The sequence below is a fragment of the Cygnus olor genome, chromosome Z (assembly GCF_009769625.2).
Source record: "Cygnus olor isolate bCygOlo1 chromosome Z, bCygOlo1.pri.v2, whole genome shotgun sequence".
Lineage (NCBI taxonomy): Eukaryota > Metazoa > Chordata > Aves > Anseriformes > Anatidae > Cygnus > Cygnus olor.
The window spans coordinates 62,045,556-62,189,734 of record NC_049198.1 but is presented as its reverse complement, the minus strand read 5'-3'; the positions used below and the strand labels follow the sequence as shown (position 1 = coordinate 62,189,734).

General features: G+C 38.8%; 2 protein-coding genes and 1 long non-coding RNA gene across 5 annotated transcripts; all 3 read left to right on the top strand.

Moving 5' to 3' along the window:
• Positions 1–2,231: 2,231 nt before the first annotated feature.
• On the top strand, positions 2,232–36,540 carry SNX2 (sorting nexin 2). Of its 2 annotated transcripts, XM_040541235.1 has the most exons (16): positions 2,232–2,392; positions 10,303–10,420; positions 20,757–20,920; positions 22,055–22,121; positions 22,333–22,376; positions 22,473–22,614; positions 24,388–24,466; positions 27,604–27,679; positions 28,976–29,089; positions 29,317–29,410; positions 31,161–31,366; positions 32,182–32,325; positions 32,810–32,821; positions 35,006–35,086; positions 35,184–35,255; positions 36,051–36,540. In XM_040541235.1, exons 1-16 carry the CDS (start codon positions 2,285–2,287, stop codon positions 36,099–36,101), a joined length of 1,572 nt encoding a protein of 523 aa, XP_040397169.1. In that variant the 5' UTR covers positions 2,232–2,284; the 3' UTR covers positions 36,102–36,540. The 2 variants fall into 2 exon arrangements, with proteins under 2 accessions (XP_040397169.1, XP_040397170.1); XM_040541236.1 differs by lacking the exon at positions 32,810–32,821.
• A 7,199-nt stretch (positions 36,541–43,739) lies between these two features.
• SNX24 (sorting nexin 24) lies at positions 43,740–137,227 on the top strand. Of its 2 annotated transcripts, none has more exons than XM_040541307.1 (7): positions 43,740–43,896; positions 92,301–92,384; positions 97,721–97,825; positions 128,702–128,796; positions 130,594–130,626; positions 131,520–131,584; positions 136,669–137,227. In XM_040541307.1, the coding sequence occupies exons 1-7, from the start codon at positions 43,837–43,839 to the stop codon at positions 136,728–136,730; spliced, it is 504 nt and encodes a 167-aa protein (XP_040397241.1). In that variant the 5' UTR covers positions 43,740–43,836; the 3' UTR covers positions 136,731–137,227. The 2 variants fall into 2 exon arrangements, with proteins under 2 accessions (XP_040397241.1, XP_040397240.1); XM_040541306.1 differs by having other exon boundaries at positions 136,230–137,227.
• LOC121061881 lies at positions 66,564–75,545 on the top strand. The gene is made up of 3 exons (XR_005815313.1): positions 66,564–66,772; positions 71,245–71,342; positions 72,955–75,545. It is a non-coding gene; the product is annotated as an uncharacterized LOC121061881 (long non-coding RNA).
• Positions 137,228–144,179: the final 6,952 nt, after the last annotated feature.

Here is a 144,179-nt window from a genome sequence, read left to right as displayed (position 1 = left end):
TCAAGAAGAAAAACAACGTCAGTAGCTGTGCAGTCAATGGTCCCTGGGAAGAAGGCTCCTACGGAAATGTTTGCTTGTAGCCATGCAATTAAAGTGGTCACAGTGCAACCACGTAAAGGGCTAAATCAAGTTCCACAGGTAAACTTTGTCTCATCATTTCCACTGATGAGTTTCTTGACTTCACTACCTTAACACCCGTCTCAGGTAGTGGTGTAGGGATGGATTTACTGTCTGCAAAGGAATGAGTGACTGCAGCTCCCCTTAGCATACATGGGTAGCTTCCTCTCCTCTCCTTTGGATTCTGACTTTGCAGCATGCGGTAGAGTTGAGCTATTAATGGTACACGTATGAGCACCTGTGTTGATGGGGATGAGGCTTGCCTTTAAATTTAGCTTTTCTTTGCAGTGGCAGATTGCTATTTCATATAAGACTGGCTTTTTGAAATCATCATGAGTTTTCTCAAAGCATTAGAGGTTTCCCATTTTATTTCCTCAGGTGTTTTTCTCTGTTTTGGATTATTTTTTCACCCAGACTTACTAATCCGCAGTTTTCCAAACTGAAATTTCAGTTACTTTAAAATCCAGTAACCTTTGTATGACTCCTTTGTATTACAGTACCTTTATATTACTCCTTTGGTCCTTCTCTCATAAAAACATCCGTAATGGATTTCTGTGCTCTCAAATCTCAGAAGCACTGGAAGAGTAAGTAAACAATAAAAGATAATGTTACTTTGAAACGAGAGAATTTAAACTCCTCACATACCAGCATGTTAATGAGTGAAAAATAACACCAAAACTGACATCTTGTCTGCTCTTTATTTTATTCTGTTTCTGTAGCATACTCAATTGGTATGATAGGTGGCTACTTCAAGGTATTTAGGAGAGCTGATTTATAGTCTAGCCACATGAGCATTAAAGGCATGAGTGTGAATCTTGATGAAGTCAGAAAACTAGTCAGTCTGTTGGAAAACCATTAAACACCTAAGCACAACGCTAGATTAGTATATTTGCCAGAAATTTAAAAAACATAGTACATATTATATGATCTTTCAAATCACTGAAAACAAAATTACGGTGAGAAATCTTAATGGTATAATGTCAGAGGTATGGAATTACTAGTGAGGTGACTGAATCACAACTTCTCCTTAAAACATGTGTGTGACAGTTATTTGAGAATTTTCCAGAAAGAGAATAGCAGAACAGGAATACCACAAGACATTGGAAAGGCAGTGAGGCTGTGCTATCCAACGATGGTGCCACTCACAAAAAAAATGTAGATGCCAAAGAGCTAGATTTCTGGACAGAAAATACTTGCACACTTTGAATAGGTTTTCCAGTTTTTCTCTTTGAATTTTTAGGTCTTAAAAAGATGTCTGAATGTTATTTAGATACAGTGAAGAGCAATGGGCTGTTTTGTGCCCAAGAAGGACATCGAGGCCCTGGAGCGTGTCCAGAGAAGGGCTACGAAGCTGGTGAAGGGCCTGGGACACAAGTCCTGTGAGGAGTGGCTGAGGGAACTGGGATTGTTTAGTCTGGGGAAGAGAAGGCTCAGGGGAGACTTTATTGCTCTCTGCAACTACCTGAAAGGAAGTTGTGGGGAGCTGGGGGTCGGCCTCTTCTCACAGTTAACTCCTGATAGGACTAGAGGGAATGGCCTCATGTTGTGCCAGGGTAGGTTTAGGTTGGAAATGAGGAGACATTTCTTCTCAGAAAGAGCACTCAGGCATTGGGATGGGTTGCCCAGGGAGGTGGTGGAGTCACTGTCCCCTGGGGTGTTCAAGGAGAGGTTGGACGTGGTGCTTAGGGACATGGTTTAGTGGGTGCCATTGGTGGTGGGGGGATGGTTGGACCTGATGAACTTGGAAGTCTTTTCCAACCTTAACGATTCTGTGATTCTATGAATTTAGGAACACAGTAAAAGTGTGCACAGAGTGTGTTTAGTCTCGTATTTGCTTTGAAGAACTGAAGTGTTACTACGGTTCTTGGTTTGTGGAGAAAAGGGAAACGTGGATACACTGAAAAACACCCCATTCCTGTGAAACCTAAAAATGCTATCACATCTGGTAAACGACGAGCAAGCTCCTACATCTCCTAGCAGCCACCGCAGCTACTCAGGCCCGCAGGCACGACGCGAGCACCACGCTGCCTGCGACGCACCTCCCGACCCCGCGCTGCGCGTGCCCGCTGCGCGGCGGCAGCCGGCGGAGGGCTGTCTCGCTGCGCGCTCCCGCCTCGCGGTCACGTGCCCCCGGGCCGGGGCGGTGCGGGGCGGTGCGGGGCGTAAGATGGCGGCGGAGCGGGAGCCCCCGCCGCTGGGGGAGGCGCGTCACGCCGAGCTGGAGGAGCTGGAGGACGGCGAGGAGCTCTTCGCCAGCACCGTGTCCACCATGGAGGTGAGAGAACGGCGCCCGCGGGACGCGAGGCCTGCCCGGGCCGCGGTGAGGCGAATATTGGGCCGGGAGACGCGGCCCTGCAGCGGCGGGGGGCGGGGGGCTCAGCCGCCGCCGCCTCCAGGCCTCCCTCATGTCACCCCCACCCGGCCCACCCCCTCCAAAATACCACAAAAACACCAGAAAAGCGACGGGCCGCGGTCCCGCAGCTGGCGGTGTGAGCGCTTCCTTCCCCGCGGTGGAAAACGCCTCATCGGAGCGGGGGCTTCGCCTGCCAAGCCCCGGTCGTGCTCCTCCTGCCTGTTCTGCTGATATCTTCTGGAGGGACTTGGCTCTTCCTGTGCGCAGTTATCCATTTAAAGAGAAAATTGTTCCTGTTCCTCTTTTCCTGAAGTTTCCTGCCCCTGACCTTTGCAGTAATAGGATCATTCCTTTTTTCTTTGTGTTCTGGCTGTCGCCTGTCCCTAGCGAAAAAGGACAGCACACAAAGAGGCTCTTAAATGTATTTAAAAAACCGCTTGTCTTCTCTCTCAAGTCACTTACCTCTTTTTCTTTTTGTAGATGCGTAATCTGTGCAATGGTAGGAAAAAAAAGATCCGTGAAAGCATGCTGTGAAGGATAGCAAATGGTGTGAACCTGCAGTTGACAAGAATCATATTGGTAGACTTCTGTACATCTGTGTATTGTTGGGGTCTTGATCTGTACACCAAGACTGCAGTAAAACACAAATACCGTCTTTTATCTCCTGTGGCTTGAATTCTAGACCATGATAGAATTAATGCCTAAATCCCAGTTAAAAGTCCTCTTAATGATTAAACATAGTTACTGAAAACTCCTCTAACTTGAAAAGCTGGCAGAGAAACACACTTTGCATTGAGTGGCTTGGTTGACAGTTCCGTTGTGCCGCTTCATTTTTCTATGCAGTTTATTTGGAAGAAAGTAGCTAAGTGGAAAGGGGAAGCCTCTTTGCTTAAAGAGAAGCTTTGAAAAGCTTTGTCAGTAAAGCTTTTTTTGTCATCTAATCAGCTACAGCATTTAGGGAAGAGCCTCGCTTTTGTGACTTTCTAGCAAATTTGAAAGGAAAATAGGAATCACGAAAACTGAGTTTGAACTGCTCAGTGCCATGAAGCTAGATCATATAATTTCAGTGTATAGGGCACCTTTGTCCAAAGAAGGGCAGTTATCCCAGGTGTGGGCTTAATTAACCTTCTGTCTTGAGAGTTGTTTTAATCCTATAAATATTCATGTTTCTAAATGGCTGTGGAAGTTCTTTAAAGTAACAACAGCTCTTTGCAGTTGATTGCATACTGGCTTGTGGATTACCTGAGGGGAAAGTGAAGCAGGGGATGGTGAGGTCCAAAGCTGGTGTAAATGAAGGGGATGGTATTTTGAAAGGGTTCCTAGCTGGTTTGTCTTGGAGCTCTGCATATGATTTTTGTATGACTAATTCCTGTTCTTAGCCATCCTGAGCATTTTTTTCTAGCTTTCATTCTCTTTGCAGCTCACAAAAAGCATCTTGTTTCTTTCTTACCTGTGATTTGGATATGCAGTGGAAAAGCTGTAATAAGTCTTCCAAATAGCTTCAGTGTTAAAATCTTTTATTAGAAGACACGCTTATTCATTAAAGTTTGTTCTGACAAGATACAAATTTCACGTGTATTATGAAGAGTATATATGAAATATTTAAATGCAGTTTATAAGGAAGGCTTACTTGTATAATTAAATGGAGACTTGTTTATTTCAAGTTCGTTTCTCTGGATGTGAAGAGAAAGGAGCTGGAGCTTTAACTTTCCAAGTGCACATACTGAAAGTTAGTGTTTTGCATTGAACCCTCTTAATTCTACAATGAAAAACATTAAAATGTCACACTCTGAGCTGTAACATCTGGAATTTCTGGGGCATAGCAAGCAGGTGTTCTAGGACTTGAAAAGTTGCTGTGTTGGAGTTAAATGAGGGCACTTCCCTTTTTGTGAAAATAGAGCTTGAAAACTCTGGACAGCTGTCTGAGCAGCAGCTTGTCTGAGCTGTTAGGGAGCTTGTTTCCTTGTCAGATATCTGCAGCGCCTTTGAGTAGTAGAATGATTCTTGGGTTTTTATTGTGCCAACTGTATTGTAATGTCTCATGGACTACCTCCCATTGAATTCGTGATCACAGAGTGGTCTCCCGTTAGCTGCCACAGTTGCTTTCATCAGTGGAAACAGCCAGACTGAATCAGACAAATGGTCTGTCTAAGCCAAGACTGTATTTCTAACAGTAGTCAGTGGTAGATGCTGTGCAAAGACTATTGCTGACAATTATGTGTATGTGCTGGCACTCACCTGCAGTGCTCTCCCAGCTACTAGGTTTTTGTTCAAGGGCTTCGTGAGCCCTGTGTAGCTTTATAATATTAACAGTCTTCATGGGCTTATCTAGTTGCTAAATTTTTGGATGTTTGGTTTGTTTTTAAAAAAAGGTATCTATGATATGTGTAAGAAGTCCTGGAAGTTAACTCTGCGTTACGAGAAAAATCACCTCCTGTTACAAGTTTTTATAAACAAATTGCTAACTTGCTGACTGTGTCCTCTGCTGCTATTAGGGGAGACAGCAAATGACCATGTGAAAGTCACCTTTGGCAACATACGTGAAAAAGCATACCTTAGATTTTCTGAAAAATAGTACATTCAGTGTTTTTTCATCATTACCTTGTCCTTCTTCTCCTCCTTGCCCCGGTCTGTTCTGTTCCACTACTGCTTGAAAATTTTCTTTGCCATCTACTTCCTTGTTTCTGTTGCCACTGTTGTGCCACTTCTAACTCCATTTTCTCCTAAACACTTCTCACTCATTTCTGTATCACCCATCTCCATCTTCTGTAAAGCAGGTGTTGTGTGAACATACAGCTAAGCTGCTAACTACTCATTACAACTGGTATTAATATTCCTGTTTTTTTTTTTTTGTAATGGAAGAACACATGGAGGCACTTGAAAACAATGAGTAAGCAGATGTTGTAATCTATCAAAGACTCTTATTTAGGGTAGGGTGTGTATGCAATCTCATTGCCAGTTTAACAGTTTATGTCAAAGACCTGCAATATATGCTTGGCTTTCTGTACAGAAGGCAAAATATTAAGTAGACACAGGAATCCAGATGTCTTTCTAGATCTATATTGAATTTAACACTGGCAATTGCAGTGGAAGCAGTAATGATCTCAGTAGAATATCTGAGAATAAAATATGAAGTCCTTGAACACTATACTATAACTTTACAGAAGATTAAGTCTGTACTCAAAATTAATTGGTGTAATTCTACTGGAAATACATGTCTTGTTCCTTGGTGTTAAATCCAGGCTGTAATGGAAGCACGCAGTAGTTGGTTGTAGGGTAATTGTGTGCTCTAATTTTAGGGCATTATGCTCGTACTTGAGTCTTTATTTTCTCTGCCCATGCAGCACTTTGTGAGCTTCTGTAACAGTTTCAGTGAAAACCAGCCAGGTGGCCTGCAGCAATTGGAGTAGTATGGTGGTCTGACTGTGTCAGCCTACTGAGATCCCATCAAAGGAGGCTTGGCAGGGCTCAGACAGGTAGCTGAACAGGTTTGGGGGAGACCCTGTTGTTAAGGGATGATGCCCAAATATCTAGGGCTGTAACATCAGCCAACAGAAAACGTGAGAACTTGTTTTTGTGCCTTCGTAAGTCAAGGCTATAAAAATACTCATTTATTGCTATCGTAATATAATGCACAATTGAAGGGAAGAAAATTGAGATTGTGGTTGCCAGTTTAGGTTGGAATGGGCCCACAGTCCTCTCATCAGAATTTTGTTTCTAGACAACAAGTAGAGGAGGATCCTGAATGTCCTGGCCATTGGGCATCTTGGTTGTTGGGTGCTTCCCTTGAGTTTCGGCGCAGAAGCTTTATAGGCATGTATGTTTCAGAAAATGAACAGGTTTGTGAATCACTGGCATCAAGAAAGTGCAACATTTCTAAACAGCTATGCTGTCTGTATGTGTTGTCTGGGCAATGAGTTTGTGCTAGTCTCCATCTTCTGTTTCTTTTCTGATACTCAGATTTTCTCTGTGTTATGTATTTAATAGCTTTTCTGACTGCCATTTTTATATACGTTTCAGCTGTACTTCATAGGCGTAAAAGAACAAAATTGGGGCTTTTAGCTTGCACCTGTAGGAGAGTGTAACTAGAATAGCTTCATATTACTAATACTTGTGTGGGTGCATGGGTACATTTTTTATTTTTTTGAGAGGTTGAATAGCATTCTCTTACCCATTTATTGTGCAAAATAATCAGATGATTAGGAATTATTGACTGTAATTTCTGACACACTCAGGGCAGTGGCTTTCTGTGCCTTCATAAAGTTCACTGAGAACAGCTGTCTGTTTTGAAGACGACTTCTGAAGACAGCAAACTAAACTGTTATGAAACTCTTAAAAACAGGTTGGTGCTGTGTCCGGAACTACTGTAACTACTGTAGCTGTTCAGACCCTTAATCATCTTTAAGATGCTTGTGTGTGTGTGTGTGTGTGTGTGTGTATATATATATATATATATATATATATACACACACAGTGTGATTTAAGCTCTTTTCATTTTTAGTTTTTGTCTTCATATAAAGATAGTCCCAAATGTTTGTCAAGATATTTAACTCTATCCTTAACTTATCTCATCTGAGAGTGACAGCTGTTTAAAAATTCCAGAGAGCCATTTAAAGATTTATAGGTTGGGAAATTCCGTATTCAGCGAAAGGCTATTTTAAATGAAAGAAATTTTCCTTTTAAAATAAGTCATCCACAAAGCTAAACGTTAATACTTTTTATTCTTAAAAAGCAGGACTTGAAGTACACAACAAATAGGAATTTTATTTCATATTTATATAACAAATAATGCATAGGAAGAACCTGTGTTTCACTGGAAATCTTCCTGTGACAGCTGCTTCTAGACCTCATGCCTTTTTTACAATTTATAACAGCTGCATGAATAAGCTTTGTTTCCTGCACTTTCTGAGGTGCCTCTGCAGTTTGTTCAAGGCCTCTCCTTTTGCGAGTATTCTCCACTTGTGCTTCACGGAAATGGGGTAACTAAAATACGGAGGAAGCATGCTGTAATTGATACGTGAACTATGCCTGTGAAGCCTAGTACGTAGTGCATCTCTCTTGAATAGTGCCACGGACAGCATCTTTCCCAGCTCAGTAATGAAAACAGATCCATAATCCTACCAGGGCTCGGTGGCATCTTTCCACGTGTTTATGTCTACTCCTACAAAGACTCTTTCCTGTTTTCAAGGTGGGAATGGTTTGCTATTGGCTTAGGTTAAGTCCTCTGGTGAAATTGTTGATTTAGGCATGTAAGTATGTTCTTTTTCATATTATGCAGTGTGTGAATCAGGTTTGAGAGTTCAAGGTGATTTTTCTGCCTGATAGGGTTTTTTTTTTGTAATTAGAAGCCAGGTGTAGTCAAAAGTAATCAGTGAGCAAAACAGCTGCTTCAGATAAAACTGAGGAGATAGGCTGGGAGAATATCTTGAAGATGTGAGTGTTTTTCATGTTTTTTCACCATTCATTAATCAAGTGCACAATTAAGGGATAAAGCTGGAAGCCATCTGTTGCATACAGCAAGTGTCAGGAAGGCTTTTATTCCCTGTGCTTGGCCATGTTACAGCTGTTTCTCCTGGAGGTGAACTGACAAGCATGAACTACATGTCATTCTGCATCCCTATTAGTGTGGGGTACCCACTACGTGCTAAACCATAAATATATGAGTGGGGTTTTACTCAGAGTTGAGCAGTGGAGAAACTTACTTGGAATGAGTAATCTGTGATGTTTCTGTGCAGAATCACTTACGCTGATAAAACTATAAATTGCTGGAGCCTCACAGGGAAATAAAGCTTTTGTTGTTCTAACTGAGGTACACAACCTTGAACTTGCAGCTCTGTGCAGCCCTACACAGAGAGAGAGGCTGTTTCTTCTGGAATGTGCTACTTGCAAGTTCTCAATTCGCTTAAGTGTTGACCTTTCCATGTGATGCATGCTATCTGTGCTGTCGTTTGTAGAATAATGAAGCATGTCAGTGGTGATTTTTCTTAAACTTGCTAGTTCATTTCCTCTAAATTAGTTACATGTCCTGTGATACAACTTAGGATCATTCCTCAGAGAATAAACAAATACAACTTTGTTACCTCACAGCACTGTGTTTGTTGTCGGATCATTTGGGCAGTGGTGTAGTCTGAGATGAGAAGTGTACGTGTGGCTAGTGGGCCATTTGCTTCTAAGCTTATAAACTCTACTGCCTTCATATAGTTCCCCAGCATTTCTGCTTTGACTTTCTTTGTAAGCTCTAGGGTAAAGCACAGCAAGCAGTTTGAGAGGCTCATGACTTTTGTTGCTCATAACTTTCATTTTTTTATTGTTTTCCCAACACTATATGTGGGATTCCCAGAGAGAGGCAGCTGGTGGGAGAGGGAAGGGAATATAATCTTTCTGTCATTTGAATGGAACATAGGGTTTATGTTTAAAGGAACACAGACTTTCTGGCATCCTTGTATTTTCTTTCACCTTGCATCTTGAGAAGAAAAAAATCTTGAGGTCGAGAGAGTCTTGATTTGGTCTGTCCTGTAAAAACCATTTATGTACTGTCTCTGAATTTGTCAGGCAGGATACTGCTCCTTGCTTACTTCCTCTGACCAGAATTTCAGGTGACTGTGATTTGGGTTGATGTGGGGGCCAGGATGTTGCTCTGTGCTGCTTGGAGTAAAGCTGCAGTTGTGTATGTATGTTGTATTGGAACATACACTGTTCTGTGAGAGCCGGTGGTCAGGAAGGCCTCTCCCTGAGGACCAATGCCTGTGCTACGCTTATGAATGTGCAGTATATAATCTGGACAGATTACTTTCATGGTTTTTCGGTATTTTTCAGGCTTTTTTTAGTGTTTTGTAGCCCATGATGTTTGTTGAAGTGTAGCCTGAAACATTTCATATCTGTTCTGAATTTTGGTTCTGAACCTAAATTATGACAACTCCCAGCAAAAATTAGGAAACACATAATGACGTAATTTACAGATGCCCTTGAAAAGGGCATGCATTCATGAATAGATATGCTGTTGTTGAAAAGCCCTTAGCTAGCTATCTTGGATGAAACTGTGGGAAGTGACTCTTGCAAATTTTCTAGTATTATTGCAATAACCCTGGTTGATGCATACTCAACAGGATTTGATAACTGAAGCACTGGTCTTCAGTTACATGTGTATTTGTTTTCTGAGTAAGCCGTATACTTAGAACCTCAACTTCAATATTGATTCATCTATTTTCCTGAGTGTCTTCCAAGTATTTCTCTTTTCACAGGGCAAATTCTAGTCTTCAGTGAATTAAAAAAACTGCATCAGTGGCAAGCCTAGCTTCCATGTCAGTATAGTGCGACCCTACGTAGGAATAATCCCTGAATTCGAACTGTTGAAAAGATATCAAAACTACTTCTGGCTGCAAGCAGAGCTGAGTTGTTTTAGTGGCATTAATCTACTCTTTAATCTCTGAAAAAATGGGATAGAGAACTTGAAGATTTGTTTATTTTTTTCTATGTACCAATCCAAATCTAAATATAAGCCTTTTGAAAAGGAGCTTAATCAAATTACATTCAGCAATACTAATAAAGTGATTTGAGATACTTCTGTAGCAGCTTTTGTTACACACTAATTAAACTTGAGGAAATGAGTAACTTTTCTTTTCTCCAACAAAGAAATGAAGAGAGTTGTTGACTAGCTCATATCCTTTGTTCATTGTTATCACACTAGAGAGTAGGAAATGGAAATAGCTGACAGGGTTTCCTTTCTGTACATCTTTCCCTGGTTCTTTGCAATGAAAGAATGCTTGTTGCAATAATTCTTATGCTGACACGTGGCAACTGGCTCTGTGCTAATTAGTTCTTTTTTTTAACAGTCAAGTCCTTCATCTCCAGAACCAGCAAGTCTTCCTGCAGAAGATCTCAGCACAAACTCCAATGGTCCAAAGCCGACAGAAATCATGCTAGATGATGACAGAGAAGACCTCTTTGCTGGTAATTACTTGTTTCTTCTGGTGTGTCTGTATAAACTTGTTTGCTCTTGGACTTAAAGGAGTATGCTTTTCTGGGGAGGAGGTTTAAAACCTCTGCGTGCTGTAGAAGGTCATTTTCTTGGCTTGGCTGTAAGGAAATGTGAAGCAGTACCATTGCAATGGAAAGTTAAATTTTAATTTTATGCAATTGAGCATTGTAGCCAGTCTTAACTGTTTCTTAGTCTGTTGAAGGTACACTTCCTGGAAATTTCCATTAAGTCATAAATTAATGCATTTAGGTATTAGAAGTGTCCCTTGCTGCCTTCAACGTTCTTTGCTAGGTTCAACAATCATGTATTTATTTAAGGTCCTATGGTCTTCTGAAATATACTGTTCAATTTCTGAACTTGAAAATTAGCAGGAGAAATAATATGCTAAAAAGGAAAAACAGATGAGATTCGTCTTTGCCCAAAGTTGTTCTGTGATTGTTAATACGTCTTGCTACTGATTGTATATTGTTGTAAAACTGGTTTGGAGTGTAGCCTTTCATTTTGAACTCAAAGTAGAAGATTTTATCTTTCTTATTAGTAAAAACCAAGTGATATATGACTTCAGGTTAGATAAGCTTTGATTAATTGGGATTTTTTTCAACTAAACTTGCATGTGTTGTCTCAGGAGTAAACACTTCTGTTACACTCTTGACAATATATATTTTTGTAAGGTAAATTAAGAATTACTTTCACATACTGAATTAGCGGCACCTTGAGAAACTTATTAATAATAGAAAAATTTAGCGTATTTTCTTAATTTGACAATGATATACAGGTTTTTTCTTGTGCAACTCTATAGCATTGGTTAAGTCTGTGTAAGTACCAGTTTCTCAGTGGTGTGTACCCTGGCCGCGTAGTGTGGCAGGGTTAGCTGGTTAGTAACATGTTCTGGTGATAGCAGTAAAGTAGTATTATGTAATTAACAAAAACAAAAGAAAAAAACACCACAATTTAAGTTACATCTTTGTTTTCTGCTTCATACCTATACATAAGGTATTCATGTCATTTTCCAGTTATGAAGAAAGGTAATTCAGATAGTATTACAAGCCAGAGGGTATTTCCTTTTTCACAAGACTCTTTTTATTATAATGAAAAGGTAATAAACCAGTGTACAGGAAAAGTCCTATCCATTCACTAGCATTTGATTCATGACAGTACTGCATGTTTGAAGAAAGATATATGAAAGTTTTGATAAGTAACCAGACAGTAGTCAATACTTGCAATCCCTTATTAATCAGTCACTACTTTAATGCTGGTTGTCTACTATCTTAACATTGGATATGGTTTCTGTCACAAGTACAGGTGTATATACTGTTCAGGAAAGGAGGTATAATAGGTTTATGTACATCAAGACATGGTTTCAAATGTTTCTTCTCAATAGCAACAATGTTCCTACAACTACTTCTTGAGTAAGTCTGTTGGCTCTCTGCTTTGAATGCAATCCTAAATTCATCTTCATTGATTCCCTGATCTAGTCATTCAAAAATAGAATCATCTAGGTTGGAAAAGACTTCTAAGATCCAGTCCAACCATTAACGTAGCACTGCCAAGTCTACCACTACACCATGTCCCTCAGCACCACATCTATGTGTCTTTTGAATACCTGCAGGGATGGTGACTCAACCAGTTCCCTGGGCAACCTGTTTCAATGCCTGGTCACTCTTTTTGAGAAGAAATGTCTCTTCATTCCCAACCTGAACCTCCCCTGGCACAACTTGAGGCCATTCCCTCTAGTCCTATCACTAGTTCCCTGTAAGAAGAGGCCGACCCCCAGCTCCCCACAACTTCCTTTCAGGTAGCTGTAGAGTGCAATAAGGTCTCCCCTGAGCTTCCTCTTCTCCAGACTAAACAACCCCAGTTCCCTCAGCCACTCCTCACAGGACTTGTGTCCCAGGCCCTTCACCAGCTTCGTAGCCCTTCTCTGGACTCGCTTGAACACCTCTATGTCCTTCTTGTACTGAGGAGCCCAAAGGTGAACACAGTACTCAAGGTGTGGCCTCACCAGAGCAGAGTACAGGGGGACAATCACCTCCCTTGTCCTGCTAGCCAAGCTATTTCTGGGTTTTAGTTTCTAAATTAACTAATTAAGTATTTCTAAATTAACTCTATAGCATTTAGTTCTGGGCTATTTTTTTATAGATAGATTTATATTCGTGTCTATTATGTTTGTTCTGAACTTACCAAACTTATATTTGCATATATTTGAATTTACATTTGCGTATGACACCGTCAGAATATATTAACTAGTTTATTAACTCTCTGAAACTGTTTTAAGAGAAATAGTAAAAATGAGAGGCGTTTTCCTATTTCTTTTGTGTTTATATTACCTCATTTTATGACTTAGAAAGACTGGCAGTGCTTTAAAAATGAAGCTTTCTAGTACTAGTAATATATACAGTATTTAAAGTCAGCTTTTTGTAACCATAGAGCAGTCTGGAATGGATATTTTAGGAAAGCCAAATTCTCTTCTGGCTGGATAATGTAGAGGAAGAAGGTGGCTGGAGTAAATATTGATGGGAACCAAACAGAAGGAACAAATGTTAGCAGCCAGATTGTTTCAACTGAAGTGAATTCTGTGAGAAAACAAACGGAACTGATTTAATGAGTTTGAGTTTGCTGTGGGAGGCATTCTTTGAAATGCATATGGCATTGAACTGAAAGCATCTAACATACTGCATGTCTAACACAACAAAAAGTGGTCTGTAAAAGGTCAGTTAATATACAGACTGAGGCTAGGATGGACTTGTAAGCAGGAAAAACAGCAATTTGTGGAGATTAAGATTGAATATGACATCTTTCACAGTAAAGATTGTTCTAAGCAGGAAGTTTGCATGATACATTTGTATCCTAGCGAATAACTTCTCTCTTTTTGGTTCTGGTGCTATGCATTCACAAGTGTAACTGTATTTTTCTTTCTTAGGACTGTTTTGCTAGACAGTGATGTTAATCCAGTCCTTGAATAGAAACAATGCCATGGATAGAAGCAGTGTGTGAAGGCTATGTGAGAGATCTACTTTTTGGCCTTCAGCTTGATTGCATAAGCCTTACTTTCTATGAAAGTAAGACCTAGTTAAAATATGAGTGAGATTGAATTTTTTTTCTTCGACATGTTGAAATTGCAGAGAAACCTATCTTTAGCTGGCCCGTAGGGACAAGAATGGAGTTCTACAGCTTCCTATCACTATTAGATGCTATAAAATCCAGGTGAAGGAAATCTATGGGTGGCTCATGGAAGGAGGGATTCTGACTCTTTGTAGGTATAAACAACTATCGTTTTGCAGTCATACTGGTAAAAATGTGGTGATATTCCTCTCTAGCTCCTGTAGGCTTGAAATTTATTTCATTATCTATCTAATAATGCAACCTTAAAAAAAGGTGAGGGAGAAACTCAATGATTTCCTGAATTGTGTTAACGCAGTTCATAATCTGTTGGGTTTTTTTAGGCTTTTTTGACTGTACTTAAAGCCTCTTTGCTACTGTGTTTCTGGGACAGCCATTAGAAAGTACCTGAAATAAAGTGTTTTAGATATTCCTTATTGCTGCTGACATTTAAGTGCTTTGACAGAACTGTTAAAAGTGGCCTGTAAAGGTGGAAGAAACTGAGGCTTCTGTCTGCTGCTGGAGATGAGAAGGCTTTGTTAGTATTGTGGTTCTTGATTCTGTAAACAAACAGTCCTACTAAACACATTTAAGCACTTTTACTGTTAGAATGAAAGTCATTGTGGTGATTATTTGGCCAAAAATGAATTACTTTATCTTAGCCCGTAGTGTTCTTATATAGGGGGACCATAATGATCAGTGCTTCAAATCATTCAGTGTCAGGAGTATCTCGAAGGTCTTTGAGTTGTGTCTTTAAAAGCTGGCCATCCACGAAGTTCTACAAATAACGAATACGATAAGAGTAGTGAATTAATCTTAAACATTTTGGAAAAACAATTCGCCTTCAGTTCCATATCCAACTGCAGAAACATGTCATGGACTGCCTTTGCAGGGCATAGTTGTGTATGCTTTCTTACTTTGGTGTTCACAGATGACGAGCAAGGCTGTTAAGTTGTACCCTTGCTCTGTCACCGTTTTCAGAAAAATGAAAAGTAATGTTTTTTTCCACTCTGATTGTTAATGTTAGCTTTTTTCAGTTCCAAAAGGTGTTTGGGAGTGTATCCTCTTGTACAAGTAGCTAACTATTTCCTCATGGAAATTTGATGCATTTTGGTGGGAAATTTTTTTGTTGTGTTTTGGAGGGGGTGTTGTTTTCCTTCAGGCTGTTACAGATTTGTCTTAGCTGCCTTTGTTTTTTTTCTCCTGGAAGTTTGTACAGAAAAGAACATGCCAGTTCCGTGGACCAGACAGCATAATACTTGAAGCTCAGCCGAACAGCAAGTTTTAAGCTAGTGTGTCTGTCAGGCCATTGTCATGTGATAGTCTGAGCAGAGCAGATATGTGCAGATGCCTGGCTGCCTTTTAGAAACTGGTTATTGAGCTCTACATCTTTTCTGTGAGAACCAAACACAAAAGCACTTGAGCCTACTGGTTGTTGTTTTGCTAGTAGTTTCTGTTCTCATTAAGATTATTTTTAGTCCTCTTCTTGTAACAGTAAGAGTCATGGGCTATGACTTAAACATAGCAGAACAGTCAGTTGTGTTAGGATATCCATCTACAATTTGTGTTAAACCCTGGTGAAGCTTTTTTCTTGTAATAAAAGTAATTCTCTGTTCTGGACAACAGTTTCTACTTCAGTTTACTTCCAAATCTATGTGATCATCTGAATACATTTTCAAAGATAATAAGCTAATTTGAGCACTCACGCGATGTCGGAATGTTAGAGATCTATGATGTTTAGAAGTGTGATCAGTAAAAATAACTTACTCAGCTGAAGTGAGCTGCTTGTGAAGAATTGCAAGCTTGTGCTTTCTCAGATGATGCTTGACAAATACTGGTCGTGAAAGGTAAAGAAACAGGAGCTGTATAATGCTGAGATCGAGCTCCCTGCTGAAGTGCTGATAGAAACTTGGTGTAGTTGCCTGTAGAATGTTAAATGTAAGTAGTTGTCTTTTGTGGCAGGCAGGTATATTTTCATGTTCTTTTGTAGCTAAGCATCTTGACAGTGATCTTCTGTCAGAGACCATTGATAGGTTATAAAGCAGGTATTCATGTATATAAGTCTTACAGGAATAGATTGGTTGCAGTGCTTAATGTGTGCTGATAACTGCCATGGCTGATATGAAATATGTTGGATCTCAGTGTTTCTTCCTTGAAGTGGGGTAGAGCAGTTGCCTCTATTCAAGAAGAGTTTATGCTTTTGAGAAGTATACAGTAAAGCAAGACATCCAAATTTCATTTTGCATGCAAATATTAAGACAGAGCTTAACAAACAAAACAAAAAAACCACGCAACCAAAGACCACATCATCTGATTTCTCAAATTGAAAGAATGTATGTAAGAAGCATAAATGCCAGAGGTCATCTGAACAAATCTGTTTCTTGGGAAATAATCCTTTAGCAGATACACTAGTCAAAGACTGCTTTTCTGAGGGGAAAGAATAGCTAGGAAGTGTAATAGCCTGTTATTCTTACTATAGAGCTAATGCTTCTTTTCCCCTTCAGAATCTGTCTTGAATGACAATAACCTACTTCTGAAACTAGCTTCCAATACTTTGCTTCTGAACAAGAAGTATGACGTCCTTGTCTGCTCCTGCTCTCTCCACTCACCCCCTTCCACTGCCTTTTCCATTTCGCTCTTCTGGATTTATGTAATATGCTGGATGCATGCAGTCTTGGGGGTGAGAGGCAGGAAAGAGGGTAGTATAAACTCTTCTTCCTAAAATAACTGACTTGCTGCTATCAGATGGACATACTTTTTTTTCCTGTCCATATTTTCTTACAGGAAAATAGGAAAGGAGGGCTCATAGGCTACACTTTGTAAAATCTGTTAATTCTCAACCAACCTGGAGTCACACAGATCCAGAAATGCAGGTGTGAACAAAGTCTCCTGTTATGCCAGTTCTAACCCTGCAGTTGCAGGTTGGTGGTCTTGCTGATAGGAAAGCTTGCATTTCCAGCTGTTTGTTCCTGATGCTTCCTCTTACAGAAATAATCCAGCAGAGTAGCTTCAGATGTCATCTGAACAGTGGTAGGGGGCTGATCCTGGCTGGATTTCATGTGGTAATCAACTCAACCTGGATCAGTTCATGATACTAAGGGACGTGTGGATACAGGTCTGAGAAAGAGGAGCGGTGGGGAAGGAGTGTGCCACTGTTTTTATCTGACAGCAGTGCTGGTTTGCCATCTTTAATTCACACTGCCTTTGTGAAGTCACATTTTCACAGAAATGTTTTCTCAACTGATGATTGTGAGAGATTGGTGTGGTGTGATTTCCTTCATTACTTACGTTATAATCCTGTCTAAAATGTGAAGGTACAGCAGGGTGCTTACTGGTGGTTAGTGGTTCAATTACCAGACAGTTGTGCTGGAATACAGCTGGTGGTAGAAAAAGTGAATTAAAGCAGAATGGCCCTATGTATTTGTGTGTGCATGTGTACATACATACTTTGGTGAAATAGTTATATAAATTCTTACGTATGTTGTATGCTGCTAGCTGACAAATAAGAGAACTATCTCTTTTCAGTATATAAATGTGGTTCTTCCACCATCTCAGTCTAAAAGATTCTTTTTTCCAACTGTGTCAGCATGACTTCCTACCTCATCTGAGGTTTTGAACTAAACTTCTTTATTGTATTAATGGTATATCCTTTCTGTGGCATTTGAGGGTAGGAAGGAATAGCAGGATTCTTCAAAAAAGAATTAGGAATAAGAATAAAAAAGTGGAAGGAAAATGAGCTTTTCAAAAAAAAAATTAAATAATCTTTGCTCATATTAAAATGGATAATTTAAAAAGTGCTTGTGTTTAGTTTGAAAATACTATGTAAATCTGTAACCTGAAAATCAGCAAGAATGTTGCCAGCCAAGAGAGAGAGCAGGTCAAGAGAGGTGCTCCTTCCCCTCTGCTCAGAGTCCTCACCCAGAGTGCTGAGCACACCTCTGAGCTCCCCAGAGCTACTGGGAAGAGTCCAGGGGAGGGCCACTAACATGATAAAGGGCATGGAGTGGTTGGCACAGGAGCAGAGCATGAGAGAGCTGGGACTGTAGCTTGGAGAAGAGAATCACAGAATCATTTAGGTTGGTAAAGACCCTTAGGATGGTCCAGTCCAACCATCCACCTGACACTGCTGACACACCACTAAACCACATCCCTAAGCACCATGTCCATACGTCTCTTAAATACCTCCAGGATGGTGACTCCACCACTTCCCTGCGCAGCCTGTTCCAAAGCCTAACGACTCTTTCTGTGAAGAAATTCTTTATGATATTCGTCCTAAACCTCTCATGGTGCATCCTGAGGTCATTTCCTTGCATCCTGTCACTTCTTATCTGAGAAAAGAGACCAACACTGTCCTGACTGCAACTTCCTTTCAGGTAGTTGTAGGGAGTGATGAGGTCTCCCCTCAATGTCCTCTGCTGCACATTATATAACCCCAGTCCCTCAGCCACTCTTTTTACGTTCCATTTTCTAGTCCCTTCACCAGCTTTGTTGCTATTTTCTGTACATGCTCTAGCAACTCCTTAACCTTTTTGTAGTGAAAGGTCCCAAACTGCCCACAGTATTTGAGATGTGGTCTCACCAGTGCTGTGCACAAGGGGTCAGTCATTTCCCTGGTCCTGCTGACCGCGCTATTTGTGATGCAGGCCAGGATGCCCTTGGCCTTCTTGGCTACCTGGGCTCACTGCTGGCTCATGTTCAGCTCACTGTCATCAACCAGCACCCCCAGGTCCTTTTCTGCTGGGCAGCTTTCCAGCCACTCTTTCCCAAGCCTTTACTGCCGCATGGGGTTGTTATGATCCAAGTGCAGGATCCAGTGCTTAGCTTTGTTGCATGCCATCTGATTGGGCTCAGCCTATCAATCCAGCCTGTCCAGATCCCTTTGCAGAGCCTTCCTGCCCCAAGTGATCGACACTCCTGCCCAGGTTGGTGTCATCTGCAAACTTACTGAGGGTGCAATAGATCCCCTCATCAAAATCACTGATAAAAATGTGGTGGTGTCTGTCCCCCTCCTATCACCCCATCCACCACCCTCTTCTGACTCCTCCCCCTGAGCAGTGCAGGGGAACGGGGCATGGGGGCTGTGATCAGTCTACAGCACTTCGTCTCTGCCGCTCGTTAACAGTCACTCTGCTCCACGTGGGGTCCCTCCCACGGGATGCCGTCCTTCCCAAACTGAGCCTGTGGGGGCTGCCCACAGGCAGCAGCTCTTCAAGAACTGCTCCCACACGGCTCCGTACCGCGGGGTCCATCCATCCCCCAGGAGCAAACTGCTCCGGCTCGGGTCCCCCCCAGCTGGGCGGCAGCTCCCCCCAGACACCCAGCTCCTGCGTGGGCTCCTCTCCATGGGCTGCAGCTCTGGCCCGGGGCCTGCTCCTGTGGGGGTCCTCCACAGGCCACAGCCTCCTCCAGGCCACATCCGCCTGCTCCACCGGGGGCTCCTCCACGGGCTGCAGCGTGGAGATCTGCTCCATGTGGGACCCATGGGCTGCAGGGGGACAGCCTGCTCCACCAGGGGCCTCTCCACAGGCCACAGGGGAACTGCTGCTGCGTGCCTGGAGCACCTCCTGCCCTCCTGCTGCACTGACCTTGGGAGCTGCAGGGCTGACTCTCACCCCTCTCTCCCAGCTGCTGTAGCCCAGCATTTCTTTCCCTTCCTCAACCCAGCTCTCTCAGAGGCCCACCCAGCGTCGCTCACTGGCTCAGCTCTGGCCAGCAGCAGGTCCCTTTTGGAGCAGGTGGAGCTGGCTCTGCTCTGACATGGGGCAGCTGCTGGGCTCTGCTCACAGAGGGCCATCCCTGCAGCCATCTGCTACCAAAACCTTGCCATGCAAACCCAGTACAAAATATTAAACAAAATTAGCCTCAATACTGACCTCTGGGGAACATCACTTGTGACTGGCCACCAACTGGATTTAACTCCATTTAACCCTTTGGGCCCATCATCCAGGTATTTTTTTGTCTAGCAAGTAGTAGTACATCCATCCAAGCCATTAGCAGCCAGTTAGCATACAAAATGAGACTTTTTCACACATGGTGTAACAATTTCAAAAATTTTAAGGTAGATCAGATCTTTAAAACTGCTTTTTCCTTAACCCTTACATAAGGACTTGTAATACTAATAATACTTTTAGAGCACCAGGCTTTAACAAGGTTGCAAGGAAGGTAGCTTATTTTCTCTTGACAATTGAGCTGTTACGTATACAGAAACTGCAAGAACAGCTCTCTTCAAATTTGTATAGTAAACCTTTTTGGTAACTGCACAACCTGGAGTGGATCTGCTTTAGTGCCCGAAGCTACGCTTGGTCAAGTGGTTGGAACTTCCTGCAGGGAAGTTTGTAAATGCATCTTGAGATAAGTTGTGGAGTCAATTTCCATATCAAGTGATGGTTCTGTGGTCATTATTATCCTTTAGGGATCTAAACTTCTTTAAAATGCACATTTACAAGAACCACAGTATTAGTTAAGTAAACCAGAACGGGAACTTCTCTACCCCCAAGAAGTGTATAGTTTGCCCACAGTCAAAACCAGTTAATCAAGGAACACATGCAGGATTTGTAGAGCAGAAATTTAGATCCTCTTTAAATACAGATGAACTGTATACAGTCTTAAAGAAGTATTGTTTCTAATGAACTGTTGTAGGCCCTAAAGAGGTGGTAGAAAATGAAATTAGTTTTGCTAGTCAGAATGCCTCATCTACTGAAAATATTTGTATTTTATAAGTTATGGTCTTGGGGAGGGGGTGCACTGTGGTTCTATTTTAAACTTCATTTAAAACATACTGCTTTGCTTGGTGTGTTTGATTATCAGCCTGTATGAGTAAATAAGCTGTTGTTCAGGGTGCAAAGCCTGAAACTGGCTTAGGTGCTGAAACAGAGCAGTCTGTAGGGTAGAAAAAAGTTCATTAGTTTTCACAAAATGTCTTACAGAAATGAATGACTTCCACGACTGCTTTAAAAGACTGTTTACCTGACAGCATATGAAAAAAGAATTGTGATATTAATCTTACTTTAACCCATTATACGTGAGAAACTCAAATATCACATCTCGTTTTAGCTATGTATTTAAGGAAATTATCTAGCACAAATGGATGCTATTTACAGGTGATCTTACTAAACTTATATATTGTAATTTTTTAGTTTGTTATTTTTGTGATGGACAATTGTATCAACTACACAAAAACTTATTTGCTAACTCAAAATCTTTATCCAGAAGCCACAGAAGAAGTTTCGTTGGACAGTCCAGAGAGGGACCCAATACTTTCACCAGAACCTACTCCTGCAATCACTCCTGTGACACCTACTACATTAGTAGCTCCCAGAATGGAATCGAAAAGTGTAACATCCCCTGCCATTTTCGATAGATCCAGAGAAGAGGTATCCAGTAAATTGTAAATTATGGAAATGTCTTATTTGGTTTTTGAAGGTTATCTTTTGTTACTGTTGGGTTTTGGTTTTATTTTTTAAATGGTAATTCCTAAATTTCAACTCACAGGACCATCCATTGGTAAGGGGAAGTATTAAAAATAAAAAATCTATTTTTTGGCATTTAAAGTTTGATAGGCATTTGGATCTTTAAAATACGAGGAGAATTCCTTAGCCGGGTAATTGTACTGGAGATCAATAGAAATGTTACTGATAATTCTTACTATCGTGTTACGGTTTTTAACTTGGATTTCTGAAGTAGTTGTTGATGGAGAAATGGAGAGAGCAGTTTTCAGCATTATCCTGCATACAGCTGAGGCTGATTGTGGTTTTAAGATGGCAGTTCACATTTGCCGTTGCATTTGAAGTCAGGGCATTGGCAAATGCCATTCATTCTAGAGTACATCCTCTTACTGAACAATACCAGGGGCAAACGAGTTTGCAAACAAGACTTGCCTGTGACTTGAAGATACCTGCTTTCCCAAAGATGAATTCCAAGATGGCATTTTATTCTTATTTTCCTCAGCTTCAGCCATGTCATACTGTCCTTTCTGCCATGGTGTTCCCTTAGATCTCTGTTCTACCAAACTTAGAAATATTGCGTGAAAAGGTCAGGAAATTTTGCCAGATTACAAGCAAGTATCTGAAATTCTTTAGCTATCACTTCTCCCCTCCCAAGGTCTTCTGTTTCTGATACCATTAATAACTAGGAATATCTGTCCTTTGATTAAATGTTTACAAAAACATTGGGAATGAGAAAGTATGGTTCAAAAAAAAAAACGATCTGCTGACACTGGAGGAGATAAAAAATAATAATAATATACCCTCAAGTTAAACATATGCTAAAAGTTGAGGCTAACATGGCCTGAGAAGGGACTGCCATACTAAAGGCTTTTGCAGGAAGGCTTAAAATTAAAACCAGTATTAGAAGTTATATTCACTTAATGTTGGATGGTGGGTCTGAAACAGATTTTAATTATACAAATATACTTTATCTTCCTTCTACTTCTCCTATACCCTTATCCTTGTACCTGTACATAATATGAACATGTTATCTTGCTAAATATGGCATATCCTTCTTCGTAGATTGAAGAGGAAGCAAATGGAGATATGTTTGATATAGAAATCAATGTATCAGATCCGGAGAAAGTTGGTAAGTTCCTTCAACCTAGTAAATCAGATGGGGTAGACTGTCACACTTCTTGAAGACTGTTGTGAGATTTTAGTATGATTTCTTATTCAGTTACCTTTTGGCAACTCTTAATATCTAAATGGAAAGCTATGTAATGTATAGTTTGGAACAAAAAGTACATGGAAGGATTAAAGTAACTTGCTGTAGGCTAAGTATTTTAATTTTCTTACAGGGGATGGCATGAACGCTTACATGGCATACAGAGTAACTACAAAGGTAACTAGCGCAAGAAATACTTGCAGATAACTTTGTATCATAGCTGAGTAGATGCATCAGAAAATTGTAACTAAAACTATTGTTATTTTTTTTAAGACATCCCTTTCTATGTTTCACAAAAATGAATTCTCTGTTAAAAGAAGATTCAGTGATTTTCTTGGCTTGCACAGCAAATTAGCAACAAAGTACATGCATATTGGTTACATTGTGCCTCCAGCTCCAGAAAAAAGTATTGTAGGTAAGTCTAGTCTAATCTGTAAGGTTGTGTGTATGCATGTCATTTAAGTACTGTAATACAAATGAAATATTTAAGTACCTGTTGTGCTTTTGAAATTCTAATCTGTGCAGTCATACTCACGTGCAAGACAAAGCTAGGTCTGAATTCAAGGTTCCCCTAGAACAAAAAACAGCATAAATACTGGTACACCTGGAAGTCAGCAAAATGGTGGGACTTACTGCCAGTGCTTGCTTGCACTACAGTGACCTCAAATTCTTGCACAGAAATTTTCTTGAGGTGTAGGTAAGTTAGGAAAACTCACAGACTCTATAGGATGTTTTCAGAAGAACATGGAAGTCAAGCTTTAAACTTGAGCTGACTCCCCTCCAGTGCATGAGTGGTATTTAGTTATGTCCTAAAATATATAGTCCACAGTCTTCTAATTCTGAAGGGATTCTCATTTAAAACGAGGTATCTTAAAGCAGAGAGCTATTAAAACAGCTGAAAGTAAACAAATCTTTCACATCACACACATTTATTTTTAAAGTCTTAATATGAAACATTCTATATCCAGTTTTATGTCATGTGTGTTCTACAAAAGACCTTCATCTGTACATTCTATTACACTGGATAATGCCTGAAATTCCAAGCTCAAAAAATGTGTTGTTTTTTTTTGTGAGGGGCGGGAATGGCCTGCATTTGAGGCCTTATTCACAAATTCAAGTGGTGAATTACTGAATATTCTGTGGAACAACAAGGTAAAACCGAGTCGGTGGTGAGCTGGAGTTTGGCATTCATCTAAACCACCTCGCTACTTTCATATCTATTTTGGAAAATCATGATTTCTTATTACTATTTTTAAGAAAACAAGCTGGCAGAGAAATAACTTTGGAAACTGCTCATGTGACTGATCACAGAGTACCTATTCAAATTTTCAGTGTTTTCTGCACAGAACTTATAGCTTGAAAAGCACAGAACTGATAGAGCAGAAATACACAAGAAGTAGAAATTAGTTGTTTGCCCTAAATCATAGCATACCTTTCCTATGTCTTAGAAGATAAGAATAATTTTGAATGTTCAGTGCTTCGTGGTGTTTTTGGTAGGACTCTGGTTCCTGAACCATCTGAGTTTGGGTCTTTAGCATGAAAGATGCTGTTCGTATTCTCACAGTTTTAGAGTTCTTCCGTTTATAAGGTTGAATATATTTCCCATACCACAAGACATCAAGAACTCCAGTCATGGTTCTTTGACCACTGTTGACTTCATCAGAGGAAGTGATGTAAAGCCATGTACATTTTATTCTCTATTCAGTGTGTAGTTGTTTGTATGCTTCAGAATTTTCAGAGCAGACTAGTTAGTTAATTGAAAACCTCTTAGTTTTAGAACGTAGACTACAATAGAATGAAAATATTGGTAATGAACATACCAGTTAATTGGATTGTAAATTAAATTTATTTTCTTATTCTGCTTTATTAGTGTTTTCTTCTTTTGAACATGAGTGACCAGTAAGACTCTGATCTTCATTTAGATTGTCTTAATAAATACAAATTCAAAAGATTTTTATAACTTTTAACCACAATATTATGTTACAAGAAATTGCATATTTCACAGAACTGTTTCTAGAAGACCATGTAGCATGCAATGTTTACATTCTGTCTGTTCCAGAGTAGTATTCTCATTTTAATTTGACTTAAATACCTAAACCTAGGTGAGCTTTATCTTCTAATTGTATCAGTTATGTTAATGATTTTTGAATAATAAAGTAAAATCAATATGATGACATTTTCTTCAAAGGCATGACCAAGGTTAAAGTAGGCAAGGAAGATTCTTCATCTACAGAATTTGTAGAAAAAAGAAGAGCAGCTCTAGAAAGGTAATATATGTATCTAAAACCTGTTTAGCCTCAAGATGACTTGTAATATACCATATGGACTCTGTAACTGGGATCTGGGCCATCTGTACCTAGGTGGATTCTGGAGGCTGTATGCAGCTCCTAAATCTTTGTGTAGAAATTTGTGTAATTCCTATTAATAACTGGAAATGTAGATGTATTCATATAGGGGATTATAGCTACCTCTTCTCAAACTGGTAAGTGCTTAGAATTGAGATTGCAGGAATCAGAACTTTCTTCATCATTCATTCTGTTCCTCAGGAATTAAGTCATTTCAGAAATGTCTGTTTCATAGAAAGTCAGCTGCTGGGAAGGGGGAAAGGGTGAAAGAGACCCTCAGTCACTGGAAACTAAAGTGGTGCTCTGACTTGCAATGTGTAGTTGTGACTAGCTGAATTTTGGTGTAAAAAAAAAAAAAGTCACCCAGCACTGGTATCCAGCTAATATCGTTAAAGCATCTCTGCCCCATAAGGGTACTTCTGTAGATACACTGCATCATCCCTTCTTGTTGGCATGGATAAATAAAGATGTTAGAAAGCAACTAGAAAAACTTGTGCAGATATACAAACTTCATTTTAGTATGATTTTATTTTATGCCGTTGTTTTGATCGCATCATTTGAGAACAATATTCTATATAACAACAGTTATAGTTAAATGGGAAAATTAGCAAAAGTGGAAGGGTTTAGTTTGCCTACAGGGCTCCAAAAGCTCAAGAACTTCATACATCATCTGTTTGATGCGTCTTTTGACATACAATGTTAATCAAAATATATCTCTTCAGAATCATGTTACTAATATCTTTCTATTTGCTAAATAATAGAACATCGGAACTGATACTGAACCTCAAAAAACTCAAAATACTGATAGGATGTCCCATCTTACAGTTATTTCTCACTGAAAAACTGGTATATGACAAGATTTGCTTCTTAAAATTGCACACACAAGTTACTGAAGTAATTCTGGCACTTGGGGTAGAACTGCAAAACATGTCATTCATCCTTAAATAAGTCTGTTCCTAAATGAATGGTGCTGTGAGACGAAGACAGAGTAACAGCTGGGATTGGAGTAGATAACTGAGCAGATGCTTCCACACAGCTTTGTCAATGATAGAGATGACTAGTTTCCCCCTGGGTTGCTCATTTGAACGACTTGGACAAGTTTAATTCACTAACTTGTGTGCATGCTTTAAATGCTCATTTTTCACTTATTTGTTAAAGGAATTCTACTGGTATACGGGTTATAATGGATGTTAAGTGTGCCTCCTAAACTGGGGAATGAACTTGTCAGGATTTTTGACCTTGTTAGGAAGGCTTCACACTTATATTTTTTTTTTCCCCTCAGAAAGACTATGAAAATCTTATCTGGCAAGGAGCAACTTTTTCATCATGCCAATTTTAACTGGCTTTTTCTTTCAGAATGAAAGTTACCTACCTACCATGGTGCTCAAATGCTATTCAAAAGCAGAGGTTTTGTTGCTTGTTCCTAAACCTAAGCAGAATGTTAATGTGCACCAGAAAGTCAAACAGAAGACATCTGCTTCAATTTGCTTCAATGAGCTCAGAGCTGTGGGGAAAGTGGGCAGTAATGCAATGTGCCTTTTTGAGTTCACTAGAATTTATGCCCTAGAATATTGAACTTACATACTGCAAGTCTGCCAGATACCCTCAAGCAACACTGCCATTTGTGTCCAATGGAAATACTTGTAACCTCCCTTGGACTAAGGATTCTATAGGAGCAGATTTCTAAAGAAAAATCTCTTTGGCTGCCTGCCATGTCAACTTTAATGTTTTTGAGTATTTGGAAGAGCAAGGAAAAGTTGAGCAATCTAATGAATGAAATAACTTTTTTTTTCTTCCTAAAGAAGCTAAGGGTAGTGAAAGTATCTGGTTACCATATCTAATAGCAGATGGAGAAAATACATTGTTTTGTTGTCAGCATACTCATGCTTTCAGTTGAGTCCCTTTCCATGTTTATTTCTAGGGTCACTTTTTAAGCAATTTGTGAAGGTAATGGGTTGGGTCTGGTAATTCACTGTGGAGGCTTAGGAAAAAATAAGCTTTGCAAAAAGTACAAAGTGCTGTTGATAGTGTTCTGTCAGAACATTTTAATTGGCAATATTATGTACTTACGCTCCCATGACATTTTGAAGTACATTTCTCTAAAGCACTAAATGTGACACTTTATGCATAATACTAAAGTCAGTTATGACAAACTTGCAGCAGTTTTTAGTGTAAGAATACTGGTGAAATTTCACTCTTCAACCCATACTTGTTCAGTAGTTTTTAGATAAACTGGAAATGCAAAAAGTTGCAAACGGAAGGAGCTGCATTAATTTCACTTTTGGGTGGATGAGCCCTGTAGAACTACTAGGGGTTGAAGGTCTAGTCTAGCCAGCAAATAAAGAGCTCTTAGCTAGAATATAATCAGCTCATTTTTTCAAGACTTCATTTTATTCTAAAACAAGTGAGGCAAAACTAGCTGTAACAAAAAACCTGTCTACTGCACTGTGCAAGAATTTTTAAACAAGCTCATCTTTTTTTTGTTGTAGTTCTTTTTTCTGGCCTAAAGTAACTATTATTAGAGCAGGAGGATTTAATTTAACTGTCAAAAATACAAAGTAGTATATTTTAACACTGCATAACGTGCAGGTATAGCAGATCACACCTTAAGGAGTTTCTGGTTTAAACAAAGTAGTTTAGAAACCATCAACTTTGTGTTGTGCAGTGCATGGGGCTGGATCATTTTTAGTCAGAAGTTTCAGGTTTTGTGGCAGCCTTGCTGGACTGAGACTTCATTGAATGTTTAAACTGCTTAGTGGTGCTAGCCTGCAACTCTTTGTAGCCCATAGCCTAAGTATATGTTGGAGAAAGGTGTCAGAATGCAGAAATACGACTTGAACACTCAGCAGAGAGGCAAAAGACTGAAGGGGCATGGAGACTGAACTGTCCTCTGAGCGTTTAGAGGTGACTTTACAGGAGTGTTCAAGCCCCGTTAGGTAATAAGGGAGATTGTGTGCTGCCTGCATTGTACCAGTTCTTTAGATGAAGGACACTTTCCAATGCTGTCAGTCACATTAAATTTGTTCTGTTATCTAATATTTTAATTTTTAAAATCATAGGTATCTACAACGAACAGTAAAACACCCAACCTTGTTACAAGATCCAGATTTAAGGCAGTTCTTGGAAAGTTCTGAGGTATTTAAGTTCTTTCAAGTTCTCCTATTTATTTCTAGATATGGTAATATTCAATATAATATAATATATTCTCTTTGTGTTGAGACCTGATCTCCCAAATTCATAAGAAGTAAAATTAGATTGTACCCTTCATGGGACAGAATTGCAGAAGGCGACTTAGGTAATGATGTGCCTGTGCCTCTGATAAAACATAGTCTGATAGTGACCAAAAGCTGTCTGCTTCACAGTAACTTCTCAAATGAGTCAGTCTGTCCAATTTTGAGTGAAGCTTGTCATGCATACAGTGACTATCTGTTATTGATGTTACTGATAGGTAAGTAAGATCAGTAATTAAGCTGACTTGGAGATGGGTTTCTTGCCTCTACGAATCCAACCTGATGTTTGTTGGGGGGATAATATGAACACGCTTGCAGTGCTGCTGGCCAGGCTAGGTGTTTTGTGAACAGAGGACTTCAGTCAATCGTGCAGTGAAAGTCTGGCACCTCTCACAAAACTAAATGTATTGTTAAAGATATTATATATCTCTATACATGTGCATAGTGGATTTGCTGTAACATTGTTGTTTGGCCAGTGTTAATGTCTTAGCTATTCTAATAAGTTTGAAGCCTCACTACTAACAAAAGCATCACTGATAGATAACTGAAAGTGGTTTTGTCAACGCTGCTGACAGGCAAAATATTATACATGAAAGGTAAATGATCTGACATGGGAGCCCACCTTGTACAGTGTAGTTAGACTAAATTGAATAATAAAGACTAAATTAAACAATAATATTAAATTATTATTATATTACTCTCTGAGGATTTCTGAATACCTAAACAATATACAGCTCTCTCAACGCTTATGACGTAGGTTTTGAAATCTGTCTTCTATTGAAAAGCAAAAATACATCAGCGTTTTATGATCAGTATACAATGCAAATCTTGCATTATAATGAATTACTTCACAGAATTTTTCTTCCAATTTATTGTAAATCTAAGCTTCACTGCCCCTGTGGTGGTAGATTGTTCTCTGTAGCATATAGGTGGCTAGTTAGGACCTTCGGCTAGTTCATAATAACTTTGGACAAGTAGGTTGTTTGTTCCATTTAAATGTAAAGATATAGAAGTAAATAGTCTATATTTTTAAGTTTTCCTCTGAGAATGTAAAAGTGGTAAATCTGAGAAATTAGATTCTACTATATTGAAACACATAGGACTAAAGAAAACACTATATCCTTTTCTTTCCCCCTTGTGCCCAGTTAAACCTCCATCCTTTTAACCAGTCTGTTTGCCCTTATTTGTCATTCAATTCCAGCTGCCGAGAGCGGTTAACACCCAGGCTCTGAGTGGAGCAGGAATATTGAGGATGGTGAACAAGGCTGCCGACGCTGTCAACAAAATGACAATCAAGATGAATGAATCGGATGCAGTAAGAGCTGATTTTTCGACTTGAATAATGAGATGAATTAATGAGGCTCAACAATTGCATTTTAAAGCTGTAGAAGGAGAAAATGGGTTATTAATTTGCTTATTGGCTTGGATTCTTAACTGTGTCAGTTGACCACCCTGGCAGTACATGGGTAATTTGCTTCTTTAAGACAAGAAATGTTGCTGGTAATCTAATTTGTAACGCTTGACTCTTTCATCTTTTGTCAGTGGTTTGAAGAAAAACAGCAGCAATTTGAGAATCTGGATCAGCAACTTAAGAAACTTCATGCCAGTGTTGAAGCATTGGTCTGCCACAGAAAAGGTAATTTTGCTTTTATGTGGCTTCATGAACTTACGTGCTTAAAACTGTAGGAAATAGTGATGGTCTTAACTACTAAGTAGAGTTACACAGTAAATTTTAATGAAAAAATCTTATTACACCTGTTATTGTAAACTGCTCTAGCACTTTTGGTATACTATTTTAATCTTTATTGAGAATATCTGTTATCCCTTCTGTTGGACATGAAAGTTACTATATTTATTTAGTTCTTTTTGTCTTGCAGAGATCTAATACCATACCTAGCAAGGGATTCTACTACAGTAGACATCCATAAACATATCTCTAGATCTCATGGCAAGAGTAATTTCCTTCCAAACAAAAAGTTGTATAAATCCATTTAAACATCTCATGGTTCAAAATTGCTCTGAGTTTAAATTCTTAAACAGGAATTTGCTTTGTTTTGTCCACATAATGATATGTCATTAAGCTACTGTTAAGGTAAACTTTTTCTGGAAGGATAACTAATCCTAGAACATCAGCTTTGGGCTTACTTGTGTTACAGAGAAGCAATGCCTGCACGTTTGTTTTAATATGTTTTAACCACCTGTGCAGCTGTTTTGTTAAAAATAGATATTAGATAATTAAAAAAAATAAATAAATCTCTGATTTGTAGTGCAAGGAAGACCATAAATGTGCCTTTTTACCTTACTGCATTAAGACAAAAGTTTGGGTAGATTTACAATGCTGTGCTTTAAAAAGTACATGAAGTTGCTTTTTCACAATCCTCCCAGGAATTATTCTCCGTAGCAAAATAAATATTTGTTCAGATGTCCTCAGTATTAAAGAGTATTTTAAGAGTTAATGAAAATGGAAAATAGATACATTTGATTGCTGTTGATTTGGCAGCTGCTTGGAGATTTGAGGAAGCAAAGATTTTTTTTAGAGATGTATTTAAATTGTAAGTTTTAAATATCTGAAGACATTTGTTTGTTTTTGTTGGTTTTTTTTTTTTTTCCTCCAAACATTTCTGGTGTTCTGGTGATTCTGCAAAAACAACGGAGTTAAAAACAAGCCTGCATTTTCAGTTCTTAAGTAATTGGATTAAAATACGTGTTCAAAGGTCCTTCGTAGGAGATAACTTTGTACAGGAAGGCTTACATGGGATTTGATGAGACAATTGCCTTAGTTAATGGATAAGCTCAAATCTTCAGCTTCACAGATGCCAGCCATGCTGGTACGTGTTGTTTTGGTTTTGTTTTTTTACCTAAGGTTTGTCAAAACATGGCAATATATTACATTTGGCATGATTAGAGGTACTTCAGTCAACAGGACAGTCCAAAAGAAATATCCAGGAAAAAAAAAAAACACTTGTGGTGGTGGTAAAATATGTAGGTTTTTTCCCACTGTCAGCTTCATGAAACAACTGTGTTGCAGACCAGTTCAGGTTGGTTTGAAATTGCTCGGTAGGTTTCTTGTTTTTTGTTTTATGGGCTTGGATTTTACCTGAACTAGGCCTTTTGGATAATAGTCTCTTGACTTAGTAAATGTGACATTAACAGGCTCAGGAAAACATTTATGGGTGGAGAGTTTTTTGTATACTATTTTCTCCTAAACGTAGTTTCAATGTGATCTCCTTGCGTATTTTATCATGACCTTTAGGAAATACAGCTTGCATTTTTCAGTTGGTGAAATTAGGGTTGCAGTAGGGCAGAGATCTCTGCTCTGTTTATTTATACTGTAGAGTAACATAAGAAATTAGCTACTCGTACTGAGTGTTACTTCTGTATTTCAGAACTTTCAGCCAACACAGCTGCCTTTGCTAAAAGTGCTGCCATGTTAGGTAACTCTGAGGACCACACTGCTCTGTCTAGAGCTTTGTCTCAGCTTGCTGAAGTTGAGGAGAAGATAGATCAGTTACATCAAGAACAAGCTTTTGCTGATTTTTATGTATTCTCAGAACTGCTTGGTGATTACATTCGTCTCATTGCTGCAGTAAAAGTGAGTACTGCAAAGAAAAATACTGGTTTTAGTGTTTAAAGTCCCACTACGAAACTTTTAGGTACAAGGTAAATGAATGTTTGTATTTGCACATTTGATACACAGTTGAGACTAAGTTTTTGTGTTAAGTTCCATCCAAATAAAATGAATGCATCTGTGATCAGTTATTCCAATGATAAAAATGATTGTTATAAGTGAGAATGGATTTTAATTCTGGATTAATAGGATCCAGAAAAAATGTAAATGGTGAATATCTACTTTAAGCGGTACTAATTGTGTACGGTATTTGGGCACACTATATGCTATTATGTCTAAGCAAGAACATAATTTGGCCATATTTGTTGGATAGCCAAAAGCTTCTGTAAATATGAAACAAGTATAATTTGTGGATCTACAGTTCATTAAAGAAAATATTGGACTGTATAGTATAATTAGGTTTTGACGTGGGAAGGGGAGTGTAAGAATTTTGAACTTGCTAAATTGTTGTATCTTTTCCTTTGTCTCTTCCCCCTTTCCCGTTCTCTGTTGCCTGTCTCTGCCATCGTTGTTTGCTTTGGTAGTGTTTTGGTGGAATGAGGAACAAAAAATAGTTTGGGGCATGGAGGTGTTTGTTCTGAAGAGGCTTGAATGTCCGCTGTACATGGTGTTTAGCTGTGCAAGCGTGCTGTCCAATGAAGTACGAGAAGATGTAGTGGACACAGTGAGGTTTCTTTGAGTATAGTTGTTCCAGTTTTATACAAAAATACCTTCTCATACTGTAAATTTAGATAGCTCTAACAATTCCAGTTGTTTAATAAATTAATTCATCATTACAGGGTGTGTTTGATCACCGAATGAAATGCTGGCAAAAGTGGCAAGATGCTCAGGTCACTTTACAAAAAAAACGTGAAGCTGAAGCAAAGCTCCAGCTTGCCAACAAACCTGATAAGTTGCAGCAGGCTAAAGATGAGATAAAAGAGGTAATGTTATCAAACATTATTTTGAAGGTCAGACTCTCTGCATTGACTCATTCATTTTGCATTAATGCACTACTTTATACCATTTTTATTTAAGAACCACTTACTCATTTGCTGTTTTCCATATTTATTGAAGTTGTTGAAACTAATTTATCTTAAAACTATGCACAATTGTTACTGATTGTAAGATCTGTAAGGCGGTTGAATACTGTCTCTACAGAGTCTGGGAAACGGGAGGAGGGGAACATGGACGAGTTAAATTGCTTCTAATTGTTAACAGATGACTTGGGTAGGCAGTGGAGTGTCTTCTGGCTTTTAAAGCTAAAATCTCACAAAAACTAATGGAGAACTGTTCCCATGTTTTGCTTTATTATGCAGCATATCTAGCCATATATATGTATGTATATATGGTGTGATTTCAGTAAAAATAAACCTTATGTATTGAAGTGTCATAATCTATACACTTTTTCTGTCATGCTTCACTAAGGAAATTGAAGAGGTAGGACAACTTAATTATTTAACATTAATGCATTCTGATTATGCACCAGTATTCTCTCATTAAATAATGGGAGAACATCATTTTAGATTTCCAACTCTATTATGCAGTTATTTTGTTTGGCTTCCTCATTGGTCACTAACCACAAGTTGCTTTGTTCTTTCTGCACTTCAGTATATTTTGCATATGGTATTGAAGTTTCTCATTAACTTGGCTGTCTTATTCTTAAAAAAAAAAAAAAAAAAGCCATTGTTTACTAGCAAAATTTACTGTCAATCTTATGTGACCACATTCTTGTTGGTTGGTACTCTTGATGTGACTCATCCATCCACAGTGCTACAAGTGAGCTGACTCCTCAGCCAAAATACTTCCTGAGTGTTGGGAGTAGTAGGAAATAGTGATCCTTTCTCAATTCCAATGTGAAAAGAATTAATGATGTTGTTCCTAAGAATTTTTTCTTCTTTACTGGATGAGTAGAGAAGGTTGTTAGTAAGCCCTCAACTTGAATATGCTGGTGGAAAGATTGCTTCCATTTAAATAAATTCAGAGTTGCCAGATTCAGTGGTAGTAGCCCTTCTGGCAGAGAAATTGCAGCTTGAATGTCATCTGTGACTGAGTTACTTTTTGCAGGAAAAAAAGATATCCTAGAAATATTGTATTGAAAAGTGAAAATTCCTACTTGTCAGGAATTATAGGATAGCAGACCATCATCCACTGATAATTTATACTAAACCTGGCATTTGGAGGTGATGAAACATGGATGGGGTCCCCTATGCCTATAGAGTCTTGCACCGAAGTCTCAGGCACCACTAGTTGCAGTGGTAGAATGGTACAGTCTTAACCTACCCTTTCCTTGTCTGAGTTTTGTATTGTTTCAGTTATTAGATAACTGTTCAGGCTGTGTTTCCCTGAAGCACATCCTGTTACGACGTATTATATGGCTTCATAAACGTGTATCTGAAAATAAGGGGGTTCTGGATAAATGTAAACTAAATATATAAATATCTAGATATTTATTGGAATAGGTAGATTGTGTTCGTCTCATAAGACAACAGTAAATTGATGCTGCAACACAAAATGCCTTTATGAATAGACAGTACCACTGGATTGCTGACAGGAACATGTTATATTAGAGTATGTTGCTTCCTGGCAGCCTTTTTCTGAGGAAGGTGACTGTTACTGGGTCACTTAGCTCCCATGATTCAGTTAGTATGTTGAGATGAACAGATACAGTTGCATTTTTGAAATGTTAGCCTAAATCTGTATGTGGTGTCAGGTAATAGTTTTTTCATAGCTACCTACACAAAAGGTTTGAATTTAACAATATTAATAGGTATGTAAAACCAGAGGCAAAAGAAAGCCTACTAGTTACAAGGGAACATATATGGTAATGATCTCTTACTGTGTAGCTGGATGTCTTTTCCCATAAACTAAGGACAAATATAAACTAGTGTCATGTAGTATTTTTACATGAATACCACACTCCCAATATGGCAAAACCTCCAGGCAACATCACTTTATCTGAATTTTCCTTTTACGATCTTGCCTGCAATAGCTTTTCTATTCCTCTTGTATCTTCAGTCACCACTAAAAAAGAGTGTGTGTGCTTTGATTTTAACTGGAAAACAAAACAAAACAAAAGGCATTGTGAGCTTATCTGTAGTAGAACTATGAGAAAGATAAGCATATATATGACTGCAGGCAGAGATGGTGGTTGGACCTGATGGTCTTTTCCAACCGAAGTGATTCTGTGAAGAAATTAGGAAAGTACAGGGAACTGACTTCTGAGACTCTCTTACATTTGATTGGACAGGCAGTCACAGGAAGCTTAGTGGTTTAGATTCTTGTTAGAGCAGTGTTTGTGAAGGGAATGACCAATAAAGCTTTAGAGATCCTTTTTCTTTGCTAAACAATCTCTTAAAGATTTTAAGTATTCCTGAGTAACAACACTGAAATATTTTTGTCATCTACAGATGTCATCGTGATAGAGATACCATCATTTAATGCAATGTCCTATTCTAAAAATATTTTGGAATTGTTATTGTTAGACTTTCCCTTAAGTATGGAAAAGGACAAAGAGGTCCTTTTCAGCTCCTGAATGACTATCATTAATATACTAAATCGTTGAAATATTGATAAACTGAATGGAGAACACAGTTTCATTTCTGCATGTCTTTCCTTTGCCAGTGGGAGACAAAAGTTCAGCAAGGGGAAAAAGATTTTGAGCAGATCTCCAAAACCATTCGCAAGGAAGTGGGAAGATTTGAGGCACGTATAATTTTGTCCAAGTATATGGCATTTTTACTTTTGATAATATTGACATTCCATGTAAAATTGGTTAATGCCATCATTTATTTCTTAACAGAAGGAACGAGTGAAGGACTTTAAAACTGTTATTATCAAGTACTTAGAATCATTAGTGCAAACACAGCAGCAGGTAAGATAAATTTTAAGTTTTGTACAAATTAATATTTAATGTTACATATTAGGTTAGTTAAAAAAAGACAGGCTGTAAGTGTAGCAGTTCCTAAAACAAAAATAACTACTTGTAGTCTATACGGTACTGGAGAACACAGATTGCAGTTTCCTAGCTATTACTATACTCCTTTGCATAGCTCTAATTCAGGCAAGCAAGGGAGAAGCTCCTTTAGGGGAATGGGGAATGGAGCTTCTTGTCTGTTCTCCTTCTAAAACTGAAGTAATACTTGAACTTTTAGACTGGAATAAATTGTAATAAGTATGTACTTCGAATTATTGAAGAGGCTTGAGTACTTAGATGCTTATTGCTCTTTTTAAAAGTTTAAGATGCTTTGAATATTTTAAAGCTGTAAAAACAGTTTTCAGTGACTCAGAAATAGGCCTTGTTCACAAAATAGTATTTGGAGTATTTACTTTTTTCACTCCATTATAACTCTTAAGCTTTGTTTAGTTTAAAAAAAAAAAAGTGACATTAGAGGTAAGAATAGCAAATTAACCTGGCAAACAAATTCTTTGTAGCTGTATTCTGTAGTATCTTGCTCAATGTGTAATAATAACTGTTGCTTGAGCAAAGTTGTATATTTACTACTTGTATTTTTTCTTGCTTCATGTAATAATGCGAATGGATAATATGAAGCATCTGTGTTCTTATTGCATCCAGTGGAGACAAGTTTGCCACAAGAGGAGGAAGGTATATGTTTTCTTTTCCAACAGTTAGTACTTAATAGTGATTTTTTTCCCCATTTTCTTCAAGCTAATAAAATACTGGGAGGCATTCCTACCTGAAGCCAAAGCCATCGCCTAAAAGAAGAATATTCTAAATGACAAGACACTCTGGATATGTTTGTCCTGGATAAACCTAAATTCCACAGTGAAATCACTTTAAATCATCCAAATAAACCACTGTATCTTTTATGAATTAACATGTGGCTTTTTTATATACTACAGCATTTTATTAACAAGCTGCATGTCCTGACCCTCATTGAAGTGGACTGTGGCATGATGTTCTGCAATACACTGCTGAATTGAACACTATTTTGTCTTAATACTTGCACTAAAATGTGCACTGCAAGGCCAGAAAGCTGATATTTTTGTTCTTTACAATACAATGTTCTGTAGTTCGTTTATCTGATCTTTATGAAACAAACATAATTGCATCGATTAATGTTCACTCAAACATTCCTGTACAAAATCATGTTTTTGTGATTACAATAATAAAGGGATGTACCTTGTGAAACATTAAACACTGCCTTTGTGTCTGTAGATATTTATTGGTGTTTTCGGAAGTAGTGTTCATAACAATTTTGGATTGTATCAAAGGCTGAAACAACATTTAGTAAAGAATGCTGAAGATGGTATTAAAGAGGCACAGGCAAGTATTTGTGGTAAACTCTTTTGTAATTCTGATTCTCTTTGTTACAGGTATTCTTCTCACCTGAAGTTATCAGTACCCTGGTAAAATATAATGCATGAATACTCAGAGTCAAAAGACATACATAAAATGAAGTCTCATACAAAGTTTCTGAAAGATTGAGATCACCTGCATGGTCAAATGCTGATGTCCCACTCAACTGATAAATTACATCTTTCTTAACCTTGTTATTCATGGTCTCAGGATTAAAATAATAATAATAATAAAATCTTGCAAAAATTGTGGTAATCAGAGGAGGAAGAAAAATCAGTCCTTCAGCTGAGAGTGTAAGGTAGTTGTAAGGGCTACTATTCTACTTGTCTGGGTTTTCCTGAGTAGAAAATATATTTGCAGAGACAGGTAAGATCTTCTGTAAGATATTAGAACAGTTAAACATTTTTCTGAAATATAAAAGATTAACATTGGAGATGCTACTTTGTCCATTGTCATTTTAATGACATACTGAATTCATCAATGGCATCTATCAACAATATTAACAATATTAACTAATATTATCTGTTACTCATGTAGTGAGAGAGGCTGTTGCTTTCAGCTAATCATAAGAGGATAAGCACATGAATGTGTATTGCTAATGGTCAAACATAAAGAACCAACCAATACTATTTCTGAACAGGTGGGAACTTAACATCTTAACATCTGCTGTAAGATCATATAGTCTGACATATGCAACAAAATTAGTGAGAACTTTTCAAGAATATCATCTTCCATTTTGTCTGTACAGAATTCTGATGACTATTTCTGGGAATTTTCAAGGAAGGTTGCACAGAAACAGTTTGAAAAAATATTTGTCAAGCTTTTAACAAGCGTCAAGTATATAGTGAAGAAACTAATCCAGGCATAACTCTTCTAAGTGTTATGATATAAGTTAGCTTGCAGGGTGCTAATGAAAATTGACAAGCAGCTTGAAATTTGTTCCAAGGTGAACACTTCTAGAATTACTCAACTACACTCAGATTGGATATGCAAGTCTCAAAATGGGTAAACTTACACATTCTGGATATTTTCTCTTGAAGTGTTTTCTCCAGCTTTCTTAGTGCTGAGTCTTCCCTCACTTCCCACGGTATCAGAATTAGAATTCAGTTGATTTCAGGATCCAATTTCTTTTCTCTCAGATGAGAGAAGGAATAGTTTTCACGTTAGTCTTCTAGCAGGGAATAGTGTGACATTTTATCCACACTAGACAGCTGAAAACAAGAAAGTTGTGTAGGCTTTTTTTCTTAAAACCAAAACCAGAAGCCTGTGGGAGAGCAAAAGTATAACAGCATTTCTGGACTTCAGTGTCACAGAGGGTTACTAATATAAAAAACGTGTAGTCTTTTTTGCATCACAATACACTAGTGAAATCTCATGTGGCTTGCATAAAACTCTTGTGTTTCAAGACTTTGATCATTTACTTTGTTTATATTCCCCCCCTCTAGTCCACTTATGAGACCCCACTTACAGTACTGTATCTAGCACTGGTGCTCCCAGCATGAGAGAGTCATGGACCTGTTGGAGCGGGTCCAGAGAATACCCAAAAAGATGATCAGAGAGGTCTGGAGTACCTCTCCTGTGAAGAAAGGCTGAGAGAGCTAGGGATATTCTGCCTGGAGAAGAGAAGGCTCTGAGAAGGCCTCATTGCAGTCTTCCAGTACCTAAAGGGAGCATGCTGGAAAGCTGGGGAGGGACACTTTGTCAAGGGGTGTGGTGATAGGACAAGGAGTAATGGTTTTAAACTGAAAGAGGGTAGATTTAGATTAGGTATAAGGAAGAAATTATGTACTGTGAGGGTGGTGTGAGGCACTGGACCAAGTTGCCCAGAGAAGCTGTGGATGCCCCATCCCTGGAGGTGTTCAAGGCCAGACTGGATGGGGCTTTGGGCAACCTGGTCTGGTGGGAGGTGTCCTTGCTCATGGCAGGGGGTTGGAACTGGATGGTCTTGAAGGTCTTTTCCAACCCAAACCATTCTGTGATTCTATGATTATGAAGATTAAAGACATCTTTCCAAGTATGATTAACGTCTTTATTAGCAGTTGTTATTCAAACCAAGAGAATGGAGATATTGCGAAAATATTTTCCGTGAGGAGTTCACCATACTGTATTGTACACGTTGTAAGCATTATTTTCCTGAATCTCCAAACCCAGGTACCACCATCATTAGTATGAACACAACGAATGTTTGCAAAATACTTAATTACTGCTGTAGAAGTAACTAACATTTGGAATGTTGAATAAAAGACAAAGTACTACTTTGTCAAATTTAATTTTTTGGTCTAATTTAGTTTTTTAGGTTACAGCACAAATTTTAAATCATGCCCGTTCTCGTCTGTTGCTTTTTGAATTAAAAATATATGGCTACTGAATGATGATGTGATGTAGGTTAAATTCAAGACATTGTTACCTTTCTTATACTTATGTTCAGTCTACAGTAAGTCTCTGATTTAGTCACTGTCTATTTTAAAATTGAATAATCTGCTTTTTTTTAACAGTCTTCTACCTCTCCTGTATTACTGTTCTCTAAAGGCTGCATAAGGGATTTTGTGTTCTGTCATCTCTTAGGTTTGTGCCCTAGATACGTCAGTTTCTTTCAAATTCTGGTGGAGATGAACTGCTGGCTAGTATATTCTGTGCATTTAACTGAACAACCAGCATCCACTAAAATTATGTCTACAGTGAAAGGTTTCTCTTTAAATATATTTGTTATATGGTATTTCATTTGTAGGCTAGAACAGACTGTAATAATTCAAATCTTTGGCAAAATACGAGTTTATTGTAACTGTACAAGGAAACGATGTTCAATACTGAAACATGAGGAACTGAGGTTTCAGGCTTATTCAAAATGATATGCTATAGTACTAAGGCAATTCTTTGGTTTGTTTTTGTTTTTTGTCTTTAATCTTCTGCCTTCCATAGTTGAATGGGAAGTGAAGTTGCTAATAAGCAAAGTAACTTTTGACAAAGTAACTTCTGACTGTACTACTAAAATAGCTTTTTGTGTTGTTTTTTTTTTTTTTTTTTCTCAAAATCAACAAGGAAATCACTAATGTAGGGAAGGCAGGAAAAAAAAAATCAAGATCTGTCTACTGTCATTAAGAAAATTGGGAAAAAGTGTCTCAGAAGAGTATGGGAGGCAGCTTGGGCAAAAGGATATTTGTATGAAAACTAGGGTAAAAGAAATATGCAATGAGAATGGGAAGGGGAGAGAAGGCTTGAGGTAAACCACATATCTGTGGTTTAGAGATATTAAGATAGGAAGAGCACAAGGAAGGAAGATGGCACAAATCACAAGAAAGGAAATGCTTTTGTCTTAACTTTCACATCCGATGTGGTACTCCAGGGGAAGTCTCAGCAGGTTAGAGGAGCACTGCACCATATGAAAGTCTGTTGTTACCTTATAGCAACTCAATTCCCCCCTGCCCCACCACCCTTCTCACACGTGCGCTTATGCTGTTCAGAAAATTACTTACTTGTTGGCTCCAAACATTGTGGCCATTTACGAGGAAGAGCAAGTTTCTTGTTTGGTGCAATGAGTTTGTGCGGAAAACTGACTGACAGCTTTCCAGATTTAGCCTTTTCTGCATCTTCTTTCCAGTGTGGTCTTTGCACTCACTGGTTGCTGAAAGTCCTTTGCAACTCTTCAGAAACAAATACACTGCCACCACAGTAAAGCTAGATCTTTTGAGAAGTGAGGAGGGTGTGAACTCCTTAATAAGCAAATTTTGCTGTTCTACCCAAAGTTTTATGAAGTATGTTGAAATTTGCTACTATTTATGCAGGAGACCAGTATCTGTAGAACTACGCTGAGGTGCGGGCTTACTTAGAAACAATCTTTGTGGTAGCAACTGAAAAATCAGTAAACTGATGTTCTGATCATATTAAGGATTATCTTTTTAATCTGGTCTTTTGATCTGACTTGTACTTATCATTTTGATTAAAATTCATACATACCTATTTCTAATCAGGAAACTAGTTGTTCAGAAAGTCTCTAAAAGGAGAGCATTACTTAGTGGAAACAGATCTTTGAGAGGTGTCTCTGTCCGTCCGTCTCTCTCCCCAATCTCCCTCATGGATTTATTCCAGAGTAAGGAACATGGAATTGTCTCCATAGGAGGAATTACACAGAAACTATTTTGGAGGAGGAAAAAAAAAAAAAAAAAGTAGCCAACAAGTCTTTTTCTTTTTTTTTTTTTTTTTTAATTCAAAAATGTTTAATTTTTACGTACTGTGAAAAGATGATTGTGAAAATGCCACATTTGCATTCATTTACCTACTGAAAGTGTGGCGTGCTTCATGGATTGGACATGCTAAATGATGATTCATAGTCTCTGTGATCATGGAAAAGTCTAGTGACAGGTAACGGTTGAAACAGCAGTGTATTTATCCATTTATTTTACATTCTGGGTCAAGTTAGCTTAAGAATATAACCCAAGGTTGCAGCATGACCTGCAATAAAATGCAGTGTTAGTAATTCTGGGAATATCAAAAGCTACAGTGTCTAGAGGACCTCCTAGGGCCTGCTCAACAGTGGAATTTGAAGGCTGCCTACATAATTGTTACCAGTAGAGCTCAACCATTTTTACTGTTTTCCTTTTAAGGTTACTGATGTGGTTTTAATAGAAGTTACCCCAGTTCAAATCATGTTACATTTAGAATACATTCTCCTTTTGTGTGTGTGTGTGGGAGGGAAGAGGGGGATAATCACCATATATTGTTTGTGCAATTAACTTTCAAAAGCAAGAATTCTGGGTGGTTTTCAATATGTTGATAGCATTTTATGAATTAATGTTTCTTAAATTTTTATTCCTCAATGTGTGAGACAAAGACGGTCCTTGGTCTGTCAGCCATGCGGAGAAATCCTATTTTTCCCTCGGCAGTAACTTTAGAGATTAACAAACTAATGGTGATATATTGTGCAAATTAAGTATTTAACATTCCAAAACATATTGATGTATTTGAATTCAGCTCACCATGTAATCTTCCTTGTTCCTCTTGGCTGATGCACAGTCAAAAGTTCCATTAAGTACTATTGAATTTGAACCCAGATTAATGTCTCAAACTTTTCTTTGTTAATAAGTTACATGGTATTAGGGCAAAAAGTAGCTTTTTGAAGTTATTGGTTATTAGATGGCAAACAACCACAAATATTCCCCCTGTGAAATTCTTCTACTAGCTTCTCATCAGTATCAATGCATTACAGCATTCAAATGGTTCATCCATTTTGTACTTGGAGAACAGAAACTAAGATTAAAAGATTGGAGTTTTAACCAGAAATACCAAGTATGATAGAGTTATACTCTAGCATGCCCATGTTTATTGGACTAATTAGACTATTAATATGTAACATATCTTCCCTTGGGATGATTGTAATAATGTATTCACCAGAGTTCGTTTTGGGGAAAAGTCAGATGCCTTATTCAATGTCTTTAGTCTCCATTGTGTTCCAAGAATTTGACGCCTACAACACAGGCAATGTCAAATGGCGTACTGGGACTGGGAATGAAATCTGTTTGCTTGTGTCACCGCTACCACAGAGCATCACTAGGACTTTCTGCTGGTCATCAGCAGCTGAGGTCACCAGCACAAGGAGCAGCATTATGCAGAAATAAATGTCCGAGGACTAGCTAGCTTTGATTTCAGGCCATTTTTTATTATGTATGGCTCTTACTTTGCTTTAGCTGTGTTCCCCCCCCCCCCCCCCCCCCCCCCCCCCCCCACTTGTTTTTAGTCAAAGCATTCTATTTTGTATTGAATTCTTCAGGTCATAGGTCTTTGCTTAGAGCAAAATACAATTAAATTTAGCTGGCAGTAAAACAAAGAGAAATGGAGGGAAAAGAGCTTGTAACTTTTTTTTTTCTCCTTAATGTTTCTTGTCTAGAATGAAGCCAATTAGTTTTCAGAAGATGCTTCTGAAAGCTGGTCCTAGAAACACTGAGCTAGTGTAGCCATATGCCAGACAACAGCAATCATTTATCATTTGTGTCCACTTTTAAGGTAGGTTTTTGATTCTGTTTATGCAAAATCAACCCCTGCGCATGCAAGAATTTATAATGGTAGCTACTTCTTAAAGAGTGAGAGATGGTGAAGTTTCCCATCTGACTGTGTAGCCACTGGGGCTCTCCAGCATTCATAAAGGCGTACAGAGTGAGGCGCAGTTTGTGGCCACCTCACAGAGCTTCTGCATACTACCTGAAAGGAAGGTGTGGGGAGCTGGGGGTCGGCCTCTTCTCACAGGTAACTCCTGATAGGACTAGAGGGAATGGCCTTAAGCTGCGCCAGGGTAGGTTTAGGTTGGAAATGAGGAGACATTTCTTCTCAGAAAGAGCACTCAGGCATTGGAATGGGTTGTCCAGGGAGGTGGTGGAGTCACCGTCCCTGGGGGTGTTCAAGGAGAGGTTGGACGTGGTGCTTAGGGACATGGTTTAGTGGTTGACATTGGTGGTAGGGGGATGGTTGGACCAGATGATCTTGGAGGTCTTTTCCAACCTTAATGATTCTGTGATTCTATGGTTTGAGGTGCCAAGTTAGCAGTTGTGAGGTGAGAATGCTACGCAGCCTGCTGGGCAGGTCTCGTATCCCTCTGCACCCATTTCTTCCTGCATCCATTGCTTTTTGTCATCAGTACGGCTGCAGTAGGAGACCTTAGTTGACTTCCCCAGTAGATAAAAATCACCCACACTTATCTGCAATGGTTCAGAGTGCTCTGGTAAGTAAATAATTAAGAGTTCAGGCAACTTTCCTCAGTGCGGATCTCTTTTTATTTGTTTAACTTCCCCTATCCATCCGGAGCGGGCATTGTCACAGACAGGTACTCGCACCGCTGTCGGGAGCCTGTTGGCCGAGGAAGGGCAGTGAGGGCTTTGCGCTGTGTGGATTTAGGTCTGTACGAATACACCGTTAGATCTGTACGAGTCTCCCCCAGGCCCTGTGCGGTGCCGCAGCCCCGATCTCTGCCTGTACGAGGCCGCCCCTCAGCGCCTCCATCGGCCGCTCAACGGCCGCGTCCCAACGGCCGCCCAGCCCCGCGTCACGTGCGCGGCGTCACGTGCGGCGGGGCGATGGCGGCGGCGGCGCCGTTCAACGGCCGGCGGCGCCGGTGAGGGGTGGCAGCGGCGGCGGCGGGGACGGGGCCATGGAGGTGTACATCCCCTCCTTCCGCCACGAGGAGAGCGAGCTGGAGCGGGGGTACACGGTGAGGGAGCCGGGGGAGCTCAGCGGGGCCCCGTCCCCGCAGCCCCCGGTTTGGTTTTTAAATCTTGCCGAGCCGTTAGGGGTAACGGCGGCGGGGCGCGGGGGCTGCGGGGAGGGCGAGCGGCGGTGGCCTTCCTCGCCGGGCTGCTGCTCGCGGAGGGTGCTGCGGGAGCGGTGTGGGGCCTGCAGCCGCGAGGGAAGGTGGGTTGGGCACGAGTGGGGAACGACAGCCCAGCGAGCTGCCCCGGCCCGGCTCAGCCGTGTGGGATGCTTTGGGAGCATGGTTGTGAGAGCGTAACTGCCTTTCTGGCTTGGGTCAAGGTGCGTGAGCATCATCCAAATCTGAAATGAAACTGTATTTCTAGAAATCACACGAATAGTCTTGAAAGTGGAAATGGTCTGGTTGTTACAGCAGTGTTCCGCTCTGGTCACTGGTGATGAGTGGCGCGCATCCATCTGAAGCCTGCTGTAGCGCAATAGAAACTTAATAATTTTTCATGTAATTACTTTGCCTCTTCAGTCAGGGGTGTGAATTTCTGTACTGCATCCCATTCAAAAACGTGATTCTTTAAGCTGTCTGATGCATCAGTTCTAGGGTTTCCCTGACCGTGAGTGAAGCTGTACTAGAAGTCATAGCTAAAGTTTCTCTGGGCCAGGCACACTTGTGGGAGAGGATGTAGACGTCTGTTCTGATAACAGCACAGTGGTTTTCCTTTATGCCTTAAAGAGCTTGTTGACTATACATGAGCAAGACTTACTCTCATGTAATTGTAAATTTGCTACTCTGCTACGTAGTTTGCATAAGTGTTGTATCAAGGACTGAAAATCACAGCCAGTGCATGTGAGCCTACTGTAAGCCCTCCCTCCAGCAAAACTGAGGTTGGTGAGAGCTTACTGTTGCTCTGTGCTGGGTAGAAAGGTACTGTGCAGGAAGAGAGATTTACCTAAAAGGAAACAATAACAGCAATCATTTCGCATTGAAAAAAAAGGTGACTTCACTTGGAGACTTGGAGCATGGAAATGTGTCAGTGTCCAGACCACATCAGCTCTCATTTTTTGGGGGGCCCAATGCAGGATTCATAGTCAGAGGCTGTGGTTTTAGTAGATACTGCCCTAAAATATGGAGGTTGCAGGGTATTGAAGACTTCTTGTGATTAAGTAGATGTTTCGCCAGTTCTGGGCTACCTGAGTCTGATGAATTAGAAAAGATAGGTAAGAGGTGAAAGTGGCGCTGTGACATACTGACTGTCTTTGAAACGCAGCCTTTCAGATTAAAGGGAATGGGTGCCATGCTGGAGTACCATAAAGTATATGAACAGAGTATGTTTTTTCTATGAAATGAAATCATATAATATCCCGAGTTGGAAGGGACCCACAAGGATCATCGAGTCCAACTCCTGGCACCACACAGGTCTACCCAAAAATTCAGACCATATGACGAAGTGCACAGTCCAAACGCTTCTTAAACTCCAGCAGGTTTGGTGCCATGACTGTGTCCCTAGGGAGCCTGTTCCAGTGTGCGACAACCTTCTCAGTGAAGAACCTATTCCTGACATCCAGCCTGAACCTCCCGTGTCACAGGTGGACACCATTCCCTCAGGTCCTATCAATGGTCACTAAAGAGAATAGATCAGTGCCTGCCGTCCACTCCCTCTCATGAAGAAGCTGTAGACCATGATGAGGTCTCCCCTCAGCCTCCTCTTCTCCAGGCTGAACAGGCTGAACAGGCCAAGTGACCTCAGCCGCTCCTCATACATCTTCCCCTTAAGGGTATGGGTAATTCAATTGGTTATCTTACATCATCAGGCTTATGTATAGTATTAACCTCCAAAACAGTATGATGATGATCCTAGAAGTACTGCTCAACCCAGCTGATCTTCTACCACTCTCTTTCCTACAAGTGCTAGCTTGCTCAGAATGACAGTGCTTTCAAACATGGCTGAAACAAAGGGATACCAGAGATGATGTGATTAATGATGTAGAGGAGGATGCAGCTTGGTGTGCGTTGGTTTCCTACCAGGCTGGTAATGAATGTGCCAGGAGGTCTCAGAGTGTGACTTCTGTGCTGTAGTTGTCAGAGGCCATGACAGAGAAATGGGTCTGAAAAAGTGTTTTTTGAGAAGACTATTGATGGTTGTCCTCATTTCTTTGCTACAAGTGGTGATGGTGGTAACCTCCTGCGTGAAATGGCAGACTGTAAGGGACCCCCTTCTCTCTGCAGAGTCTCTGCATGTAGCAAGATATGCTTTCTTGACATCTCTGGGCTTCTGGTTCCTTCTTTGTCAGAACAGGATACACTCATCCTGCCACCATCTCACTGCCTGGAAAGGAGAGATGGAAAGAGTGTTTGCCCTTTTCTGTAAGGAAGGTTGTTACCAACTGGCTGGTTTACTTTCAGCTTGCTTTCCTGAAACCTGGTGGTTTTCTTTCTCTGCTTGGTACCACTGGGCAGCACTGGGAAGACAGCATGGGGAGAGACCTGTCAGGCATCAGCTGCAGAAGCAGAGTGGAGTTCTGGAGAGGGTGAAGATTACAGAAACTGGAAACTGCTTCCCGTCTTCAAAGGGAAAACCAGGGAGAAATCAAGAAGTAGAAGGGGTGGGGTCTTGGCCAATGAAAAGGTCAGCTCAGAAGAGAAAAGATTAGAAAGAAAAATGAGGCAAAAATCTGTAGTGCCACACTTCAGATAGTGCTCAGTCAACAAAGTAAATGGGGAGCTCTCTCCCTTCTGTCTTTGTTTCAGGAGCTCAGCTTTACTAAAGCACTCTTCTCAGATATAAAAGCCTAAAACCTTCCACCCTCAACCCCCCCCCCCAAAAAAAAAAAAAAAAATCTTGAGTAAACTTGCACTTGTTCCAGTTTTATTTGGGGCATATGTAAAACAGTGAAATACAGAATAAGGAAAATGTCTGTTTTCCTTGTGGACAACTAGATTTCATTGTCAGTTTAAATTGATGACACTACCTTCCAAACTATTGAGCCTGTGCTAATAAATGCAACAGTTGTTCATAATTTGGCAGTGAATGACCTTTAAATGTAGACGCTTACTAAGGATATCTCTAGGGAACAATTTAACTTCAAAATGACACCCATGTGTTCTTGTTATCATTTAAATATGCTCCCTTTGTCAATAACAGAATAATAAATACTAGTTAGATTTCTAATGTTGATTCTGATGCTAGGGAACTTGCTGAATAAATTAGTGTATGTTTGATTTATATTGACCAAAAATTTTTTACAGTGGTATATTGCAGGTCAAGGTGACATACATTTAAATGTGTTATAGAGCAGAGGGCATACTTGACTGACACATGTGCTTACTACGTTTTTAATTAACACTTCAATACTACTCCCAAAATTGCTCTTGGAGTTGCAAATGTTGTGGAAGCAAGATATGACCTGTAAGACAGTGAGTGCCATAGATTTTTTTGAAAGTATGTAGACTTTATCTTCACAGAAGCAGCAGTTTAATTACTAGGCTATACTCTTGCTTATGAAGTATAAAATTGCACAGGCTTGAAGTTTGGTATAGATTATGTACTTCAGCATTCTTTGTTCTTAATGTGGGTATGCACAGAGTCAAAAAGCGAATCTGTTAGGTGTTCTTCTGTAGGTAGCCCAAGACTAGGCCACTGTAGCGAGTGATAAAGGGGGAATATTTGTAAGTATTGTTGTTGTAAAGCGTGGAGTAATTATGTGAATGCGTTTACTTTAGAAACTTCAAGCATTACTGTTCCAAGTCTTTCTCTGAGCCTCTGGACCATGTGAATTTGGTAGTTTAAAAAATCTGAACTGAGTCTGCATGCCTTGAGGACGATACTGGTGAGGATGAAGACTTTGTTCTCACCAGTCTGCCTTGTGCAAGCTCACCAAGTGTTACTTTGAATCACAAGTCCTTCTGAAAAGCAGTAACTCCAACCAAGTTCAGGGGAGATAAGTAGAAATGTTGGGTCTGTTGTAGCAAGTTAGATATTCTTTTTGTCACAATATCTAAACAGAGAGCTTTTAAATGTTGTGGTGTATGTACAAGGGAGTCATGGCAGGTGTGTACACATATTCTCTCTCCTACATCAGAAGAAGAAGAGAATAAAGTTGATTTGAGAGATACCAATGATTCTGTAATGTCAGAAAAATGAGGTGGGAGACCATTGCTTTCTTCAGTTCCAGTGGAGGAGAATGAATTAGCAGATGATATAGAACCGATAATTTAGGACAAAGATCAAAATTTCTTTTTTGGTTAACTTGTGCATTTGGCAGATCTGGTGATTAATTTTCTTTCCTCCAGTCAGTTTTCCTGTTGACAGACTTTGAATCAGTGATATGAAACTGACCGCTTTGTATGCAGTGGGAACTTCAAGGGTATAAAGCAAGTCAAAAGATAATTGTGCAGTGCACTTGAAGGCAGCTAAGGCAGAAACTGGAAAAAAAGTAAAACCAAAGTGAAAAAACAGACTGATCGTGTACATAACGATCAGTTAAAACTGTTTCTGGTTTTGTGTTTAATCAGTTTGGGGATGTAGGCAGATTTGACAGAGACATATAGTTCCGGTGATCTCTCTAATTGTTGTGCAGTTGTTCAAAACCACTGATTCACAGTCACGAAAAGCGCCATGTCAGTGGAAAGGGCCATGTAACATTTCTTAGAGCAAGAAATCACTCTCAATGTGCTCTTTAGGGAGTTCAGCAGTAAAATAGAGAAGTAGCAGAATGATGACCTGTATCAATTTACTATCTGAAAGACCAAGAGTTGACACCTTCTGACAGTAAACCATAACTGCTGAGCGTCCATTCCGCAGTTCTCTCACAAGATTACTGATTTGTGGTTTTGATGAGGAAGTTACATTTTCAGAAAGATAGGAGATAGCTGAGCCTTCAAACATGCATCACAGTAAAGATGTATTTGAATTTCATTGAATCTTTGAGAGGTAGTAGTGGTAAAACTTTGTTAATAATACAATGCTACCAGTGGAATTATTTCATCAGAGGGATTCATGCTTAACTGCTTGTGCTGGTGTTTTCTGTCTATATAACATCAAGTTATGCTACTTAAAAAATCTTGTCAACAAAGATAGCATTAATACATTCTTCACTTCCCTAGAAGAGTGAAAACATACCAGGCTTAGAAATCCAACATGAGGGAAGATGTAATTGATCACTCTATTTTTTATTATGGTAATGCACATTTTAATTGGTCTTTGAACTTTTTAATGTCCAATGCAATTCATTTCAGGTTTAACTGTTCATTAGTTATCATTGTAATGTCATTTATTATCTTGGAATTTCAGTTTGTAATTATACCATTTTTGGTAGGTGGCTGCTGAGTCCTTAAAAAGTTGAAGATGTGTTTTTCATCTACAGCAGTGACTAGGCTATCATATTAAATTCATGTTGAAGGAACAGTTTTAGAAAACTGTCTTTTTAATAATAGATATTTATTTTTAGGATAACAGGAAATCTTACACGTCTACTCTTCAGACCATTACAATTCATAAAACTATCAGCTGGAAAACACTAACAGATATCCACCCATTCTAATTCTAATTTTTGCAGACTTTATGAGAATTTGCTAATAATTTGCATGAATGCTTCATTCTCAACCTTAGCTATCTCGCTTTTTAAGTCCATTTTTGAAAGTTTAATATGGAGGAATTTAAAGGGTAGCTTATGTGGAGGCTGAATATACATTCAAATCTTAGTGGGTCTTGAATAATGGTCTTTAAGTCTTGGTAGTTCTTGGAATACAGAAAAAAATAGGAAAGAAATCGATGGAACTTTGTACTACAGCTTGGTGACCTGGTTGTGTTTCTTACTCAATAGGCAGTTGAGGACAAAGTTTAGCCAGCCTGGACCCAGCTTTGCTGAGGCGTGGAGAGGCGTGCGTTCCCTGACGTGCTGGGAATGAGGAGACCCCAGCACAGGCGGCTGGCCTGGCAGGGCGCTAGGCGGTGGGACCACAGTGCTGCCCCTGAGCCTGCTGGAAGTGCTCCTGTTGTTCCGTGTCCCTGGGCAGGCTGCTAAGCAGTTAGTGCATTTTGATCATTATTACTGTCAGCAACCATCATTTTGCATTATGTTTTTACAAGAATTGTGGGAAGACATGTATCAACTTTTCATTTTCACTTTTTGGTAAGCCTTAGATTTCTGCGGCTTGGGGAAGGCTAAAATAGCGTTTTGTTAGGGTCCTCTGACAGAGGATTTTGATGGCAAAGCAGAAGTGTTGTCATTTACTTTGAAAGTGTCATTGCGTCCTTTATAGGAAATAAAAGGACTTCCTGATGACGAATACCTTGTAGCTAAAACATGGATACTCTCTTCTCTGGAATGGCCTTTATTATTATTATTATTATTATTATTATTATTATTATTATTGTTGTTGTTGTTGTTGTTGTTGTTATTATTATTATTCTTATTACTATTGTTACTTCTACCTAAGTACAATGCAACAAGCATTTCACATTTTGTAAACCAATAAACATTGTATGTTATGTTTTAAATGAAGTTATCTGGTGCACTACAGCAGTGCTTGGGTACCTCTGGGTGTTGGAATAAGATGGGAAGGAAAGAGCATACGAGAAAGGGGCACCATCTGCGTTCCAGGTGCTCATCGAAACACCACTTTTCCTCCCCTTCCTCCACTGCCGGTGCGGTGAGAGCTCCCCCTCCTGTTCGTAACAACCTTCAGCTCTAGAAATGTGTGTGTAGGAAATCTGTGAAGATGCTGTTGAGTCCCAAGCTGCCACCAGTGCAGGTAGGGTTGGTAGTGTATCACGAATGACCCTCAAGCCTCCACAGCATCTTCCATTTAGTAGATTATTTATTTGTGAATCACAGTGTTTGTGGTTCACAGTTAAGACCAGGGCCTCTAGGCAACAGTTGTTAAACTGCCTGCGTGGTACAGAGAGTTTCAAAACTCACTCTTGCTTACGCTGGTAATAGCTGTTTCCCGATGAGATGCTGTGATAAGTAACGTCTGTCCTTACCCTGCATCGTTACTGCAATGTTATAGCATCATTATTGCAAGACTACTTAATGCTTTAGTATAGTGAAAATGGTATGGGACTTCCATGGTAGTCTTTTTTCCCACTAGTGTACCTTGAGAATTGTGAGAAAGGAATTACTGATCTCCATTATTTTATTTTATGTATTCCTTGTCTCATCCTGCAATTGATTCACTTTTTAGAAATGGATTCTGTTTTTGTACTGGAGCAGAAGGTATTCATGTGTTGCAGTATTTCCAAATTGGAAAATAATGAAATCTAAAGCTTTCCTACCATCTCTTCCATAAGGACAAACAAAGTCTTGATTGTGCGGTGAAACAATCAATTGTTTAGCAGCAAGTTTGTATTGATTACAGTGAACTGCTTTTATGAAAAGTGACCATACTACGTACCTCAGTGAACTGCCTTTACCTGTGGCCTCACATAGGTCTCAGTTTCTTTGCATTTAGATTCCTTTCTTGTTACTTAGTGATCAAGCTCTGTCCAGGAAGAGAACTACCTGGTCATGTGTCTGCCTTGCAGTCAAGCTGTGATGGTAATTACACTCTAACTTTCATGTACTCTTGAGATATGAAAATATAAGGAACATGTCTTCATTTTAATCATAAATTAAAGAACTAATAGATTTACAGGAATGTCAAAGAATGTTATAACAACATTTACTTTGCTTGAAACCTGTGAAGAAAAAACAAAACGTATTTGGAGTTGAATGCTATGTAACTGTAAAACAGATTTGGAGTTCAGTCCAATGCCATTATAGGATCAGAAAATGTATTAGCCTGTTGCTTTTCTGAGTTTTGCCAAATTTTAAGAAAAAATATGTTCTGCAGTGACATAAGCTACATGAAATTCCAAACCATTCCATTTTTAAAAGTATGTTAGAGAACATTTAAAAGCTATATTTTAATAAAAGATCCATTCTACCTCTAGAATACAAAGACCTAGCTTCTGTTTTTAAATCATAATGAGAGAGCATAAAAGGGCAGTAAAAAAAAAAAAGCATCCACTTTTGGTATTGAATATAAAATATCAGAGGCCTTCCATTTTGCTGAGCGCTTAAAATGTGGATGCGTGACTGGTAGCAATTCATTCTTTTCACCATTGAGTGAGTGTTTTAAAAAATCTGTTTTGACACAGATTACAAAGCTCAAGTAGATTCTGAAGTGTGGCTGAGTATGCTGTATTTTTCCTGCTGTATTTTTCCTATACATCACAATCTGGTTCTTTGGTTTTTTCAATTTTGCCTTCCCTTGGCAGAAATATGATGTCAGACTTCTAGGCTTTGTCATAAATTCTTCATACGAGTTAGGAAAATGGAACAAATATTCTTCCCTTTTAAAACAGAACTTCGTAAGAACTTATCAGGAGTTCTAGAAAGGATAGTAATTGTCTTCTCTCAGATAAGACAATCTTTGTGTTGGCCTGAATTAGAGATGAAGTAGGATAATATATTTTAAGTTCATTGTTTTCAGTTAAGAAATCTTTTAACACTTTCTCTTTACCTTCTGGTGCATAATTTCTACTATATATCTATCCAAAAAGTAAGTGTAAAGGGAGTACGCTAATAGCAATCAGGAATGGTTTTAAGAATCATTTTATTCCTACATGCATTTAGTATTCATGTTTGAGTTTTTCCTTTGCTACTAGATGGTTTGTGGCTAATTGCAGCTTTGGAAAATCTCTAAACCTAGTTCTAAGACTGAAAAGTAGGAGTAGCATCTGGTTTGTAGCACAGAACCCTAAATTATAAACCTGATTTTTACCTAGTCCATGGGAGAAGGAAGACATTTTTTTCTGAAAGTTGAATGTTCTGTGAACTAGGAAAAGGTGACTAGAATTTAGTTGCCTAAGCCATGAATGCCACTGCTTCTTCTTTTGATCCTCCTTTTTTTTTTTTTTTTTTTTTTGTGAATGCTATGAATGTCATTATTGTTCTTAAATTCAGTGGCCAAGACAATACTAGTAAAGCAAAACTTTCAATCTGCTTGGGTGTTTGAATAGTACATTTTGTGAGCTAACACAGGAAAATGCAGTTAACTTTAGTTTAGAAATGCATTTGGTGTCTAGGTAAGAAGTGGCAATGTAGTGTACATTTAAAACTATTTTTTGCTACTCACCAACTAAATTGTCAAAAATTGCTGATTTGAAAGGGGGTAAAAACCTGCTTAAAGTAATCACAGATATAACCGTTATCTGTTAAGGGCTAAGAACTTAATGCCCCATTTCTCAAATGAGTTTTTGCAATAACGAGATAGCTGTATCACACTCCTAAGTGAAAAGCTCATGAACCTGCCTACATGGTTATTTCCAACCTCTACTGTGCTAACAAGCTCCCAAAGTTGTTGTTGCTTATAAAAGTGGAAAATGGACCTGATAAAAATGTTTAGTCTGCAGGGCTGCATTTTATTTATCATATCACGAAAGAACAATGTTTTGTTGCATCATGGTCAAAATAGAAGCGACCTTGCTTGTTCATGAGTGCTCGAAGCTTACTGATAAGAGGCAAAATAATAGAGTATAATAGAAAGAGTGTAGTGTAATTATTTGTGGCTTGTCAAGTGAAGCCCTCTCAGGCCCCAAGTGATTCAAATCTGGGAACTCTGCACAATTCTGTACACTAACCATAGCCAGCATCAGAGAAATCTCAGCCAGCTTCTCCGACAGTACTGAAATTGCATCAGTTTGTCATGCACTGAGCATGCCAGCTTCACACAATATCATTTGCTTGCAAATCCGCCTGGCCTCAACGCCCTAAGACACATTCTTTGGTATCTGACTCTTGGCCTGTGATTTGTCATGTCTCTAGTGCTATCGGCGTAAAGTAATTTTAATAGATTCTGATGGTTTGCCTGTGGAAGGTAAAGAATGCACAACAGATTGTGTCAGGTAGCTTTCTATGGCATGTAATGTGGAAGAGGCCCTCATGATGGTGATAGCCAAACAAAGAGTATGGAGAAATGAGAACCCTATTTTGAGTGGTATTTAATGCCCCCCTTCTCAACACCCTGCTGTGGACATCTTTGCTAACTCAGCAGATACAAGAATTTGCAGCTTAACAATGCGACATTGTTTGTGCTTAAGTGTTGTTTATGGATGGAACATGCCGACAAAATTCAGTGGCTTTGTTTCTCCCTTTTGGGGAAAAAAGTGCTTCAGATGTAAAAATGTTAAGTGATTTCCGCGGACTAAACTGAATATATATGATTATTATTTTCTTGGTGTTTAACTCTGTTATTTGGAGCTTTAGTACTCTCTAAATAAAATCACTGCATTTTTTTAGCAAGTATGTTCTTCAGTAGTATTTTTTAAAAAAGAGAGAAAAGCTTGTACAATTTCTGCCTAAATGTATCTTACGTTGAATTACATAAATATGCCCTATAATACAGATTTCTGAGGAATTTATTCATAGATTTTAATTAGTTATCTGTGTATTGTTGTTTAATTAGATCTTTGTTTACAGTAGTTTTCTTTCATTATGAAATAAGTGTATGACATTTTTTTTACTCTTCCTTTGACACCACTGAGATGAGATTATTTCACCATTGACAACTCTGATCTTTGCATCATTTTTTTTCAGCTGACTTCCTTAATTGATTACTACTTTGGTGTTGGAGTCTGCAGCATAGCTCTCCAGAATTCTGCTGACACCAATCGATTAATGTGAAGGTGTTAATGTTAGTGATTTCATCTAAGAAACATTCAAAACCATGTCAGTAATCTGTTCTTAAAAACTGCCAGATCATTGTATCTTGTTATTTTGAACATGTTAGTTTGGGTTAACAAGAATTTCTCTGAAGTGCGGAAAAATATGTATTAGTTAGTCCTGTGGGAAGAGCAAATTTTTATTCAATTGTTGTACATCTCTATGGCATACATGCACATACTTTAATATTTAACAGACTGTTTTAAAAAATGTTCTTATTAATATTCATGGTATCTCTCAGGAATTTATAAAAATGCCTGAGCACAATGCATTTCTTTTTAATTTTACCTAGGGAATTTCTGACAGCAATGTAACTCTGAGCACCCCGCTAGCAAGTCTGTGCAAGTCTGCCACTTTCCTTTCCTCTTCAGCTTCCACATTTGCTTAGCAGTTTTGTTTAGCTAAGCTAAATGCTCAAATGAGCCTGCATTTTTTCGCTCTCTGTTCTAAATATTTTCAGAAAAATACTATTGCATTATACAGTTCCTCAGAGAAACTCTGGGTTAGGGTCAGAACCCACTGTTGTATTATTGTGCATGAAAAGAAAGAAGGAAAATTTCTTTTCAAGCTTGAGGTAGACCAACTTTTGAAAATGTTTTGCTTTTATTCCTGGGTGGAGTTTTTTGTAGTACAATTTCTTTGAAACTTACTGTACATTTTTGCAGGGTGCTTAGCATGTGTTATACATGCATCACTAAAAGAGCTCTGCCATATTTTCTAGTTAAAAAATGCTGTGAGTTGTGGAAAGTACAAGTTAGTTGAATCCAGTGCAGATGCTCTTAACATTTGAGTTTTATTTGTACTGTTGCAAGCTACATCAGTTGTTGCTAAGCAAAGACCAAAGCCAAACTCATTATATTTGCACAGGGGCAGAAGGTGGGCATGCATGCACACACACATGTTGCACATATGTGGCTACAGGTATTCAGAAGCACATGCATATGCCAACACTGGAAGGATTTATTGAGTGGTATTGCAGAGAGCTGTTTGTGGTCCGGTACGAGCTGATGTTTTAATGACCTGGATGATGGGATAGTGTCCTTATTTGAACTTGCCATCAACAGCAAGGTAGAAGTAACAGTGAACATTCTGGAGAACAAGAGTAGAATCAAAAATAAATTTGAATTGGAAATATTATTCAGGAAAGGAAAATAGGGTGATAATTCAATAGGAACTGATGCCAAGTGCTGATTTTAACAAAAAATAATCAGTAACACAGCATAGGATCCAATAGATTAGGTAACATGTCTCCTGAACAGACGTGGGGCTTTTACATCACAAGGTGGCCATGATGCTAATGTTAGCTGTACCTGCCGGGGTTTTGGAAGACAAATATGAGAAGGAGTAGTCCTTACCAATGATGAGTGGAGTGTATACTAAGCTGGACACCAGTGTAAGTACTGCACTCTAAGAAGCGTGGGAACTTGTGGGGAAGAGTGTCCTTAAGAGAAAGCAATGTAGAAGGGCATATGACTATTACACTACTTTCTGGACTGATGATTGTTGTGAAGAATGAAATGCACCTTTTTTTTTTTTTTTTTTTTTTTTTTTTTTTTTTTTTTTTTTACTGTGAAAAGAGAGAGCATTGGGCAGGAACTTTTTAGCAATTCTCAGTAACGTAAAGGCTGTAGGAAAGAGAAAGGAGGCAAATCAGCCTGCAGATTGGAGATGCTGTAATCCTCTTCTGGGCAGTTTCTTGTCCTCTCCACTAGAAGTGAGAAAGATTTATTATGAAATGGTGTTGAATAATGAAGATACTGCAGCATGAGAGTAACTTTCAGCAGTAGAGTATGGAATCTCTGTCTGCATGAGGTTTAAATGTTTCTGCCAAGACTAAGAAGTATAGTTGGTCCTGCTTTGAGACAGCAGCGTGAGCTAGGTAACTCACAGAGATACAGGACTAGAATAGATCTGCCTGAGGTCTCTCAGTATTGTAAGCCTCTAGCAAAAACTCAGTAATCATTCTTTGCATTATTTCAACAATTTAACCTCTATCCAGTTCCTAGCCTCTTATCACTTACAAATTCTGTGGCTTTCTACAGTTCCTGAGAGTTCACCTGGAGTAGCTGTGTTCTCTTCCCCTTGGAAATATTAGAGGTTCTCATAGTGGAATGGTCACGGAAACAATCATGAGCTGCTACCTCTCCAGGTAGAGAAGAAACATCTTTTCTTTTCTTAGCCTTTTGCAAGGTCTTCCTGGAGGTAGTTCTTTCCTGTTCCCAAGTAGCATTAAATTTTGAGGCGAGTGCAGTGATTGGGGCAGGCTTGTCGCATTAGATTATTTTTTTTTGTGCCTTGTTTAAACACTGCTAATACTATTTAGTAAAGCAAGTAAAGCTTTCAGTAAAGTTCAGTGTTTACACTGACCCTGGTGCTTATTTGTTTAGTACTTCAGACTTACAAACAGTAACAGTGCAGAACTGGACCAAGTGTATCTGTTTCTATAACTGTACATGTACATAGCAATGAAGGGAGGTGCAGACCCGGGGTGGGGGGAAACATCTGACTCTATAAGCTAGTAAAGAAATGAAAAATATTTGTTTTGACTCTTACCTCAGTGCACCTCTTCCTGTATACAGTTTCTGCCATAAAATGTAAGCTCTTCAAATGTTTAAATTGCTAGATGGCTGGATTATGAAGAGATGCCTAGACTGGTGTTTTACCTGTGAAGCAGAAAGCACCACAGGGACAGGAATGGCAGTAGGGCTGATCAGAGCTCTGGTTGTCCATCCCTTTGTTCCTGTCCATGGCAGAGGGGTTGGAATTAGACGATCTTTAAAGTCCCTTCCAATCCAAACCATTCTATGATTCTCACCTGTCTGGTAGAAAAAAAAAAAAAAAAAAAAAAAAAAGGATACAGGTAGGTTGTTATAAGAGGGGAAGGCCCTGCAGGAGCCTTTCCCAGAGTTACCAGCTGAAAGCACAGATGTGTTCTACCTCAATCCTGTCTGATCTGAAGAGACTTGAAGGCAGCTTATACAAGTTTGGAAAGTTAGAAGAGTCTTCACATTTCCTGATGACAGAAATCAAAGAACAAAAACCAAGCAATTTGTACCAGTTACCATCAAGAGTTTTCAGGTGCTGATCAGAGATCTCTGTTTTAAAGAGTAACAGAGTATTCCAGGGGGATTTGTATAGTGGCTGTTGTTGCTGCACTGACTACCTGCAGAGCTTACTGAAGATAACAGCTAATCTTGAATTTAGTTAATGCATTAAGTACCTGTTTTTAACTTCATGGGTATGCTCTTCCTTGCCAATGTGGACTTTGGTGCTTAAAGATTAGTGCTATCGTCTTTGCCTGACATTTCTTGCATGTTCCCTGTTAGTGCTGACCTTGCCCCTGGCCTAATGAAGGAGCTGCTACCACTATGTAATGGATTTTCGGAAAGTTCTTGTGTGCTTGGTCCTATGTGTGTTCTGTTGAGCTCTAACACGCTCTGTTGCATCTCAGACCATATGTTTTGCCAGAAGTCACAGTAGAGCAAGGCAATAAAGCAGTGTTATGCCACCTGCCATTCTGGTTCCCTTTTGCTGCTCTTAGACACATCCACAGGTTGCTTAGTTTCATTTTATTCTCAATGTCTGTAATTAATTTATTGTTTATATTTAGATATAGCTTTTTGCCTTTAACACCAAGGAAACAACCAAAAATCTTCAGCAGTTCCTGCAAGACTAATACTTTAAAAAAGAAGGCTTGGTGCAGAACATTGGGTGTGCAGCAGTGTGGCAATGTGCTTCTGGCCTGACCACTAACCTTGTATTTCTGTACTGACCCTTGTATTTCACTGCTGTCCTTGGCATAGCAGCTGTTTGGTGCTGACTGAATTAGAAATCCTTAGTACGCAAGGATCACAGTTATTAACAAAGAAGGTGACTAAGATGAAAGATCTTTATTCCTTGTAGGACATTGCTTTGCAGGCAATTTCTGTATTTCTTAAGGAAACAGGGTGAGATTATGGGGGGCGGTGTGATAAGTAGGCAATAAGAGTCAACATTTACTCAGGCTGAGGTTGCAAATGACGGAAGCCCCTTTCTGCCTCCTGCATTATAACAGTTCTTAATTCTTATTTTGTAGACAGTGAAACATGATTCCATTTACAAATCATCAGCAGATTTGCAGAGGAGTGTTGGGGACTGATTGATCGATTTATCAGGGGAGGCAAGTGAGTAGCCAGGCAATTTGTGTAGTGGCTGACAGCCTTTTTGACTGGAGGCCTAAATGCTGGATCATCGAGGCACTTAACTAGAAGAACAAAATATTATTATATTTTTTTTTCTTAAGAACAGTTTCAGCACTAGCTTGTTTGGAGAGATCTAACACAAGACAGAAGATTTGATTTTGATTACTGGTTAATGTCCAGGCCTCCATGAGTGGTTTTTTCCCCAAGAGCTCAGTGCATGCACAGACTGCCCACGCGTTGCTGGAGAGGTCCTTTGGACACTCAAATCTGCAGGAGAGACAAGGTACCATGAGAGCACGCTCTGAAAAGGAGTTTGTGGAAATTCCCAAACCAGCCAAATATGCTCTTACATCCCTGCAGTCACTGCATGGCTTTGCACTGCTGAACAGAGATCAGGTCTTGGAACCTGGTACAGGTAAAAAGCTGTGGTTTGATCAGAGCAGACTACTGATGCAGTTACATGTCTGGTACTGGAGCCGGCTTGGCAACAGCTTTGGCATTACATTACTTTTTACTACCATAAAAAGGGAGTAATGGTTTTTAATAGGGTTATGCCCCTTCTGTTAGTGCAAACAGCTTGGAAACAGTCACATTTTTGATGTAATACAAAGCTACAGACTCCGTGTTTCACCAAGCAGACTACAGGGGACAAAGGTTTTGAAAATTTAAGTTCTTCAACTTTTTGACAGGTTGTGGGAAGGACCAGGCTCACCTCAGGCTACACTTCTAACAGTGCTTGGCCCTCTTGAGATCTGTCTCTTAGGTTTGTCTCAAAGCTGTGCACATGATTTTCCCTTGCCCTGGCAACTCCTCTGATGACTTTTGACACTCTCTCTGAAGACACCTGGATGGCAGCGGATTCTTAGTTGAACTGCACAGGTTTGGTAAATCATTTCCTAGAGAAGCTTTCTGCCAGATTTACTCCTTGGTATCGCAAATTGGATGTCTGGAATTAGCAAATGTTTCTAAAGTTTTTTGAATTAAGTGTTTCAGTGTGTTATGTCCACATTCACACAAGATGACAGTAGTATTACTTGTATTTGATTTTTGTGAAGAGCTGGCATAGTCCAGTAAGGATACAGCAGAAAAAAGGGTGATAAGGAAGTTGGTAATGCTTGGTTCAGTTCACGTTTAACGTGGCACTTGCCAGGCCTGTGATCAAATATGATGAGCAAGGCAGACCACGACAAAATTGGAGCACTTGCTCACTGAAAGGCACCAAGATCATGAGAAGTAAGTTTTTAATTATCTCTGAGGCATTAAGCACTAAGGGATTGATTAAATTATATGTTATTTCTTGATGTTCGTGTCTTTGGAATGCATGACTTTTAACCTCAATGTTATTTCGTTTTTGTTTTTTTCAACATAATAATGTCTACATTTTATACTTTCACAGAGGATGTTGTAGTGCTCTGTGTATTTCAGCAGAAATAATAGCAAAGTTCACTGTTTGGTTTTGAAAAAAATGTGAAGTTACAGTTTTCTTAAATATTTCATAGCATGTCGTTGTTTTTTTTTTTTATTCTTCTTTGTGTAACATTGTAAATATTTAAATATGGCTCCCCCCCAAAAAAATCTCTATAACATGTGGAGATCCTGTTGAAGACCCTAGGGATTTGGTGTGCTAAATTAGCACTGGCTGAATGCATTTCAAAAACAACTTTGGGCTGTGATTGTTCGCTTCAACAGCCTTGAGTGGTCAGAAATGAAGAGTCAGGGTGTAGGCTAGACTGCACGTGACCGCTGAGAGTTCAGAGGTCCAGATTTTGCCCCCAGGTTCCAGCTACCCCTGAGCATCCGGAACTAGTGGTGTTTTTTGTGAGCTCCTGGTATGAATAAGTATTGTGCAGCAGTGGGCTGACTTGGTTTAGATGCAGTAGAAATTTTCAATAGCTACAGAATATTTCTCTTAATTTGCAGGAATTTTTAAGCAGGGAGAGAATGTTGAATTTTTGTCTCTTAAGCTTTCTGAGCAAAGGTTTCCTTTAGGAGTGGCAATTAACATTGCTTTCTAGTACTAGATTCTTGAAATGAATACTGGCTGAAATGAAGTCAAAGGCAAATGTTCCTCTTGTTTGGTGAATCTCCTGCATGCTTTATGTTGTAATTATATGTGTTTGTTATTAAAAAGCTTGATGGTCAAAGAAATGCACTGAGAATTCACATTTAGTGCAAGCTTTACTGTTTTCAAGTCAGTTTTGAGCCTAGCTGGGTAATGACTTCACATAGTGTGTGTCTAATATATAATTTATTTTAAAAAAAGTGAACATTCAGCACTTCAAATAAACAGACATATTTTTAAGACTTTGTTTAAATTAATATATGGTATATTAGGTGATACGTGTGACATTGATTAGGTGATCAATGTCAGAGCACATTATTGGTCTCCTGGCTTATTAGATAGTTGTGTATGAAACCAGATAGCATTTAGACAAATAATTAGATAATTCCATGACTTTGTGTGTTATGTATAATATAAACAGTAGCAAAATTAGTCTGATTCATGGGGGCTTATTGTAGTAATTACTACTCATGTTTAATTGGGAAAGCATGGTAAGTATATATTTTTCTCATTTAAAAACTAGTAGACTGAAGTTTATTTCTCCTAGGTGTTTTTAAAGAAATTTTTGGGGAAACATTTAAACTCTTAATAATAATGTCTGTCAGCCACAGAAAGAGGTATATGTATGGTAAGCATTCTTTACAAGCCCTCTGCTTGTTTATTTTGTTACTTGTATTAAAAGGAGGAATTAATTTTTAAGAGTCCATAGGATGACTGGAGTATTTTTGCCTCTGAATTATTAGTATCAGTCATGCTGTAACTTGAATGAAATATGTAAATTCTTTACCTGATGTTTGCCCCTGTAAATTAGGGCAGATTCATTCCCAGGAGTGATGGTTTCTTTTGGTTTTTATCTTTGCTCGGGTGCCTAGCAGACCGGTAGGGGTCACTCTATGTATGCATTGAATTTAGGAAGTACGTAAGTCACTTGAATTACTTTTTTTTAAATTGCATATGCTAACATACTTGAAAAGAGTAAATTCTAGAGAAGAATTGTACTTGTTATTTATTATATGATTCTATTATATTTGAGTTGGGGCTGTCTGTACCAAACATAAAGAACATTTCATGTTATGACATTCAAATGCATATTATGACATTCAAATGCATGTCATGACATGCATTTTAACATTTCATAAGCTAACTGAAAAGAGTTGCATATGTCAGATACTGGATGTCTAACTTGATACAGCTTCAGAGTTGACTTTGAGAGAGTCAATCTTAACATCTTGAAGAAAAGCTGAGTGGTTTGAAAGCAGCTCTGGTTGGAGCTGCTGCACTTCTGTTCCCTAAAATTCTGAAAAGAGGCTGGTAAAGTCTGGTGAGACGGATCAATGGACCACATAAATGCTTCAGTGATGTTTTCTTCTATTTCACTCAAAAAGCGAACTTTAAGGCCATTTTTGACAAGTTCAGTGGAAAGATACCAAGCATGTTTTTCCTTCTAAAGTGTGTATCTCTAAAGAGAAATAGATGGTTGATAATATCCTGCCCAAGTCTGGTGGTTAATCATGCAACTAGTTGATAATCAATGTGGTCACATCAAACCAATATATAAGATCCATCTGTTTCTAGTTTTTCTGTAATGGCAATGCTGAGAAATATCCCTCTTCCTTCCATAAAATCTATATCTAAGGATTTGAAATATTTTCTGTATAAGGGTGGATAGGGATGAAAGAATATGAACAACCTGATCTTCTCATAAATCAATTGTTTATCAAGTTTTAAGTGAAATAGGAAGACTAAGATTTGTTATTTGTATTACTTACTGGAATTTCTTAATGAGGGATACATTGCACATAATTATATGGAGCTAGCTTGTCTGTTAATTTTCATGTCCTCCACCTAATCTCTTTTTCCAGACTTATTGCAGTAGTTTCTGTATGCGCATTATTCTGTGCCACAGTTGTGCCAGTAGGTGCTTACATGTGTTATCTTGAGTCTTATCTCAATGTTGAAGCCAGAAGGAATCTTCATATTAAATGGTCTGTGGAGAAATTCCTGTTTTCCAGGAAAATCACCCCAGTGAGTTCCAAAACTAATGTCTCAGTTCCTGGATTTGGGCAGGTCACAGTGGTCTGGCAATTTGCTTCAGAAAAGCATAAAGAACCATGTAGAGTTGGTTAAAACTGAGATGAAGAGTAAGAACATCTTTTTACTCTTCTTTGCAACAATAATCCTCATACTCTCTGCCTGTCAGGATTAAACTGGTTAATTTCTGTAATACTGGTACAACAGCAGATGGGAGCAGAAGGAGATAGGAAGGTATGAAGTAATGGTAGTAAAGGTAATGAAGTGGTAGCATTGCTTGTTTTTCTGTGCCTGCAGAAGTATGTTTAAATTGATTGATAAGCAGTATCTGAAAACTTGTGCAGATCACTTTTAAATGCATTGCACTCTGACAACAGAACCAAAGGTCTGCACAAGCATCATCTTTTTCCATAATTAGGTTGAAATTTTAGTGATTTCGGTAATTTGTGCATTACAATGAGGAATATCTTTGCTTCTTCCTTTCCTTAACCGTCTTCCCTTTTCCAGGCATTATATAGCATTGAGGGCTGGGATAAACAAAGTGGTAGAAAAGAGCATCGTTCTTTACATAGTATATTTATTTTACAAAACAGGTATTTTGGTTGATTAAGCATTCTAAAGAGTGATATCTCACAAGCACAGAAATGTTTTAAAATGACTGATAAATATTTGATTAGCGTAGAATAAAAAAATTAACAATCCTGTAACAAAATGCTATAACCAACTTTTCAGCAACTGTTACTTGAATTAATAAGACGAGTTCAACTCCACAGTAAGAATTTTGTAGCGTAGCATGAGATTATTTGTTTTTTCCTTCTTGTAATGTTTGTTCACTGCATCTCCAGTGAAGTCATTATAGCTTAAAGGAATGACAGCTTTTCTTGTTTCCACCTGCCCCCAAGAATACTGGTTGTTCTGGTCATTTAAGCTTAACATTTTAACACCTTTATTTCATCAGAACTGGTCTTTGAAACAAAAACCCGCTGCCATTTTCATTTCAAACACTATTAACTTTCATTATATTTATAAAAAAAAAAAAAAAAATTGAATATTTTTGCCTCTCCAGCAGATGAGTACATAGTGATAATCTGCAGTGGTTCATGTTAGTGATATGTTGCTGACATGCTAGAAACTGAGGTTATTAGTTTCAGTTAGGTAATTCTAATAGTTACAGTTGTACATAGTACTAAACCTGACCTACACATGATTTATTCTGATGGTTAATGATAATTGAGTAGTGATAATTAGGAGAGTAATGTATGTTCTTTTAATAAGGAATATTTTGTTAGAGCAAATGCTTGATTGTATTACTTCTTGCAGTTGCAATTCTTTCTTCAAAAAAAACCTATCTGTTCCAAGGATTGAAATAAGGCTTTCAATGAGAGTTCAGAGGTCCAACACAAATTAGTAGTATGACAAAATATCAGCATACTGAACTACACTTTCAAATAACAACTTGGTAAACCAGATAACCAGGAAAACAGAGTAATTTTGCTTCTTTGTCCATGTTAGAAATAGTATCATCTCTCTCCAAAATATACCCAAATAATGTTTTTTTTTTTTTAAGTATTTTGACAGGAGCACCAAATTCGTGTGTTCGGACCAGTCAAAGGAAATTGTTTCCAGGATTCTGGAAGGATAAAAATATTTTATCACTTTATTGCTTGCAGCAGTGTTGCTATGGTTTTAAATGAATGTGTTATTCTTTTGGTTTACCTGGTTTTCTACACATACAAGTTTTGGTTATATTCAGGCTTGTTTCTTCAGTCACAGTTGTTGTTACATGCCTTTTTTAAAAACTTGATCTGATTTTCAGGTGTATGTGTACACCCACCTATCTTAACTTAAAAAAAAGTTAAAATGAAAAAACAAAAATAAACAAAAAAAGAATCCCAAACAGTAATAGAACTGAGTGTTGACAACATGGAAGCCACCCACCAGGGAGGAAAGATTTTTCTACATCGTAGAGTAGAAAATGTTGTACTGGTTTTAGATGTTCCCGCTTGTGCCCTGTACGGAAGACAAATCAGTAATTTCGGCAAGGAACAGAGTAATGTTGAAGCTGGAAGAAGGTGCAAAAAAAACCATGGAAGTACACTGCAGAAGTTGTCGTAGAGCCTCAAGAATTATGTGCCTTCAGTGTAAAGACGAGACCTTCTCTGAGTGGCATGTTTTGCAATGGAAAGATCTCATTGTGATACATGCTGTAGTGACTAATGCTTTGGGATTCAAAACAGCAGAGAGAACTGTAAATTACCGTAAATTAGTAAACATTGTAAGTGTTTGTGACCACATGCACGTGTTTTTCATAGTCTTTCAGGATTCCTTTTAAGAATGTTAGGTTCTTGGCTTATTGTAAACCTTTTTAAAGACAACAGCCTATGGCACTAAAATCTATACTTTTACACTAGCAAAGAAAGATGCCTCTGATGCATAATGAATCCAAGTATTAGTTTTTCTTTTGACTTTGACTTTAACTCCATTGAGTTTAACCAGGAAAACAAAAGTCATTGCTTCAGCTTAGTGTGCCTGTCTGGAAAGAAGTGATGATACTGCTACAGGCATGCTTTGAGCAATGGCTTGGGCATTTACCCTGTTCATATATCCCTGTCATAAAGAGTCAGTTTCTGTTCTTTTGAAGTCAGATGCAGTGATGTAGGCTTTCTGTGAATCATTCACAGGGAAGGAAAAGTCTTCTGTCTCTTCTGAAGCAGAAACATGCCTGTGATGGATGTTTTCCTGTAATAAAATAAAGGAATATTAAAGTAATGTCCTAAATATGAGCAAATCATTTAGATTATTGCATGCTGCAGTTAGGAGCTGGTAATTGCTTTAGAAAAATAAGAGCTGGACCTAAAAGGAATTAAGTTGTAGCTATCACATGTGAAAGTTGGTGTATGTTATCTAAAGACTGAAATAGCAAAGTGTGTTTATTGTAATTCTCTTTCAAATTCTGCATGTCTTCATGTATCCATGTCAACAGCCTGTCATACAGTCTGTGTTTCCAGTCCTCTTAGCTCCTACTCTATTACAGTAGAAATACATAGCTTCTTGCTTTTCCTGAGAGAACTCTCTCCAAGGTATGTCAAACAAAAGTTGGGAATAAATACTAAGTAGCGTATCCCTGATTTTCAGGGCAACTCAAAGTAAGTTACTAAATGAAGAGAGATGTTTCTTGTGCTTTGTATAGATGCTTTGTACTTCCAATAAAACAGACAGTTCTAGATCCAGGGTTAATTTTAAAGTAGGTTTGCTTTGGTTTGGGTGTTTTTTTTTTTTCATAATTGGTTATGAATTGCTGCCATCATCAGTATCAGTGTCAAGGCTTTGAGCCCAGATATTTATGCGTATCAGACAACTGAGATGAAGAGAATTTCCTGTTTTCTGTATAAGCACAATGTACAAGAACGAGACTTGGAAAGGACGAAATGTAATTTGTCTGCAACGTCTTGTCTAAAGATATTCTTCCTGATAATTTTAGATTTCTTATGAATAAAAGTTTATGTAGCAGGGGATTTTATGGCAGAAATGCAGAAAACTTCTTTGCCTCTTTTTTCTTTGTTTAAAAAAAAAGTCACTGATAAAATAAGCTTCTTAAATATACATAAAGTAGCATCCTATCTATACTGTCCATTGTCTGAAATACTTCCTCTTCCCTTCCCACCAACTTTAAGAAGATTACAGAGTTTGCTTTTTAGACATTTGGCATCACGTATATTGAAGGTGACTGTTTTTTTCTTTCATTTTCCCCTTAGATCTCTACATATTAAATATGTTTGTTTTTGTGTATGTGCAAACAAATGCTGACAGCTAACCATAGTATCTGAGATCATGGAATTACTACTAGACCTATGCAGAACTAACTGTGTGAAAATGTTGAAGATATATTTGAAAACCATTTGGTAAGATTAAGTCTTTGATTTCATTTTTCTGAGTCATTGTAAATATCAGCTTCTGGGCTGAAATGTTCAGTTACAGGTAATGCACATTCAAATTCTTACTGATTTTCAGTGAGATCAATTCACTTGCTTCAGGGTGGGGTTGGAGGGAGGGGAGCAGGCAAAAAAAGTATTCTGCCAAGGTTAATAGAATAAATAGTCTTGCAGTTGCTCTGTGTGTGTGTGTGGCGGGGGGTTATCTCCTTTTGAGAAGAAATTGGGAAGTTTCATTACAGCAGGAAAAGTAGTTGTTCTCTACCTGAAATTTTATCCAAAATTATCCAGATAGTATCCAAAATCTTAGCTTACCCCAAGACTTTTTTCAGTATCAAAGCAAAATTCTTCTAGATTTTTTGCAGTAAGTGTGTTACAAGAACACCAAGAAAAGAAGACTTTTCTAACTGTTAGTATTTTTGTCTGAGAAAAGTTTCAGTGATTCAAGAGAGATGAAAATAGCAGGACTGTTGCCATCTTTTCACTTTGTTTATATGTGGTATATGGGATTGTCCACATTGTTTCTACTGAGAAATAGCAGAAGATATACTAATTTACAATATTCACTTGCATTTCTCTGATATTTTTAAAGCATAGATTTCTTTAGTTATGTAGGACATGGATTTAGTCAACCTTTGGTCTCATGCTGCTTGTCTAAATCAAGGGAAATGCCTTCTCTAAGAGTCTTTTATCTCTTCCCCTTTGAAATGGAAAGAATTTTATGAGTGTCTGAGGTGGCCAATAGATTTGTTTTGAATCTGAAAACTGTTTTAAATTATAAGTAGCTAAATTATGTGCATGTCTTTACTTCTTAGGCTGAGCGACACTTACCAATCGTGAAGAGTGACTCTTGGACCATCTTTTTCCCCTCTAGATTTTCTTCTTTGTTTCAAAGACTTACTTGCTTCTTTCTACTCTAAGATATAACATGAAGAGCAAGATCTTCTGAGGACTGTTCTGTTGTCAGTGCACCCCTAGAGTTTTATGATTTAAAGTTATTCAGTTAACATGCTGGCTTTTTTGAGTCTTTTCTGTTTACTTTGTGCTAAGACTACTCTGAGTCTTTCATTTAGACTGCTAATGTAAATGTAGATTCTGTAAGGAATGGTTATGTAGTTACATCCTTACAGGTTGCTATGTGGAAAATGAGTTTACACTGACACGATTTTCTATTCAAGGTAACAAAAAGAGGAAAGTAATAAAATTAAGAAAATGAATGTTTTAGTTTTAGGACAGTGTGTATGGAGAGACTCTGCCCAAGAACTCTTCAGCATTTAAATCAATACAGTTTGAAAGACTCTCATACAAGTTGATATAATAACCTCTGAAATACTAATGATCAGTTATCACTTCCATTGGGAAACTGTACCAGTCCCAAGCACAAAAATGGTCATTTAAAATGTCTTTACTAAGCAGTACAGAATTCTACAGAAGTAAATCTTGAGTAGTTCTCACTCCCTAAATGGTAATTCCATCTTTTTTAAAAAGGTCAGCTCAATTAGATTTTGGCAAGATTGAGTCTTCAGTGTCTCTTAGTATATTCATCAGGACACATTGGCTGGTAGTTTGCAAGTGTTCATGAACAAATCAGGTTAGTAATACATTGGTACCAGTACAAATAGATTGTCCTCATCACCGCATAGAAGAAACACTCATGAGAACTGCAATTCTTTAAGCACTAGTGGCATGATATAATGAAGTTGTATTCCATTAAGCACTTGTATACAAGGGAGCAAAATGTCATCACCTGAGTGTGGCTGCATTTCTGGGATACAACCTCATCTGTTCCGTCAACTAGTTTTGCTCTGATCAATAAGCAGTTTTCTGTGGCCTTTCACTACTGTCAGATGTCATTGAATGATGTAAATACACGTCAGAAACTAGAAACTTGACAGCTCACCTAGACTAAAGAGAGAAGTGCGAGAGGTGGTGTACTGCTGGGATAGACAGAAATGACAGATGATGTCTGCTGTGTATAAATGATATGGTATTGCTGTAGACAAGATTTTTCATTTTCCATAAGCATGCAACAAAATGCTTGTGGCTTTTACATGAGTCAATCATTCAAAAAGACTGAAGAGGAAAAAAAGGGCTTTTTGTATCACAGGACACAATGTTTAAATGGCCCACTTACAAGTTACTTCTATTTTATTCTTGTCTTTTGACACTAAGTCTTGGGTCCTAACTGCTGATAAAATAAAGGCAAGTTTAATAAGTACTGAATTTTTTCTCCTGGACAGTATGGTGTGATCTCTAGTCATGGTGACATACTCTTTCATCAAAGAATTCACTTCCATCAGAGAATTCAGGTTTTTGTTACTGAACTACAGGATCAAAAACCTGAGCGTGTTTTTGTGTTGTGTTGGGTTTTTGTTTGGTTGTTTTTTATTTGTTGTTGGTGGTGTTTTGTTTTTGTTTTAATTTTGAAATGTTTTTAAAGTAGTTTTCAAAACTGATAGTAGAGTAGTAATGAAAATAGATATGTATCACTGCGTTGAATTGTAGGTGAGCTGTGCAATTTAATTCTTATTTGAAATTTTTGGTCATACTTCGTGATTCCAACAGCAGATCAGCTGTTGTAGGTGTTAATAAAAAGAGAAATGAGCTTAGTACTACTCTGTATTACATATATAATTCATGAATAGTGGGTTCATGGGTTGTTCCAATTTTAACATAAGAAATTTACAACACAAATTCCAGACCTCAGTTTTCTGGAAGGAGCTAGATAGAAATTTAAGTAAGAGCATAGTATTTGACTTTTTGTCTTGAGCATTGATTTGATTATTCTTAAGTAGCATAGATGTCTTATATTTACCATTTTTGCTTCTGCATAAAAAGGCAAACATGGAAGTTGTGATTTTAAAGGGAAAGCAAATACATTAGTAAAATGAGATCTGCTTAAAAAACAAACAAACAAAGATTTTGATGTAGTAGTTCTAAGGTATTTGTAATACTAATCTTACTGATATATCCTTCCACTCTTCTGCTCCTGGCCACTGGTAAAGCTGCTTAGAATACAAGGGTGTTTTCTTTGTGTCATAGCACGCATGTGTATGTGTGTCTATAATGAACTACCTGTCCTGTCTAGTTTAGGTTTCACTGCCTGCATGGTATTGTAATTTTTTCAATGTTCTTACCCATGACACTGGAGCATGAGTTGTGTGAAGAAAAGCTTGTGAATTCAGATCTGCAGCAGGCTTTGAGTGTTTGTCATGTGGCCAGTTCTTTTACACTGGAGATTCGATCTTCACCAGTCACTTACTGTACTGCCCTGTGTGTACCATGTTTCGGCTGACGTGAGTTAGAATTCCCATTGACTTCTGTAGTCCTTGGTTTAGGCTTTCAGGACATGTATCAGCTCCACATCTCCATGGGTTTTCTTACAGGACTTCCCAACAGTAGCTCTCCTCAGCTGGGAAACCTACGGTGGGTCTTCTGAGAGAGGCATGAATCTAGATTTTAAAATAGTCAAGGAGAAACACCGTAAATTAACTGCATCCATATTTTCTCAGATGCCAGGTCTTACCTCTGCCTGTCCTTTATATTGTTAATTATTTGGTGTGACTTACCTTTTTGTTATATGCAAGGAATGGCTATGTGCTCATCTGCCATTACAGATTGTTTGCAAGAAGTGCAATGGAAAGTAAAGTAGGTGTTGCTAAATCAGTAATTGCTACTCTGCCAGCATGGCTAAATTCATTTGCTGAATATGACAAACCTATGAGTCTTGAGATGGAAGGGAGGCTCCTACAAGTTTTCTATGTAGGCTGTTTATTTTAAATCAGAAAAATGATTTTAACTTGACTTCTTATCTTTATCTGGCTCATCAGCTCACTCAGGGGCAGTATTGTTGCTTTGCAAATGAGGAACATTCCTGTTTCCAGCACATGAAATGACCAAAATGATGTAAACAATGTTAGGGTGCATAGAATATTGCTACAAAAACATAGTAGTGTCAAGGTACAGCTACTAAACGAGACTTTTTTGTCTGATCTCATAGTGGCCACTTTTTGTGGGGAAGAAAGGGAGAAGATTGACTTGGGTGGGGAAGGAAATCATTACGTAGAAGGAAATTATTTTAGCTTCAGTCTTGTGTGTCTGGACTCATATCTTGAAAATGGTGGTTGACGATCTCTAGAAGCTAGCATGAGGTCTGTGATGCAACTTAGTGCTTTAAGATACTTTTTAGTAGATTTTAAATGAGTCTACTGTGTATTATTATTTTTTTTAATTTATTTTACAAAATCACCTTTATTTTATTTGGAATATTTGGCAACTAGTACTGGCAAGTAAGATTACAGATATCATAATCCAGTATAACCCCTCTAAATATTGTAACCTCCAGAATACCTTGAAAATCCCCAAATGAATATTGTAAAATTCCACTTTCCCATCGTTCACAGTCTCACTCTCAATTTATTATGCTTTTAAATTTTTTCTAGACCTTTTTCTGCAACAGTTCTGAAATACTCTTGCAATCCTAAATATACTGCAGTGACACAAAGATTTCGGATAACAGGCAATTGTGTAGTTGCCCCAGGTATGTTCTGATTATATCAATTTTCCATATCCTTCTGTTTTTTCTCTGTGTATTGTATGTATCAAAATAAACATATGGTCAGATATATTTTTTTATTTACAGATTTTGCAGTGTTTCTGTCACTTCAACTTCTTGTTCCTTATTAAGACTTCAGAGATACAAACCAGTAGCTCAGTAATTGCTTTCTTGAATCTGCCTTTAATAATTACATTTAGTAAAGCTGTATCGAAAATTAGAAAGGCAGAGACTAATGGAAAACTAGATTTTTCACTGAATTAGAAAGCAAGACAATCCATATATTGACAACATTTCAAGTTGAAACAGATCAGGAAAACTGTTTTGGACTGTCTGTGCAAAGAGGCAAACACAGGCCTGATGTGCAGTGGCATCTGCATTTTATACAGCCAGAGAAACTATAAGAGATTTCATGTAAATAGGTGTCTTGAGAGGGGACAGTACAAATCTGATTTGGAAGCAAGTCACTTGAGGTTTTTTTAGTCAAAGTTCTTTTTTCTTAGCACTAACAAAAAGTCAAGAAAGTACAACTTTGCACTGATTAAAACACCTTGAAACATGAAGTAGGGGGCAGAGGAAACATGTTTGAAGTTCTTATTTTAGACTGGACCACAATCTGCAGAAGAATGTTTGTAGAGGTTGTTATGACAGCACTATGAGCCAGTCTGTATGAAGGGGGTAGAAGAGAAAAGGTATTTGGTCATTGTTTAGTCATTACTGAGACTTCTCACCAAAAATTTAAGGCATTTGAATTCCTCTGTTAAGAAGAAGCAAAAACATTAGAACTGTTTTCAGGCTCTATTCCTGATAAGTTTAATATTTTAGATGCTTCTTATTGTTACAAGCAAGCAATTTATTTACTTTTTTATTAAGCGCAGTGTTTTCAGTAATAACTGGATGCTTGTGGTTATAGTGCTACTTCGAAATTTAAGAACTGGGGGAACACACTTTACAATGTATACAGATCTTGCACTGCAAATAAATCATCCTGTAGTATTATTAGTTGGATTTAAAAGCTTGTGTTTACAAGATTTGTATTTTAAGAGAGGTTTCTTTTCTGCTCTGTCACCAAAAGCTTTCCTTTTCCATGGAGGTATCTGAGCTGTTGTGTTGATAAAGGTCATTGAGGTGTCTTTGCATCTTCTGTGGTGTTTTGACCATGCATTACTTCAGTTATCCTCTTAATAGACCCTACCTAGTGAAGGTTATTTTTACATCTTCAGTGTTTCTGGAGACCGTTATTTCTACCCAACAGGACATTTACATGATATACATTTAACTTTGCCTTAAATCCCAATCACATAATATAGAACTTGAATAAAAACTGTCATTGTATAGTCATAGAACTAGAACAGCTCAGGTTGGAAGAGAACTTGAAAGATCATCAGGTCCAATCTTCTGTGGGAAAAGGGGGCCTGGATGAGATTATCTAACACCCTGTCCGGTCACATCTTGAAAATTGCCAGTGATGACTCCACAACATCCCTGAGGACTTTGTTCCAGTGATGGATTGTTCTCACTGTAAATAATTTCCTTCTTATATCAAGACAAAACCACTTCTGGTGCAGCTCATACTTGGTTTCCCTTGTCTTCGCAGCATAAATCCTTGTGAAGAGAAAGCCTCTGTCCTCTTTGTGGCCAACCTTTAAGTACTGGAATAAAGTGATGAGCTTCCCCCGGACCTCCTCTTCTCCAGGGTGAAAAGACCTAACTCCTTCAGTCTGTTTTCACAGAGCAGGTTCTGTGGTATTTTGATCATCCTCGTGGCCCTTCTTTGGACCCTCTCCAGTCTGTCTGTCTGTTTTGAATTGTGGGGACCAGAACTGGACTCAGTAGTCCAGGTGCTGCCTGACAAGCACTGAGTAGTGTGGGATGATCACGTATCTATCTCTACCTGTAACACCTCTGCAGGTGCAGCCCAGCATCCAATTTGCCTTTGTTGCTGCAGCAGTGCAATGCTGACTTGTGTTCATCTTGCTGCCCACCAGGATCCCCAGGTCCCTTTCAGCAAGGCCACACAGCTGTTAGCCTGTACTGGGACTTTTGGTTGTGTCATCCCAGGTGAAGGAAGACCTTGCAGTTGTCTTTGTTCAGCTTCAGGCAGTTCTTGGTTGCCCACTTGTGGTTTAACCCAGAAGGCAGCTAAGCACCACACAGCTGTTCATTCACTCACTCTCCTGCACCCATAGTGGGATGGGGGAGAGAATTGGTGACAAAAAAGGGTAAAAATTTGTGGGTTGAGATAAAGACAGTTTAATAAGACAGAAAAGGAAGGGAGAATAATAATGATAAAAGAAAATATAAAGCAAGTTATGTACAATGCTGCAATTGCTCACCACCTGCTGACCAGTAGCCAGCCACAGGCCGAGCAGTGGTCCTCCCTACCCAGCCAACTCTCCCAGTTTCATTATTCAGCATGACACCACATAGCACGGGACATCTACTGCCTACTGCAGCTGCCAGCCTGCAGAGATAATTCCTTCTAGCAGAATAGCTCTAGATTATTATAGGGAAATCAAATTTGCATGAAAGCATTTTCTCTCTCCCCTTTTTTCCCTTGTCAAAGTTACCAAACATTCACGATCAGTTACTTTTTTACACCCCCAGCCTCCTCGCTGGCAGTGCAGCACCAGAAGCTGAAAGGTCCTCAGCTTAGTGCAAGCACTGCTCTGCAACAACTGTAACATCAGTGTGTTATCAGCATTATTCTCATCTTAAATCCAGAACGCAGCACAATACCAGCTACTATGATAAAAATTAACTCTATCCCAGCTGAAACCAGGGCACCACTCTTCGAGCTCATCTGGGTCGAGATGTAAGATGGCGTCTCCCTTTTGATGTGTTCACCTCACCACTCAGCTTGGTGTTGTCAGCCGATTAATATGTATTGGTAATCCAAGAAGCTTCTCAGCCCAGTAGCTTTTATAACACTGAGAATACCTTAACAAAGGTTCAAAAGATAACTAGCAATAATTGGCAATGTGCTATACCGTTCAATGATAACAATGTAATGGATGAACAGTTGGCTGGCAGGTTCTAGTAAATGGGGTTACATTAGGCTGGTGGCCAGTCACTAGTGGGGTTCCCCAGGAACCTCCATTTTAGGGCCAACTCTCTTCCATATTCTCATAAATTACTTGGATGCAGGACTCAAATGCACACTAGGTGAGTTTGCAAACGACACTAAATCAGGAGGATCTGTTGACTCTATTGAGGGCAGAAAGGCCTTGCAGAGAAATCTTGACGAATTAGAAAGCTGAGCAATAACCAGTAATATGAAGTGTAACAAGAACAAGGGCCAGATTCTTGGGCCAGCCAACCCTGTCTGTACATACAGACTGGTGGATGAGGAGCTGGAGAGCAGCCCCAAGGAAAGGAATCTGGGGTTCTGGTTGACAGCAAGTTGACCATGAGCCAGCAGCTTGCCCTGGCAGCCAGGAGGCCGCTGTACCCTGGGGTGCATCAGGCCCAGCACTGCCAGCGGGTCGGGGGAAGGGGCTGTCCTGTTCTGCTCTGCGCTGCTGCAGCCTCACCTCAAGCACTGAGTGCAGTTTTGGGCACCACATAAAACTATTAGAGAGTGTCCAAAGTAGGGCTATGAAGTTGGAGAAGAGTCCAGAGGGCAAGACATATGAGGAGTGCCTGAGGTCCCTTGGTTTGTTAAACCTAGAGCAGAGCAGACTAAGGGGAGGCCTCATGGCAGTGTTAGGAAAAGGTTCTTCACCCAGAGTGGTCAGGCACTGGGACAGGCTCCCCAGGGCAGTGGTCGGGGCACCAAGCTGCCGGAGTTCAAGAAGTGTTTGGATAGTGCTCTCAGACACAGGGTCTGATTTTTGGGTGGTGCTGTGTGGAGCCAAGAGTTGGACTTGGTGATCCTTGTGGGTCCCTTCCAACTTCTGTGATTCTGTGAACAACAAGAAAGTATTGTTAGATAACCTCCAATCTGAGAAATTTCTCCCTTGTTTATAAAACCCTTAAAATGGTATGTTAATGTTATCCTCATCCAGAATGGAAATAATGAACGTGTAAGAAAGCAGTGCCAGTTACAGAAGAGATGGGAAGAACCACAAAAGTGAGGCATGTCTGCAATTTCCTTGTGATTGTTTTGAGTTGCCGTTTGAGCAAACCAGTGTTATTTGTAATTAAGAAAGGATTTTGTAGAATGTGAGTAAACTACTCTATGAACAGTGACTTCTGGATGTGTCTTCTTTTTCTGTACCTAGTAGCAAAGATGAAAGGTTCTTAGAAAGAAAAATGATGTTGAAACTAATGGGAATATCTGTTATCTCCATGGTTTAACACCAGCAAACAGCTCAGCACCACCCAGCTGCTCGCTCACCCTCCCAGGTGGGATGGGGGAGAGGATCAGAAATGTGAAAGCGCAAGAACTCCATGGTTGGGATAAAGACAGTTCACTGGGTAAAGCAACAGCTGCAAGCACAAGTGAAGCAAAGCAAGGAATCCATTCACTGCTTCCCATCAGCGGGCACTCCCAGGAAAAGCAGGGCCGAGCATGCACAATGGTTCCTCGGGCAGACAAACACCATCACTCTGAACGTTCCCCCTTTCTTCCTTCTTTACCCCAGACTGTATTGCTGAGCGTGACGATATATGGAATATCCCCTTGGTCCGTTTGGGCCAGCTGTCCTGACTGTGTCCCCTCCCATCTCCTGGTGCGTCCCCAGCCTCCTGCTGGCAGGGCAGCACCAGAAGCTGAAACATCCTTGGCGCTGTGTGAGCACTGCTCTGCAACAACTGACACATCCGTGTGCTGTCACCACTGTTTTCATCACATCTCAACCAAAAGCAGGACGGCCACCCATCCTACCTTCTTCAAGATATTGCAACAGGATCTTCACAGATACAACAGATTCAGGATATTGATTAATGGATAACAATAAATTTATTTTTTCATATTAATTGTATAGCTGAAGTGTAAAGACCTTCTCAATAACACAAAACTACAGATTTGTGATAAAGGTAAAAAAAAAGGTCTTGAATGTATAAGTGGATCCTCTCTCAGTCTTTAAATAAAAAATGAAACAAACCAACACATAAGCACAAAAAAGCAACAGTTTTTAATCCTTTCACTTTGTCTCTTTATTTGGAAGGAGCTTTCATACAACCATAGTCATTTGTGTGGACGGGGGCCCAAAGAGGTCCAGGTATGCCCACCACCCCTGCTCAAAGCAGAGCCAACATAGATCAGATTGCTCAGGGTCTTGTCCTGTTGTTTTTTTTTCTTTCTCCACAACCTCTACAGGCGTCTGCTCCAGTGGTTATCTAACATAGGCTTCCTGATGAAATTATTAAATTGGCCAGATTTGGCACTAGATCTGGTGATAGCCTTTTTTTTTCCCTAGAAAAACTGAGTGAGTTTTGTATGCAGTAATTGTCAATTGCTTCTTTAGTAAAAAAGAAAAAATGTATATAGAATTAGATTTGATATAAAATGTTGTCCTCAGTGCAAAGAAAGATCTAAAAATAAGATTATACACTTTACAATCCTTATTTCTATTTCAGATTGGTAGAATTTTACAAGCTATTTATTTTGCAGTGTGATGGGTTGACTTGTCTTTTGGAAAGACATTTTCAAAACCCAGCATACTGGGTAATAGTTACACAAAGCAATAACCCTCCAAAAGCATTCTAGTCCTAGGGTGTTTTTTTGTTTTGTGTGTGTGTTTTCCTGGAATAATTTTATAGCTATTATCTTCTCGTTGTAGACTACAGTAATACATCTTATCTTCCTTTAAGACCATTAGAAGTGCTGCTAATCTTTACTGTCAGAAATATTATGTTCAGCTTCAGTAGGACATTGCAATTGTATGTAAAGTTAATGGTCAAGATCTTGCAAAGCCAACATGTAATAGGGAGTAAGAAAGTGTCATCCTTTTAAAACTGTAGCAGGTTTTTTACTTATACGTCTTGTTGAATTGGTTTTCTTTATTTTATCAGGGCTTAAAGAATAATTAGAGGAGTTTGTTCTACTTAAAAATCTTCCACTGGGTTCATTGCATATTTGTTAGTAATTGCAGTGATTCAGAAGTTTGAGAAAAATAACTTTTTTCCTATATGTACTTCAAGAATGTTGATTTGCCAGTTATGCAGTGTCAACATATCCCAAAAACATTGGCTGCTGCAAAATACTTCATTGGTTCATCGTTCTGGACATTAATGTCTTTTCGAGACTTTTTTCTCTCATGAGGTAGAGGAGCAAAGAGATATTTTTCACTGAAGAGTCTCCTTCCTCAGGTAGAAAAATCAATACCACACTTTGTGGAATAGCTCTTCTATTTCCTTCTCCTCCTTTGTAATATACCCTAGAAGGAAGAGTTGAGAAGTGTCGAATGTATGTGTAGAACAACAGTGGTCCCTGCTGCAGCATGACTTGTAATGTGAAATTAGCTAGATACCAGCACTGGCAGTGTGTGGAGGAGATGACTTCAGGGGATATTTGGGCTTGTGTGTGCACTTGGAAGGGGTTTTGCTTTTCTTTTTTTCTTCCAGATTTTACATGCAATCCTTATTAAGTAGCCTTCCAGAATAATGTTGAAGTGACAAAATAAGAAGCGAGGAATTACAAAAGTTACAGTTTCTCGTGTCCTGAAATAGGGACCAATGAAATAGTGTGCACAGTGGTGTGTTTCTGCTGTCTGCATCTGTGTAAGCTTATTGTCTCTTTCTGTTCTGGGACTGCTGGTTCTCTGAGGGCTTGAGCTTTTAACCTTGGGCCTCTGAATCATGCCCAAGTGGGATGCTTGAAGTAGGTTTTCCTAGGGAAAATCATAACTTAAATTGTTTAGCATTGCAGAAGCAAAATTCCCAAACAGTCCATGGTGTTACCATTCACGTTAATCTTGAGGCCATACTATCCGTACACAGAGTTTTCATGTCTTTTCTTATATTTTTTAGTTCTTATTTCTGAAAAAGCCTGAAAGACATTGTGCTTTGCTCACTTGTTCCCACAGCACCTCCAGTCCTGTGTGTGAGCAAAGTGGACATGCAGTGAAGAAAAGTAGTGTGAAACTAAACGCAAATGTGTATGTTCAGAGAAGATGGATTGCAGTTGTGTGGAAAGCTTAACAGACACCTCTGATGTTTGAGTACTTAAATTTGCAACCATCGTTTCTGAAGGGTTTCCCCTTTTTTTTTTTACATTTTTACCCCTGAGAAGGCCACTGGTGTTGAAGGGGAGGGAATATATCATTTGGATAGGTACTGCCCCAGATGTATGGCTGGTGGACAGGAGGCTGTCAGGTCCCTAGCATAGACCCCTCGAATAATAAGTGCCCAGGGTTTTAATCCAAGCTGTCCTACCAGCAGAGGAGGGACAGAGAGGGACAACCATATGTTATGTTACCAGTAGGTTTTCACAGCAAGCGGATGCAGTGACTTACATTTCTGATTCATGCACAACAAAATCTCACATTCCCTTCAAGGTTACAGGGGATTTAATACTTCAGATTAAAAGCCCCTTTTTGCTGCTATTCTTTGGTCTGTTTATTTTAACGGTAATGTGCTGTAGTCTTTTCAGGTATTGTTCCCATGTGCCATAGCGTAAATTCCTGCCCAGTGTCTCTTTAAAAAATTATAAATATCCTCCACTCTTTTTTTTCCTGCTACCTAGTACCATAATGGCTCCTCTTTTTGGATGAACCACAGAAAATTTTTCTGTAGGTTTGAAATTTGCCATAGGTTTGTTGTGGAGATGCCATATACTTTCAGTAAGTGTGTAGGTACTAAAAAACAACAGAGCACTGGCAGTACTGATGCCATTAGAAAACCTGCATTATGTACATACCCTGTGTTTTGTTAGGAGCTAGAGTTTTTTCAGAAAGGTATAGGTTGGCCAAAATTGCCTCCTAGCTGTATTCCCGGTCTTCTTGTCCACATCTTGGGGAACTTACTGTAAAATGGTTTGTTTTGTTGTTTTGTTTCTTTCTTTCTTTTTTTTTTTTTAATGAAAAAATACGCTTTTCTCTAAGTAAAGGACTTAAAGAAACTGGACTGTCTTAGTTGAAACTTTCTAAAAATATTTTCTGTCTGAATCACATACCTGGTATGGAAAATCTAAGCCCAAAAATTAAAAATTGGCAAAAGTATAAGTAACTGAGAACAGTCTTGTAATGGAAAGTATTAGATTGTTCTAACTACTCATAGCACTGCCAGTAACTCCTGTAATATATTTTATTAAATAAATTCCATCTCAGGCCCTCTTGATATGTGATTGAGCTGCTAATTAAAAATAGCACTATTGTGTGTGAACTGTTGTATGAAACAGGAAGGTGAGGAATCAGCTGATGCAAGGTGAATGTCCCTTCTGCACCTCTCCATATTTCTTATTTGTGAAAAACGTGAGTGGAAGAAAAGGTAAGCAGGGATAGAGACTGTACAGAATGATGAGCAGTTGCTGCCTGAGGCAGTGGGAGATAAAATGGCACCTCATATAAAGTAAGGTAGGTTGCATTTTCTCTGCCCCATAAACAGAGAAGTGGAACTTCCTGTAAATATGTAGAAAAAACAACTTTCACTGCAACTAAAAACTTTAAGTAAACCAAGCAACGTTTACATTCTTTCTGCAGGAAGGCACCAGATACTCAAAGTAACACAACCTTTGAACCAAAAAAAAGCATTTAAAGTTATTTATGGCAATGTTTTATGTGGATAGAAATTGCAAGAGTTTGTCTATTCTTTACAAAAGGTGAGAACCAGGAAAATACCAAGATTCAATGAGTTTTACACTGGGGGCCAGTTTGTGATTAAGTTCATAATAAGGCAAAAAGAATATCTGAAGCCTCAGAATGAGGGAATGAATGACATCTGTACCACACTGAGTCTGTGTAATGACTTCTTATTGTTATTTGTCCTTATTTTTTTCTTGACAGTACTTCTGAATTTGTGCAACAGGATTTAGGGGCTGTATTTAAATAGGTGACTTGGTATCTGCAGGTGGTGAACATCCAGATTTTTCTAGAAGAGTGAAACAAAGATATCTTTGACACCCAAGAATCAGTGCTTGAAAGGTGACTCACATTTCAGCTTGAAGTTAGTTTGTGCGCGTTTTCTCATAGTGCTGTGTTTAGGAATCTTCTAGCTTTTATTGCTGAAATATTCAAGCCAAGTTAGTTCTGTAGTCTATGCATGGTTATGTCATCATTTTTTTTTCCTTTTTTTGAGAAAAAGACAGTTACCAATTTTTAGACCTGTGAATGATACTTTATGACTGATGCTTCTAGTTAGCATTTGAAGAGACTGGTATGTTGTATTATCTTCAGTTCAAACAACAGTCAGCAATGAAACATTTAGCACAACTTTCAGTCATCTGTTTCCTGTCACTTTGTTCGCAGTGTGCAGTATTTGCACGTTTCCAGTATCAGACTCAATTTATAACTTACTTAAAATCTTTCTGAAATTTGTTGTAAACATAATACTTTATCTGGCTGATACATGTGCAGGCATGTAATTACTCAATGTTTGCCTTACTATCTTTCAAGTGATTGAGAGGCTAGTTACAAATTAACATAATCCTCACTGAATCAATTTTCATTGTCTTTGGAATTATAAATATTTAATTGTACACCCAGTGTTCTCTGATAGGTTATTCAATCTTGTATTGTGAAATTGCTGAGAGGATACTTTAATTTTATATATTGTCCTGAATATTGGTTTGTATTAGTATTTCCACTGCCTTTGAATCTATACAATACATTGACATAATTGCACTAGATGTGGTCTCTATAAGTGGTTCAGATGTTGTCTTTTCTCAGACATCAGTGTTTGAGTCGAATTCTGCACTGCCTTAACTCTTCCTCTAATGCCAATGCAGTTCTGTCTGAAGGGTCTGTGATTCAGCTACTTGCTGTGTTTATACTGTAACTCCAAGGAAAGCAAATTAGGAAATGTTTTTCTTTCTTCCCTGTGTTCTTACAATGTACTCAAGTCAAGATTTGTGCCTGTATCAAGTCAAGAGTGATGTCCTTGCATCCCTCTGAACTTGACACTCATACTGCTCCCTTTTGTGGGATTTCTACACTTCACAAACTGCAGCTCCTGCAGACATACCTGGGACAGAGCTAGCCTGGCCCCCATGGCACTGAATTTTGTCCTGACTTTGCCAGGAGTTTTGCAGATTGTGCAGTCTTGACTGCTGCTACCGTTCTGCTACCTGAGCTAATTCTGGCTCAGGAATATCTGCATTCATTGTGACCGCAAGACTCGCTGCAACATAAATGCTATTAGCCCCAGTATGTAAGTTCAGAAGCTTAATAATTTGAATTTTAGTTTGGCCCAAGTTTTATTATTTGTTTGGCACTATTTGTGATGGCTTTTGGCATTTCTTAAGTAGTTGTGCCAACATTTTCATTTCCATTCTCTCCACTTTCCTGACACTTGAGGAATCATCTTGTTTTCTGTAGTTGGATGCATTGATAACCACATCATGGTAGCCGGTTTCACATCTTCTCTCAGTAGCAGCAGGCTACTATAAGAAATGAAACTGCCTTGCAACTTTTTGAGTTTATGTCTTCATCCCACTTTGAATTGCTGTTCAAAAGAGATTTAACTTAGCAAAGGAAACCCTTGATGAGCAGGGTGGCATTCTTTGATAAATTGACTCCAGAAGTGAGTGCTGATGTTTGAAATAGAGTTGTCAGTTGTATGTAAGAATAATACAGATAGCACATCGTAGTGTAAATAATTAGGGTTCTATTTTGCAAGGCAGAACAATGCTAGTTTAGTTAAAGTTCGGGTGACTTAGCTTCTTGAAAGGAAGTACATCCTGTCTGCTCTTCTTTGTTGTAGACAGAATAGCACAGGAATCCTCCATTTTGCAGCTGAAGACAGGCAAATCACAATATTTAAATGTAGTATATGGAAGATCTTTGCTAAGCTGCACATAAATGTAGAAAAGCAACGTCCTTTGATGACTTTGGCTGCTGCTCTTGAACAAAAAAAATATTTGGATGAGCTACTCCTGTTGTCAGATAAAGAGTAGAGAATTCAGAGATGGATTACTGCAGAGATCTGAATAAGAAAAGAAGCCAGGACTGGGTGTACAGTATTTCTTTGCCCTGGTGTTTACTTACCATGACGAATGTGGAGTTGATTTTTAATAGATTGTGCATACTGGGTCTTGTCTTGTTTCTAGCTTCATGAAAAAAAAAAAAAAAAAAAGTCTTGTTGCTGGATTCTTGTAAAATGGGGCCCGATGCCATGCGTGCCAGGGTCCTGAAGGAACTGGCTAATGTAGTTACCAAGCCACTCCATAATATTTGAAAAGTCCTGGCAGTCAGGTGGAGTCCACAATGACTGGGAAAAGAGACACACCACTCCCATTTTTAAAAAGGGTAGAAAGGAGGACCTGGGGAACTACAGACCGGTGAGCCTCACCTCTGTGCCTGGCAAGATCATAGAACAGATCCTTCTGGAAGCAATATCAAGGCACATGCAGGACAAGGAGGTGATCTGAGACAGCCAGCATGGCTTCACCAAGGGCAAATTGTGCCTGACCAGTCTGGTGGCCTTCTATGATGGAGTGACTGCAACAGTCAACAAGGGAAGACCAGCTGACGTAATCTGTGTGGACTTGTGTAAGGCCTTTGACACGGTCCCACATGACATCCTGATCTCCAAATTCGAAAGAGATGGATCTGAAGGGTGGACCATTTAGTGGATAAGGAATTGGCTTGAAAGCTGCACCCAGAGAGTTGTGGTCAATGTCTCTGTGTGGAGGCCAGTGACAAATGGTGTCCCTCAGGGATCTGTACTCTGGGATCTGTACTCTCTGGAACCACTACTGTTTAATATCTTTATCAGTGACATAGACAGTGAGGTCGAGTGAACCCTCAGCAAGTTTGCAGGTGACACCAAGCTGAGTGGTGCAGCCGATACACCAAAAGGAAGGGATGCCATCCAAAGGGACCTGGACAAGCTGGACAAGGGGGCCCACGTGAATCTAATGAGGTTCAACAAGTCCAAGTGCAAGGTGCTGCACCTGGGTCCGGGTAATCCAGGCATGAGCACAGACTGGCAGAAGAACTCACTGAGAGCAGCTCTGTGGAGAAGGACCTGGGATTCTGATGGATGAAAAGCTTGACATAACTGTTTCTCCAGAGAAGAGAAGACTGAGGTAGGATCTTGTCAATCTGTATAAATATCTGAAGAGAGGATGCCAAGAGGATGGGACCAGGCTGTTTTCAGTGGTGCCCAGGGACAGGACAAGAGACAACGGGTGTAAACTGAAACACAGAAATTCCAGCTGAATATGAGGAAACACTTCTTTACTGTGAGGGTGACAGAGCTCTGGAACATGTTGCCCAGAGAGGCTATGCAGTCTCCTCCTCGCGAGATATTCAAAACCTGCCTGGATGTGGTCCTGTGCAACGTGCTGTGGGTGACCCTGCTTGGCAGGGGGGTTGTACCAGATGATCTCCAGAGGTCCCTGACAACCTCAACCATACTGTGATTCTGTGCGTAGAGTCTGTAAGAACGCATTGGGAGCAGCCCTGCAGAGAAGGACCTGGGGGTTCTGCTGGACAAAAAGCCCAACATGCGCCAGCAGTGCGTGCTTGCAGCCCAGAAAGCCAACTGCATCCTGGGCTGCACCAACAGAGGGGTGGCCAGCAGGTCGAGGGAGGGGATTGTCCCCCTCTTTTGTCTTCATGAGGCCCCACCTGGAGTGCTGCATCCAGGTCTGGGGCCCCCAGCACAAGAAGGATGTGGGGCTGTTAGAGCAGGTCCAGAGGAGGGCCACAAGGATGATCAGAGGGCTGGAACACCTCTGCTATGAAGACTGGGGGGGAGCTGGGGTTGTTCAGAAGAGAAAGCTCTGGGGACACCTCCTGGCAGCCTTTCAGTACTTAAAGGGGACTTAAAAAAAGATGTAGAGCAACTTTTTGCATGGGCAGATGGTGATAGAACAAGGGAGAATGGTTTTAAACTGAAAGAGATTTAGATTAGATGTTAGGAGGAAATTCTTCACTCAGAGGGTGGTGAGGCACTGGCACAGGCTGCCCAGAGAAGCTGTGGATGCCCCATCCCTAGAGGTGTTCAAGGCCAGGCTGGATGGGGTTTTGGGCAACCTGATCTAGTGGGAGGTGTCCCTGCCCATGGCAGGGGGGTTGGAATGAGATAGTCTTCTAGGTCCCTTCCAATCCAAACCATTCTGTGATTCTATGAAAATCGAGTTTCTTGCAGCTAGTTGGCTGCAAAAGAGGGGCATTTTCATTGTAGCTAGCAGCTCTGTTTTTCCTTGAAAAGTATGAGGATTCTTTATAGAATCTACAGATAAAATGGCAAAGTATTTTGTGGTACAATAGAAGGGTCCTTATATTTAATCTTTGAGTTCTTCTGTTTTATGTATATATATTTTTGTCATCAGGGTGGGTTTTTTTTGATATTCAAATATTTTATCCCAATATATTACTTCTACTAGAAAGTTAATCTCTCTTCCATAAAAAGGCTCATGGTTGTTCTATTAGTAGAATACTTCTGATAAGAGACATTGAGATGATCCAGATGAACAAATGGAGCAGAGCAGGCTAATTTTTGTCTATGTAACTGTAAGCGTTAGAATATGTTAGGAACTTTTTCCTTTTTCAGTAAAAGATCAAGACATTTTTCTTTAAGTTTGATTCAAAGGATGTTAGTCAAATAGGTGACCACAGTGACAACTAGATTTTAAAAGGATGTCATCTGCATAACAGTTGTGCTCTGCAGGACTAATAAAGAAAAATATTAAAAGCAGGTCAGATCTTGTGGCTTCTTGGTTTGGTTACAAATTAGATTTCCATAGTCAGTGTTTCGCTGGCAAGGGAGAGGCTTTTTACCTTGGAAAGCCAAGTAAGTTATTTTTCAGGAAATGACAGAGAAGTTCCTATGGGATTTTATGAACCATGTGTTTGGAAAAGATTGGTTTAAAGTGGGTTGAAAAAATCAGAAAACTGCTTACTCTTGTATGTCAGCTACTCTTTCATTCAACAGTGACAGTTCTGCAGAGGCCTCCCTCGAGCTTCCCATTTTGTAGGAGTTAGTTGCACTGGGTCGTGGTATAAATTGTTTTACTACCTTTACCTCTGAACCCTAAGAAATATGACATACTCTTCTCAAAGACCATCTTCAGAAAGAATACCCCAGAGTCCTATGTACTCTTTTTTTTCACGTGATTTGTACCAACAGTGTGCCATTTTGTGAGTGGGGAAGGCGCCTACCGCAAAAGTGGGTAGAATAGGGAGTATAGTTATTTTGTAGCATTAGTGGGAAAGACAAACTACATGCTAAAGGTTGTTGAAGAGACTGCAGTCTGGTTTAGGTAGGGTACAGTAACGCTAGTAAGTGTTAGTGAAGAGAAAGCTTTTTTCAGTAAGCGTCGAGATTTAACGGGAGTTGTAATTCAGTAATGTACATATCTTCTCAGCATGTTTATGTAACAGGAGGAAATCTCTTTATTGAATTATGATAACAATAAGGCTGCTTCCCAAGACCAGATGGGGTCAGTTAACTTCTTCATATAGTTGTGTGGAATGCACATCTGAAATACTTTAATGATCGTTCGCTTCTCTGTGATGGTCTTCGTCTTCACAGACTCTGGAAAAGGAGTGTCTTAATTTCATGATGCCAGGCCTTGATTTCTGTAGTTTATAAAACCAGTTACTTCTTTCTTGGGCTGTAACTAGCACTTTACATTGTAATTGGGTCTGAAGCAGTTTGATTTCAGGTAACAGACATCACAGTGTTCAGGGTGCAGGAAAGGGGCAGCCTGTAGGTCTAATACAGCTTTTGAGCAGACCTGGGGTAAGACTGCTGTCTGGAAATGTGATGGCTCTGAATCTCTTGGGGCCCTTCCCTATCAGTGGAACACCTACGTTGTGTCGAGCTGTGCCAGTGAAGATGGGAGCAGGGCACAAGGAGCAGTTACCTGGGTCAGCAGAGAGGGGAGGTACCTGTGGGCCCATCACCTGCTGGTGAGGACCAGTGCTTCCAGCATCTGTGCAGATGAACTGCCGGTCATCAGCTGCTGCTTTCTGCCTGCTGGTAGCTGTCAGGAAAACATGGTCTGCATGTGTGAGGGCTACTTCTAGAAAGGAGAGAAGACCCTCAGCTCTGTCCCTGTTCATCACTCCCCCTTCCCCAGCACTCTGGTTACTCTCAGTTCCTAATATCTGATCATTCTCTCTTTTACTGCCTCCAACAGATATCTTCATCCATCCTTAGGGCACCAGCAGAACTGAGAGCAGCAAACTCAGGTCTTCAGGGCTGTTCTGCTCTTTCTTTACTCTCCCAGCTTGTTTCCCAGTTCTGCAGCAGGAAGGGGGCCCTTTTCCGACAGGAGAATAGTGCAGGAGCTTGGGTATGGGCTGCTTGTTTAGGATGGGAGCAGCAGTTGTTACAGGGAGAAGGAGGAGTTGTGTCTGGAAGTGACTTACCTAAGGCATATAAAGTCTTCAGTCTCAAAAAGTGAGTGTGGAGTGGATAACCAAAAATTAGACAGTGGATGCGGGAAGGAAGAAAACTACAGCTGGGGGATTGTGGCTGGAGAGAAAAAAGGGAGATTTCCCTGTCCTCAGGTCTCTGGGACCCATGCCAGCCTGACTGCGTGCCCTACAGTTGCCCGGCACCCACCACAGAATTGGATTTTGCTGCCCCTCCCTCTCTCCCGAGGATGAAGTCAGAATAAGTTCATTTGTTTTCATTTGAGGGGTAGCAAGGTTCAATTTTATCAAGGCTGCTATGAAGTTTGAGTTGGCTCTGCACACAGTCCTCATCTCCGCCCCTGCACTGGAGGCATTCAGGGAGTATGGAGCATTGCCACGAGGAGCTTGCACCCCAGAGATACCAAACTGCTGCTCCAGCAACATGCAGCTGCGGTCACGGCTGTCGACCAGGTGCTCTTACTGGTACTGAGGACCATCAGTTGGCCCTTGATCAGTAGATGGAAAGAGATTTAAAGTCATCTTTTGATCTTTACTATATGCTGTGGTCTTGTTCTAGTCATAGCACAACTGAGACAAAAAATGTGCCATTGTCTAACAGTAATGAAACATTAAACATGTGGAAATCCTATTAGTGTTTCATGAACCATAGCTGTCATTTCGTTTGTCCTGGAATTCCTTCCATATGGCCATGACAAAGGTTTGAGGCTGAGTTTCTTGACACTTTGAATGCATTAGCTGTTCCTCAGACAAAAGTCTGTCAAGCATACTGAAGCATCTAAAGGGATGTATTTATTTCTGTAAGCAATATATTTAAAAGAATTACTGTTGGTAAGCTTGGTATTGAGAGGGAAGGGCGCAGTACTAGAATTTTCTGGGTTTTTCTTTCCCAGTGAACATTAGACAATGTATCTGTTTTCTGTAAACTTCTCTTTTTCTGCTTCTGGTTTTTCTATCTTCTCATTCTAAAGAAGATTGCCCCAAAACTCTCTCAACTGTAATTTTTCAGAAATTTATATAACTTGTAATTAATTTTTCCATATATGTACACATTATGATAGTGTTAATTTGCAATAAACTATTTAGATAATCTGATTTCCTTGAGTGAAGGTAAAGATATCATCTGTGTATTTCTTATGTAATAGAAAAACCAAAATGAGGTATTGCCACGCTAGTTAGTTTTCCTCCCTAATCCTGGACATGTTTGTCATTCCTGTCTGGTTTTTGTTAAACTCATCTTTCTATGTTTGTTTGTTTGGACTTTTTTTTTTGAGACAAAATTACTAGGACTGCATATTTTTGCATCACATTATAAGAGATGGCCATTTATATCACGTAAGCATTTAACATACATAAAAACTGAAGGAGGGTAGTATCAGTTTGACTCTATGCAGTTCTCTACATGTTTTTAGAATACCTATGGACTTAGAGGAAGGCACGAATGGCTCTTGTATGATTTGCTCGTATTTTCTTCCATTTAAGCTATCTCAGAAATTCACAGTGATGCAATACCAATTATTTGTTCTTATAAAATAGATTTTAGTTATTATGTAATACTGCTCAAGTGCTGCAGTTTTTGCATCAAGAGGAGAAATGTAAGTTATTCCTCATGAAAACAGTGGAAAAGAATCATTCACTTGGAGGTTTGTTAATGATCAAAACCTGATAAATACAGGAAAATGGCAAAATCAGGCATATTTGCTGCCAATAAGAAATGACGTAAATGGTTTCCAGTATCTGAATGTATTCCATTTCATTGGAACAAAAGTGGAGGCAAAAAAGAGAGCCAAAATGGTTCCACCCCCTCCTCCTGCCCAGTCATATTTAAATCTGTTTTGTAGTTGGACCTGAACGTTTTGACTATCTTATTAAAAAAACAAAACTAAACTAAACTAAACTAAAGAATTCTTCTCCAGGAGTTTCCTTCGTGGTTTTGATAATTATGAATTTTAATGGCAGTTCTGCAATTTTGGTAAGCAGAAGATCAACATTATTCATACTGATTTCTAACCTAACATTGCTTACCCTGTACATCATTTATGTAGGTTAAATTCTGTTAGAGGAATACTTTCAATGATCTTGTGGCTTTGTGCAAACATAATTAATAGCTGTTGTGGGAATAACCAAGAAAGGTGAGTCATTTCTTGTTTTAGCATACTTGTAAAAAAGTTTTCTAATTGGTATATTCATGTCTATGGACTTTTGTGTGCTAGTTGGGATGAACTGCAAATCTTTCAGTGCAGTGTAATTTCTGGTATATCACTGACTATGGGAAAACCATTTTTCTTGTCTTATTCAGTGATTAATTATTGCATTTTTCATTTAACGAACTGTCACTTATAAAACGTCATATGTCTTTTCAGAGTTATCTGTTCACAGAACATGGACATTTTTACAAGAAGAGTAATTTCCTTGCAGTGTTGCATTTTTTTCCCATAGTTCTTCTGTCTTTATTTTGGCACTTTCATCTATGTTCACCCGTTTCCTTACATTGTTTTTCTGTCAGGGCCTGCAATTGCTCAATTAAATATGTGAAATTTGTCTATAGCTATTTTGAATCCATGAAAAGATTCTCTCTCTGTTGTAAACTAATGTATCTTGCTGCCTCTCACACACTGTCTTGTCCTTATATGAAATTGCAACACAAACTTATTTCTGTGCATTTAGTTTACTCTTGTGAATTGAAACGTGGTAAACAGTGAGGAGGCAAACCTGGAATTTATGCAGTCTAAATGCAGTCATTCAATAATATAAAGTTCTTAAGCACAGTATGTGGTATCTCACTTACTTGCAGTTGTGCTTTGTAAGTTTTTTTGTAAATCAATTTAGTATTTAAATTCATCTTAAATTAAAACATTTACGGATTGTCTGCTTGATACATTTATTGCTAATTGCTTTACATTTCTGAAATTTAGGTGCCACCATGAGTAAATTACAAGCATAATTTGCAGGGTTTTTGTTTGTTTGGTTGGTTGGTTGGTTTTTTTTTGAAATAGCAATTTTCGACTTGATTCATGATAGATCTGCTGTCAATCTTTGTAAGTTTTGGGTGGCTGCTAAAGCTGAATCCAAGGGCTGTGTGCTTTAGGAGGCAAAGTTGAAGCCTCTTAATTGAGTGTATAAAGCTAGTAGATTTGTGGTTGTAAAGGTGGCATCACTGTGTAAAAAAAAGCATGTCTTCTATGAAAATGACCAGCAAGTATGTATGTCTTCTTTCTGGCAAAAAATATTGCAAGCAGTACTTGAAACATTGCTAAGATATAAAAGGAAGCTGAATAAATGCTGCATACTTTTTGCTGTCTTGAAACCATTTCTTTATTTCATTAACCAGTGGTGACACCCAGGACAAAATAGATGCTTTGAAAAGAAGACCAGCTAGGGAATTTTTATTTCCCTTTTACCCCATATTCCAACTGTTCTCCTTTATAAAATGACAGATTTATTGTCTCCAGATGGAATGACATTTCTCTGAAGTTGCACCCACGTAACTAAAATCAGAGTGGGACTGCACAAGACAGACTGTGATTCACAAGGCAGTTACCTGCCGAGGGAGTGCTTACAGCTGAGGCGGGAGCCTCTTAGACTTCTTCAGGTTGCTCAGCAAGCCCTGTAGCCAATGGAAGTACTTAAATAACATTGGTGCTGAGGTTCGTAGCTGACTGAGGTGTAATTGGGTGTTATGAGTGGCTAACAATTGCTGGAGTTTTAGTATCAAGTTAATACAAAACCACTGTGACACCTTAACTAGGCATTTGATCATGACTATTTAACTGTTCATATTCTGTTATCCGTTCTTCCCACAAATTATCCTTGAAATTCTTTCAGTGCAATATATTTCCTGTGCAATTGAAAGCATTTTGCTCCTTGTGGAACTATTTCTTTCATGCAATATGTGTAGAATATAAGATGTAAATAATGTTTTCTTCTTATATAATTAGGGTATTGAGTCTGAACTAAATAAAAAAGTTTGCATTGATTTTTCTTTACATGTGATTCTCTTTACAACTCTGAACTTACAATGTATTCCTAAGGGTGCCTTGGAGTTTTTTCATGTGTAGAGGAAAATTGTTAAATAGCCAATAGCTGTTCTCCCAAAATAGTCTAAATAGATAAGGAAAAAAAAATCAATGCACCCAAATAAGGTCATTTGCTCTCAGTGATTAGGACACAGAAATAGTCCTTTTCAAGGAGGTAGAATGTAGCACAAGTTATTTTGATGGATTACAAAGATCTGAACTAATTTTGGTAATGTAAACATCGGTGTGGAATGACTCCAGTCCCATCCATACCATGTTCAAACAAAGGTAGATGCATTTCAGTCTGGATTAGATAAAGTGCTGTCTGTTTCTAATGTGGTTGGGCTAGCCAGTGAGAACCATAGCATTTTGACCTGTGTTTGAAAGGCAGTTTCTAGTGGACAACAGAAAGTGTTTGTCCAGCATGATTTCTGTGTGTTTGCTCTGATCACTGCTAGCTGGACATATTGTGACGGAGCCCCCCCCCCTTTTTTTTTTCTGCATTCAGGCATAAACACTGTTTGCAAATTTATTTCAAAGTACTTTCATTTGGCCTAAGTCTTGGGTCTTGATGTAATCATCTGTCCTGAACATTGTCTCTAATTTCTCCTGGAAATTATTATTTCCAGCATTTTATGAGCAAAACTGAAAACAACAACAACAAAAACCTCCTGGATAGACTAGGCACTTTTTTTGTGTTGCTTTTCTGCTGATCTTGTCTTCATTTAATAGACCGTGTTTTCTTGAGTACTTCAAAATATTTCTCATCACTTGCCCTCAGAAATGACCTTGTGGCCTAAGAATCAAGAAAGCGTCATGTTAGTGACTACTAATTAGTGGATCCAGGGAGCTTCTTCTCCTGGCCTTTCAACCTTCCAGAAGCAGCAACAAAAGCTGTCACATGTATCATACAAAGAAAACAAGCATTTGCCATGGTTTTTTGTATGTGCTTTTTCCCCCCCCACCCCCCTAGGTTATATAGATAGTAGCACAAGCTCAACTGAGACTATATCTGAATTTGTAGGTTAGGAGACAATTAACTTACGGTATAATGTTTGCATTATATCTCTTATTTCAAGTATAACATACAGCTTCTGTTGCCTGGCTCTTACTGAATACGTGTTAGCATTGTAGTAGGGAAAGAGAAGGAATCGTTATTTCCTTTCATTCTATTTTGTTGTTATTGTTCTTACCATCTTTTTATTTATTTTTAATACTTCCAATTGTGTTAAATATTTCTGAAAGGAAATATTTTAACATTTAGTTTTTAATATACAGTATAAAATCCAAACTGAACTGTCTTTTATCTATGAACAAACTTGTTAATAGGAAATTAAGCCATAATACCCCTTAATTATTGTTGTACTTCTGCACCTCTTGAGTCATCATGTGTTTTTGGAACCACTGTTTTGGGCATAATGTGCAGTCACAGCCGTGTCATAGATCTGTTTGTGCAAACAACATTAATTTCCTTTTTATTATTTATACTTTTTCAGGTCTTTAAAATAGAGGTGCTAGTGAGTGGAAGGAAACATTTTGTGGAGAAGAGGTATAGTGAATTCCATGCCCTTCATAAAAAGGTAATTATCTCTTTCTTTATAAGATGTGTCTGTATTTTGCCTTAGTTATGTTTACCCTCACTTGAAATTGTTAACATTCATGGCTTATCTTAAATACATCTTGTGATTCATGTCTCTGGAAAAGAGTTCTCAATCTACTCAGTTTCTTCTCTATTTCTTGGAAGCCAGGGAGGGAGAAGAAAGAGGGAGGCCAATGACTTCTGAGATGTTTCTAACTCTCTGTTTTTATTACTGTTTACGTGCTCTCTGTTTTTATTACTGTTTACGTGCTGTATTGCTAAAATGCTCTCTGATTTTTTTTTTCTTGCAAAGTCATGAAATATAGCACATTCCTATAGCAAATGAATATGGTTTTGTTTCTTATCCTATTATGCGAATAATTTATATTAGATCTATAAATTGAATTGTTAACATGCTGAGCTAAGGAAACTGTTAGTATACATCAGCAAACTAAGCATGAAAAAGACTGAATAGACTGTCTCACTCTGTTGTTCTTCATATAGTGAATATGTTATAAAATATCAGCTAAGCTTGCCTACTGTGTCTTCTCACTAGTATGTAGAATGGAACTCAGTGCTTTCAAGAGTGGGTATCCAGTAATTGTTCTTAAAATTGTTTAGGTCACTATTAAAGGGAAGGTACAATTTCTCCTCCCTGGGCTGAACTGGATGCTTCTATTACAGTTTTGCTGCTCAAAGGCAAGTTTTGATTTTTTCTGCCTTGTGGAGCACACTTACTGTGAAGGAGAATTCTGGAAAAGTGGTAGCCTGCTAGTCATGGGGCTGCAGTCCTTTCCTAAGACCTGGGTCAACCGAACTTTCGTTGGTTTATAGCGCTCAGTGGCAATGGAGCAAGTGGCAACTTTATATGGTGTGTGGATGCAAGCCAATTTGAGGCCACAAAAAGAAACTGTTGAACCATTTGTGTGTTGGCCCTCAAAAGTCTGAAGAGCAAGAATATATTTTGCTTTACTGCACAAGTAATTGGTATGTGCTAGTATTTCTTTGCTTCTTGCCCCAGTTGTGGTGATTGGCTGCAACTTTTTAATATGCATTTTCTTGTTTATAGTTTTTATTGAGGTGTCTGACACATATTTTCTCCCTTGTGTTCCCATTCAATATGATACTACATGAGCAACAGTGGCAGAATCAGTAGTACAACTCACTGTGCTACCACCAAGTCCTGCAGTATGTATGCTTTACTTTATGCAAGAATAATCCTACAACTGAAAGTAAAACAGTATAGATTGAGTAGAGATTGCACGACTAATTAAGCTAGGAAACATTAAGAGGGGAAAAACAGGACTTATTTGCTTAAAATGCATCTACCCAAGTAGACTGTGTCCAGTAGTTGATGTCTAATTCCACTGTAATTTCTGGAGTTGCACAGTTTATTTTCAGTTTGTCTCTTGGTTTACTCATACATTTCCCCTCATTGCTCTACACAGATGTCTTGAATGACTTACTCTCTTGAATGAGTCTTACTCTCAGCTTTGTCTCCTTGCACACCAATTCCTCTGCAGCAACTTGCTTTGTAGAGAATTATCCTTAGAACACCAGAAAACCCATACATGATAGTCCTTTTCTCTCTATCCAAATATAGCAGCAAAATAAACACACCTGTAAAACAGATATATAGACAAGACACTTTGCACCACCTTTCAGTTTGTTACATCCTACTCCTCATCTGCTTGCTGTCTGTATAAATTACTCTGCAAACTTGATAGTGACTTTCATATTTTTTTCCTGTACAGATGCAAAGCACCCAGCATATTTTGGCACAACATACCTCTTTTCTTAAATATTTATATTTATATACATATTTTTTTTTTCAGTTGTGCTTAAATTTGTCATAAACAGAGTAGTTGAGCAGCTCCTGCTATGAGCCCGCTTCAGTGCTTTCGGTATTGCAGAAATCCTGGAGAAAGTGTTCTCTAGCAATACGTTACATGGATGTAACATCACCCTTTCTTCCTGTCTATTTTGTGCTAGAAAAAGCAGAAAATCTCAGAACTCTTAAGAAAGTACACTTATGTTTTCTTCAGTTGTGTGGGGTGTGTATTTGAAAAGGTTTTATAAAGAAGAGTATTTTGAACTTGTATCTCATTCTTTGTGAACGGTTTGTTTGCATCCCATGACTACTTACACACACATCGAGTTACCAGTTTGCTTTCAGCATACAAATAGCATTTTATTTTTGGTTCTTTTCATCCCCTTTAATTTAAAGGCAAGTTCCACTCTAAACTGCTGTAAGCGCACGACAATTGGAAAGGTATCTTCAAATGTACTGCATATTCAAGGTGCCCTTAGTGCTGGAGATGTCTGTAGTGAGCAGTAGAAATAGCAGTAGAAATAAAGCTCCTGTTGAGAACAACCAGGGTAGAAAATGGGAATAGGTGCTTAAGGGGGGAGATTCTCATCCTGAGAAGGACATGCTGCACTAGAATCATGAGGAGGAAGGACTCCTTTGCTTCACCAGATAAGTCATTCATTCAGCAAAATACCAATTAATGTTTTGATTCTGTTATTACTATTAATAATATTTTTATTTTATCTATTTATTATTATTGTTGTTATTATTATTATTATTTATATTATTTATTTATTTTATTTTATTTTATTTTATATTTTGTAAAAATAGTGAAGCCCCGCTTCCTGTGCAATCTGGCTGTAATAGAAAAAATTATGAAAATATTAAAAAAATGCAAAATTATAAAAAAATTAAAATCTTTTCAAGCCTGCTGTGATACACCAGGAGTACAAATTATTTCTTTGATGGGAAACTTGAACTACTTTTGGCTTTTTTGAAATCGTTTGCATTGACCATTATAATTTGACCAGAGTATGAATGACAAGCTAGGCCTTTCAGGCTACTCACCATTCACATTAAAGAATTGACTTCAAGTCTGAACAAACGTTTTGTTATTTTTGTATCGAGAGATTTTTAGAAAGAATTAAAAGCTTTCTGCCCATATAACATTAAAAATACAACTATATTCTCATATTTATTCCCTATTTCCTTTTTATGCTCTTTTTTCTTAAAATCCTTGCTAGTTCTTTTTTAGTATGAAAATGTTAGGAATTGACAATGTTACAACTACTGCAGTGAAATCTGCAAAAATCTTAAGTTCTATGCATCCACTTTTGCAAATTGTTTATAATTCTAGAATAGTTATGACTTTTCATACTTGGACAAATAATTCTTTAATTGATTATCTGAGACATCTTTTAGTCTTGAGGTAAATTGGGACTACAGTATGTGAAATCAGCACAAGGCCAGTGTTGTGAACAGGAAGGTATTACAGACACTAATTGTCCTCAGATAAATATTACTTTTGTAGGGGTCAGGTCTGAAGCAACATAACTAATATATAGGCAGATGTGCTTAATATTCTTTGTCATAGTAATCATTATTTGTTACAATATGTTAATGGATTATTCTAAGCATAACAGAGTGGGCTTATCATTTATCCTTTGTACATCTGTATAGCATGTACTTTATACCTACGCAGTGTACCCGTGCTTTCACATTTTAGCAATTGTTTATTGGATGCTGTATGTAACACGAGCACAGAGCACAAATGGATTGTTAATCACTAGCTGAGACACCAGCCACAGTCTATTTATCTTGTAAGCATCTAAGCTTTAGTGGAATCTTGTACTGTTTCCTATTTGTCTCTCCTCATCTGGAGCGTTCTCCTCATTTGTTACTCATCTGCAAGTGCTATCAGAGTTTGCCCCAGCTGTGATCATGGCTTCTTCAACACTCTTGAACAATTTAGAGGAAAAAATCAGGTTTTATATTTTGCCTTTAAGGTCAGTCAGTAAAAGTACATGGGTTTGGGCAGGGTTTCTTTTTCATTTCATGTTTAATTGTAATCTAGCACTGTTAAGAAACCAGGAAGTTGCAGAATGTTTCCAGAGCAATTGAGGTTTCTGTGCTGGAGCTTCGTTACTTGTGATTGTAGGGATGTTGATATGTTGGCACTGCTTTTTCCTATAGTGACATCTCAGCAAGCTCAAAGATGAAATGTAAATTTTCAGTCTCCCATGGGTATGCATGTCAAAGTCAATTTTGAGTTTCTTTCCTTGCATTCCTTGCCTCAGATTTACTCAGAGGCAATATCCAACAGAAAGAATGTCTAATGTCACCTTCTATTAAAATGCAGTGGCGCCTATTGCAGTTATTGGTTTTGGTCTGTAGTTTTGAAGAAAATGTTAATATTGGTTGGTTTTGAAAAAAAAAACAAAACACATTGCTCCAGAAAGACAATTCTTAGTGCTATCAGAATAGATTATTTGGGTCTATCTGTATGCACTTGTGTATGCATACAGACAGACGTGTATGTATATATCTATAAAAGATTTCCTATGGGAATCTTCAGAGGAACAGTTATGGAGCTCTCTTGAAAATCTGTTCAGTGGCAGTTTTGCCGTTTCTTTGTATAAGCTATTAAACAGCTGTCAATCAGTTTGTACAATTTGAGGGCACAGATAATTTGCTCTCTTGATTCCAGAAAAATGGTTCTCTGCTCCTTTTACTTCTCCCACCTGTTCATAAATGCCTAAATCTGGAGTTAGAAATTATTGTGGTGTTTTGTCACCATACATAGCAAAGCAAACCTGTGTATGTTGCAGTGATGTTATAAGGTGTCATGCCAGGTTAACTAATGGGGAAACGAAGCACAAGAGAGGCTTATGTTGTGTCTCCTGATGTCTTTCCTTGTGTCTCTACTGTTGTGTGGGGCTAACGTTGGGTGTTTAAGGCTGAGCTGGGTACTGAGTCCATCTCTTGGGTGCTTTAGAAGCTGCTACCTCCTCAGTTGTAACTGCAGTGGGGCTGTGAGCTAGGTTAACCCCTTGCTCCATGGTTTCTGGGCCTCTTGCACAGTTTCCTGAGGCTCAGATTTGTCAGTCAGTCATTGGGAGTTTGAGATTGCCACTGCTTTGCTTTAGTTATCATTGAGCCCCCTCTTGTACACTGCTCAGCTGACTGGCTGGGGTATGTAATCAAGGGTGACACGGATCCTCATTTCATGTAGTTGCTGCTCTTTTGTTGTGCTAGTTCGTGCTTTATTAGTGACAAAAAATTGATAGAGTTTCTGTTCACTGAGAAGGGCTTGGAATAGAGATTTTTACCATGCAGCCTATAGGTGTGAAGAGTTTTTAAAAAGTCAATTGTTATTTCAGTGAGTTGATGATGAGACACTTAGTTGTCATGCTACTTTCCTTTGTTTATGGTTATTTTACCTGTACTCTCTCATCTCTAACATAAATGTGTGTACTTTAAAGGGTCACTATTATCCTTCCTTTTTGTCTGAATTTCTTTTTGTTCAGCTCAAGAAGTTCATAAGGACTCCAGAGATCCCTTCAAAGCATGTGAGGAACTGGGTCCCAAAGGTCCTGGAGCAGAGGCGGCAAGGCTTAGAGTTGTACTTGCAGGTAAGTCTTCTCTCATTGGTATGAAAGTAAAAGCAGCATACCTTTTCAGAGTGGTAGTATCCAAAACTTTTGTAGACACTGCAGGCACGAAGTGGGCTGTTTTACTGACAGGCAATTTTAAATGTGGGAAATGAGTTGCATCCTTACTAGCAGTGATGATTTCTGTTCAGTTAGCATGACTAGCAGCTGGAAATCCGGACTGTTTGCATTTTGTTTCTTATTCTGACATAGGCTTCTGACTGACTTTGGGTAACCTACTAGTACCACATTTTCCTGTGCGTAAAGTAATAATCATTCTTTACTAAGTTGTTTTTGTTGTACCAATGAAAAATAGTATGGAAGAGAAAAAAAAAAAAAAGAGGCTTTATTTAACCAACCTCTGCTTAGATGGACTAGGGAAGAAGCAGCTCATCAAATTTATGTTATCTACTGTACATGCATGTATCTGAATTGTTCATCTAGTTGAAATAGGCACGTCATCTCATATTCATTTCACTCTGGGCAGTTGATTCAGAGACCTAGTTTATACCTACTTGGGCATTGATTTTGCTACATACTGTAAAGAGAGTCTTGAGGAATGATTTGGACATACAGACATCTAAATATATGGGTGATAAATCTTGTGCTTTTTAAATAGATGGAATTTCTACTCTCACCATGATTGCTTCAAAGGTTATTCTCTTTTAAGTTGAAAATGCCCAATGGTGTAGTTCCACAGCCATTTCTATGGTGACAAAACCAGATTAAGTTGTTCCTCAACATGTCGTCCCAGTTCACTGCACCTTCAGCTCTTTTATTAAAGGTGACCATAGAAATAATCTGAGTGAAAAGATAACATTTCTGGGAGGATGGCAAGAGTGACATATTCTATTTTTACTCAGATAATTTCAGAGATCTGATTTATGTCATCATCCTCAGTTGCACTGGCACAACTGGAAGAGTGGTGGACTGCAACATAATGTACAGTGAGCTGCCATCAAAGAAAATGGACATTAACCTGCACTGCTCAGGAACGTGCCTGATTTTCAGGAAGGTTTGTAAGAGAAAACTCCTTAAGGAGGAGGAAATAATTACAGTGTGATGCAAGAGAGTACTAATTCTGACATTACACTTTTAAAAACAAGTTTGGAAAGGAGGAAGATACAACTTAAATTTTATTCTGAGATGTTGGAAGAGTTTCAGGCAACATAGTTTATTTTTATTTTTTAATTTAAGTATTTAGTTATTAATTGCTAAATTGAAACATATAATCCCTTTTTTCTTACTGCTCCACGTGATTTATAGTACCATCGGCATCTAAAAATTAATTTTAATTAATCTGGAGCTAAAATTTATTGTTGTGGGTGAGAAAACATTGCTGTTGGAGAGAGTTTAATTTTGAAAAAGAAAAGGGTCTTTCTGTTTTTGGTGGCTATCAGCACAGCTTGCGCAATCATCAGTTTGTTTTTCTTTTGTGGATATTTGCTATGACTTGCTTTTTTTATTATTTTCATGAAGCTGTCTTTTGTAGAACACCACTGCTAAGGCACATGTACCCATTCCTCTTATGAAGTTGATTTTGTTAAAAAGATACAGGGGTAAATTGCTTAGCACTTCTAATTGCTGATAAACTTTAGAAGGACATCTCCCTCTACTGGAAGAGTTAGTCAACTTTTGCTCTTCTACATTCTTGTACATTTAATTGACTTTTCCCCTCATCTGTTGCTAGTGGCTATCATAGGAACACACAGGGTAAGGTTGAAGTGGACAGCTGATGAAAACAAGGCCAACCATATTAATGTGCATACCAAATTAAAATAATTAATAATAAATAGTTTAATTAATTAAAATCATTAAAATAATTAAAATAATAAATCTATAATTGAAATCTGAATAAAAATGAGGTGAAATTTGACTATTTGAAATGGTCTGTATCAACTAGTAAAGAAAGCAAGGAATTTCATTGTCTGAGGTTGAAAATTTACACTCTTACTTCTTTGTGATCTTTTGTATTGGGTTTACATGGCAAAGTTTTGGTGGCAGGAGGGTTTGCAGGGGTGACCTCTGTGAGCAGAGCCCAGCAGCTGCCCCATGTCAGAGCAGAGCCAGCTCCACCTGCTCCAAAAGGGACCTGCTGCTGGCCAGAGCTGAGCCAGTGAGCGATGCTGGGTGGGCCTCTGAGAGAGCTGGGTTAAGGGAGGGAAAAAACAAAAACTGCTGTACAGCTGGGAGAGGGAGAGGAGTGAGAAGCAGCCCTGCAGCCCCCAAGGTAAGTGCAGCAGGAGGGCAGGAGGTGCTCCAGGCATGCAGCAGCAGTTCCCCTGCGGCCTGTGGAGAGGCCCCTGGTGGGTCAGGCTGTCCCCTGCAGCCCATGGGTCCCACATGGAGCAGATCTCCACGCTGCAGCCCGTGGAGGAGCCCCTGGTGGAGCAGGCGGATGTGGCCTGGAGGAGGCTGCGGCCCATGGAGAGCCCCCGCAGGAGCAGGCCCCGGGCCGGAGCTGCAGCCCGTGGAGAGGAGCCCACGCAGGAGCAGGGTGCCTGGGGGGAGCTGCCGCCCACCCATGGGGGACCCGTGCTGGAGCAGTTTGCTCCTGAGGAATGGATGGACCCTGTACGGAGCCATGTGGGAGCAGTTCTTGAAGAGCTGCTGCCTGTGGGCAGCCCCCACAGGCTCAGTTTGGGAAGGACGGCATCCCATGGGAGGGACCCCACGTGGAGCAATGGCAGAGAGTGACCATGAAGGAGCGGCAGAGACGAAGCGTCAGGGACTGACTGCAGCTCCCATTCCCCATTCCTCTGTGCCAGGCAGGGGGAGGACATAGAGAAGTGTTTGAAGGTGGGAAGGTGTTTTTAGTTCTCACTGCTCTAGTCCTTTATTAACTGGCCATAAATTACATTAATCTTCCTTACCTTGAGTCTGTTTTGCCTGTGATGGTAATTGGTGAGTTATCTCCCTGTCCTTATCTCAACCCATGAGCTTTTTCTGTTATATTTTCTCCCCCTGTCCATCTGAATAAGGGTGGTGAGAGAGTGGCCTGGTGGTGCTTAGCTACCTAACAGTATTAAACCACCACATCTTTCCGTGATGAAACCTCCATTTTAAATCCTTTCAGTGTATGCTGTTTTTTTTCTTGGAGTAGATGGACAGAAGAGCAGTAGATTTTTGTGAAGAATAGCAACATCATGAATAAACCAAATATTATTAGATTGTGATGTCCAAATGTTTATTTTCTTAAATTTAACAACATCCATTGTCAGCTAATACTCATTAACTGTCTTGTTTTCCTTGGTTTTGAAAGCTAGGTGAGGATTTGCACTTATTATAATGGTCTGATTTTCATGGAGTCCTGAAAGATTGATTTATGTCAATTATTTTAAGTGGCTTTCATATTCTACAAGCTTGCCTGGAATTTACAACTTTTTTCTTTTTAGTACTATGGAACAACTGACTGGTAAATACTATTGTATTTATTCAAGAGTATGTATAGTAATTCAGCAATATGCATAATAATAATTCAAAGCCCTCGTGAATGCTGAGAACAATCAACTGACTGACAAGTGAAAGGAAGGATTATATTTAATCTGTTAATGAGGAAACAGATGCAAAGATAAGTGAATGGCCCTAAGTGAAGTGAACATGGCCCTAAACATTCAAGCAAATTAGTACAAAGCAATAAGCAAGTGCTCCTCTGCTGATCCGTGATAACCGTCGGTGTGCATGAGTTTAGCCTACAGCACACAAGATTTACGTTGAGCTGGTTTCGTCTTTGCTAAAATAGAAAGTGCATGTTACTGACAGTGAAAGAGGATTAAACCAACTCTAACTAGCTTGTGCTGGTTATCAGCTAAGGACATTCTCACAGTTACCTCAAATCAGTTAGTATGTGATATAAATTCTGACTTGACAGTAAATTATATAGGCATCTGAGCTTGTAGCTTGCAATACAGCAGAGATTAGAAACCAGTTGTTTAAATTTAAAATTTATAAAATAAATAATTGGATTACATTATTGCTGACAAAAATCTCTCTGAAAGTACTGTTAGATTGCACAAAGATTTGCACTTAACTAAATGCAGACGTTAATATGTCTTCTCTTGAGACATTTCCTGAAGAGTTTGATATTGAGAAAAGATAGAACATAAATTTCATGTAGCTGGTTATGTAGTCTCTAATTTGAGAGGGGCAGCCAATTGGACTTTCATTAAAAGTCCATGACTGCTGATAGTTTGAAGAAATGCTTGCTTGAATGTACCAGTAGTTAAAGGTAAGTGTTGAAGATAATAGGACAGACTGCTAATTGGCATTGTAGCTTCTGGGTGGTTTTATTTTTTATTTTTTATTTTTCATCTGCTCCATAACCTTGGAGTGACCACTTATCACAAAGCAATACAGAAATATGTTATGCTTTGATAGTGTATTTAAAGGAAATACAGACTGCTTGAAATGTTCCCTCTTGCACACCATTGTTTGTGTATGAGTTCAGTAAGTCCTCTTTTGGATGGGCCAACTGCACCAGTAGTTGGGTTTTTATTTTGGAGACATTGAAGACATTGTTGAGATTCCTAAGGGCAGCACCTAGGGACCTTATCTAATTGGATATTGAAGCAACTGCAGCTGTGTTGTCAATCTGATCGGTATTTGTTACAATTAGATTTTGTATGATGTACTCTGGGAGGAGCAGTTTTTATGGAGCTTATTTCCAGTAAATTGGTAATGGGGAAGAATTTGATCTAACCACCTGCCCTCTACTGATTTGGAGTTAGATCATATCCTTGTCCCAGTAAGCTGACACTGGATGTTATTGCCATCCAGTCTCTCTGCCCTAGGGACTTGCCCTTTGACACACCTTCCTTTTAAAGTTCAATGGAATAGATATTTTCTAACCCCCTTGGGCAGAAGAAATCTCATCATTTGCTGATATCATCAGCCCAACAAGATAACAGACATTGTTAACAGAATTCACTGTGAAGTGGTACCCACACCTCAACATGAGAATATGTAGCTGGTAGTCTTCACTGAAATGATTTGGTGATGGAGATTTTGAAGAAGATCCATATTTGTGATATGCTTGAGGATACTAACTTGGGGTCTAGGTGACGTGAGGAGATTCTTCTTGTGACTGACAGGAACCTACTATAAAACTGAAGGCTGTAAACCTTCTGAACTAGTCTGTATGTATGTACAGTCTGTATGTACATACATTTCTAACCAGAGATAGTACATAGAGCTAATATTTCTCTCTCAGTTGAGGTCAAGAAAACGTACTTGCCTTTTATTTACTCTTGAACTTCATAAGAGAACCGTCCTGATTCCTGGAGATAAGATTGGTTAAAGTGCTGCTTGGCTGTGAGACTTGAAGACTTGATGAACTTCAACATTCCAGAGTTTCAGAAGTCCAAATCTGCAAAATGAATTATGGAGTTTATGAAACTGGACTAGAGATTTGTTTTCCATTTAAGGAAATAATCTGGAGATCTGAGAAGCGCTTTGACCTATATTTCAGTATTCTTCAAAATGCAGTTCTCTTAAAAATATTTTAACTACCAATCCTTCCTGAAGAAGATAAATAAAACTGAATCTGTTATGATTTTGCTTTTCAAAAGTAGAACACAATCCTATCCTCCTTAACTGTCTTAGCTTACAGCAGGGTGGAGCTAGGAAAACTGTGGCTATAGTGATGAATAATGTCCAATTGCTTTATGTGTAAGTTCATCAGAAATATAAAGGAGAAAATCACTCATTATTATATTGCATTTTTTACTCTGTTTTGGGGAACAGTTCAATAGCGTATGCAAAAATGAAGATAAATGAGATATTTCTGAGGTGGATGACTGCAGAAAAAAAATCTACCTTATGGAGTATTTTTCCTAAAATGTCATTTCTTCATGGGCCATAATGCTTTTCTTTAATTACTTCAGTAAGTATTGTTACTAAATTCATTGTGGTAAAGTTAAAATAAATAAACTATAAATAAAGTCTTCTCTAGCTGGACAATGGGTATGAAAGATTTATAAATCTCAAAATATTAAATAACCTCCTCTAGCCCCAGGGGAAAAACAAAAAAAAAACAACAACAAAAAAAAAATCTCTGACTTTAGTCACCAATCTCAATTGTTCGTATTCTGAAGCTGTTGAGATATCCTCAGTTATGTTGATCTAGTTCTGTGCTGTTGCTTCATAAAAGTTTTAGATTCAGCTAAAAGAAATTAAAGTATTGAAAAGACCTTTTTGATGATTTGGAAACTGTTGCAGTGTTGCTCATCTAATACAGTGTTTCATAATGTAAGTAAGGTTCAGCTTTCTCAGTCTTTGCTCCTTTTCACTATCATCCTGAGGAGTTAGATGATTTGATCTTTCAGTGTTGGAGAAATGGAGTTTTACATCACCTTGTGGGGAGTTTCATTAGTTTCTCACTGCTTAATTGATTCAATTTCTGTTGGCCTCTTGTTGTTCTAACAAGGAGGAATGTGAACCCCATCACTTATAATCTTGTCCATCCTCAAGAAGATTGGAGAGGTCTCTTCTCTAAGAAAAGTCGTCTAGACTCTTGACACCAGTCTGCAAGTGCTACACAGCGTACTTTGGCTAGAATTTTGCCTTTTAATAGCTAAATAACACTTCTCTATAACTATAGCTGAAATACTGCTTCAGAGCTGTCTTGGTTGGAGGAGGGTCAGAAGATGTGTGAAAGTGAGGAACACAAGCTTTTAATGATGCACAGGACTTTTCACTGGTTTCTCTTCATAAAGTGGAGGAAAAAATGTCTTACAGTAGTACATAAAAATCAGCCTGAGCTCTGCTAGGCAGAATAAAAGCTAGGTTGTCATATGAAGAAAGCGGGTCTTGGTTTGTGGATTACTTGAAACTGACATAGAAAACTAGAATCAGAAGCATTCTGTAAGTGTTTAATAACTGAAACAGTTCTTGACTTTGCATTATCAGTATTAAAGAAGAAAGAAAGGTAATGTCTGTAGACGTAGATGGCTTTGAACCTGTGCTGTTGGAGCTTTTTAGAAATACTGAGATCTCTGTATGTGGTATGTGCACTTCTATGAGACATTCTGTTGCTTTTGCCCAATGAAAATAAATCACTGGCTACTGATTAATTCTGTAAGGGTAATGGCAGAAGGATCATAGAACTACTCAATGATCATTCAGCTATTCAAATTTTAACTCTGTATACTTCGTTTATGGCATTTATCTATTCTGTCAATGTTAATATTCATGATAATTGTCCTTTTGTATTCTCAGAAATGTGCTCTGTATCAAGAGTTAAGTTATTGCTGAATACCTGTGTGTTGTTACCAAAGTGTATGCTGAATGCCAAAAGTCTAAACTGTTTCAAGGGAACACTGGAAAAGCTCACAGAAGAGTTCACGTTTGCATAGAAAGTCTGTAGAAATAACTTTTGAGGCTGCTGAAGTATCGAAGGAAACATTTCATGTGTTAGTCCTGGTCATTTATACTCTTTCTTGATACCCACTTATCACAGCCGTTTTTGGAAACAGGATGCAGCGCTAAATGGACCTTTGGTAACACATTATTTTTCAGCTTGCTATTGAATTTGATGAAACATCACTGTGTTTTCATGAATTAAACCCTGCCTGTATCACGAACACTATTCTTAAAAGAAAGAAATGTTGAATCATATGGTTGGTAAGATATGGTTGAATCATACTGATATAATGAAGAGGAAAAGACTAATGCCTTTTGGGATTAAATGATTTACTTTACACATGTGAGGTAATTGGCTTTGTATTTAAAATTGAACTCATGAAACTCATGAAAAGTGAACTCACTGAAAGAAATTTTAAACATTAAAGCTTCCGTGCAAAATGTGGGCCAAATTTTGTTCTTCTCCACCTTATTCTGTGCGTGCCTTACCTGTGGGCCTTTTCTCTCTAGACTTCTCTTTAACCATTCACCATATCTGAGAGCAAGAGCTGCATAGAATTCACTTTGACTTCCTTGTGTCATTCATTAGCCACCACAAAGCTTTCTGTACAAGTGATCCTTCCCTTTGACCTTTGTACACGTTCTCTGTTGGGATCTATTTCTAACTAATTTAACAGCAAATTGGCTTATTTGCAGAAAAATAAAAATAAAAAATCCTATCAAGTCTAGAACAGATACTTATCTTCCTGATTGCTGTTTCTGGAAAGCAGTGTTATTTTAAAAGCAGATGAATACACCGGGATGAAAGAATCTAGTTTCAGAAAGTTGCAAGTAGAAGTTGGAAACAATGAAATAAGATTTAACTGATGTCCTGCTGCAGAGGCTGTTGAATCACCCCCATCCATTAATCACATTGAAAATTCTCTCCATTATCCAAAATTAATCAGTGTCATGCTTCTCCAATGCCATTTAGTCTGCAGTAATCAAGGTTGAACTCTACCTGTAAGGAGCTATAAAAGCAATGGTATAAAGTATAAAAAGGCAAAATGTTTCTTTGTCCTTATTAAAGATTGTGAGCAGAGTGTTAAATAATATTAATGGCTGGGATTGTCAGTACTTAACAGTACTTTCCTAGTACAAGTGATTTTATTGATCGATACAGTCTCAATGTAACAGGGCAGATTATTCTACTGATTTTATCGAAACCTTAACTAAGTTTGTTAGTGTACCACATATCTTTAAATAGATCTAGATGATGATGTAGATTAAGAAAAGCAGACCACCATCCATCTTTTTTTGATCGGTTAATAACTTAAATCCATCATTGCTAAGACCAGCTCTTTTAAGATTCTGTTGTGCATACATGTTTTTTTGGTGGTACGGATACTTAGCTGGTTTTAGATGGCTGTGGGTTTTAAGGAAGTGTGCTTGACATGCATAGTTGCATATTGGCTAAGAAGAGGTGTAAAATAAGAGGAAAGCAAAATAATTTTGCAGATAATTTAAAGGTGAGCTTTTTAATAACACTTTCTGCTTGCAAATGTGTTTCCTACAGAAATGTTCCAAGCTTTTTCAAACATGCTTGGGAAAATTACCTGATTTATGTTTTAAAAGTACATATTTTTTCCTTCGGTAATCTGTATTTGTTTGTTGTTGATGGTGCAGTGTTTTTTTTTCTGTCTAGAACTCTGCTGCATGAATTTATCTCTCATTTTGCTCTTACATGTCAGAGCTGATCAAAGTAAATTTTACTCAGTTAAAAGCAAAATTTATATTAGAAGTCATTACAGGTTTAGAAACCATGTCTAAATGTTCATTCTCTTTTCACTGTGCTGTATATTATCATGCTATAGTATCACTATAACCCAAATTAAGATGAACATCAAATTGTAGTTATTGCATATTATACATAGAGTGAGAAATGGTCTCTATCATGGCCCAAACAGACCTCATGAGAACTGAAAGAGCTTCCCAGACCTTCAGTTTCAGGGAGGGAACTCCAGAATCTGGAAGTCCCCCTAGGGCCTGAAGGCAGAGGTGAGTGTTGTGGGTTCAAGTGTGCCCAGATGGACAAACTTTTTGAGCAATTTGCAAGAGGAGCTCAGCAGCCAGCATAGGATCCAGGAACTGGAGTGAGAGATTGAAGGATGGTATTGGGAACTGGCATGGGCTAAGCAACAGCCCTGCCTTAAGTCCTTGCATGGGGAAGGTAAGCTGGCTTCCAACCCTGATCTGATGGACTTGACTGACAAGACAAGGGAGACTGAACCCTTGTCTCTGCTTGGAGCAGAGGGAGGAGTGTTCCCCATGCACTCAAAAGTGCCCCTAAACAACAGATATGGTGCTCTGGGGCTGGAACAGGGAGAGTGTGTGAGTAATCATCAAGACCCAGGAAACGACAACCATACAAAGTTGGTCCAACCAACCACCTGTGCTAGAACCAGTGCCACCAGAAAATCACAAAGGTTGTTAGTAATTGGCAGTTTCTCAATGAGAGGCACTGAGGCTCCCATTTGCCATCCAGACAATCTCTCTAGAGAAGTTTGGCTGCCAGAGGCACCACATTCACAATATCACAAAGAGTCTACTGAGCCTGGTAAAGACAGAGGATTAACTCCCATTCCTACTCTTTCATGTAGAGTCAAGTGAGGCTGCAACAAGGAGATGCTGAAATATCAAAAGGGTCTTTAAGTCCCGCAAAAAGATGTGTGCTTAATCAAGAACTTCCAAATTTTTATCTAACATTGTTTGTATCTGGTGAAGGGACTGGAAAACAAGACATATGAAGAGCAGCTGAGAGAACAGGGGTTGGATAGTCTTGAGTAAAAGAGGCTGAGGTGAGACCTTATGGCTCTCTACAGCTACCTGAAGGAAGGCTGCAGTGAGGAGGGTGTCAGTCTCTTTTCTCAGGTGAGAAGTGATAGGGCACAAGGAAACATCCCCAGGTTGTGCCAGGGGAGGTTTTGATTGGTCATCAGGAAGAATTTCTTCATGGAAAGGGCGGTTAGGCACTGGAGCAGGCTGCAAAGGGAAGTGGTGGAGTTGCCATCCCTGGAAGCGTTTGAGAGATGCGTGGGTGTGACACGTAGGGACATGGTTTAGAGGTGGATTCGGTCATGTTAGGTGATGGTTGGACTTATGGGTCTTTTCCAACCAAAATCATTCAATGATTCTACGATTCAGTGTAGACCACTCTGAAGGAAAAAACAAACATACACACCTATAGAACTAACTGCAGGGTTTTACTGGAAATATACTGAATTAAGTGGGCAGTAGTTCTTGAGCTTCTGTTTTAAGGATATTGTATAGAAAGAGCATAGGCACAAAAAAAAATAAAAAAAAATCTTTGCAAGAAGGGCACGAAAACAAGAGATAGGAACTGGTCTGGCAGAAGTGAGCAGAGGAGGACACAACTAGAATTCCTCAGTTAGGTTGTGGGACGGTAATCAGTGAGCGTTCTGGTTTGGTCCTGCAGTAAAATGCACTCTCCTACCTCAGATAAAATTCTGTTTTATGTGTTGTCTTTTCATGTCTTTTATAGTATCTTGCATATCTCCTTTGAAGGACATGTTGAAGGATTTCAGAGTGAGCTAAGGGGGACAAGGGGTAGCCTGGCAGAATAACAAATGCCTGTTATCTTCTTCTAACACTATCTTCACGCACGTCAGCATTGCTTGCCTTTATTTTTTCTTCTCACCAGCTCATTATCTCTGTAATCAGAATATAATACGGATTTAGTTAAGAGTAAAAAAGCTCATTTTATTGAAGCTGTTGACTGTAGAATATCTTGACTGAAACAGACTTGAATTTAAGTGCATGTACAAATAAATCTGCATTATGAAATAATGCTAAATTTATAATTCTGTTACAGATTTTTCCCATTGACATTAATGCCAGAAACTTTCATAGAACTTCTAGTTGTGATAAATACTATGAATTCTACATTTAAAAAAATCAAAAATATTGATATGAAATTGAGGTTTGCAATGCAGTTTCTTTTTTAAAATTGTTCATAACTATTGTTGTCTTTATCTAATATACTTTTTCTTCTGTAGGTGAAAAAGTTTACAGAAACAAAGTGTGGAGTAGAAGTAGAACCTTAATTTCATTAGGCACGTTGTAACTGGTGAAGATTAATGCATATATCTCTTGCTAATTCTTTTCAATTACTCAGTTCATATAAATTCCCAAACCTTGTTAATTATTCTGAAGTCAAGTGGTAATTTTTAACAGTATTTCCACAGCAAGGGAATTTTCCTGGTGTAACCTTGCCCTCTGGTAGAAACTCTCAGCAGATTAGGCATTCTGACTCTAGTCCATTCATTTTCAGCACAAGCCTAATTGCTGCCGACTGCCTGCCACAGGTACCCTGGTTATCGTACATTTAAGGGATGCAGGTTCTTCTGAGAACAAATAAGAAAAGATTAATTGTTTGTTTTGTTTCATCCCAAGAGAAATGTGGGAGCTTAATCAAGAAAAATAATTTCTTCTGTTGATTTGGCTTATTTGTGGAAAGGAGTAATTGTATAGAGGCAGGCATAGAGCTATGCATTTTGAAAGAAATGTTGCCGTTTACCTACATGGGAAGCAAAGATACAGCAAAATGAATGTAACACAGCATTGGAATTGATGGGGATGGTTCACATTTCTCATAGTAAGTAATTTGACTGCCGGGCTTTTATTTGAACCAATATTGCTAGGTGGTATTGTCATTTGTTTTGTCTGCTTCTTTGGAAATCTAATCAAGGAGACAATAGTAGGGGGAAAAACGCTTTTCCAAATTGTCCTTAATTGCTAGAGCACAAAGTGAACTAAACAGTCTGGTATTTCCAATTAAAGAACTTGTTTCCAGCAAGGACCATTAAATCTATCTTTCCCAATCTGATAAATAAGCTATCAAAGAGTGGAACAGATTAATTGAGAGCAATTAGTTCAAAGCTCAGTATAAAAGTCAGAGTAAACCAACGTTATCAATGAATGCAAATTTCAAATAAAGCACTAAGAAACACTGTTGCAGCAAAATGGAGTTGAGAGTAACCACTGAACACAAAAGAAAATTTCATCTGATACAGCAATTAGCCTTGCTTCTCCTCACAGCAGAAGCATTAATTGCCATTTATTTTGAAGACCTCTGTTAATGAGGTGTCAAATTGTATTTGACACATTTGCTACATACATTTCTCTTACAACGTGGTGCAAGAAATAAAGGCATAGGAAAATCACAGATCCCACAATTCAGAACTGATCACTGGACTTATTCTAATTATACTTAAAACTCATGAAAGCCCTACTTATGCTACCAGACTTGTGTTTGTAACTGTCTGGTAGACAAGGGAATGTCTAAGTGTGGTTTGTTAATGTCAATAACCAGTAGCACTTGTGTTTGGTAGAGTCTTAAGCCTAGAATGTTAGAGTTTGATTCCTCTGTAATGCAGGTGGGTCTCCCTACTGATGCATACCTACACAGTGTTGAATGGTGGCTCTTTCTTCCAGATATCTCTGCACATCAGTTTGTATTGGCCCACATGCTGTAAGCTGCATTCTGCACATGGTCTGGATATTTCCTTTAATGATAAACTGCAGGAGAGCTGCCTGGATGTTCAACTGAAGGGCCAGCCTTTTGATTTTTGAGAATCATCTGCTTGTGAAGAGAGCTTCCCTGTCATCTCAGAAATAAATTTATTGACTTCGAGTGTTAGTATGCTCAAAGAAAGTATTGAAAGTTGGTTCAATTGATGGTGTTAGCTGTGTATGTAAGGCTTTAGAGTAACATGCTCCCAGATTTATTCCACCAAGAAGAAAGAGTTGGGCTATACACATAGTCTGTTCCACACTAATCAGACTTAATTTCCAAGACAGTTTTAGAGAACTACCTTAGCCTTGGTCAGTTTTAGAGAACTACCTTAGCCTTAATCAGTGGTATCACTGCTCTTCATGTTGGCATGACTCATGTAAACTGATAAGTACAAACATACCAACTGCCAGAGCTCGTAAGACTGCTCTCCCAGACCAGCAGATTCAGGGGTGCATCCATGGCCTTTAAAGCAGCTGTGTGGCTGGAGCCCGCTTTTCTGGAATTACAGTTTTAAAATGGTTGGATAAAAATCTTATTTCTTATGCTGTTGCAACCCACTGGGCATGTCTATCCTAGGAAAATGAAAAGGTCAATGGTAACTTTCCTGATAAACATTCCGAGAAAATGTCACTCCAGTTACATGTAGCAGACTGGGTGAGTTCATCCTCCATTTTTTAGGTTCTTTTTAGTTATTACTTCTGGAATATGATCATCACTAGGAAAATACAGTATTCATAATTGTGATAGTGTGGTGTCATATCAGCTCATGTATTGGTAATAACTAGCATGCAGCAACAGACGTAGTGCCTTGAACCAGATATTTCCAGTATTTTTCTTTAATATCTTCTCTGGCAAGTCACTAAGTGATCACAGTTGTATTTTTTATTCTGAGTAACTGGATTTATAAGCAGTTGGCTGTAACATTGGTTTCTGCAAAATTCTTAGAATGTCCCCAAAAAAGCACGAGGAATTTAGAAGAGTGAAAGCTCTCCCAGTTTCCCCAGATGCCAGGACATCCAGATTTCCAAGTGTGCTTTTCAGCATGGGATCCAGCTCTCAGACGAGGTTCAGGGGTGAAGATTACTAATTTAGCATTTTAAAAACACTTATTAAGCAACAAGACATCATAGTAAAGCTGCAGTGGAGCTAAGTCTATGCACAGAATTCACAATCAACAGTCCTGTAGCCATCAGCATTTTAGCAATTGTCTCTATGTTATCCCATCAAATGTTCCTCTGTGTATTTGGACTCTTAACCAAGGTCATGCAGCAATACATGCTAATACTTTTGAGCAGCAGCAGTTATATAACTTCATGATTAGAAAGCAGTTTTTTTTTTTTTTTTAATAAGGTCATTGTACTTATATGCTGTGCAGTGATGTTTATTGGCTTTACAAGTAGATATCTTTATTACTAACTTGCATTCAGAGCCATGCAAGTTTAATCATACAACCTTAGTTAGTGATCCAACTTTAAACACTGGAATGATGAGGATGTGTACTGGAAGAGTAAGTTACCACAGCATATTGGGGTCTTTTTTAGTATCAGAAATAAAGGTTACTGGGTTTTATGATGAATTTGTGCTCTAATGATGCAGGTGGCTCTCAACAATTGTGCTCAAATGCAGATACTAAGGAGCAGTCTTAATCATGTAAAAGTAGAGACAATATTTCAGTCTGTTCTAGCAGCCAGGCTTGGCATCTCAAAACAGATTGACAGTGGACAAAAATAAATAAATAAATAAATAATTCCAATTTCTCTAGTTTGGGCAATTATTTTTGCCCAGTTTTTACAGAGGGGTGATATTCACTGAAGAAATCAAAGAGGAGTCCAGCATTGAACCACTTAGTTTCTGTGGTAGTGGATGGGTGGAGAAGACAAGATCGTTAATGTGTGGATGGAGACATCTAAATTATTTTTCTTGTATTGTATTTGCGGTTATCATTTTTGTATGTGTATCAGAGTCATTTGGTTTCACGTCACTACCCAGTTTTTCTGGGTTGTTGGTTTTTTTTTCATTTTTTAATTTAATTTCATTACATTACATTAAAGTTGTGTAAATTTGATTCTGTGACAGTCCCCATGACTGGTTCATTCAGTCTAAATATTAGTCATAGTGTTGTCTTCTAATGATCAAGTGCAGTCACTTCTGTGTCCCGCAGACAATCGTAGACATAAATTCTACTATAAACCCTCTCTGAACTCTTATACTGTATCCACATCCCACTTTGATTTCTGGGCACCAGTTCTCCAGACATACTTACACTGATGGCATACTCCACTTTTATTTGCTTATCGTGGAGTCCAGAGTCTAATTAAGCTCTCTGTACCATGGTATTTTAGCATGCTTTTGTCCTTTAATTGAGGCAGTAGGAAAGGTGATTTAAAATATCAGTGTAACCTTAGCTTCAGATGCCAAGGCTTACTTGTAGGGTAAGCAAGAACCTACAGGGACAGAGTAACGCTAGGAAGGGTGCAACACAGCCTTTCTTGCAAGTTATTCTTGCATGGGAAACACAGAGAACAAAAAAATTGGGCCAAAAATGAGTAGTAGTCGTAAAGAAAGTTTCTGAAAATACAGAATATGTGATTCATGAGCTCATGAGTCCCAGTTTCCAACTCATTGGCCAAAATTACTGGCCAAAATTAAGTAGTCCTCTGGTTGCTGGTCGAGGAACTTAAAGCAGTTGCAAAATGTAGAGATAACAGCAAAACCATGAGATTTATAGAGAACAGCTTGTCATCCTCACACTGTGTTAATGTTCTGGGAATTTTTAACAGAAATACAGGTAGTTATGTTACTTCTGTTAGGGGGCTCGCTTGCAATCTTATTTCTCCTTTTGGGAGAACTCGTCCCTCTTTCAATAGCAAGAATGTGGAGAGCTTTAGCAAAATCAGAACATTATCTGTAGAGTTGCTACACTCTGATAAATGCAACCTTCTGCTGATGCTGCTCATCTTCCATCAGCACAGAAGAGGTAAATAAGCATTCACTGACCAAGTTAGGATCGTCTCTTTTCACAAGTAATTGCACTGTTCTTCACCTTTATCAAGGAATCCCTTGCTGGTGAGTTTTGGGAGGGACAAGTGTCAAGGAACAGAACCATAATGAAGTACCTGTGATTGAGCAAGGATTACATTGCTCCGTTAATTCTGTAAAAACTTGTCAGTTTGCCACCCAAATAAATGCCTAGAGTGCGTAAAACATGGAACAGAGTGACCTCTAGAAGAAAAATCAATGGCAATTCATATTTCATATGTCTATAATTGCTTGTGAGAGCATGGCAGCAGTTTGTTTATAGAGCAGCTTGTTCTACCAGGGATTGTTTCCTGACTTTTTCTTCTTTTCAGTGGTGATGCCTCACATGGATTGTGAATTACAGCCAGATGCAGCAATAGACAAGTTTTATTGGTGGCAATTTTTTATTATTGTTTTCACATTACTGTCTTCAGAATTGCTGCGCCGTGCTGTGTTTGAACCAGTGCACTAATCTATAGTCACAAGTAAATCGTGTTCACAACTATTTCCTTGGAAGAATCCTGATGCGGTTTTTTACTTTCCTTTCAGTACAAAAGGCATTTTCCTCTGTGAAGTTATCCATTTGCTTATATTTTAACCATCAAACTCAACACATTGTGAGGCCTTCATTTTTAAGCGATTTCTCAGAGAGACAAGGAATTCTCAGTCTGTTAATTTAAAGACAGAATTTTTGAAATACCTCCCCCCCACCACCCTTTGCTTTGCTTTGTTTTTTTTTTTCATTTTTTTAAGATGCTGTTGTAAGATTTGTATCCCCACTGAGGACCGAGATGTCATAGGGATAGAGAAAATGCCGCTCACTTTATGGATTACTGTTAGGTCAACAAAACTTTGGCAGCATTGATTAACTTGACAGTGAGTACAGCAGTACATTTATCACTTATGGCTGTGCTGTAGAAAATCTAATAAGAGGCAAACAATTCCCTTTAGAGCAGTAACAGGTTCACTGTGGCTAACGGTGCATGCACTGGAAATTTCTGACTTTAAATTATACCCTTGCTGCTAGTTGGGTCATTGACTCAAAGCTACTGCACTTTCACTGCTATGTTCTGTATTATTAATTTGATCAGAATTGTTTGGGTTTCCATAAATGTGATCAAACTGTATATTGGAGTGCATACAAACTCATATGTGTTTTTGAAGAAGACATGCAGAATGAGCTTGTTCCAAGCTTGTAGGAGGGACAGCTTGTATGTAGGAGAGTTAGCTGTCTGTTAAAACTAAATGTTTGGGTTCTTACAAGATTATAAAAGAAAAAAAAAAGTGTAGTGTTGCTTATAAATTATCCTCTTGTTCACAGGTATAAATAAACTCAAATGCCAAATGCATCTTATTTTATAAGTTTCATTGGTTGATTAGAAGGACTTTTTTCATATGTGTGAATGTGTGCTTTATTAATTACCAGTAATTGTCTTAAAAATTCTATATAAGTTGGTTTACAGATATGTTCATGCAGTTGTCTTGTTTTTTAAGAGCTATGAGAAGTGAACAATGAGGAAGTGATTTTTTTCTCTCCAGTGTACAAGTGATGCTGCTTGACTGCAAGTTACTGTTTGGTACTGATACTTTATTTTTGGTCATAAATTCATTTTTATGCAGTGTTGTTTGGATTCATTTTAATAATGGCCAGTGCACTGGGAAGCGTCTGCATTGAAAATACCTAGAAAATATTTTTTGCTTTTTTGTTGTTGTGTTTGTTTTTAAGATTTGTACTCAGTTGTTCTTTTAAATGGAAGCAAGATATTCTTTTATAGAAGTGTACCCAAGCTTTCCTACTGTTGAAATAAGCAAAAGTAAGTAAAGACTGTGCACTTGAATAATTGTGTTCCTATACACATTTTCTTCGTTACTCTTTCCTGTTTGTGATAATAAGTGCCGATCTGAACATGCAGCGTGGAATTGAATTTGTGGCTTTACCTTTGTGACATATTCTGCAAAATTACTGTTCAAATGAAAGAGTGCTTAATTTTTTTAATGTTAGGGTATATAGCTCACTAGAGAACAGCCTTTGTGAGTAACAACTGTTATTTCAAGTACTTTATGTTCTTTTAGGAAACAGTCTAAATTGGAGAGTTTGTTCTGCAATATGTGTAAAAATGATGTCGTTTTCTTTGTTGGGAGAGAAGTATTCTACTTGAATCAATTGTCAGGAGGCTTAATGTAATAAGGCAGTTTGTGGTCTGACTAAAAGAAACCCTGTGCAAAAGAAATTCCCATAGCAGTTTGTTTTTAACAGAAAAACTGAGTTCACCTGAAACATAAATACATTGAAAACCAAGACTTAATAAGGCAGAGCAGCTTTAGAAGGAAGCAGAGTGTGTTGCTGTCCAAAGCATGTCTTGCAATGGCTGTGATTTAACCAAATATCTATGTTAATCATAGTATAGCTCTATTAACAGCATAACAGCAGGTTCTTTGCAACAAATCATCAGGCAGGCTGACATAAGTAACCTTTACATAGTAGGGCAAAAAATTAAAATTAAAATAGTGCTTCCTGTTTCATTCTTCTTCTTTTTTTTCTTTTTTTTTTAATTTGCCGGGTAGAAGTTGTGTTTCTCCCTCATACTGTATATTAGAGGCAACAAGACATATTTCCACACATTTTCCTGGGTTCATACAATAAAGGAGTTACCCTACCGCCTGCCTTACTGAACAGAGACCTGATATTGATTAACTATCACAGTGGCATCAGAACTACTCTTAGGATTCAATTTTTTTGTTGTTTTGCATATTTTATTGATCAGAAGTGGTAAATGAGCATCAAGCGTGCAAGAAGACGATGAATTGTTTACTTGCATAAAATAACCTTTCAATAAGGGAAGATGCATTGCTCACACTTTTGGTGCTGTTCTGCTGCCCGAAGCAGATGGCATTCAGCTGCTATTGATTTGCTCCTATAGTTACAGAGCAGCATGTAACAAGGCATGCTCATTTCACTGAAAGAGAGGTGAGGGTTTTTTTTGCCAGGGTGGTGGGAGTGAAAAAGGAGGGACAGGTTTTTTTTGTTGGCTTTTTTTCCCTTGGCTTTTTTTTTCTTTTTTTCTTTTTCATGTTTTTTCTTAAGGGGGTGCGAAGTGAATAAGAAAAAACAGAAAACCTTGTAACTTCTGTTAGCAGCTCCACAAAAACAAAAAGCAAGGTTTGCATGGTTGCAGAAAAAGGGAGAGTTACTTTCTATTTCTAGCACTTCTAATAACACTAATTTCTGCTAAGGGCTATACCCCACAGCAGATTGAATCCACAAGCAAGCAAGTACCTAAAATTGTAAAAAGCATGCAGAACTTAGCGTCATAAAATCTACACCTAACTTCTTTGCTGGTGTATTTTTATTTATATGTTTTACCCTACTTGTGTAAAGACTGTTGACTCCCTCACAACACAAAATCACTCTGCAATACGCTGGGCTTGATTCTGCGAACAGTAGATTTCACAGCTAAGATAGGAATTTGATAACTTGTTGTCAGATCTCTCCTGTAACGGTGGTGGTGGTGGAGAAATAGGGAATGGGGACAAAACGAGTTTTTTCTGAAAGTTTATTTGAAAGGGTTTTTAATCCAGCATTTTGGCACTAATGTATTAACAAGCAAGATCTATGTTTGACAGATTTTAATGAAATACAGATATATACTCATAAAACAGAGTAAATAGAGCACAGGAATGGTTGTTCTGGAACAAAACATTGCGTGTAATTAAGAGGCTTTTTTCAGGAAGAGTACTATGGTGTGTGCTGCTGAGAACAGGGATGCAGTCCCCAGTCTTTCAACACAGAAGGAACCCAGCTGTCAAGATCCACAAGTGAGTTAGTATGAGGATTAACAAACTTAGCCTCTTGATGGACCAGTTAAATATTATGAGAACATGACTGCTATATATTAAAGTCTTCCTTGCATGCCTGTTCTGCAGTGGCTCTTACTGCTGGAAGTGTTTACTGTTCATTTTTGAAGTCTTGAGCATCAACCTGCTCTGATGGTGTTTGGGAAAATAAAATAATTTACTCAGTTCTGACTGCCCTGCTATCATTCATGTCATTTACATTGTCTTTCATTTTTAATGAAAATAATTAATCAGTTTTGACCCTTGACAAAAAAATTCTCACAGAATAATTAGTGCTAGTTATTTACCAATAATTTAATTTCAATAAGCTTATTAGTGGCTGTTAAAAAGATCTTGTCCTTATCTGTTCAAGCTTCTGTTGTTCTCCGACATGGATTCCAACTTGCTTGTGTCATTTATGAAATGCTGTTTTTCTAGTGTCCATACGGTTAGGTGTATCTAAATCTTGACCATTTGTTTCAGAATACTTCTGTAGTATAAAGAGGTAAGAAGATGTTGCCTGAATCTTCCACTTTAACCTGTTGGTTTGCACCCAGATTAGAAAACTCTAAGATTTTTTTTCAAAGAGAACAAACTTTCATGAGGGTGTTTTTTTTTTTTTTTTTCAGAAAACATGTTTTTGAATCAATGACTATCGTTGTCAGCATAGCAGTTACCTCATTGTTGTACGTTGATTGTATCTTGCTCTCTGATGGGGCTAGGGAAATATTTTAAACATAAGAATTATTACAAACAGAAGTTAACAATGTGATCTGGAAAAGCTGTGTGTTTTTAAATGGAATTTCCTGTGTACAGTGGTTCTAAGTGAAACCGAGTTGCTGTCACAAATTAAAACAAATATATTGTTATTATATTACTGTGATATCTATTCATGCTGTTAGTGCTGACTTCTGTTATAGTTTTTTTTTCTGTTTTTCTCTTTCTTTCATTTCTGAGTTTATAAGTGGTCAACATTTACTTTGTGCTTATTTGCTCTTGTATAAGCAACCACTTCATTAGCTCCAGAATTAGGGTATCAAAGTAAATTGTTGTATTAATTATTCAGCAAAAGATAAAACTGATTTTTGCCTTGTGTTTGCTGCTGAAGATGAGTAAATGTCTTGCAAATGCAACATGGTGTTTTCTTTTCAAGCTGATTAAAATTTAATGTAAGCATCTGATATTTTAAAACTTAGTTTAACATTCTTCTTACAGTTACTCTTCCAACATTGCAAACTCTAACAAAAGAGCTTAGAGTCCTTATTTAACACCACATTTTCTGCTGAAAAGACTACCAACTCTCAAAACTAAATATATATATATATATATATATAAATGCATTTGGTCAGTTATGTTACCCCTTCTTTACCTCTGCAAAAATGACACAATGAGTTCATTAACCCCAAGTGCAGTGAATTCCCTGTGCTTTCTACATTCTCTTGTTTGGACTTTGGAGTGGGTACCTGCTGCTTAGTCTAATTAGTTTCAAAGGGAATGTCGAATCATTTCTCAAGAGTTTACTCTGACCCAAAACCTGTGACAAGAAAATATCAGGGAGACAAAATAAGAAGTTACCTTAGAGTCGAATAGCATTTTTGTTATGCCACCTCGTGCAAGCAGTTTAAATGGGGGATTTTTCCTCTGGTGATTTTTAGATTTTTGACGACATTTACATGAAATTGTCAGTTTTGTGGAGTGCAAGACTTGTTTTCATAGCTAACTCCATCAGTTTTAATCAACCACCTCCTTTCCCAGCAAAGCCAATATTATGAGTTAGTGCGGTGGGGTGTTTCTTATGAGGCAAAAAGCAAAGAATAATACTATTTCAAGTCTTTTGGGGGGCTTTAAGAGTTTCAGTGTTTTTTTGGGCTTTTTCAGTTCATTCAAAGCTGTGTTATTTGATCAAAACCACATTATCTGACCAAAAAACTCTAAGATCCAATCCAACATCTGCATCTTAACAGAATAGTCTGTAACACATTCAGATAGGGCTCATCCACAGGGTGTTCATGGGGAGATTAAGAAAAAATCATGCTGCAGGGCTGCTCCTCTGTGTCTGTGATTGCTGGGGTATCATTCTGTTGCATTTGTCCCTGAAGAACGAAGTATGGCTTAATTTTTTAATTCCGGCCTTTTTTCTGACTTGCTCATAGGTTTCCTCCTTATTAGTAAGTATTGAGTAGTAAATGTAGTATATAGAAAATATGTCAATATAGGAAAAAAGAAAACCTATTCTGTGCAGAAATTGGTGACAATTTTTAACTCCCCTTAGAAATGAAACATATTAACAAGAGAAAAAAAAAACATTTTGATGTATTTTGTTATGTCTAGAAATTAAACATGAAAATACTTACAGGTACTGCAGCTACTCTGCAGCTAAAATTATATTTTCTTTCAAAGTATTTTTAATAAAGTATGAATTATTTTCAATATATTGTACAGCCTGTCTATGTAAAACTTCTAGTTAATTGAAATAGCATTCACTTCACTTTCACTTCACATTCAGAAATGTATTTCTCTTAGTTTGTATATAATAGAGGAAAACAAAGCAAGCAGCATTTGGTTCAAGGTGATCTTTTAAGATTTCTTAAAACATTTGTTGTGTTCCATTAACTCCTTTCTGTTTTATCTTTGTTTTGCCCTAGTGTTATATGGCTTTTCACATCTTTAAGTAATGTGCACGTTTCTGAAATAGAACTACTCACAGTAGAGAGGGAGAAAGAAGTGTTAGATTATTGTTCCAAAATCACCCCATCGTCTTCACTTCCTGCAAGTGGGGACAGTGTCCACTCACTGCATCAGCCTCCAACTTGGTCTTCTGTCCATGGCCTTCATGTAGGATCTGCAATGCAGAGCAGAGCTCCTGTATCTCCTCAGCAAATCTGCACCCTCTCTAAAACTGGGAGAGGAAGGAGGCAGAGGGTTTGTGGGTGCGAAAAGCCAAGAAACTACTTTTCACCATGGGGATTTGCTGGTGGGGACTGGCAGGTGGAAGCAGCCTCTTGCCACCACCTGAACGGTGGTTTTTGAGTGAAAGAAGGTAGAAGAGTGAGCTATCCACCAGCCATGCTCCATCTTCCTTCTCTGACAGGGCCATCCGCTACTGCTGACAAGTACACTTGACTGTAACTCAGCTGGTGTAGCATAAAGTAGTATAGGGAGCAGACTAGACCACAGGTTCCTCTGGGAGAGCAGCCTGCGTTTGACAGTGGTCAGAAGCAGATACATGAGGGAGAACACGGGAACATTCTTTGACACCTCCCCCTTATTACACTGTTTCCATGCATTTTCAGTTCGTTGAATTTCTCTTCAATCAAATTGTTTAGTCTCTCGTTAAATACTAGAATTTCAGCATCTGCAACATCCTGTGGCACAAGGTTTAAATAACTACCTGTCCCATGAAGAAGTACCTCCTTTTTTTTCCTAACAATATTATGTATTAATAGTTAATAACACTACTTTTTCTTCTAATACTTTTTAATAATCTTTTAATTTGCCTTTTTTAATTGCTGCAGGGTAGTGAGCTTACCTTTTGAGGGACATATTGTAGTCCCCAGCATCTCACTCCTGTGGTCACAAATGGTCAGCCTAAAGCCCATCACACTGATATTTTTTTCCCTATATACCTCACCATGGGCTGTATTCTCCTAACCTCTGTTTGATGACATTTAACTAATTATTTACCTTCGCAAGGATTGCAGGTCTAGGTTTGGGGTTTGCCTTAAAGCCTTTGGTAGGATTCTTTGTCAATAATCTTTTGGAAATGAAATTAGGTTCTATTGATATGGCCACCTCTATCTCTGTGGTTTTTGATCCTTTCAGGGGTTGCAGTAAGTTTTGAAATGGGATCTCCCTTTACTACAGTACTGCCATCCTTCTCCATTCAAACATGTTTATCCGCGTGCCCAGTAACTCTATTCCATATTGTAATTATATTGTAATTGTTTCTAACTTGCCTGTTACAGGCTTATAACTTTATAAATTTTCAGATCTCTCCTGGTACTTTTGTATTTTGTTTTACTTTGCCTTAGATTGTTTGCCATTTTTCAGTCCTCATGTGCAAAGCAGCCATACACTATGCAGTATACACCACTATTAATTCAGAAATTTCATCTGGGAGTTCCTATAGGTGTTTTGGTGGAATACTGTGTGTTCCTGCTGACTTTTTATTACAACAAGCAAATACTCTTCTGTGCATTTTATGACATCAATTAGAGGCATACTTTGATGAGGATCCCCACCCTCTCACCCCCCCCAAAACCACAGATGTTTACTATTTAATGCTGAGGTTTCATTGTTTAAATCTGGCAGTGATGAATTCTGGAAGGGTTATCACGTATGAAGAAGGCAGGAAAAGGCACTAAACCCGAAATGTAGAGGAACGCTGTTATGATTGACAAAAGCATTGCAAATTTGGAATATCTGGAACTGACATTTTCAGTACCAGCCATATTCACTCCTAGAGGATGTATTTATGGCAGTCTTTACTTACCTGTCCAGATACTGCTGTAGGTTTTGCTACCATGTTTTCTTGGATTCCTTTTCAGAGCATGAAGGCACAAAGATCGACGTAGGAGGAGAGTGTCTGGTTATACAAGGAAAACAAAAAAAATGTAATTTCCAAACTTTCCAGGTGTTGCTATTTGCGGCTTGAATGTTTTTTTATTCATTGCAACTTGTTTGTATTTAGTTCCTTTAAGTTTTCAGTATGCACTATTGTAAGTGTAAACATCTTCTGCTTTTAACAATTCCGGTATTGTAGCGTTTGTATTGTGCATCGTTAATGCAGCATTGCTTTTCCTGAGCCTTCTGTCCCTGTGCTCTTAAGAAGTGTCTTAAGACAACTTTTCAAGCAAAAATGCCTAAATTCTATAGCATCCTGGAACGTGTGTTTTCTGGATATTCTGATTGATACATATATTATTGTCTAAAGTGTTTCTGCATCTGTTTGTTTTCAGCAGCATTATTGACATGGTCTTAATTACTTGTTAATTGTTCATTGTCTTAGTGGTCCATTGACTTTTAAAAAACACTTTGGTTCAGCCATTTTAAAATCAACGTTTATTTTGGTGTCTTTCTTTGTCATTATGGATCTGCTTTCTCTTTTGTACTACCTTTTCCTTTTATTTGTTTTTAAAAGCCTTTCTTGTTCCTACTACCTTTTTTGAATATCAACCTGCCTTTCAGCTTCTTTTCCTTTTGCTCTGTTGATTTCTTCATTTCTCATCCAGCTTTGTCTTAACCTTCAATCCTTTGAGCAGTGTCTCAGGAAATAATATTGACTGCTTCCTTTCATTTTTATTTTTCAAAGGAACTGTAGTCTGTTGCACTTTGTTTCTAATCTTTCAAGGGCTAGTCTTCTATTTCGCCATGAAGAGAAATTCACTGTATGCGCTTACTACATTATGTTTGCAGTCTTCCAAAAAAAAAAAATTCAATATTGTATTTTTCACATCAAATGGGTTGTATTTATACACTTAACCTCATCAGTCTGTTCTCCACTTAGTACTTAAGCATTAATTGGAACTGTAAATGTGAATTAACTAACCGTTTAACTAAAGTACTCATTAACTTAAAACTTATTTGGTAGTATTTTTAATCAAAATGAGTAAAATGTGTTAAAATTAGGTAAGACATAAGTGAAAATGTTAATAGCCTATAGACTCTCATGAAGCTTTCTGCATATAGATCTTCAATGATGATCCAGCAGTTGTTTAACCTATTGCTTCTATGTAGTTCATTTTTCCTCTCTGACGCGTGAAAGCTTTGTGATAGATGATTTCGTCACTCAGGAGATACCTAGTGACTTTTAAATTCCTCAGAAGTATAGTAAATAGATCTGTAAGTTGGTGCAGGAATTTATTTATTTATTTTTTACTCTTCTCCAGTCTTGAGGTTCAGAGGTGCAATTTCTCCCAGTGCTTTTTTCATTCCTCCTTTCCTTCGTTCTTTTGTTTGTTCTTTCATTCATTCTTTAAAAAAAATAAACTTTTGCTGTAAAACCTTTTACATTAACTTTCAGATATTATTTTATGGGTCTTTGTTGGCATATAATACCTACAGTCAACATCTTGTTTGCTTTCAAGCTCTACTGTATAGATTGCACACCTCTGCTGATGATTTCCATTTGATAGGCAGTCTAGGAGCGTTGGCTAGATGGTGCTTTGTATAGAGCATCACTTCAGTGTTGTTGTATTTGTGGTTTTGTGCTTCTTATGTCTTTATACAGAATTTTAAGCAAGGTTGATACCTCCTGCTGTAACAAAACTGCCCATCAGTGGTACCACCATTTCTGGTGGTACTGAAAAGTGGTGATTCCTTACTATGACAACTTAAGTGACATACTTAGAGATAATTCTTGTTGATAGCATGCAACAACATTCTCACTGAAGAAAGAAGTAAATTTTTTGTAGGTCTTCACAATGGGTAATACAAAGCACTATTGTATCTGCTATTTAAAAAAAAAAAAAAAAGAAAAGGAACATTTCTCTTAGAAGTCTGGTTTCTCTGTCTACTTGGTTTTTAGTTAATACATTTTTTTGGTAACCTTTTTATCATTTCATGGGACTGTATAAAGCAGTTCAGGAAAAGGAGGTTAATAGAAGAATATAGACTCTAAAGTATTCTAAAAGATGTGGGTTTTGGTCCCAGTGGAGACTGACACTCCAGCCTACTTACTGTAGCTGGAAAGTATTGATTTTCTTCTCCCCCTTTTTAGCTGCACCACTGAATTAGGTATTGTGAAGCATCTTTCCCTGTGAAGAGAGGAAAAACTGTCATGAACTTTTTCACCCTAACAGCACAGCATTTCAGACTAAACCCGATTGAATGGAAAAGTCTGTAAGGACTCTTAAAAACCTTGTAACTCAGCTCCCCATTTTCATTTCTCCCTCTCTAATGGCTGTTCCAGTAACCTTAAGAAAGTATGAGACATGATTGTAAGAAATTATTTTTAAGTCTTTTTCATTAAAAACAAAACCGACAATAATAATAATAATAAAATCTGTGAAAATAGTACATTCCTGTCGTATGATCTCCTAAGGTTAGCAAAGTGGTCTTGTTGAGGTTTTCAGCAGGCTGTTCAGTTACTGTTATAATTGGCTGATGAGTAGGTTTGGACCTAACTAGAATGCCAGTGTTCGATTTGAGTGTCCTCTGTGAAGATATGTCACCATTTACCCTGGCTTTAGTGACAATTTTCTAAAAAGAAAACTCGTGGGAAATCATTATGCTGTTTATATGTCTCCCTTGTTGGAGAGCATTATCCTGTGATATTTTAGCACTGTTTTCCACTGCATGATGGCATCTAGCGAAGGTTAAGGCAGAACAAGTCCCTTTGCAATTTTGTGACTATATTTTACTTGCTGAAGGAGAAAAGATAACTGACAATTAAGTATTTTGGATGTCACTGAAAGAACATGTGCAACTAATCAATGACATCCTCAGGGAACATGATTTTATAAAACTGATAAGGTAGAAAAATTGGGATTTTTGTGATTTGTGTTACATAATAATAATTACACCCTTTCGAAGAAAAAAGACATTTCTGCTGATATAAACATCAAGCTTTCCCTTGTGTGAGTGTGATTTTTTGTTGTTGTTGTTGTTTTTCTGGAGCATGGAGTAGTTCATTAAAGTATGACAGTAACGGATAAACATCCTTTACGTTTTTTTAAGAAAATATGGCATTTATGCGCTTAGTTCAGCTGAAATCAATGAGTTTGAAAAATGTATTTTGGGGTCACTGCCCAAATCTGCCAGAGGTTGTTTGTGTTAGGTGTTTTAGTTCTTTTAGTTATTTGTGTTTTTTTTTTTTCCTTCTTCTTGTTCTTGTTTTGTTTTTAGTGAGGAAATACACATTCTGATTTTTGTTTTAAATCAGTCTAATTAATTTGCTGGGGTCCATATTTGAAAATCATTACTATGATCTTGGTAGAATTCAAATGTTACTAATAAAATAATTGTAAAGTTTTATTTCTTTGAAAATATATATCTTTAACTGTTTGATTGCTGAGCAAATGAGATGTAGTCATGTTTACAAGCCACTGTCTTATATTCACTTGAATGCAAGCAACATTTGAGTATTTTACATCACAAATTATAGATTGTGGTTTAGAGATTTTACTTACTGGAAACTTTTCTACTCAGCTCTTACCTAAAGATCAAGTTTGCAAAATAGTTTTCAATCAGAAGTCAAAAATCCGTTGTATTATGGGTTATTCCAGGTATATTAAGCCAATTACAAAAACACTTACTTCAGATTTAAGAATATTTTTGAACAACTTAAATGCAAAGTTAAGAATACACTTATATATTTCTCTGAATATCCACTGGCCACCACCAAATACAGAAAATACAGATAAAGAGATGCACCTAATTCAGCATGGGCTAGTTTTTTGTTGTTCCCAAGGTCTTTTTTGAAGGCATAGTACTTTCTGAAAGCACAGTTTCTACCATGTATATTAAACAGTTAGATTGTGTGCTGTCCATTTTTGGCATTAAAGTCAAACCAGAAGATAATTTGTTCACTTGCTGGTCATTATTTAAATAAGTAAATATTACATTATTTTGTGATTCCTTAAAATGTCTGTTGCATTACATTAATTGGAAAACCCTTATTTTTTTTCAATACAGTCATATTTTTCTTCATAAAATTCTGGAAATGATAAAATTCACAGTCAGCAGAGGCAGTATCCAAATACAGTACAGTGCAAAATTGCCTTTGTTTCTCTACAAATTCTGCTTCTTGAAATTTATTGAAGAGCTTATTGAAAAGTAGAGTTATTGACAATTAACAAACTTTTTGGAAAAAGACACTAAAACAAATTCTATTTCCTCACATCTCTTTTGTGAACTACATTTGGTTGGGGCAGTTTATCAGGGTTTGGGTGACTTGGTGCATGTTGTGAAAAAAAAATTGAAAGAAACAGAATGAGATATTAATCTGGAGTGAGTGGGAATAGCAGCAAATCGGTTTGTAAGAGCTGTTGAGAGCTTTTATTTTTACACAACAGCATATCCCTAACAATCACTGCTCTGTTCAGCAGCCTCAGCAGGCAACTCTTCTTTTGGAAAAAGCTGGGAACAGGAAGTGCAAGCATGAGGTTGCATGGAAGCACTGGATGCCCTTAAGTATCTTTACACAACTTCTTGTTCTCCATTGCATCTAATTAGTAAGATGGTTTTATTTGAGCACGTCATACACATCGTTATGCAATTCACACAGCCTCTGAATATGCATCCACCTCCACTCCTCCTTCTGTGCATAACCTGAATGCAGAACAAGATAAATTTTGCAGCAGTGGAGTGCTGATTTTACAGAATGCAAATGAAGTGGCATTTTTTAATGCAGCATCTTCATATAAAGGTGAACTGAAAGGCTTAACACTTGTCAACATTTCAGATCTTTCTGTTTCTTCTGCAAAAGTTGTTATATCCATTAAAATCTAGGACAGAAAAGTCCAAAAGCTGTATTTTTCCTTGTTAACTTCTTTGTGGTAGCTTCAACTGTTGAAGAAATGTAGACTCTGAATTCAGATTTGCAGATGTAACATAAAAACAACCATTTACCAAATGTCTTTGTTTTTAAATGTGTTTCTCTCTTTGAGTCTTTGTACACTATGTAGTTTTTACATCAACTGGATTTTTTCATTACACAAATAACCAAAATTTTTTGCTATAAAACCTTAGTCCAAACTGCTCTGAGTCTGGAGTAGATGACCTCTATATGTCTTTTCCAACCTCTTTTTTTTTTTTTTTTTTTTGTGTGTGTGTGCCTGTTCTCCTCTGCATGCTATTGTCTTCCTACTAATATTGCAATGTAGAAGAATATGTACACAGCAATAAGTTATCTCCTGTGTATAAGCAGAGTATTTTTTCCTCCCATCACCATTGTTATTTCTTCTCTAGTTTCGTTTCTTCTAACACGGGGTGTGAAAGTGGAGAGCTTTACTTGCACAAGTGATTTTATTTAACCATTTATTTATAAATCTGGTGAGATTTCTTCCATGCATATATTCGCTCTGGGTCAGGCCTTTATGAAGCAAAGCTCTTTAGAGAAGAGCTTGTGACTTTCATTTGTATGTGAAGTACTGTACTCTAACATCTATACAGATGTGTGGCAGTGTGAACAGTAAATAAATAAGAGTTAATCTTTCAGATGAGACATTGGTTGAGTATATGAACTGGTTTGTTTGCCTTGTGAAAATCAACTTTTTTGGTGGGTTTTTTTTTTTTTTTTTTTTTTGGTCTGCATTTGTGAAACTGGTAGAGGTCTTCTGTTTTCTTTAAAAGTCATTCTTTCATGATGAATGTGCATGTAAACATTTCATTTATTTGCTATGTATTTTTAAGTGTACTTTTAATCAATTTACTAAAAATTGTAAGTCACATCATCTGTGCAAAAACAAAGGAGGATGGAGTCCGTCCAGCCATTATGTCATTGCCATGGAAGAACGTGGCAGGTCTTTGGTGAGAGACCAGCAGGTCTTTGGTCAGAGCTTTGTCTTTAGGAATCACCATGCAAATATGAAGAGTACGCTGTAAGCTGATCTGTCAAGACAAGCAAAGAGTTTACCTTGTTTGCATGCATTAATTAGTAAGGCATACATTAATAAAGCTCGACAAAGTTGAGACTTTCTTTTTCCACTGTTGTGCCAGGCAGGGATCTTCAGAGAGGTGAACATTGAAGCACTGAGCTGTAGCTGTTTTATTTTATGTTTTAAACAAATAGAGTTTTATTCACAAATTAATGTGCCTGTAACTTAGTTTCAGAGTCGGACATCTCTGTTTGAGAGGCTTCTAGCTTGGCACCAGTGGTAGCAAGTGAAAAACAATGTAGTAGCAGAAGCTGGAAGTGTTTATATGTGATTCATTAAAAACTTTGGTTTTCCTATTGAAGTGAAGCATGCCAAAATAGGTGCTAAAAAGTGGAGAAGAATTGAACAGTGTTGCAAATGGAAAATGTTTTGGTAGCTTGAGTAAAAGTGTGCAATATTTAAATATATATATATATATATATATAAATTTTGGTTTTCTATTATAGCTTTCATTTATTTATTTATTTATTACAGACAGTCATTTTAGAAAATGAAGAGCTTCCTAAAATATTTCTTGATTTCCTGAACGTTCGACATGTACCTACCCTGCCAAAAGCAGAAAGTTGTGGGTAAGCTCTCATTTATTGAAAAATACATGGAGGCCAGAAGGCCCATATCCACTCAGTGCTGATGCAATTCCATTGACTTAAAATGGTCTTGCTGCCAACTCTAACACTGTAAAATAAATGGGCATTAGGTTCATGTTAAGTATGTTTATATATCCCCAAAAGGTGGTAAAATAAATCCAGCCTGTTCAAAGACAGAAATGAAGTTAAATGTAATATTCTTGGAAAGCAAAGGAGGGTTTGGATGAGAAAAATACGATTTTCTCATAGATCTTGAAGTATCTAGTGAAAAGAATATTAAAAGATATTCATAAACACTCACTGCATAGAAAGAATTTGTGTGTGTGTGATTTATGGTTATTATTAATATTTGGACAAAGCAGAAATTTATTCTGTGATCATTTTTATGTTCACCCTGTCTGTGTTTGAAAACGGGGTCTTTCATCTCTCTGATGACATCTACCCCAATAGCCCCATTGCCCTCCCCTTGGGAAGGGTTTTTGACTAGTGTAGAAAAAGAGACTCTTGGTGTGATTATGGTGAATGTAATGACTATGGAAATCCTAGAACAGTGTATCTGGAAGTTCTTTTATTGTCTGTAGGGAGAATAATTTCTTTCACTATGTAGCCTGACGTGGTTGGAAGGTCCAGCCACATTGTTTGAACCCTAGAAAGCCGCGTCCCTGTTCCACTCCCCACTGTGTCCCTGTTCCACTCTCAACCCACCCCTCTCCACTACAGATGCACAGAATGTCCTCTGTTCCAGAGGGGTGGGTTGAAAAGCATACAGATAATTGTGAGGCCCTCTTAGAGTCAGAGGTGTCAACGGCCCAGAGTGATCTGCAGCATTCAGTCTCCTAAACCCTGATAAACTTGTTGTCTCTATGAAAGCAGACGGGTTGTCCAGCCAACTACACCATTGAATTGTGGAGCCAAACCCAAACCACAGCTGGCAAATGGAGATCCAAAATGGAGTTGGAGAGAAAGGGATGGTCCCTAGTTTCTTCTGCATGGTAGTAAATATGCTACTGCTTTGAAACCTTTAAGTAGAGCTTTAAATTATTATCTACCTCCCTAAATGGGCATTTGTATGTAAATTATTTTAGGTCTGCATCACAAGCCATGATTTTCCCAGAGAATCATGGAATTGTTATTCCAAAAGTGAGTAGTAAAATTTGAAATTATGGTTCACCAATGGTGCGCCTAATATTGAATATGAATCCACAGGGATTATTCAGCTACAACACATACAGTGGTTTTGAGGATGATTGTGTCATAGCAAATATGCTCCATATGCAGTCAGTGTGATATTAGCAGTCATGCTACCCACAACAGATACGTAAAACTATGTATGGTCCAACCATGTTGTCCAGAAATAAATAAATAAGCAGCCTTCAGTGATGCAGACAAAAGCCAGCAGACTTGCAGTTTTCACTTGTAGTTAATGACAGCCAATACCCAGAGTAGGACAGTGCACCCATCACTTTATAGGTAGGTGTGCTTGTGAATCTGTTGGAGTAAAGTGGATTCTGTGATTTCCAGGTAGTGGTGGTTGTAAAATAATATTGTCTCCCATGTTTGTTTCTCTCACTGCATTATGCAGCTACTCACCAGAGAAATGTTGCTCCCTTTTATAGTTCCTGAAGGATTTGGTGATAGTTTATTTTTTTGGTTGGATGATTGGTGGGGTTTTTGTGTGTGTGTATATGTTGTTATTTTTGTGTTGTTGATATTCTTTTTTTTTTTTTGATTGTGTGTTAATTTTTTTGTAACTAAAGTTTCTTCTAACTTTAATTGCAGCTCTTTTGATGAAACAGAATCTGAAGAATCAAGGTAAGCTCGATTTCTAATCTTTCTAGGATGTCAGATTAATAAGCTACTTGCAATTATTGGCATTTCCTGTATTTTTCTAGCAGTTGTCAAAATAAAAGTAGTTTAGCACTAAAATTAATTTATTTGTTAAATGTCACAGCTAATTTCATCAGCTGTGTTAGCTCCATGTCTTTGTGTTGTGAATTGAGCATGCCTTATGCTTATATATAGAAATTCCTTACAAAACCCTAACAGAATACTGTTAGCTGTGAAATATTTCTAGGAGTGTTTTTACCCATTGAAGTGTATTTTTTGTAGCAAGAAGATTTAACAGAATTAGAGGCTTGGGTTCTTCCCTAAGCATTTGTTAGAGCTTTGTGTATCTGGTTGCACCACCTTGCAAGCATATGCATAGAGCAGACCAGGCAGGGCTGGCACTGGCTGGAGAAGGATGTGGGTTGTGTGAGCAGGGTGGGAGACAGTCCTGGGATGCCGGTCACTCTGCCCAGGTAAGGCGTACAGCAGCCTCTAAGGAGGCTGGAAGAACACGGTGAAATTTTGAGCCTGCTCAGTGGCCAGAAGAGCCTACAGGCAGCGGAACCTGGCTGAGATGTTCTTGTCTGCATTACAGAGAGCAGAGCAGGATCGGGAAGACTCAGGCTGGCTGCACACCACCCCTCCTGGATGTGACCTGTTCACCTCCAATTTCAAATTAATGGTTTCACTTTGTGGTGGCGGAGCAGCGAGCCTTGCTCCTGGGAGATGGCGTCTGCCCCCCTGGACAGCGGTGGTGTGCAGAAACGCTCCAGCACGAGTCCTGAGCAGCTTGATCACCTCACTTTATCAAAGCTAGTTTGTAGAATATTCTGTTTACTGTCCCTTGATACTGACATCCCTATTCTTGACCTTTCCAGCAAACTGTCCCACCAGCCTGTGCTGCTGTTCCTAAGGGATCCATATGTCTTGCCTAAAGCCAACGGTAATCAAACCTGTCATCTGTTAACAGTGCTTTACTGATCTGACCCTGCACCGCATAAACCACGTTATTATTAATACAGGCGTAGTCAAATGTCACTGGTCCAAAATCTAATAACCTGCCAATAAAACAATAGTTCTTGTGTAAGAAACCATTAGAACACTGAGTGGGGTGGGTGATTTATAAAAGGGTGTATTTTTCTCTCCTAGTTGTTCTCTGAGACAAATCTACTGAGAATTAAAATCAGGAGACTAAGAACATTGTTTTTCTTTTTTTTGTTGTTGACCCTTTGAGCTGTTTTGCCTGAAGGATTTGAACTTGAGGCCCGGTCCTTTATAAGTGCTTTTTCCCTAAACACCAGTCGATCTACTGTGAGCATGTTTGTATTTCCATTTGGATTATTACTATTTCTTATCATTTATAACCTCTAGAGCTCTTTAGGGGAAAAAAAAAGAAAAAAGAATGTATACTTTTAAGCGTAATTGATGTGTTCACAGGACATTTATGTTAGCCTTCATCTCTTAATACATGGTTCAAAAGAGTGTTTGAAATAGCTTGTTATAAACCTTCTTCCCTTTCATTTTTTTTTTAAAGTTCTTTGCATTATTAATTTAGAGAGCTTATCCTCTGTCTTCTTTCTAGAATTATATATGTGCAGGGAAAAAAATGATATTTTTAGTACTCTGTTACACCTGGATTTGTCATTTTACTTGTTAGAACTGTTATTTCTACTAAATTTTGTATTAAAATACATGTTTTGATTTTTCATCCTTTTTTATTATGGGTATGAATACACTTTCAAGGAATAACTTTCTCCCAGAGCTCTAAATTAAGATTATTTTAAACGTGGTAGTCTCTTTGATTTTATGAAATACCATCTATTGAAATCAAAAGTCAGGTTCTTGAGCTACCTTGAAAATCACGAAATTTTAAAGAGTAAGTATAGAAGAAAACAAGTGTTTGCTTGTAGTTTCTTAGCCAGTCAAGTGTACTTCCTTGAGATTTTCTCAAGATACACATATAAATAATTGACAGCAAGGTATAAAGAAGACAGAGCCAGGCTCTTGTCAGTGGTGCCCAGTGCCTCTCATCCTCCTGGACACACGAGGCTGCAGGTGACCGAGCACTGGCACATGCTGCCCAGAGGCTGTGGGGTCACCCTCCTTGGGGACCTCCAAAATCCCCCCAGACGTGGTGCTGGGCACTCTGCTGTGCTTGGACCCAGCACCCCCAGAGGTCCCCCTCAGCCTCAGCCATGTTGTCATTCTGTTGATTTTCAAGCTGTCCTTCAAAACCATTGGGTGGAGGCTCATGTATTTTCAGCAGGTAACAGTTATATATATAGTTACATAGTTAACAGTCTGTTTTGCAGCCTGTGTCCACTTAAGCAAGTAGTGCGGCCCAAGAGGACTGACCCCATGGAGTCTTAATATAAAGCCACAGCTTCAGAGTGAAAGAGCAGGTGCAGAAGTCCTGTGTCACTGAGGTCCACAATAGACACATTGTAGGGTGGTTTTGTTTCCTCTTGGGTTAGTGCTGCCTGGTTACATGGACTGAATGTCAATTTGAGGCTGGAGGCTGGAGTACAGAGCACAAAACAGAAGAACAAACATCAAGTGGGAGGGGTTAGAAGAGTCACTTGACAGAGTCATTCCTGACCCAAAATGACAACACTAATGCAGAGGCACCCACAGAGTTACCTCTGTCTAAAATTGTTTCAGATGCTACTTACGCTAATATTTAGAGAGAGATGCATTGCTTATCGTAATCTTAGTGTTTAACACTCTGCTTAATTGCAAACTTGGACTCGTCTAGAACAGTGTGTAAATTACGAATGTCATTTAATTCCACATTATTCCCAAGAGAGAAAATGGACTTTATGTACAGTTATCTTGAAACATTAAGATAGTGCTTAGTGTTTCCAGCCCACATGTAAGGGTTTGCTCTAGGACTTGTACTCAAGATTTTGCAGTTCTGTGAGGGTATTTATCTTCCTTCCCTAATGTGTACTGTGAGTAAGGCTGAGCTTCCATTTCTTGAAATCATCAGTAGCTTTACAGTGAATTTTGTATCTACATATTTTAAGTATTGCTCTATTTTGGATGAAGATAAATGCCTCTTCTGTTGCATGACATGTTTAAATATTAAGTAGACTTTGTTAGTGACAGCTGAGACAAAGGACTTTTAAGGCTTTTGCCAATGCAAACTTTTTTTGGCTTTGACATACAATATTTAGAATTTTATATGGCAGGTTTGCCATATTTGAAGACCCTAAAATATCAAATTCACTTGCAAATTATTCTTTACCTTAGTATTTAATGAATTAAAACACAAAGTAGAATGTGAGCTCTAGTTTTACAAGAGGGGAGAAAAAAAAACAACCACTAGGTCTAGAGGCTCTTCTGAGTTGGCTCAGCCTAGTCAGAAAGAAAACAGTTTTTACACATCTACTGTTGCATTTAAATCTTCTTTCTTTGTACCACAGAGAAAATACAGAATGAGCTTTCTAAAATTTTGTCTCTGCTCAGTTCCCACTTTGATAGATTCCTTTGTAAAAAGCAGCCAAGGTTGTTCTATGATGAAAAGTGAGTGTCCATTAGCAAATAACTATTCATTGCGTTCACTCTTTGAAGAAGGTCAACTATGACAGTTGTTTAGATCAGACGTGGAGTTAGTCTTTCCTGGGTACAGAAATGCCTGTGCTAACATCTTTTGATAAAATAGGAAATTGTGTATTTGTGGATTTTTCATGAAATAAATAGCTGTTTCTGGAACATAGCAATCTATTTTTTCCCTGTTGTACTGTTATTTGCTTTTATAAAGAACAATGTTGCTATTATTTTTTAATGACTGAATTTTAGGCATTGTTATATTCCTAGACAACTTTCCAAAAATTAGATTTACGATTACAAACATCATTGGTTTTCAGACTGACTTTTTCATGACATACCTAACACAGCAGTGCATGAGCACCTATTCTGAAGAACAATGAAGGGAAAAATCTAAAATGCTGCAAAACTAAAATGGCTGAAAAATAGAATCTCAGATTTATTGTCACTTGCTTGAAAATTATTCTAACAATTCCTGAAGTTATCTAAGTATCATAGAACTGCATGCAAGACAGTGTTTCAGTGTAGTATTATGTTTAACATAAATTAATATGCTTGATTTTTAAGGCAACAAGGCCTCACCGTACATCTGATGCTGTAAAGTTGTATCTCTTTTTATTAAATATTTGTTTTGCTGTACATCCTGTATTACATACGGTAACAGAACGAGTAAGTGCAGGTTGCTGGAGCTTCAGCATTTAATTTAGAAGGAAAACATCAGACTGCTCTTACCAGTGTATTTTTTAATAACATTAATGATAACAGTGTAGAGTTACCCTATCAGGGTGATTTGGGGTAGCAGAGCGTGCACAACCTGAGAAATCATTATTGGATTCAAAGCACTAACAGGAAATGTATAATGACAACTTACTATGAGAAGTTAGGAAAAATTATGCCTGTATTGTTTAAGGTGGAGGTTGCGGTTCATGACAACGTCCTAAAATACCTGTTTGTAAAGTCTTTAGTAAATTTGAATCACCTTATTAATACCTGATGAGTTAACTCCTTTAAGCTAATAAGGATTTCTTTTTTTAACTCAGTCCAAATCTACTTTTTGCTTGCTGTTTTTAGCTCTAAAATGATATTAGCAACACGACTAGGGGGCAAAACCTAATTCCCACCCACATTAGTAATTTAATTTATCGAGTATCTGATGGTCTCTATGAAAGCTGCATCTGCCCATTTTTTAATATCCTGCAGGCTCATAGCTGAAGGAAAAAAAATGATTAGAGTGGAAAGTTCTGTATTAGAACCATTGTTTCAATTTTGAGATCATAAAATGTGATCAGAAATTCTTACTTCTAATGCCCAGTGATTTAAGTCAACCCTTCATTAAGAAGGCAGGAGCTGGTTGAAAAATGTTTTCACTTCAGTAATGTACATGCTGCCATTCCCCTGTGCGGATATATTGTCTTTTATCACATAATTCCTTCATGTTAAATTTAACATGAAAATTTAAGTGCCAGTTTCCTCTGCAGCTGTGGTGAGTTTTTTTTTTTTTCTCCTTCATATAATATAGGATGACTTTTTGTAACATGTGACATTTCATGTTGATTAGTCAGCCTGAAATTTTTCTGCCTCAAATAATCATCTCTGATGGTATAGGCATCCCCAAGTCTTCTCAGTCTAAACATTGCTGTAAACCACAATGGAAAAACAGCTTTGAAGTATTCCCAGTAGCAATCTTGGAATTCCTTCAAGTATATTGAGATTTTGTTAGAAATTGAATTGCCAGTGTAATCCATCTTCCTTGTGAGAAAAGATTCAGATAAAGAGCTGGAGCCAAGCAGCATTAAGTATTAGAACATCCCTTTAAATCAATAAGCTACAAATCTGGCAGCGCATTCATGCAATACCCAGTGCTACACTAAAGTGGCTTTAGTGCTGAAACAGCATTACTAATAGCACATCCCCAACATGGATAAACAGTTGAGCGATGTAGTAACCCAGATTATACTAGGCCTTACGTAGTGAAGTTTCACAAGAACACCTATTGCACTGACATAGATAATAAAGCAAGGTATTTTCTTTTCTTTCAGATGACTTTCCTAATGTAGTTATAGAAGGCATCCTACATGGAATATTTTATCCTCATTTACTGCCAAGGTAGAAGGGATACGTGGCTAGAAGAAGCTGAATCAAGTCTCCGAGTCATGCTTAATGATACTAGTAAGAATAAGGTTCTGTAATGTGATAATTACATTCAAAATCAAGAGGCACAACCTCAGCTTCAGTTCAAGCATTATATCTCTTTAAATAAAATCAATGTCACTACAGTTGCTGCTTTTAAGGAAAAAAAAAGATATGGAAACAACAGTATAGAAGTTATTTATACCTTATATGTAGACATGCTCTAACTATTTAACACTAAAAGCTGAAAGTCATACACTGAATTACACTACCCTTTGAAAATAATTACTTTTTAATCATTTCTATCATAAATTACACTAAACTTTTTTGTACCTGGATTTTTCCCAGCACATGTACCCATTGCTGGCAGTGGATGGATTGAAAGTGCTGGCACTGAAGAGAGCGCATGAGAAAGTGGAGGGGAAAAAAAAAAGGCAAGAAAAAATTGAAAACATCTTATTTTGTTCATTTTTCTTAACTTATTTTGAATCTGCTCCTTAATATTAGGTTGGAAAAGAGCCAATGCAGGTGTATGGAGAGTTTCTATTAGAAAACACGCTTCCAATTCTGTAATGCATAGCTCTCTTTCAGGAAATTGTCTGGATTTTAGTCAAAATGATTTTATTGACCAGGTGATTTTACATGGCATTTATGCATCTCATTTCGTTATAACAAATAACGTATGTATGTTTACTCTTTGAGTTGACTTGCAGACTGTATTCCATATCTTAACATTTTATGAGTCACAAAGCGTGCAGCTCTGTGGTAAGCTAATGCAAGACTATGATTAATTAGTAACACGATAAAACATATATATACATTTACTTGTGTATATATGTATTTGTTCAGATTTAACTGGAAATTGTATGTGTGATACTGGAGTTTACCAAATAAATTACTTAGAACTTGAATGTACTGCTTCAGTGTATTTTTTGTGCATTTCTGTTCAAACAAGACATTTCTGAACTTATCAGAGATGGTTCTGACATCGCCACACAAAGCATGAGAAAATACTTGGTTGCCTGTTCATCTAATATTCCCAGCACCACACTATCCAAATATGCTGCACTTATAAAACGGTGTGACTGAACACTGCTAGTAAAGTCCTTGGGCTAATCAGAGAAATAGTGTTGCAGAAAAGCAGTAGCAGCTAAGCTAGGCACTAACAGAAGTCTGATCTTGGAGACATGGGTTGCCTTCTGCTATTGAATCTGTTTTAAAGCTGCTTGGAAATGGTGAAAAGTTGGGACTTGCTTAAGAGGTAAGCCTGTGTGTCCTGGTTTCAGCTAGGACAGAGTTAATTTTCCTCCTAGTAGCTGGCAGGGTGCTATGTTTTGGATTAGGATGAGAAGAGCGCTGATAACATGCTGATGTTTTAATTGTTGCAGAGCAGTGCTTACACCAAGCCAAGGACTTTTCAGCTTCTCGCTCTGTCCTGCCAGCGAGCAGGCTAGGGGTGCAACGGGAGCTGGGAGGGGACAGACCCAGCACAGCTGACCCAAACTGGCCAAAGGGGTATTCCATACCATCTGACGTCATGCTGAACAATATATAGGGGTGGTTAGCCGGGGTGGGGGGGGCCGGCTGCTCGGGGATAGGCTGGGCATCGGTCAACGGGTGGTGAGCAATTGCATTGTGCATCACTTATTTCGTACACATTATTATTATTAATACTATTAATACTATTATTATTATTATTATTATTATTATTATTATTATTATTATTATTATTATTATTATTTTCCTGTCTTAATAAACTGTCTTTATCTCAACTCACAGGCTTCACTTTCCCATTTCTCTCCCCCATCCCAGAGAGGGAGGGGGGAGGGTGAGCGAACGGCTGTGTGGTATTTAGCTGCCAGACGGGCTAAACCACAACAGTCCTTTTGGCGCCCAACATGGGGCCCGAAGGGTTGAGATATCGACAGATTTGACCAGAGTGTGTTAAACTAAAATTGGTATAAGTATTCGACCTGCTTAATAGTTGCTAGTCACAATGTTGATTGCCTTAATCTCAAGTCTGCTGTGCCTGTTTCCCAAATTGAGTTTTATAGCACGTTACTTTCTGTATGTGCTCCCTGTCGTGCTGTTTATCCTTTCCGGGCCCTGGTTTAAGATTGTTATGGTACTGTGTGGTGTAACGATGGCTTATGAAATGATGAGATTTCTGGTCATGACTCTAACCTGGTATTTGTCATCGACTCTATACTTCGGAAACCATATCTCAGAAACTATTAGCAATTACACCTATTGCCTTTTTGCGTCAGGGAGCCAATCTGTGGAGGGGACAGGGGAAGATATTTTTTCCTACCTGTTCACTCTCCCTTCCTCCTTCACCACCCTCTTATCCCCCGAGCTAGTTACGGTAGCTCTCCAAGATGTTGAATATCCTTGGGATACTCAGACCAGCATGTTCCTGTTGTTATGTCTCCTGAATGCGCTTCAGGTTTTGTTTAAGGTTAAACAACTACTTAGGAATCTCATCTGGAGATCTGTCTTGAGGCGGGATATTTGCGAGTGGCAGGGAGTGTGGGAGGATATGGGCAGGTTTCTAGAGCAGTGGGCAGCTCCAGTGTTTTGGACATTCACCCCTGAACAACTGCAAAATCCTAAAAAACTGGTAGAATGCTTGAAAAAAAAGGTGTCATGACTCTGGCAGTTCCAAAGTGACACAAATCACTGTGGCGTGCTGGGGTCTGGCTTGTGCCTATCGAGCTGCAATTGATGCTACTATCAACCTAGTGACAGACCCTGCGGCCGTTCCAGCTCCAGCTCCCGCAGCCGTTCCAGCTCCAGCTCCCGCAGCCACTCCAGCCCCTGCAGCTGCTCCAGCTCCTGCAGCCACTCCCATTCCTGTGGCTGGGTCAGAGAAACGAACTGTAGCAGTGCAAGTTGCCCCTGCAGAGGGTATTCCAACCCCTGTAGCAGACCCTGTGGCTGGGTCGGAGAAAGGAACTGTAGCAGTGCAAGTTGCCCCTGTAGACAAGGTGAAAAAATGGTATAGAGACTCAGGTCGTTTAGAACGCAGACAGTCTTCTGTTAGGTCTCGGTATGGAGAAGACGGGGCTGGGCCATCAAATGTGCAGGAGGATGAAGATGAGGATGAGGATGCCGAAAAATCAACAGTAACTACCCGAACCCTATACCAGCGTGAGCTACGAGATGTGCGAAAAGATTTTGGTCGCTGTATAGGTGAGCAGCTTGTCACCTGGCTGCTCCGGTGCTGGGACACTGGAGCCAATTGTGTGGAATTAGAGGGCAGGGAAGCCAGGCGGCTGGGATCCCTTGCTAGAGACGCAGGCATTGACAAAGCAATTGGAGATGGAGCACGATCTCACAGCCTCTGGAGGCGTCTCCTGTCAGCTGTGAAGGAAAGGTATCCCTTCAAGGAAGAACTTGTATGTCTACCAGGCAAGTGGACCACCATGGAGAAGGGAATTCAGTACCTGAGGGAATTAACCGTACGGGAAGTAATTTATAAGGACCTAGACGATGCACAAATATCCACAGATCCAGATGAAGTCCAGTGTACACGACCCATGTGGCGGAAGTTTGTACGGAGTGCACCATCATCATATGCCAGCTCATTGGCAATAATGATCTGGAAAGAGGATGAGGAACCCACAGTGGATGAAGTGTCTAAACAACTCCGGCAGTATGAAGAAAATCTCTCCTCTTCCCTACAGGCCTGCGTCTCGGCTGTGGAGAAACTCTCTGAAGAGTTCCACCGACTTAAAGAGAATTTATCTTCCCCACCAGCTGAACGAACCAGTGGCCACCAACTAAAAGAGAATACTTTGGAGAAACTTTCTGAAGAGGTCCACCAACTTAAAGAGAGCTTATTTTCTTCCCCACCTGTACAAACCAGTGTCTCGGCTATTAGGGGTAAATGTTCATCCGTGCAAAGAAGACAATATGGTGGGTACACACCCCGCGCCACCCTGTGGTTTTACCTACATGACCATGGAGAGAACATGAGAAAATGGGATGGAAAATCTACTGCGACCCTAGAGGCACGGGTACGTGAGTTGCAAAAGAAAACAATCGGGAGAAAGGGGTTCTCTGAAAAGTTTGCTGCTCCAACTTCCAGCAGGCAGTCCTTTAAACACAGAAACGAAGATTCTGACCAGGACTAGAGGGGCCCTGCCTCTAGCCAGGGGGAGGAAAGGGACAACCGAGTTTATTGGACTGTGTGGATTCGATGGCCTGGCACGTCTGACGCACAGAAGTATAAGGGTTTAGTAGACACCAGTGCACAATGTACTCTAATGCCATCCAGCTGTAAAGGGCCAGAGCCCATCTGTATTTATGGCGTGACGGGGGGATCCCAGCAGTTAACTGTATTGGAGGCTGAAGTGAGTCTAACCGGAAATGAGTGGCAAAAGCACCGTATTGTGACTGGCCCGGATGCTCCGTGCATCCTTGGCATAGACTATCTTAGAGGAGGATATTTCTAGGACCCAAAAGGGTTCCGCTGGGCTTTTGGCATAGCTGCCTTAGAGACAGAGGACATTAAACAGTTGTCTACCTTGCCCGGTCTCTCAGAGGACCCTTCTGTTGCGCGGTTGCTGAGGGTTGAAGAACAGCAAGTGCCAATCGCTACCACAACTGTGCACCGGCGGCAATATCGCACCAACCGAGACTCCCTGATTCCCATCCACGAGCTAATTCGTCAACCGGAGAGCCAAGGAGTGATCAGCAAGACCCATTCACCTTTTAATAGTCCCATATGGCCAGTGCGAAAGTCTAATGGTGAGTGGAGACTAACAGTGGACTATCGTGGCCTGAACGAAGTCACGCCACCACTGAGTGCTGCAGTGCCGGACATGCTAGAACTCCAGTACGAACTGGAATCAAAGGCAGCCAGGTGGTATGCCACAACTGATATCGCTAATGCATTTTTCTCCATCCCTCTGGCAGCAGAGTGCAGGCCACAGTTTGCTTTCACTTGGAGGGGAGTCCAATATACTTGGAATCGGCTGCCCCAGGGGTGGAAACATAGCCCTACCATTTGCCATGGACTGATCCAGTCTGCGCTGGAGCAGGGGGAGGCTCCTGAACACCTGCAGTACATCGATGACATCATGGTGTGGGGTGACACTGCAGAGGAAGTTTTCGAGAAAGGGAAGAAAATAGTCCAAATCCTTCTGAAGGCCGGTTTTGCCATAAAACAAAATAAAGTTAAAGGACCTGCATGAGAGATCCAGTTTTTAGGAATAAAATGGCAAGACGGACGTCGTCAAATCCCAATGGAAATCCCAACAGAATAACAGCTATGTCTCCACCAACTAGCAAAAAGGAAACACAAACTTTCCTAGGTGTTGTGGGGTTTTGGAGAATGCATATTCCAAATTACAGTCTGATTGTAAACCCGCTCTACCAAGTAACCCGTAAGAAGAATGCTTTTGAATGGGGCCCTGAGCAACGACAAGCCTTTGAACAAATTAAGCAGGAAATAGTTCATGCAGTAGCCCTTGGGCCAGTCCGAACAGGACCAGATGTAAAGAATGTGCTCTACACCACAGCCAGGGAGAATGGTCCCACCTGGAGCCTCTGGCAGAAAGAACCTGGGGAAACTCGAGGTCGACCCCTGGGGTTTTGGAGTCGGGGATACAGAGGATCTGAGGCCCGCTATACCCCAACCAAAAAGGAGATATTGGCAGCATATGAGGGAGTTCGATCTGCTTCGGAAGTGGTCGGTACTGAAGCGCAGCTCCTCCTGGCACCCCGACTGCCGGTACTGGGTTGGATGTTCAAAGGAAGGGTCCCCTCTACACATCATGCAACTGATGCTACATGGAGCAAGTGGGTTGCACTGATTACTCAGCGGGCTCGAATAGGAAACCCCAGTCGCCCAGGAATCCTGGAAGTGATTATGGACTGGCCAGAAGGCAAATACTTTGGGATATCATCAGAGGAGGAGGTGGTCTGTGCTGAAGAAGCCCCACTGTACAACAAGCTACCAGAAAATGAGAAGAAATATGCCCTGTTCACTGATGGGTCCTGTCGTATTGTGGGAAAGCATCGGAGATGGAAAGCTGCTGTATGGAGTCCTACACGACGAGTTGCAGAAGCTGCTGAGGGAGAAGGTGAATCGAGTCAGTTTGCAGAAGTGAAAGCCGTTCAGCTGGCCTTAGATATTGCTGAATGAGAAAAGTGGCCAGTTCTCTATCTCTATACTGATTCATGGATGGTAGCAAATGCCCTGTGGGGGTGGTTACAGCAATGGAAGCAGAACAACTGGGAGCGCAGGGGCAAACCCATCTGGGCTGCTGCATTGTGGCAAGATATTGCTGCCCGGGTAGAGAACCTGGTTGTAAAGGGACGCCATGTAGATGCTCATGTGCCCAAGAATCGGGCTACTGAAGAACATCAAAACAACCAGCAGGTGGATCAGGCTGCTAAGATTGAAGTGGCTCAGGTGGACCTGGACTGGCAACATAAAGGTGAATTATTTATAGCCCGATGGGCCCATGACACCTCAGGCCATCAAGGTAGAGATGCAACATACAGATGGGCTCGTGATCGAGGGGTGGACCTGACCATGGACACTATAGCACAGGTTATTCATGATTGTGAAACACGTGCTGCAATTAAACAAGCCAAATGGTCAAAGCCTCTCTGGTATGGAGGACGATGGCTGAAATACAAATATGGAGAGGCCTGGCAGATTGATTACATCACACTCCCCCAAACCCGCAACGGCAAGCGCCACGTACTTACAATGGTGGAAGCAACCACCGGATGGCTGGAAACATATCCTGTGCCCCATGCCACCGCCCGGAACACTATCCTGGGCCTTGAAAAGCAAGTCCTATGGCGACATGGCACCCCAGAAAGAATTGAGTCAGACAATGGGACTCATTTCCGAAACAACCTTATAGACACTTGGGCCAAAGAACATGGTATTGAGTGGGTGTATCACATCCCCTATCATGCACCAGCCTCCGGGAAAGTTGAACGATACAATGGACTGTTAAAGACTACACTGAAAGCAATGAGTGCTGGGACATTCAAAAATTGGGAAACACATTTGGCAAAGGCCACCTGGTTAGTCAATACTAGAGGATCTGCCAACCGAGCTGGACCTGCCCAATCAAACCTGTTATGCACTGTAGAAGGGGATAAAGTTCCTGTAGTGCACGTAAGAAACATGCTGGGTAAGACAGTCTGGGCTACTCCTGCCTCAGGAAAAGGCAAACCCATTCGTGGGATTGCTTTTGCTCAGGGACCTGGATGCACTTGGTGGGTAATGCAAGAGAATGGGGAGGTCCGGTGTGTACCTCAAGGGGACCTAATACTGGGTGAGAATAGCCCATGAGTTGAATTGTAGTATGTTAATTATCATATAACACTGTATGTCATCACTACCATGGTTGCTATATATCATAGATGAAAATGGTGATTAATTAGAAGGTATTGGAAAGAGTGTAACCTGAGCATGACATAAATGGTATGGAATAAGGGGTGGATATCTGTCCTGGTTTCAGTTAGGACAGAGTTAATTTTCCTCCTAGTAGCTGGCAGGGTGCTATGTTTTGGACTAGAATGAGAAGAGCGCTGATAACATGCTGATGTTTTAATTGTTGTAGAGCAGTGCTTACACCAAGCCAAGGACTTTTCAGCTTCTCGTTCTGTCCTGCTAGCGAGCAGGCTAGGGATGCAGCAGGAGCTGGGAGGGGACAGACCCAGGACAGCTGACCCAAACTGGCCAAAGGGGTATTCCGTACCATCTGACGTCATGCTGAACAATATATAGGGGTGGCTAGCCGGGGTGGAGGGGGGGCCGGCTGCTCGGGGATAGGCTGGGCATCGGTCAACGGGTGGTGAGCAATTGCATTGTGCATCACTTATTTCGT

What these genes read in the sequence shown, in the direction of transcription:
- SNX2 (XM_040541235.1), top strand. Translation starts at nt 2,285, where the DNA reads ATGGCGGCGGAGCGGGAGCCCCCGCCGCTGGGGGAGGCGCGTCACGCC. An exon ending in ATTGGTCTGCCACAGAAAAG is followed by an intron (nt 29,411 to 31,160) that starts GTAATTTTGCTT and finishes TCTGTATTTCAG; the next exon opens with AACTTTCAGCCAACACAGCT. An exon ending in GTCTCATTGCTGCAGTAAAA is followed by an intron (nt 31,367 to 32,181) that starts GTGAGTACTGCA and finishes TCATCATTACAG; the next exon opens with GGTGTGTTTGATCACCGAAT.
- SNX24 (XM_040541306.1), top strand. Translation starts at nt 43,837, where the DNA reads ATGGAGGTGTACATCCCCTCCTTCCGCCACGAGGAGAGCGAGCTGGAG. An exon ending in ACAGAATCTGAAGAATCAAG is followed by an intron (nt 130,627 to 131,519) that starts GTAAGCTCGATT and finishes TGACCTTTCCAG; the next exon opens with CAAACTGTCCCACCAGCCTG. An exon ending in TGTCTTGCCTAAAGCCAACG is followed by an intron (nt 131,585 to 136,229) that starts GTAATCAAACCT and finishes CTTTTCTTTCAG; the next exon opens with ATGACTTTCCTAATGTAGTT.